This window comes from Grampus griseus (assembly GCF_964374135.1).
Source record: "Grampus griseus genome assembly, chromosome: 13".
Lineage (NCBI taxonomy): Eukaryota > Metazoa > Chordata > Mammalia > Artiodactyla > Delphinidae > Grampus > Grampus griseus.
Genome location: NC_139007.1, coordinates 73,130,429 through 73,274,607, shown reverse-complemented (window position 1 = coordinate 73,274,607; position 144,179 = coordinate 73,130,429). Strand labels below are relative to the sequence as shown.

The 144,179-nt window shown below is 44.9% G+C and overlaps 1 protein-coding gene across 1 annotated transcript; it reads right to left on the bottom strand.

The window, feature by feature from the left end:
* Nucleotides 1-57,295: 57,295 nt before the first annotated feature.
* Nucleotides 57,296-143,541, bottom strand: PPP1R14C (protein phosphatase 1 regulatory inhibitor subunit 14C). Its single transcript, XM_082669210.1, has 4 exons — nt 143,198-143,541; nt 78,130-78,213; nt 76,669-76,701; nt 57,296-58,956 (listed from the first exon to the last, which is right to left on the bottom strand). Exons 1-4 carry the CDS (start codon nt 143,501-143,503, stop codon nt 58,882-58,884), a joined length of 498 nt encoding a protein of 165 aa, XP_082525336.1. The 5' UTR covers nt 143,504-143,541; the 3' UTR covers nt 57,296-58,881.
* Nucleotides 143,542-144,179: the final 638 nt, after the last annotated feature.

The window sequence follows — 144,179 nt, the reverse complement described above, 5'->3', positions numbered from 1 at the left end:
TAAAATAAAATAGTAGTTTGTAAATAGTATTGCTAGATTTAGTAAATAAAAATACAGGAAAGAAAGAAAGAAAGGAGGGAAGGAAGAAGGAAAGAAGGAAAGAAAGAAAGAGAAAGAAAGAAAGAAGGAAAAAGAAGAAAAGGAAGGAAGGAAGTTAAGAAGAAGCCCAGGAGGTTTGGTAGAGGAATCGCCCATCATCTCTGGTCCCCCCCGCCAGCTGCTGAAGGGTCAGGAAAGGGGGGACAAGTTAAGGAGCTGCCACTTGTCCCAGAGCTCCTCAGCAGGAGGTCTCATTTGCCAGCTTTGATTCTTGTTCAAAGGACAGCTGGAGGACGCTGCTCCCTCAGAGCTCACAGCTCTTACCCTTTTTCCTTCTCAGCTGGCTTGACCGGAACCGAAATCTACAAGGCTTCTCCTGTAACACACATAACCTGCACCAGCCTTCATGTCTTACTGTGATTAGATTGCCTGTGCATTTATCCACCCTCCCTGGGGGTCTTGGAAGTTTCCAGCTGGCCAGAACTGTGTGTCTTTTATCTGTGTGTCTCTGACATGATGCCTGACCCACAGCTGTACCAATTAATGGGTGTTTAATGAAGTAAGGGATTAGCGCTACAGTCTAAATTGCCTGAGAAACAGGAGCAAGTTAACAGGTCCCTGCCTGCCCGCCCACTTCTGATGGAGCTGAGGCTGCAGGAAGCAGAGCGGACATCCTCAGGAGACAGAAAGCGGGAAACCTGTGGAGAAATGGAAAGGCAAGTTTCTTCCACTTCTCAGTCCTGTCCAGAGAGGTTCCCACACAGGAGGGTGTCCCCATGGCAGACATGACCAGTAAGCCTGGCAGAAGGGCCTGTGTGTCAATGGCCTGTGTCACTTTGGCTGATTCCCTCAGTTCAAAGTGAAAAAAGGACAATGAAAGTTCCATTGCCTTCTGTGTTGGCTACTTTTTTTTTTAAATTTACATTTATATTTTAAATGATATGAATGTACCCCAAGGCCTTGTGTTGAAGAGGAGTTTTTGAAAGGGACCTGTAAACAGGAAGCACCGAATGTCACGGTGCTGCCCAGGGGACTTGAAGTCTTCAGGGTGTTTGCTTAACCTCTGCAGCCATAGGTTCAGGACTGAACCCAAACATTGTCACCAGTCACGAAGCCCTGTGTGTGCAAGTGGCTGAGGACACTGAAACGGAAACTCCCAGGTGCGTGAGCTATAACACAAGCACACTCTTTGTATTCAGTGCAACATCTTCTCTTACTATTTGAATTATTTACTCTCAGTATATATAGAGAGATGGACTTGATACTCTTAAGGATACAAAATATAACACATAAAAAGAAACAGTATCTTAAATATTCACCAAAAAAGTGACTTGATAAAAAATATAGAAAATACAACTTTCTATACCTCAAAAAGGATTGGATACAGACTTTCTTTTTTAAATTACAGACGTTTATACCTTTGTATTCTAAAAGTATTATTTGTATTCAGTATAAGCAACTATTCTTTTTAAAATATGAGGTTTTTTCCCTACATATATGACGCTGCTTTCCTTTCCTGTCAAATAAATTCAGCCCCTGGGCTGCCCTGGCTCATTCTGGGCATTAGGACACAGACCTGCCCTTGACCTTCATCTTTGATATGTTTACTGGGCACCAGGCCTGGCAGTCGGTTCTAAGGGGACAACTGTTGACAAAGTATCTGCCTTCCTGGCATTTATCTCCCCAAGGAACAAAGAAACAAGTGAGCCAGCATATGGAGCTGTGCCGATGGTGACAGGCACCACAAGGCAAAGGGCAGGGAGCTGTGACAGAGAGGACGGTCAGAGAGGATGGTCTGGGACCCAAGACCTGAAGGAGGAGAACAGGCAGTGGCAGGAAGAGCCAAGAACAAGCAAACCAGATGGAAGCAGCAGCAGGTGCCAAAGCTCCCAGGGCCAGCGGGGCCCGGCCAGGCAGCAGGGTGAGAGTGCTCGTGTCTGCGAGGAAGCTGAGAAGTTGCTCAGGCGGGAGCTTGAGTGCAATCTGGAAGGATGGGAAGCCACTGGGAAGATTTCTGCAAGGAGATAGCATGACTGATTTACAGTTTTGAAGATTATTCTCTAGATTGTGGTGGTGGTTGCATGAATCTACACACACACACACACACACACACACACACACACACACACGTGCAAGTAAAACTGGTGAAATCAACTCTGTGGATTGCACCGATGTCAATTTTCTGATTTTGATACTGTGTTCAATAGTTGTATAAGACGGTAAGATGTTACCATTGGGGGAAACTGGGTGATGGGTACATGGGCTGTCCCTGTACTTTTTTTTTTTTTTTTGTAATTTCCTGTGAATCCATAGTTATTTCAAAATAAAAATTTAAAAAGATTATTCTGTCTCCAGCCTAGAGAAGGGATGGGAGGATTTGCAGCAGATGCAGAAAGACATGTTGGGGCTTGGAACAGAGATGGAGGTAGAAAGAAATAGAAGGATTTGAAATGTATTTTAAAAGTAGAAAAAACAGTAGCTCTCAACAGATTAGATGTTACCCAGGCCAGGGATGGGGGCCAGGGTTTGGATTGAGAATAACTCAGTTATTGGCTTCAACAACTAGGTGGATGGTGGTGATATTCTATATATTTATTTTGGGGGGAAAAAAAAAATCCCAACCAGCTATCACTTCAAAATAACAAATCTAAATAAACATCTTGGAAAAAATGTGTCATTAGTAATACTGGGGACAAAATTTTTTAAAATGAGTAGATTTTAGACAGTCCCAAGAATTGAACTGAAGCTAGAAACTTTGGGCTTTGCGGTACAGCCGCTCCGCGGCATGTGGGATCTTCCCGGACCGGGGCACGAACCCGTGTCCCCTGCATTGGCAGGCGGACTCTCAACCACCGCGCCACCAGGGAAGCCCAAAACTTTGGGCTTTAAATCAAGGTTTTGCTATGAAATGTGTGACCCTGGACAAGTCATTTCATTCCCTCAGAGTCTCAGTTTCCTTACCTGTTTAAAAAAAAACAAAAACAAAAAGGACTAAACAGAAGCTCTCTGAAATTCTGGCTTTAAAATTCTGTAAAACGTGAGCTATTAATATTGAAGCTATTGAAGGTGACTTCAATAAGGTGACTTATTGAAGGTGACTGTTTTTACTGACCTCAGGCAGGTGAGTAACACAGGAGTGTGAGTTTTCTCTGGACACCAATTCTCAGAACATCAGTTGCTGTTAATTCTGTACCTGTGCCAACTTTGCATTCCAGGAAGAGCCCCCATAGGGCTCCTAGTCCTCGAAAATCAGCATCTTTGCAAGATATTGCAGCCAACACATGGGTGGTAATAAAATACAGGGGAATGCTCCTCTATCTCACATAAACCGTCCAAGCTCTACCTGGTCTGCAGCAGGATTAGCTGAGAAACACAGAGAAGCCACTGCTGACTGGGCTGAAACCGGATCTGGGCCTGATGAATGTGGTAGGTGAAAGCCTGGCTCACCGCCCGGACACTCCGCTGCATTCGGCCTCCTTGGCTGCTGTGTTAGCCCATGTCCTTCCCTCTTGTCCTAAACTATCAGCAGGGTCATTTCCCTGGAGGCTCTATTTTGAGTCAGATTTGACTGACACACTGCACTTATTAAACTGTAGGCGTCGCCTAACTACGTAAATATCTCTTAGGAAGCACAGCGAAAGTGATCTTTGCGAAGGTGTGGCCTCCAGGACAGTAGCATGAGCACCGTGTCCCTACAGAAGCCTTAGAGAAATCAAAACTCTGCCCAAGTAGGAAATAGATGCCCTTCATCTCTCCCTTCAATGGACACTTACTGAGGGCCTACTATGTGACGTGCACTGCGAGTGAGGGGACCAGGGAGCAGCTGCAGGCTTTAGGGGTCTTGAGGAAGCCACTTGTCCTAGACAGAAAGAGACACTCAAAAACTCGGGCCCGGCAGCTCCTTCCCCTTCAACATCACTTTTCAGATTACATGAAATTCAATTTTCCAGATGGAAGTCTTTGAATGATACTAACAATGTAAGAGGCATCACCCTCACGTCTAGTGGATAGAAAATCAAAGTTTGAAAGAACTAACCCAGCATCATCATAGTTCAAATAGCCAACGTCTCGCCCTGTGTCTTTTCCGGCCTTACTGCCCTCTGCTCTCTCATCACTGCAGCTCGCTCACGGCCCTTCCTGGTGTTTGTCTGCAAGCCTTTTCAGGCAAATCCACTGCTAACTATATGACTTCTACCATTCCAATGCAAATTCCAGACAGAGAGGCTCTGATTAATCATTTTGTCCCTCTCGGGTAATGGTTTAATTCCAAGCCCCCTCACAAGTTGACAAAACAGACTGTATGCCCTTGAGGCAGGCATCCTCCCCGAATCCGGTTGTCCCTGAGCGGTGGGATGGGCAGGGGGGCAGTGGGGGAGGCGTGGGTTCCTGTGGTGTCCAGGCACACAGTGAAGGAGCTCGTGGTGAGTGAGCTGTTAGCCAAAGTTTGAAGATCCGTGTGTGAAAGAGATGTGGCCCAGAGATTCCAACAGCCACGTCTCCATCCCTCTCCCAGCAAACGTGACAACAGGCCAAACCACAAGTGCCATTAAGGGGATACCTAAGCTCTCTCCGGGGACACAAACACTTTCCAGGTCCTATCACTCTGCCAACATCAGAGACAGTGGGGCTAATCTGAGTTGCAACTACTTCAAGCTCTAAAAACGGCTGTTTCTTGGGGGAGAACAGATACATGTATTTGTATGGCTGAGTTGCTTTGCTGTGCACATGAAACTATCACAACATTGTTAGCGGCCATACTCCAATATAAAATAAAAAGGTTTTTTTTAAAGGCTGTTTCAAAAAATAGTATCATGGGGCTTCCCTGGTGGCACAGTGGTTAAGAATCTGCCTGCCAATGCAGGTGACACAGGTTCGAGCTCTGGGCCCGGAAGATCCCACATGCCGCGGAGCAACTAAGCCCGTGCACCACAACTATTGAGCCTGCACTCTAAAGCCCACGAGCCACAGCTACGGAGCCCGCGTGCCGCAACTACTGAATCCCGCACATCTAGACCCCGTGCTCCACAACAAAATAAACCACTGCAACGGGAAGCCCACGCACCACAATGAACAGTAGCCCCGCTCGCCGCAACTAGAGAAAGCCCGCGCGCAGCAACAAAGACCCAACGCAGCCAAAAATAAAAATAAATTTTAAACACTGTATCATGGAAATCATCTAGGCTGGGCCTCATACATGTCACTCCAAAAAAAAGAAAAAGAAAACCACGTCACTCTCTTCCTTTCCTCGTCGCCCTCCTTCTGCAGGTGCTCTTAAATGTGAAGCAAAGTCCCTGATGAGAACAGAGGGAACTAACAGAATTACTCACTACATTAATGGATCACGCCAGGGACAGCCAGGGATTTAAAACTCCCATGAGCGTTTTCTTCCTGAGCTAGTAATTTCCCATTTATCTGCAGTTTGCTGAGGTCAAGTCTGTCATCAGCATTAATGTCCATTTGAAAGATTTTGAGATGTTATATTTAACAAAAGCAACTAGTCCTTCATCAGTAAAGGAAAAGAGAGTTGGCTTTTCTCCATCTCTTAAAAAAATGAATCAGGCAAAAAAAAAAAAAAAGAATCAGGCAAATTTCTGTAAAAACTTTTTTAATTAAAGTATAATTGACTTACAATATTATATTAGTCTCATGTATACAGCATAGTGATTCACTATTTTTATGCACTATAAAATGATCATCACCAGACAAATATCTATTAAGACCTCCCAGAAATGAACTTTTACAGTCCCTACTGTTAAACACAAGTGCTAAAGATGCAGAAGAAGCCTATGGAATGTGGGAAGAATCTACTGTCATATCCACATGCATTCGTTCACCGTGGGCCTGCCTTTAGCTAGGGTGGAGAGGGCATCAGACATGGCCACTGATCTCAAGGGGCCTTGTAATGCCACTGCTGATGACAGCCAGCTCTTACGAGGCACCTACTCTGTGCTAGTGCTTGACATACATTGCCCCTGATCTTATAACCATCTTCTAAGGCAGGTGACAGACTTGGGGAACAGACCAATCATATAAATGATGACTAAAAATATAAAGAAAAGTTTCAAATACATGGTAAAGAAAGCCAGGTTATTAAAGTTTTGAGAAAGGAAGTCAACTAGGGCTGTCTTGTGAGGCTTCCAGACAGTACAACAGCAGGAGAGAGAGAGGATGATGGATCTGTGAGAGGGAGAAGAGGGAGGCAACGTTGAGAGGGCACAGGCTAGCTTGGGGGCAGCGGGCGGGGAGGGAATTTTTCCACTGGGTTTACTAGACCTCCCGCATTTCTTTGTGCATATCTCTGGGCTAAAGGGACTTCCCAAATACACTGCAGTTGGCTCCGAGCCTGCAGAGCCCCCTTTCCCAGGCAGAGCCTGCCTTCCTTCCCAGGAAGCCTTCTGCAGCAGCCTTGGGTCATGACATCACTCCCTTTCTTACCGCCTACAGCATTTACGGTTGTAGAGCCCAAATTATCATGTGGTGGTTTTTACAGTCATGTGTCACTCTCCAATTCTTCATCACGTACATTTTTAGTGGCTCTGACAAGATGACAAACTCTTGGAGGTCAGAGCCACATTTTACACTTGCCACCTCTGCTCCCTGACTCTGCATTTGCCCAGGATTCAACCCTTGGTCTTCTGATCTTCTCCATCTATAGTATCCCTTCAACATGTCTTCCAATCTCATTTTAATCTACCGTTTATTTGCAGATGACTCATAAACTTTTATCTCCATTCCTTCCCTCTCACCCAAGTTCTACTCCTGAACCTCCAATTGTCCACAGGATACTTCCATGGCTGTGTCTTGTCATCATTTCAAATAGGATATATCCAAAATAGAATAATCTATATTCATTGCAGACCAAATTTTACAACTTCCTCACCTTTCTCAAATATATCACAATTCACTGAAACATACAATCCTTCTACAAAAATTCAAATGATAAATGTAATGTTCCTTTAATTGAATTCCAGGACTCTGAGTCCAGGTCTATGTGGTCAGTCTCAATCCACTTGTGACAGCAGTTGCAACAGCGCAAATCCCTAGAGCATCTCTCTTGTGTAGCTGTCATATCCAACAGCCTCCGCTCCTGCCCACAGATCTGAGAGGCTAGAAGTGAGCCCAAATGTTCAATACATTTTTACCATTATTAAGTAACATTAGCAGCCTAAGTGATGCCACAAAAAGAATCAAGATCCAAAGGTTATGACTTTGCCCTAAGGAGAGCCTTCTCGAGGTTTCACTCAGAGCTTATTCTTACTTTACGTTCAGTCCTAGCAAACATGATTATCTGGTTTATAGCTCCGTGGTAGAGGGATAAAAATACAAGGGAGAAGTGTCCCCGCCAAGTTGAGGAGCAGAAGGCAGGCTCTCCATGTGACGAGACGATTTTAAAGCCGTGAGAGAGGCTCCAAAGGATGGCAGTCTAAACAATTTTAGAAAAAGGCAGAAAACTTTGCCGCATTCTGAGAGCAACTCTACTTTATAGAAGAGAGCAAGTTATTATATGGAATGACAGCAAACATTTGTCTAACATTTTACATTTTGCAAATTTCGTCTGCTTCCTCAGCCATCTTTTGAAGGAAACAAGTCAAATATTATTCTGCTTTTGTATTTAAGGAGACAGAGACAGAGAGATGGCGTGGCTTATCCAAGACCACAGAGGGAGGAAACGGCAGAGCCAGGAGACTCACTTGTGCCATCTTACACTCTCAGCATCTTCTTGGGGTCAAGTACAGTGGGAAGAGGTTGGTTAAATTTTTCTCCCCAGTTTTCCCGCCTCTGTCTTCTCCTTTCTCACGACAGCTCTGGGGGTCTTGCTTTCCCCATCTGACTACCCCCCATACTTAAAATTATGGGAAATTCTCCTGGCTGCTTCCTGTACCAGTCAGTACCCCTATTCCCCAAACTCATGACCACCAAATCAATCTACCAAAAACACCTTTTCTCTACCTATCAACTCCTCAAAAGATGGCTGCCCCTCTTCTACTGAATCACACCTGAGTTCCTGAACGCCTGGCTCCCGTGGCCCTCTGGGATCTACCTCCCCTCCACTGGGCCAGCTTTATGTCCCCTCTGTTCTACCCACACCCCACCCCAGGTGGGAGGAACTCATTGCCCCAGGATCGTAGCCACATTTTAAGACCCCATGTAATTGCCACCTCTTCCCAGAAGTCTTCCTTGATTGCATTAATTTCTCTCTCTTTTCATTTATAGTATTTTTCTTCCCTCGCTACTTTCCAATCTTGCACTTTTTGAATTTACAAACAAAAAATTTAAATTTAATGTGGTCGGGCTTCCCTGGTGGGGCAGTGGTTGCGAGTCCGCCTGCCGATGCAGGGGACGCGGGTTTGTGTCCCGGTCCGGGAGGATCCCACATGCCGCGGAGCGGCTGGGCTCGTGAGCCATGGCCGCTGAGCCTGTGCATCTGGAGCCTGTGCTCTGCAAGGGGAGAGGCCACAGCAGTGAGAGGCCCACGTAACGCAAATTGGTTCCAACTGTGACATGTAACTCTGAGACCTCAGGCAAGGTGCTCCCTCTCTGACTTGGAGCTTTTTTATCTGAGTGTGAAATGGCAGCTAAGGCCAACGTTCTAATTGCCCTTTTTGTTAATCCACAGATGGAGGGCTTGGGGGCTGTAGACATTTCGCAGAGTGTAAAAGTGCGGTCTTGGAAGCAAAGCTCTGAGCTTCACAGGATCCCATCACAAGGCAGGCTGTGCTGCTATTAGACTCCTTCGCATTCGACAAAGCAGGGCAGGGAGTCTCTGGGGATTTCAAGGCTCCATATCCTAGGAGTCTGATGAGGATGGAGTCTCTGCAGAGTCACGAGGCCATAACAGAAAAAATGGTCTCGTTCTGGAATTCAGTGTGGAAGAGGCAGCACACAATAGAGCAGAGAGGAGTGAACCTGAGGCAGTGGAACATTCTCCCATATTCTTTTAGGGGGAGAGGCAGAGGAGAGTAGGGTTACCAGAAGAAATAATCAGTAGCATTCATCATGTTCTCTTTGAATATAATTTTACAAAGAGAAGGAGGAAGAGGAGAAAGAGGAGAAAAATCCTAGGAATAGCATTTCCCACGTCACGGGGGCCAGATGCAGATGGTGAGAAGGAACAATGGAGGGACCCAAGTTTTCAAAAAGGCCGAAAGAAGAGGCCAAATTGGGATTAAGGGAAATAAGTTCAGGCTAGTAGAATACGCCACCCCAAAATATGACTGTAGGGGTTCAGGATGTGACCCTCTCAAACACACCAATTTGGCATATTGATGATTTGGAGCCGTGGGTGTTTGAACAACAGCAAATGCAGGGAGTGGCTTTCTCTGAAATCCCCTTCTCCACCCAAAGACGCTCAGTTGAAAACACTCTCCTCTCAGGGAGTCTCATCAGCTACGAAGACTGACACATCACAGGAGAGGAGGCTAGAAGTCAGCACCACCGCCGGCCTTTGTCCCAAACTACCACACCTCCCATCAAGTCTTCTAAGGGCCCATTCATCCTTCCTAAAAATCACTCCCCCCTAAGAAACCTATATCCCCTGTACCCTTCCCTATTCAGATCATATTTAAGTCTAAATGCTAAGCCACCGTGGGGAGTTACTCCCTGGGCTTCCCGTGTACAGGCGGTTACATGTTAATAAACTTCTATTTGTTTTTCTCTTGTTATTCTGTCTTTTATCCCAGGAGTTTCAACCAAGAACTCAGAAGGGTTGAGGGAAAATTCCTTTTCCTCCCTTATATAAGAATGAGTGTGGACAGTGTATTAGTCAGAGTTCTCCAGAGAAACAGAACCTATAGGATGTGTGTGTGTGTATTCAGTGTGGACATTGGCTCACACAGATATGGAGGCCCACAAGTCCCAAGATCTGTTGTCTGCAGGCTGGAGACCCGGGAAAGCTGGTGTGTCGTTCAGTCTGAGTCTGAAGGCCCAAGAACTGGGAGCTCTGATGTCCAAGGGCAGACGGTGGTCGTCCCAGCCCAGGAAGAAAGAGAGCATCTGCCCTTCCTCCACTTTTTTGTTCCATTCAGGCCTGACGTATTGCAAGATGCCCACCCACATTGGTGAGGGTGGAGCTCTTTACTTTATCTACTGAATCAAACACTCATTCCTTCTAGAAATGCCCTCACAGACACATCCGGAAATAACGTTTTACCAGCTCTCTGAGCATCTAGCCTAGTCAAGTTGACACTTAAAATTAACCATCACAGACAGCCTTGAGGAAGTAGATCTAGGCTGAGAGAAACTCATACATCTCTTTCCCTAATAAACACTTCACACTTGCTGCCTTCAATGTTTTCTTTAACCAAGAAAGCTCTTTACTCAACAAATGAAGAGTAGAGATTTTAAAGAAAATTGATGGTCTAAGGGACTCATGTTGATACCGAGCAGAGCCCTGTGGGCCTCCTGGGCACAAAATCTTTCTGTGTCCCCTCTTTCTTTGATTACAGCCTTCATTCAGCCTCCATGACCTTCCCTGAGTTCCAATGGGCAGATTCAAGCAGTTGTTACTTAGGGACGGGAGGGGATGTGAGACCAGGGAGACACACACAGTCAAGAGTAGCCTTGGGGTAAAGTCCTGTTTCCCCATCAACGGATACACACAACAATATATCTGAGCTATTTTGCAGATGCTGAAACCCTCCCCAGGTGGGAGAAGTTAACCATTAACGAAGGCACGCTGCCCACAGGCATGTAGACCCCAGACCAGCTGGACCTGAAGCTTGACGATGCTGACTCACCACCTACTTACCTCACCACCAGCCCATCAGAAGAATCCAAGACTGTTACTGCCTTGATCCTTATCGCATAGCCCTGACCACAAGCCCCAACTACAAGGCCTCTCCCTATTCCCCACGGAGGGGGGCACAGTTCTCGAGGCGCTAGCCTGCTGTGTTCCCTCTTTGCCTTGCAAAGAAATAAAGCCACTCGTTCTTTCTCCTCCGTAACTCTGTTTCCGTATTTCTGTTCAGCATCGGTGTTCACAGAGCCAAGATTTTGGCATCAATGTGGGTAATAAAATCAGAGTGTTCACAAAGGCCCAGTGGCCCAACCCTGCCACTCCCCTGAGTGAATTTCTGGAGGTGGGGGGTGTCCAAACCCCCCGGGAGTTTGGAATTAAAAGTGCATGCCTGGGCTTCGCTGTTGGCGCAGTGGTTGAGAGTCCGCCTGCCGATGCAGGGGACGCGGGTTCGTGCCCTGGTCCGGGAAGATCCCACATGCCGCGGAGCGGCTGGGCCCGTGAGCCATGGCCGCTGAGCCTGCGCGTCCGGAGCCTGTGCTCCGCAACGGGAGAGGCCACAACGGTGAGAGGCCCGCGTACCGGGGTGGGGGGCGGGGGAGTGCATGCCACAGAGAATCTGAGATCCACTCAGAGGCTAGTCTCTGAGCTGGTGGTAGATTCTGAACTGGATACCTTGGATGCTATCTTCGAAGCAAGTCCCCAGCAATCTATAGTTTCCTAGAAGGAAACACATCTATAGCTTTACTCATAAATTCTGTGCAGGAATAGTCAAGTCTTGGAAGGAGTTATATCTTCCAGTGTTCCGTGTTACTTTGCATTTAAAGAAGACGCTAATGGTCTGCTTAACCTACACGTAAACATTGACTGCCATTGACTGGAAACCTTACCAATTAACACATATTTTGTACGTGTATTATATAATGTATTCTTACAATAAAATAAGCTAGAGAAAAGAAAATGTTATTAAGGAAATCATAAGGAAGAGAAAAATACATTTACAGTACTGTACTGTATTTATCCATAGTATAAGTTTATATCATCTGTTTATGAGTCATCCACCAGTACCTACATCTATATTGTCTTATGATACAAAACACTGTAGATGTTATAAGTGTTACTAACACTAGACATCAAAAATGAAAAGATAATGTGAAAAAGAAATTCATATTTATTTACAGGTATGACAATTCATGCATTGATAATGAAGAAGCAGCAATACGATTGTTTTACGGTGGCCTAGCGGAATCCATACAGTTGCTTCACAGTAGACTGGCCTATACTATAATGAATGAATTGTCATAAAATTTTCATGCCATACAGTATTACAGTCATATTTATAATATAGTATTAGAAACATTGTTACATTTTTTTGAAAACCACTTACCTGTGATGATGGGTTGATTTGCAGTTTCTCCAATTATGACAGAGAGAGGCATACTGTACGGCAATATAATTCTTTGAAAGCAAAGCAATAAAACAGTACAAAAACTGACACATTATTAATTTATTAAGTATCACTCACCTTATGCCTGTGTAAGGATAGACTATTATCTACATATATTTTATCCGTTCATGACATACCTAACTTTTTCTGAATTTTTTTGATACTTCTAGGCTACACAGTTAGTCTGCGAGTTTTTTCAAATTGTGGCAAGTCTCTGCAAAATTTTCCAATGTATTTATTGAAAAATATCTGTGTATAAGTGGACTCACATAGTTCAAAGTCATGTTTTTCAAGGGTCAACCGTATTGAAAAGAGCTGTCCCCGGGGACCATTGCTCCAGATCAGGGGTCAGAAAACTTCCCTATAAGTCCAGACAGCAAATGCTTCAGGCTTTGCGGGCCACTGGGTCTCCTGTTGCACCTGCCCAGCTCTTCCGTGGTGGCCTGAAAGCAGCCGTGGACCATTCATAAACTAGTGGCTGCTGCCGTGTCTCAATAAAACTATTTACAAAAATGGGCTGCTCTCCTGTGGACCACAGTTTGCTGACCCTTTCTGCAGAGTGTCTTATTCTAGAAACCTTTGACATTTTTTCTATCAGTCTGGTTTGTCTAATTTTAAAAAGAGAAATCTATTTTTAACTGTTTCAACTGAAATGTATTATGATAGGAATGTTCCAGAAATAGCCTGGCTCCCTACGTGCCATGTTGTAAGCATACACCACACAGGTGGCACAGCGAAGGGGAAAGTGGGTCCCCACAGGCTCCAGCTGGCCTGCCACAGGCAATCCCAGCTCAGAGACCTGCTCGTGATCCGCCCCCAGCTCTGCTTGTTCGCTGGGCCCAACGTGCTTCCCATTTCCTGTTGTTTTCCACTCTCGACACAAGGCCCTGCTGCTAGAAACTGTGCTCAGCACCTCGCATCCTTGGGATATTACCAGTCAACACCAGTAAAGCCACAGGCTAAATTTAGCACAGCCCTGCCTGTCGAATCAGTCAGAACTGTCACCCTGTAATTGCAGTCGGCATCACTTCCTAACTGCTTGATTCCTGCTGGTTTTCCCTGTGTCAAGTGAAACTCAACCTCTCACTTGCAGTAAGTCTGTGTGGCTGGCTTTGATCTTTGTCCCTGGAGGGGCTGAAGCCACTGGTTTATGCTCTGCTGATCCCCCGCCGCCCAGGAGCAGACCCCAATGCTCTGACCGACACAGCTGCGCCAGGGAAGAGTGTGATGAATTGTTGGGCCGAAGGGGCAATAAATGATCATAGCCATCCTCCTGTAGAGAGCAGAGTGGAAGACTAAATCAGGAGCACACATTATCTCAATAAGCATTTTTTAAGGCATGTCAGCTTGAGGGTGAGAAGTGAGTCATGGCCAAGATCTAGGGACAAATGCCAACATCTAAAGCCGTCACCGCCCTGGAACTTCCCTGACAGTCCAGTGGTTAAGACGCCACGCTTCCACTGCAGGGGCGTGGGTTTCATCCCTGGTTGGGGAACTAAGATCCCACATGCTGCACAATGTGGCCAGAAGTTAAAAAAATATAATAATAATAAAATAAAGGCATCACCGCCCTGCAGGTACAACTGCGGGGCCCGCCAGCTGGAGCCGCATATACTGACTTCTTTCCTTCCATGTCCAGCTACGCGGAGCCCTGACAGGTGAACAGCACAGAAAAGCAAGCGCTGCTTGTGAGCAGCTCTCCATTGTGAGTGCTTGGCTCTGTACAGCCTCTATTCTCCTGGTTCAGCCCTCAGGAAGCAAGTCGCTAATTCATATGCTTCACCGTCCAGACTGATTTGACATGAACACGTCTTAATGTGATTCTGAAAAGCCGACACTAATATGTTGGTGATGTCCATCAACTCAGCCTCATCAGAGAAGAGCCCGGAGTCTCTGCTTCACCCATGTGAAGGCTTAAAAGACCTGGGGAGGTAAAAATATGGATTATTCTAGGAACGACAGAGTCCATCAGGGTGCTCTGAGGGTGCCCGCAGGGAACGGAAGAACATACACATGGACTGTCTGCCCCCCGGAGGTCACAGACAGGCTAGTTTCTGGGAGTCCAGGACAGCTGCACAAAGCTGCTAGAGGCCCTGAGGCAGAGGCTTTGGGCACAAATCATTTTCTCCTTCATAAGGGTTTGTCAGTATTAGCAGGCTCCCACTGTGTCCCGTGGCCCAACGCGGGCTAAGGCTGGGGATGTCACCGGGCACGCGTAGGGAAACCCATTAGCCACCGCCGAAACAATCCCTCTCCGTCTCCTTGCCCTCGGGCCTGCTGATAAAAGGTTGCTTCTAGCTGGGTAGCAGCTGGGAGTGGGTGAGTGCTGCACTTCCACTGGGTCTATTGGGATGAGGCAGCTCATTGTCTTGTAAAACACTGAATCTCCCCAGTAAAGTAATAGAGCACTGGCCTGCGGGTCAGAAAAAGGGGTCCAGGAGCAGATTTGCCACTCATAACTCAGTGGCCTTGAGGACCTCAGTTAACCTCCTAGAATCCTGGTTTCTGTTAAGATGGCATTGTTGGAGGAGAGTCATCCTAAATTCTATACTAGGGAAGACTCTGCTAACATTTTATGACCGGTGCGTCCATGGTATTTTTACTCTGGAACACACAGGTATGTGTCTGCTGCATAAAAGCTGGAATGTCCTGGAGTTTGTAGAAAAGAAAAAGGAACTGTTTAATCCAGCTCTTTTCTCATGAGTAGTTTTCACTCAACTCTCTTTCTGACAGTGACTTACACCTGGTTCAGCCTCACTCGTCCCATAATTAGCTGGGAATGGTAGAGAAGCAGGTCAGTCTCAAGTTCTGATCACTGGTGCTGAGGCCCTTTCATCACACTTGACATCCTCTCCATCAGATTGACCAGCCTCTTGCCCAGGTGTGTGCTCAGTCTTCTAAATGAGACCTCTTTGGGCTCAAGAAGACAGCAACTCGGTAACAATGCTCTTTGGGATCGTCTAATCTAAATTCACCTCATCTTCCCTCTCACAGCTGCCTGCATTTCCCCTGCTCACCCACTGGACCAATTCACCAGCCTACTTTCTTCTTTGTTTAGATTCACCATGCTGAGCCCTGCAATGGCCCTTGACGAGATCTGCAGAGAGTCACCTTGGCTCAGAAGGCCTTCTTTCAGTATCAAAGCCCCATTGCTGTCCCCTCTCGCCAACAGTCATTGCAGGGAGCCATCTCACAATCAGATCCTCAGCCCCAAGGAAGCCCAGGCCAACATCTGGACTGCAACCTCCCAACAGACCCTGAGACAGAAGCACCCATAGAAAGCACCTTTGGATCCCTGACCCACAGAGACTGTGAGATAAGAAACATTTGTCACTCTAAACCACTTAGTTTGGGGATCATTTGTTACGTAGCCATAGATAACAGATACACTAGTTAAACTTTTAAGAGACTTAGAGTCCAAATCCTAGATCTTGGCTCTTGCCTGTTGCCTAGGGATATTAATGATAATATCCACCCCTGCAGCAGGGTATGAAATACTTCTATTATGGAGAAGGGCAGATATTCAGAGTGACAGGCATGGGGGAGATGTGGGTACGGGATGGAATAGCATAGTTGGTGCTCTCCACCAGTTTTCACTTTCTTTTTAAAAAGGCTAAATTCCATAGCAGTTGTCAGGGAACCTCACAGAGCCCCCTGACAAATATATTCTTGTTCTTGAGGTGTTGGATTTCTAGCATCTATTTGAAAATTTCTGACATTAGCAACTGATATGAAAACTTGATCTAAGATGGCAGTCCCAATCCTTCTCCTTCCCTCCAAGGATCACAGCGATTCCTTCCTGGCCTCCCTGTCTGCTGCCCAGTAAGCAGATCAAAATGTGCATTCAGCAGAAAGAAGAAAAGCACAGACACATCAAAGCCGGCCTTCTCTCAACATGTCAGTGGGCAGATGCTCAGAAATTCCTCTCTTCAGGATCTCCACGAGAAAAAGAAAATAATTTCTTTTTCTCTCACACAACCATAAAGTGTGAATTGTGTTGAATTGTGACAGAAGGATTCAAGAAAGACGACAGCAAAAGCAACATTGAGCATGAGGGAAGACTCTTTTCCCAGCATGGTGGGTCACATTCTGGATGTGACAGCTGAAGGTCCTGTGCTAGCACTGCTATCCTGTCCCCGTCGGCCACAGGGCCCAGGGCTCTGTTCCAAGACAACACAGAGCAGGCTGTGTGGCCTCTTCGGTGTCACTGGCATCAAGAGAGAGTAGAAAGACATTCTCCTGCAAAATGTGTCTCCCAGTGCTTCTGGGGGACTGCAAAAACCCAAAGAGAGAAAGGGGCAGGGGAGGGAGAGTAAGAGAACAGCTTAATAACTGGCAACAGCAAGTTAGCTCTCATTCCAAATCACTTTAGATCTCCTGCAGGCCCAAGGAGGGTGGAGGGCTGCCAGTACAAATGACCTAACTGGGGGGTCTGGAGGGACCTGGGATGGTCTATATCATTCACACATGTCCTTGTGGACCCCAAGAAATTTTTTCATTGAGCCCCAGACTTGATCCCAAAGGTGACAGCTATAAACAGATCAGCCCTCACACCAAGGTGTGAGCCCAAGAAAAAGGTGAGAAACAGTGAAGTCATAAAAACGTGAAAAGTAAAAGCAATCATTTCAGAAAGCAGCCAGCTGGTAGATCTTCCCCTGGAATTTCCTATGTGTACCAAGTGAACACCCATGAAACATCACACAGGTGAGTACATAAAAAATTGTCCGTGGTCCAGAAGATCCCCTCGAGCTCCCTACCTCCCAGCCATCACCCTGTTACACCCCACTCCTTGAGGCAACCACCATCTTGACTTCTAACAGTAATGTTTAGTTTTACCTGTCTTCAAACTGGATACAATATACGATAATTGGGCATATTTCCTTTGATTCTGACTTCTTTTTCATATTATGTTTGTGAGATTTATTTACCTTTTGGGGTAAAGCAGTAATTGATTTATTTTAACTGCCATTCAGGATTCCACTGTATGAACGTGTCATCATTTATTCATTCTACTGATGATGGTTGGTAATTTCTAGATAATGATGCTATAATCATTATATAATCAGGTATATACTGTAGGGTATATACCTAGGAGTGTGTATTTTCAAATTTAGTAAATAAAACTCTCTTGTAAAGGTGACTATATATTTAAATTCAGAATAATATTTAATGGTGGTGGGTAAGTCACTTATACTCTAATATAAAGATTGAAAGACAAAGTATTAAAAATAACTATAACTACAATAATGCTTTAATAGACACACAATAAAAAAAAGATGTAAATTGTGACATCAAATCATAAAATGTAGGAGAGGAGTGTAAAAATGTAGAGCTTTTATATGCTTTTGAGCATACTGACTGTTATAACCATAAGATGTTTTATGTAAGCCTCATGGTAACCACAAAGCAAGAACCTACAGCAGGTACACAGAGGATATCTGCACAGAGAAAGGAATCAAAGCATACCACTGCAGAATATCATCAAAGCACAAAGGAAGAGAGCAAGAGAGGAGGAAAGGAACTACAAAAGAGCCAGAAAGCAATTAACAAGATAACAATAGTATTTCCACACCTATCAATAATTTGTTTAAATGTAAATGGACTAAATTCATCAATTAAAAGACATAGAGTAGCTGAATGGATTAAAAAAAAGACCCAACTGTATGCTGCCTAAAAGAGACCCATTTTAACTTTAAGGACACATACAGGCTCAAAGTGAAGGATGGAAAAGATACTCCATGCAAGTGGAAACTAAAAAAAATGTAGTGGTAGCTATACTTACATTTTTTAAAAAATAGACTTTAAGACAAAAACTGTAATCAGAGACAAAAAGATCAACATATAATGATAAAGGGGTCAATTCCCCAAGAGGATGTAACCATTGTAAATATTTATGCACCAGTATTGGAGCACATAAATATATAAAGCAAATATTAACAGATCTGAGGGGGCAATAAACAACAATACAACAATAGTAGGAGACTTTGATACCGTATTTGCAACAATGGATAGATCATCCAGACAGAAAATCAATATGGAAACACTGAATTTAAACTACATGTTTGAACAGATGAACCTAACAAACATAGGCAGAATATACGATTCAACAGCAGTATAATACACATTCTTCTCAAGAGCATATGGAACATTCTCCAGGATAGATCATGTGTTAGGCCACAAAGCAAATCTTAATACATTTAAGAGGATTGAAATCATGTCAAGAATATTTTCCAATCACAATGGTATGAAGCTAGAAATCAAATATGTATGAGGCCAACATTACCCTGATACCAAAACCAGACAGGGACACTACAGTGTCCATCAGGACACTGATGAACATAAATGCAAAAATCATGAACAACATATTAGCAAACAGAATTCAACAGTATGTTAAAAGGCTACATACATCCTTTTGGGATGAAAGAATAGTTCAACAACCACAAATCAGTAAGTGTGACATACCAAATTAACAAAACAGAATAAAAATCACATTATTTCAATAGATACAGAAAAAGCATTTGACAAAATTCAACATCTTTTCATGATTAAAAACTCTCAAAAAATTGAGTATAGTGGGAACATAGCTCAACATAAGAAGGTCATATATGACAAGCCTACAGCTAACATCATACTCAGTGGTGAAAAGCTGAAATCTTTTCCTGCAAGATTAGGAATAAGACAAATTTGCCCACTCTCACCAGAGCACTGGAAGTCCTAGCTAGAGCAATCAGGCAAGAAAGAGAAATAAAAGCCATCCAAATCAGAAAGGAAGAAGGAAAATTGTCTCTGTTTGCAGATGATATGATATTATATAGAAAACCCTGAAGACTCCATAAAAAAAACTGTTAGAACTAATAAATGACTTCACTAAATTGTAGGATACAAAAATCAATATACAAAAATCAGTAGCATTTCTATACACTAACTACAAACTATTGGAAAGAGAAACTGAGAAAACAATCCCATTCACAATAGCATCAAAAAGAATAAAATACTTTGGAATAAATTTAATCAAGGAGATGAAAAATCTGTACACTGAAAACTATAAGACATTGATGAAAAAAATTGAAGACACAAATAAATGGAAAGATATTCCATGGTCATGGATTGGAAGATTTAATGTTGTTAAAATGTCCATACTACCTAGATCTACAGATTCAGTCCTGTTTTTATCAAAATTCCAGTGGTATTTTTTATAGAAATAGAAAAAACTCCTAAAATTCATGTAGAACCTCAAAAGATTGCAAATAGCCAAAGCAATATTGAGAAAGAAAACAAAGCTGAAGGCATCACACTTTCTGATTTCAAACTATATTACAAAGCTATAGGAATCAAAACAGTATGATATTGACATAGAAACAGACATAAAAATCAATGGAACAGAGTAGAGAGTCCAGAAATAAACCCATGCACATATGGTTAATTAATTTTCAACAAAGGAGCCAAGAATAAACAATGAGGAAGACATAAATGGTGTTGGTAAAACTAGATATCCACATGCAAAAGAATGAAACTGGACCCCTATCTTATACCATATACAAAAAGCAACTCAAAATGGATTAAAGACTTGAATTTAGAGCCTGAAACCATAAAAATCCTAGAGTAAAACATAAGGGGTAAGGTCCCTGACATTGGTCTTGGAAATGATTTTTTGGATTTGACACAAAAACCAAAGGCAACAAAAGCAAAACAACTACATCAAACTAAAAATCTTCTGCACAGCAAAGAAAACCATCAGCAAAATGAAAAGTCAGCCTATGAAATGAGAGAAAATATTTGCAAACCACATATTCCATAAGGGGTTTTTATCCAAAATAGACAAGGAACTCATACAACTCAATAGCAAAAAGCCAAATAGCCCAATTTAAAAATGGGCAAAGGATCTTAATAAATATTTTTTTCAGTGAAAACATACAAATGGCTAACAGGTACATGAAAATGTGCTCAGACTCACTAATCATCAAGAAAATGCCCATCAAAATCGCAATGATATCACCTCATACCTGTTAGCATGTCTATTATCAAAAGATAAATAACAAATGCTGGCAAGGATGTGGAGCATGGTGCAGACGGTGTGCACTGTTGGTGGGAATGTAAACTGGTGCAGCCATTATGGAAAACAGTATAGAATTTCCTCAAGAAATTAAATTTAGAACTATCTTAGGATCCAGCAATCCCACTTCTGGATATATATCCAAAGGAAATGAAATCATTATCTTAAAGAGATACCTGTAATTCCATTTTCATTGCAACACTATTCACAATAACCAAGACGTGAAGACAACCTAAGTGTCTGCTGACAGATGAATGGATTAAGAAAATGTGGTATACTGAGAAAACCATAATTCAGAAAGAATCATGTACCACAATGTTCATCGCAGCACTATTTACAATAGCCAGGACATGGAAGCAACCTAAATGTCCATCGACAGATGAATGGATAAAGAAGATGTGGCACATATATACAATGGAATATTACTTGGCCATAAAATAGAATGAAATGAGTTATTTGTAGTGAGGTGGATGGACTTAGAGTCTGTCATACAGAGTGAAGTAAGTCAGAAAGAGAAAAACAAATACCGTATGCTAACACATATATATGGAATCTAAAAAAAAAAAAAATGGCTCTGAAGAATCTAGGGGCAGGACAGGAATAAAGATGCAGACCTACTAGAGAATGGACTTGAGGACACGGGGAGGGGGAAGGGTAAGCTGGGACGAGTGAGAGAGTGGCATGGACATATATACACTACCAAATGTAAAACAGATAGCTAGTGGGAAGCAGCCACATAGCACAGGGAGATCAGCTCGGTGCTTTGTGACCACCTAGAGGTGTGGGATAGGGAGTGTGGGAGGGAGATGCAAGAGGGAGGAGATATGGGGATATATGTATACGTATAGCTGATTCACTTTGTTGTACAGCAGAAACTAACACACCATTGTAAAGCAATTGTACTCCAATAAAGATGCTTTAAAAAAATTTTTAATTAAAAAATTAAAAATAAATAAAAATTTTAAAACGGTACTGATGAACCTAGTGGCAGGGCAGGAATAAAGACACAGATGCAGAGGACAGACTTGAGGAGACGGTGGGGGGAAGGGTAAGCTGGGACAAAGTGAGAGAGTGGCATGGACTTATATACACTACCAAATGTAAAATAGATAGCTAGTGGGAAGCAGCCGCATAGCACAGGGAGATCAGCTCGGTGCTTTGTGTCCACCTAGAGGGGTGGGATAGGGAGGGTGGGAAGGAGGCTTAAGAGGGAGGGGATGTGGAGATATATGTATACATATGGCTGATTCACTTTGTTATAAAGCAGAAACTAACACAACACTGTAAAGCAATTATACTCCAATAAAGATGTGAAAAAAAAGAAAATGTGGTGCATGTGTACAATGTGATATTACTCAGCCATAAAAAAGAAGGAAGTCCTGCCAATTGCCACAACGTGGGAGAACCTGGAGTACATAATGTAAGTGAAATTAGCAGACAGAGAAAGACAAATATTGCATGGTATTATGTATGTAAAATCTCAAAAGAAAAAAAATTTTTTAAAGTAGAACTCATAGAGACACAGAGCAGAATGGTGGTTACTGTGGGCTGAAAGTGGGGAAAATAAGCTGAGGCTGGTAAGAGGGCAAACCTCCAGTTATAAGATAAATAAGGTCTGAGGGTCTAATGTATAACGTGGCCACTCCAGTGGATAACACTGCATTGTATCATTAAAATTTGCTAAGAGAGTAGAACTCAAGTATTCTCACCAAAAAAATTTAAAAGATTAATATGTGAGATGATAGATGTGTTAATTCACTCGATGGTGGGAATCCTTTCACAATCTGTATGTATATCAAATCACTATGTTTTACACTTTAAACATATGACAATTTTATTGGTCAATTATACTTCAGTGAACCTGAAAAAATAAAATATAGAACTAACAATATCATGATTCTAGTATTTATTTGGGGCCCAGCAGTATTTCGGTAGCTCACCTCTGCATGCGCTTGGCTCGCCCACCAGTCTGATCACACACCCGCTACATCTCCCTACATATTTAGAAGTGATGCTGCCATTTCCCCAGTGGAGTACCAGGACTGACCAGCGGCTTCCATGTTATTACTACTTTCTCTGTTCCTTGGAAAAGCACCTGGATGTTCTGAGGTAATTTTAAAGAATCAACATTTAGTTTTTATAAAGAGATAAGTTAGTTCTTCACAAGGTTCAGCTTTCATAAATTTAGACAGGGTACTGTCAGCCTTTTGGAGAAAAAACCAGAGAAGTGTGCTTTACATAAGTCAGCATTACATAACTTTTCTTGAAGCTCAAGACTTAGAGTGATGAGAGAAAACCTTAGAAAAACCATTTCCAGACTCGCAAAATGGACAGCCACCACCAACACCATCACCCCAAAAGAAAACAACAAACTAGAGAAGTTCTCTGTTCTCATCAGAATGAACAAAGATGGGGATTTGGCTCAATTGCCTGAGGCTAACCTCTGACCCTGCCTGGGCATCCTGGCATGTATGGGTCCTGGGATGAAGTTGGTCCACTTTGGGGAGGAAGTGAGTGGCGTCTTTGTTTTTACTCTCGCTTCATTTAAAAAGAGTTTTCACAAGACTCAGAAACCAAAGGTGCATGTAAAGGATACATGCTCACTCTTTTTTTTCAATGGTTCAGACCTAGCAGGAGAAAGAAATTATAATGTAAAACCAGAAAAAAAAAAAAAAAAGAGAGAGAGAGAGATTTTTAAAAGTTGCTGGGTCACACTACTAGGAATAAAAACTAGAAGACTTAATGCAAGAATCCCTCAACAATAGCTTAGGGTCCCCGTCCAATCCCACAGACTCACTCACTCAGTTCCAAGTTGGATGCTTCCCACAGGGCCTCCTGTCCTTTGTTTGCTATTTCTTCTCAGGAGAGGCCCAGCACTCAGCTGCATCACTTCTCTCCCCAGGAAGGTTCTACTCTTCTCCCCAATCCAAAAACTCAAAGCTTTAAGGAAATGAAGAACTTCTCTTTCCCATGAGATAATCCTGGGGAGATCTGACCTGACACACAAAAGTACAATAAACTCCCTTTTCCATAAAACTTGAAGCAACCAGGAGTATTGAATCCCATTTTACCCCTTCAGTATTCCACCAGCAGAAATACACTGGGTGAGGGCATATCTGGATTCCTCCGGCTACACAAGTGCACCTGTGCTATGATTCCAACTCTTCCATTTCACAGAAAATATTTTATAATGTAATCCAACTGTTCGCTATTGAGATATTACATTCCAAGCTTTTCTCCTGGAGCTCACCGTTGCCTTTAATATCCAAGCAAAATGGCACAGTGTAATTGAAAAGCCCAGATGCCACGTAGCCCCAAGGAAATATAGCTGCTTCTGATTACTCAACAAAATGAATGTTTTTTTGAGGACCTATTATGTTAAAAACTCAATGCTAGGAGCCTATAAAATACATAGAGATTAAAAAGTGTTGGTCCCATCCTCAAGATCTTTTATAATCCAGTGAATTTTCTTTTGCTCGCACACCAGGTCTCAAAACACCACCACACCGGGGGCAGGTGGCAGTCCATTTCCTGTAAAGGCTGAGACTGCAAGGCCCAGACAGGGAAAGTGACCATGAACTGCCAGGGATGAATCTTAGACGAGAAGCTAACGCCTGATTCTTGGGATGGCCTGCAGTAGGAATAATCATACAAAGCAGTGGATCCATTATTTGCTGTTTCTGCAGGCATTCAGGACCACATCACCTCTCTTCTCCTAGCTGTGAGCTTTTGTCAGCACATTTTGCCCACAGTAGGAGCTGGCAAACCCATTACGTGCAACCAAATGCTTCAGTGAAATGGGATTTGGTTCCTTAGGGCTCAGCTTCCCCATGAGAAATGATCCCACCCCCCAGCATCCCTCTGAGTTCTCTGCTGTTGCCAGGCAACCCCCCTGCCTCCCTGAGCTTCAGGGCCCTGACTGTGGGAACGACTTCCTTTGTCCCCATGTGTGCCTTCCTGCCTTTTAAATGTCCTCTGGTGGCTGAGATCACCCCACATGTGAGACCAGCATCTATATCCTGACTTGTGCTACCCTAGAAATGTCTATATCTGAGCCTTTTTTCCCCAGGAACCCAAAGTCCTCCTCTGTATGTCATGAATGTTATACAATCTATATGCAGACAGCATATATGAACACATTACACATGCAAATTGAGTTAATTCCTTGGAAGTTCTCTGTTTCTTCCTTGCCAGCTGCCAGATTTGGCAGGCCAGCTGACACCCAGCCAGACCATTTTATTCATCATGGCACAAAACCAGGGTTTGACCCCTCTCTTCCTGAGAATCACAGAATACAAAGGCTGGGAAGACCTGTGGGGTGGCCCTCAGTTCTCCCTTGACAACTCTGGCTTTTTCTTGGGGGCTAAATTAAGCTTTTTGCCCCAGCTATTGTAAACCTGTCTTCCTTATGATGGAGTACTTGTGGCTTTATTCTTTGGGGAGCACTGAGACACTGCCTAAAGAACAGCTGGATATATCAGAAAGAGGGCAGTCTCGGCCTCTGGAGGGATGTCCATCAGGACCCGAGGTTTCTATGTGGGAGGAATGTGTGTGGCATGATAGAAATGTTTCCATTTCATAGAAAACTTACGATGCAATCCAAGTGTCTGCTTGGGATGTTAGTCCCCAAGTCTTTCTTCTGAGAGGTCACTCTTTCCTTTAACATCCAAAAAAAAGAAAAGAAAAGAAAAAACCTTGAGTCCATGCCCCCTTCTTTATGAAGCCCAGTACCCCCATGTCTTTTGGAAGTCTCAGAGGGATTACATTGCTTGCAGTGTTGTCTCTTTCTCTTTCTCTCTCTCCCCCCACTCCCTTCCCTTCCCCCTTCACTTTCTTTCTCCCTCTCTCTCTCTCTCCTCTTCCTTTTCCACTGAATGCTCTGTTCTCATGCAATATCACTCCACCCTATGCTGTCCCTCTTCCTTCATTCCCCAAAGCACCACCAATACAAGAAGACGGTTTAGTGAAGGCTGGGATCATAGAGAGAGAATTACAGCACAGATCATATGACATCAAATTGAGCTTCCGACACCATAGCCCTCATCTCCCCAGCCACACCCGCCATAGAGGCTTTCTCCTAGGCGCTCCTTCCTTTCAGGGCTCGTGCCTGCCTACGTTCACAGGAATCCTATGGACTTCTATTTATCTTCATGTTCGTACCAAGTACGTCCTCTCTCCCAGGCTATGAGACCCTAACCCAGAAATCCTGCTACTTGTAACATAGAAAACGTTGGTTCTTTTTTAAAGATTTTTGCATCCAGGCAAGTAATGTATTTCCTTCTGGATTAAAAATATTCTAACCAGTTCTTTACCCAACCTAAAAATGAGATGTATTTTTATTCCTACAGATATTCATTATTAGAAAATCTCAAGAAAACAATCATGGGGCTTCCCTGGTGGTGCAGTGGTTGAGAGTCCGTCTGCCGATGCAGGGGACACGGGTTCGTGCCCCGGCCCGGGAAGATCCCACATGCCGCGGAGCGGCTGGGCCCGTGAGCCATGGCTGCTGAGCCTGCATGTCCGGAGCCTGTGCTACACAACGGGAGAGGCCACAGCAGTGAGAGGCCCGCGTACCACAAAAAAAAAATCATGAAGTCATGTGCAAGCTTTCGTGTCCTGAAGATAAATGACAGCCCTTCCCTAGAACAGAGATTTGTAGACATCATTGTTGTATTTGTTTTTACTAACTTTTTATTTCCAATGACACTGTCATAATGCTTAATGGGATAACTAAAATTCCCAAGAAAGCAAGTCACTTCACTTCTCTCATGAAGTAGGGTTTCCCTCATCTGAAAAATGAGGGATTGCAGAGCAGCTGATCCCTAAGATTTCTTCTGGCCAATACCATGCTGTGTCTTCCCTTCCCTGTAGACTTAGACGCTGGGCAGGAAGGGTAGGGAGTAAACCCAGTGGATTCTAACATACCTGTTAGTGGTACTTTGGAATGATTCTAAAAGAATCAACTGGAGAGTTTGTTAACTAAAAAAATACAAGCTCCCAAGGCCCATTCCTGAAGATTCTAAGCTAGAAAATCAGGCATGAGGTCCAGTACCTACATTTTAAAAAACAAAACAAACACCTCCAAAGGTGATTTTGATGAGTAACAAAGTTTAGAAACCACTGGATTTTTGTGACAATCCATGATAATAACCAAAATGCAGGTTAAAACAATCGACTGGATATCAAAGAGGAAAAGTAATATTCAGTTATTTCAATAGCTGTAGTCGATGTCTAGGGCACAAGACAACACAAACTGGCTTTTTCCAAAGATGATATAAAAAACCAAGAGGCTCCCCAAAGGATGTGTTGATTAAATGCTCATTAAAATGGAAGTCCAGCAAGCCCAAAGGGCAGAGCCACAGTATCCCCAAATACATAGCTGAGACTAGCAACCAGGGGTTGGCAAGGTCTCTTTAATATATAAGAGCTGGTGCCTCAAAATAAGCCATTTTAGGGTAATTAAGGACATCTTTGCAAGTGAAGTATTCCTTCTGGAATAATACAACCAATACTTTCCCATTCCAAAAAAAAGGCAATACATATTTTATCCCTCCTTATAGTATTACAAGAAAAATCTCTTCAGTGAAACTAAGAAGTTTGAAGCATAAAGTGTGCAGTATAAAATCACTTGCAAGTCTCTACCTTTATATTAGACACAGCAAATATTCATAGTTTCTTTAGATCTCAGTTATCCTGAAAATAATAGAAATGCTCTCATTAATGTGGAAAAGGGATCATTAGAAAACAAAGAATTGAAAACTGCTTTTGAAAAGTCAAACTTTTTGTTTCAAAATAGATTTTTCTAGCTTTTATATTCGTTGTCATTGCTATGTTGTAAATTGCACCAAAATTTGGTGACTTAAAATAATACACATGTACAGTCTCACAGTTCCTGTGAATCACAAATCTGGAAGTAACTTAACTGGGTGGTTGTCGCTTGGAGTCTCTCATGGGGTCACAGTCAAGTCCAGGGCTGCAGTCATCTGAAGGCTCGACTAGGGCTGAAAGATCTTCTTTCAAGTTGGCTCACTCACATGCCTGACAAGTTAGTGCTGACTGTTGACAAAGCTTGTCACCCCTTGCACCAACCTCTCCATGGGACGGCTTAGTGTCCTTACAACATGGCAGCTGGCTTCTTCCAAAATGAGTGATCCAAAAGAGAACAAGACAGCAGCAGCAAGGTCTTTTATGAACCAGCATTCAAAGTCATGCTCAGTCATTTCCATAATATCCTGTTGGCTGCACAGATCAGTCTTATTCAGTATGAGAAGGGACACACAAGGGCGTAGGTATCAGGAACAAGAACCATGGTGGACAGGGAAGGCATCGTGGAGACTGGCTTCCACACTGCTTGAAATGAACACCAGACCTCAGTAAACACACATTTAATTGGATCTTAAATACCATTGACTGTAAGATACATCTTTATTTTATGTAGCAGTAAGAAAGAAAAAATGGCCAAGATTGGGAGACTCTCCAAGTAAAGCTAGTCCACCAAAGCTACACCTTCTGTTTTGGGGTAAATGAGAATAAATTCACCCCACAAAAAGAAACAGCAGAAGACTTGCAAGTCTCAACTTGCACTGAGTGAAGGTGGGGAAAAAATATTCCCTGAGGAATTTGAACCCAAGCAGATAGGACCCCCAGACTGAGAGAGCTTTAAATATCAACAGAATCTAAGATCCCCTCTTAAGAAACTTGATTTCAATCCAGGTTGAATGCAACTGAAGAGACATTCAAATTTTAGAGGATGTTAAAATGTGGGAAAATGTGCATCTTAAAATCAAGAAAACACAGTAAGTTATCTCAGTGAGGATTTGGGTAAAATGTACAGAAACGGTTTAGAGTCAGCCTTCTTTAGGGCAAAATTACATAAATGGAGTCTTATTTTTGAAAAAAGAACAGAATCTTGGTCCATCTGCTGTGTTCTGTTGGCCAATACTTTGTCCTTTCTCATATCATTTTCTTAGACTCAGCTAATTACAGAAGCAGAAAATGAAGAGAAGCAGAAAGTTCATGAAGGGAATCAATGTAGAATCAATAGAAATAGAGTGAACTTTGAATTAGACGCACTTAGGGGCAGGTCTTTATAGTTGTGGGATCATGAACAAATTGCTTTCCCTCTCTGAGTCTCCAGTCATATGACTTCAGGTAAGGCCCAGGCAATGATTTACTTTACAGAGGTGTAAGAATTAACTATCACTTGTGTGAAACACGGTGCTTAGCGTATTTGCTCAACAATGAGAGCTATTATTATGATTACTACATATTTATCAGTCTCTAAGACTATACTCCTTTTCTGAGATTTTTTTTTTTTAAACCTCAACCAAGAGAAAGCCTAATACCCAGGGAAGACTACCTTCCTCCTGCTGTTCATTCAGTAATAACTGTCAAAACCAGAACATAGGTCCTGGACCCATGTGTTATTCTAGCTGTACCAGCCAGGCAGCCCTGTTTCCTTACCAAGGAGCTGTACAGAGAATAGAACTGATTCTCAGCAATGGCTTCCTCAAACCATCAAGAGGAGTCCCATGAAGCCTCCATCCTGGAGGACTCGGGCAACTCTCACTGATAGGAGAATTGGAGGGAATGGTTCTTCATTCTGCAAACATTTATTTACTAAGTGTCTTCTAAATTCCACTCTGAACCGGGTTTTGGGGATGTAGAGATTCATAGAACACGGCCAGTGGCCTTGAGCGGCTGATAGTCCTGTGGAAGAAACAACAGGGTGCATGAATCATCACAGCGAAGTGAAAGTCCCACAAGAGCTGTAGGTGGAGGTGGTGGCGGCACCTAGGACACATTGACTCTGCCTGGGGAGATCAGGGAAGGCTTCAAAGAGGAAGTGATGCTTGGATGAGCCTTAAAGGATGAGCAGTATTTTGCCAGACTGATCGTATTAAGGTCTTAGGGGTTCACTATATAATATCCATTTATTTTTTCCCTTCTCCCTTCTTCAGTTGAGAAACAAGACACAAGAGGTAGACAAATGGAGGTCAAAACGTCAGCTTTATTGCTGAGAAAGCCAATTGGAGAACATGGCTTTAGACATGTGGTCAACAAAGCACGTCCAAAACAGAGTAACTTTATAGTGGAGAAACCTGACAGTTGCTATCTCAGCCAGGGGATCAAGGTCAATATTGACAGTAGTAAATCATGTTGATACCAAGTGCCCTTGATATGATATGATGAGAATAACACTTGACCTCCGAGGTCTTCCTCCCCAAAACCTGTAACTCCAGTCTAATCATCAGAAAAACTTCAGACAAATTCCAAATGAGGCATTTTCTACAAAATACCTGACGAGTACTCTTCAAAACCTTCAAGGTCGTCAAAAATAAGGAAACTCTGAAAAACTGTCATAGCCAAGAGGAGCCTACGGAGATGTGACCAAAAAATGCAATGTGGTGTCCTGGATGGACTCAGAACAGAACAAGGACATTAGGTAAAAGCTAAGGAAATCTAAATAAACGATGGACTTCAGTTAATAAGAATATATCAATCTGGCTTCATTAATTGTAACAAATGTATCATACTAATGTAAGATGTTAATAATAGGGGTAGCAGTACAGAGTATACGGACCTCTCTAAACCAACTTCTTAGATTTTCTGTAAATTTAAAATTTGTCAAACCCAAGTATCAAAGAGAAAAACAGGTGGGCCCTTCATCCAAGTGGAGACAGTGGGTCAGCTACTTGGGAACTGCGGAGCAGACCCCCTGACCCAACATTGCTGCCCAGGACCACAAAGAGAGGAAACTGAATCCCCAAGATCTGAAGGCATTTATTTGATTGGCCCCATCCAACCATGGGCCACTGGCTGTGACCCCAAAGCTGGTCACTAAGGCGGCCTCCATGGAGGGTCAAGAAAAGGTTGCAAGAGGCCAGATATGCTTCCAGAGAAGCTCAAGGCAAAGCACTCAGCCCGTGGTTGCTTGGGCTTGGCTGTCTGAACTCAAAGCCTGGGTTTGCCACTTTCTCCCTGTGTGACTTTTAGCAGGTTGCTTAACATCTCTGAGTCTCAGTTTTGTGATCTGTAAGATGGAGATGGCAATAGAATCTACCTCAGTGGGCTGGAGAGGATTCAATTAGATCCTACAGCAAAGTGGGTGGAGCAGTCCCTGGAACACAGTAAGTGCTCGATGAGTGTAAGCTGTTATTATTACTCTCATAGAAACAGAGAGCCAGGGAAAGAGGTGCCCCCCCTGACCTAGCAGTCAGCATGGGAGAGGACGCTGTGGCCCAAGAAGCAGCCCTTGCTCAGGCAGGGAGGCGAACGGAATTGAGGGGGGCACGTCAATGCTGTGGCCACAACCCAGGGTACCTGTGGGAAGATGGGCAAGATCAGACTGGAGTGGAGATTGGCTCAGCTGCGAAGCCAAAGAATGCCAGGATTCTGAACTTCTCTAGGGAGAGACAGAAAATATTAAAGCTGTGGTATGCAGACTTTTTCTATAAAAGGCCAGGTAGTAAATATTTTAGGCTTTGCGGGTCAAGAGTCAAAATCAAGGATATTATGCACCTGTTACATAACTATAAATACAGGCCTACCTCGTTTTATTGGGCTTCGCTTTACCGCGGTTTTTACAAATTGAAGGTCTGTGGCAACCCTCCACCGAGCAAGTCGGCACCATTTTTCCCATGGCATTTGCTCACTTTGTGTCTGTCACGTTTTCGTAATTCTCATGGTATTTCAAACTTTTTCATTAGTATTAGATCTGTTATGGTGATCTGCCATTAGTGATCTTTGATGTTACTATTGTAATTCTTTGGGCATTTTTTAGCATTAAGGTATTTTTAAACTGAGCCGTGTACATTAATTTTTTATACATAAAGCTCTTCCATGCTCAATAGACTACAGTATAACGTAAACATTTATATGCACTTCGAAACCCAAATCTTATGTGCCTTACTCGAGTTCAGTACTTGCTTCACTGCCTTTGTCTCAATCCTAAATGTCTCTGAGGTCTGCCTGTAAGTAACAACTCCTAGGTGAGCCTAGTGCAGTTGGATGGCTTAATTCCACCCCATCTCAAATGCACCCCACCCCACTTTAGTGTAAGCATAGGTTTAAAAATGAAAACAACCGAGGTAAATTGTGGGATTCTCTGGTCTACACTTGTTAGCAAATCCATCCTCAGCAACACTGTGTTAGAACCCAGAGCTTCAGAGTCACTCACTTCTACCCTCTTGTTCTCTGTCATTTGAAGTCTCTGGAACAGCTGGTAATAAGAAATAAAAGGAAATGCCCTAGTACAGCAGTAGGGGCAGCTCCCCAAATGCTGTCGAGTTACAAACGCAGATTTACGGCGAACAGAGCAGCAGAGCGAGGCGATGAGGGCATCATTTGGGCTCTTGGCAACTTCTCTGCAGCTATGGCAGGAAACAGCCATAGACAACTTTAGATCAATGGGCGTGGCTGTGTTCCAATACAACTTTATTAACAGACTGAAATTTGAATTTCAGATCATTTTTACATGCCACAAAATGTCATTCTTCTCTTGATTTTTTTCCCAACCATTTAAAAGTGGAAAAACTATTCTTAGCTCCAAGACCCTGCAAATATAGGATGAATTCAGCTTTCAGGCCATAGTTTGGCCACTCCTGTTTAAAAGATGGTTCTAAATAAAGACTTAATCCTATCAAGTCATTAGCAAACTACAGACCTAAAGCGTCTTCTCTCCGTTTCCCGGGGCTGATGGTAACAACCTCTCTGCTTGGAGGGTCTCTGCATCAGAGACTTAGTGAAGCAGCTTGATTCACTCTGTTCATCCATTTTCCTTGTTTGCAGCCTCTCACCCCTCCCTTCCATAGTAGTTGCTGTCTCAGATGGCAGGAGGATGAAACTCAGAAAAATCCTTGTCACTCTAAAATGAGGTGATTCTGGGCTCCTACCACCATTAAGATAAAGCTTCTTTGAGCCTCATGACTGTTGCCAGGATTGAATGAGCTCAGTTCAGTCGCTATAATTCACTTCTGGAGCAGCCATGCAAGGTGTTACACTAGATGGAAGCTCTAAGCTCCCGGCCTCCTGGAAAGGGGCTTAGGATGCGCTTGAGGAAAGTGACATGTAAACAACCAAGGGTGTGGTTCAATCTAGTAGCAACGCCTCCAAAATTAAAATAGTCTCCGGGGCTTCCCTGGTGGCACAGTGGTTGAGAGTCCGCCTGCCGATGCAGGGGACACGGGTTCGTGCCCCGGTCCGGGAGGATCCCACGTGCCACGGAGCGGCTGGGCCCGTGAGCCATGGCCGCTGGGCCTGCAAGTCTGGAGCCTGTGCTCCGCAACGGGAGAGGCCACAGCGGTGAGAGGCCTGAGTACCGCAAAAAAAAAGTCTCTGATTTTGTAATCTAGTGGCTTGCAAATTGAAACAGGAGATTTGAAATAGTAACAGTAACCGTAGGTGCTGCCATTCACACGTTGGTGCAGAATAAGGAACAGATGCTGGATGAACAGGAGTTAACAAAGAAAAGGAGAAGGGAACCAGAGCACATGCTCCTTAATCAGTCCTGAGGCTGCACAACTGACCCATTTTTCAGCTCATTTTACAGAGAAAGAGACGAGGCCACAAAGGCCAGTGGCTCGTCCAAGCCCACTGGCCAGGTAGAGGTACAGCGAAGGCTGGACCTCAGAGTCCCAGGCTGGGAAGCACACGTCAGACATAGACTTCTATTAGCAAACTGGCTGAAATCACAGGATTTCTATCAGTTTACACCAACGGTTTCATGTTCCTCCACTTTAGGAAGTGGGCATTAGGGTGGGTGCCCAGGACAGTCTTGTATCTATTTTTGTCCTGTAAATAACAGTAACCTTTTCACTCTCAGCAGAGTGTCTGGCTGAACAGCAAATGATACGGTCACCCTAGTATTTGGCTGGACAGATAGCCAGTGTCTGCCAGGCCTCAGAGACTGATCAGAGGGGAAGCGTTCCCCGACTCAGCTGTAGGATGGCAGGCCCTCTTGGGACGGCCTGAAGCCTGTGTTCATAATGTTCTGTTTTTCTTCACCCAGCCCTTAGCCTAGGTATCACTTCAAGTGCAAAGAGCCTTTGGTCCTGTACACTCTGTAGTCATCTTCTTCATGCCCACAAACCGACAAGTTCAGGTGCAGGAGCAGGTCGGCGCAGACAGCACCTTGCAGCACATCTGCCCCGCCCCTCGGAACAGCCCTGGCCCCGCCTGACTCTCCCGGGAGAGCAGCCACACCAAAGCTCCAGAAAACCTTCTCAGCCTGGAAGGTGCGCCTTTGAAGTTGGGTGCCCTCTGGGAAACAGAAAGCTTAGAAATGCTTACCTGGTGTTGAAAAACAAGTACCTGAGTCTGGACAGAAGGCAGTGGGAGGTAAACGCCAAATGGGCCAAAGAAACACAGTGCGAGTCTAATCATCCTGACGTGCAGCTCATAAAGGAAGGAAGGCGGGGGAGGGACGCTATTTTGAGCAGGTTTCCCAAAATGGGACCTGAGGGCCCCCTGACGGGCACGGTAGAATGGAGATTCCTGACCTCCCGCAGGGAATCTGAGGATGAGGTGGGAGGTTGCACCTACAGAGAAGACGCTGGGGTGCAGAAACGTGTTTCAATAAATATACTCGGACCATTCTTCCCTCTTCCTGCCATTCACGCTGCCTGTGGTGGCTTCACAGGCCTTTTTTCCCAGAACTGAAGGTGAGATCTCCAAAGACGGATTCTGCTGAGAGAAAGAACCAGTCAGTCAAAGAGGGGCAAAGAGACCAAGAGGAGAGGAATCAATCGTGTGAACATCCGTCTCTAGAAGAGTTTCCAGCTGCTCCGTGCTGAAGGCCCTCTGCCCTCTCCTCCCCAGATCATGCAGCGTGACCGGGCTCATGAATTCAGAATATGCCCCATTCTGTGGGGTGGGTTACAGGTCCGATCCCTCCGAGGCCAGCTTCTCCGTTTGCTGCACTCTGCCATCAAATATCTCTTCCTGTACATCTTGCGAGGTGAAAAAGATGGGGAAGCACTATAATTACTGCACAACAAACGTGTTTATTAGCCTTCTAATGATGGCGCACTCAGATCTGATATGCGTGGCTGGACGTGTGGTATGGATTCCCCCCCACCAACAAATTCTCCCACACCAGCAGGGTGTTACACAATTCAACTCAATTCTGACCCTGCCTACCAGGAGACAGAGCCAGATCTCACAGGTTAAGAGCTCAGTCCTGTAGGAAGGAATGCCCCCTCACCCTGCTGCAGATGCCAATCACAAGCCCAGGTTGTCACCTGTGCTTCTGACTGACCACCTATAGACCAGAGGTTCCAAGAAGCCCCCTCCTTGGCTTCAGTGCATTTGTTAAAGTGGCTCACAGAACTCAGAAACATTTTACTTACTAGATCACTGGCTTATTATGAAAGGACGTAACTCAGGAACAGCCAGATGGAAGAGAGGCTTAGGGCAAGGCATGGGGAAGGGGCTCAGCGCTTCCACGCCCTCTGCAGGTGCTCTACTCTCCCCAAAGTTCCTCGTGTTCACCCACCTGAAAGCTCTCTGAACCCGTCCTTTTGCGTTTTTATGGAGGCTTCATTATATAAGCATGATCGATTAAATCATTGGCCATTGTTGATTGACTCAACCTCTAGTCTCCTCCTCTCCTCCCAGATCAGGGGGCAGGACTGAAAGTTGAACCCTCTAATCACCCCCTTGGTTCCCCTGGCAACCACCTCCCCTCCTTAGGTGACCTAGGGGCCTTCCAAAAGTCGCTTCATTAACATAACAAAAGACACCATTATCATTCTCATCACTTTGAATAAACTCCAAGGGTTTTAGCAGCTCTGTGCCAGGAACTGGGACTAAGACCAAATTCACATCTTATTTTAATTATAAATCACAATATCACACCTTCTCTTCACAGGTTAATTTGGGGTGTGGGGAGAGCTTTCAGCTTGCTTGCAATTGAGTGGGAAGAGGATGCAACATTGTCAGATCCACGTGTTTCTGTCAAAGTCAGACAATCAATACAGGACTGGCTTATCACCAGGAACAGGTGGAAGATTATGCTTCCTTTCAGAGAAGGCTGAAGCTCGCAGCACTAATCTGATCTGAAAACCTCCCATCCAGGCCCTCTCCTCTCCCCTGGCTTGCTTTCTTTCTTTCCCAGTTAATTTCTCCCAGCCCTCGCCATGTCTTCTGGATGCTTCTGATGTGTCAGCAATGAAAAGGAGGAGCTGGGGGCGGAATCCGGGTTGAGGGAAGGAGACAGAAGGAAAGTGCTGAGGTGACGGTTTCGCCACAGCTGGGTCATTTCACTTCAGGTCATTCTCCTTGAAAGATCAAGAAGGCCATTCATCCCTGCAACCCAGATGGACATGTGTTTCTCCTGAGAGAATCATTTTACAACTGATTTGCCCTTTTAAGCTACCCAAGTGCAACTCTAGAAGGTGTGTGAAGCTATATTTAACTTCAAACCCAAATCTGAACTTCTGCTGCTGTGAGGGCTGGTTGCTCCCTCAGGAACCGGCCAGACTGGCCTTTGCTCTCACCCACCCCTCACTCACCGGGCCAGGCCTGCTGGGAGACCTCTAAGAAGGATCATGCTCTGACAGCTGCTCTACAGACACTCCTTTTCCAGAGCGAGGGCTGCAGCAGACTAGACGGACACTCCCCGGCCTGTTGGGTTCCACGGCCGACAGAGAAGGACAGCCATCTGCTGACTTTCTACGTGCTTGAGTAGCCGAGTCAGAACATATGTCCAGGGAGTTGTGGAGATACTGCCCATGTCGTGCAGCCTTTGTCCACACACTTTCTAGAACAAAAGCCCTTATTAATTCAATGCACCCCTCACATATCCCCCCTCCCCAGACATCTGTCAGCCCCTTGACAATTCTACCGAGCAGTTTTCTTGTTGTCCGAAGAAGGTCTTTCTTCATATCTTCCAGATAGTGGGGGCCTAATGTCATCTATCACCGGGGGCCTGAAAAAATGGGCCATGAGCACACCAATTTTTTAAGTTAACTATAAAAAAAGACTTCTCTGACAGAGCGGCGAATATTGCAATGGGAAGTGGTGATGTCTCCCTGGTTATGTCCCTACAAGAGGAGCGAGCCCCAGCCACATGATGAAGACCTTGCTCAGCTATACGTAGGTAGATATGCACAGACTAACTTGTTTTCTTGGATTGCTTTTAAAATCCTGTGACTTCGAAAAAAAAAAAAAAAGACGGGAAAAGTGCCAAAATGTGTGGCAAACAGTGTGTGGTACAATTATAGATGAGGGCTCCCTTTCTTCCTATTGGATGTATTTTCTAACGTGCCAGCACAAGCTTTTATTACCTTTGTAATCAGAAAGACTGGGGGAGACGCTGTCCTGGCGCTTGGACAGCTGTAGGCTGTACTATGCAAATGAATTAACCTAGGGGCAGATGCTTCATGGGGTGGGGGAGGGCGGGCAGGTGCATCATTTCCATGACTCATGCAGTCGGAATCCAGTGTCAAGTATTCCACGTGGGCAGAGCTGCCCTCCTTCAGGAACATGCCCAAACCCACCCAGCCCTGGGGTTAGATGTGGAAGCAGAGACTGGTGCGGTATCTCCCAGCCACATTTATAAAACCAGTTAAATTCAGGCTTCCAGAAACTTCCTTATGAATTTGAGAAGCTCAACTATAATGAGAGCTACCATTAGCCATCCAGTCTTGGCTAAGGGGTCCAGGAACAAAATTAGAAGAGAAAGAAAGGGAGATGAATGGGCTGCCTCTGACCCATCTGATTCTGTGTCTCTGGCCCATAAAAGTGACCATTGTCAGCAATTCTCTTGGAGCTTGCCCCAGCCTGGTTTAGCAAATCATTTCTCCAAACTGCGGAGAGCTTAAGCACAAATTGGGATCAGGGAAGAGGGTAAGTGTTTAGACCTTTCTAGGAAAGTATGTTAAAAATAGGAAGCAATGAGAATTTCCCCTCTCGCCAACTCCCGGCATTGATTTTTAATGGCATACGCTGGACAAAGGAATATTCAGATACTTCCTCAGTGCTGTGGAGATGATAGCTTGGTAGCTCTTTATCTATTCCAACCTTCTTCTAAGAGCTTTCATATATTGCAGTCACTTTGAAGGATTAAAAATGGAATTTACCAGACCCTTGGCCGGTTTGTCCTGCAATCATGTTCTCCTGAAAATCATTCCTGGGGACCCAGCCTAAAATCCCACGCCTTTAGCCCTTCCAACAATTTTCTAAGCAAAGTAACTACAGTGGACTTTGTTATCTGCAACTGAACCCTGACTTTCAGCAAAGATGTGCTGAAAGTCCCATATGCCAGGCCCTGTGCTACCTGATGAGAGCATAGATATTAAGTCACCTGTATTGAGCACCTCCTATGTGCCACCGATCACTCTGCTATTCTTTCCCTTCAAGACCTTATTGATGATAAAATTACATTTGGATAAACAAAAATAATTACGAATGGTACGTTATGATACAACCAGTTAGTGGATAACAGGAGATCTAGAGTTATGGAGGAGCAGAGAAGACAGAGACCAAGAGTTAGGTAAGCTTTCAAAAATGGGGTTCCGTGCCCCCTAAATGTAACACTGCTATTAACTGCTCTTAGGCTTCTCCAAAAGCCTGCTTCCTTTTCTGGTTGTCTGCCTGCGTGCTAGGCTCAACACTTTCACTCCAGCCAGGCTGGTCTTCTCATGATCTCTCACCTCACCGTCGTTTCTCATTTTAACCCTCGTACCTTGAGTGTTCCTCTTTGCCCATCAAAACTCCTCACTCATCTCTACTTTCTCTGAATTCCTATAGCACTTGGGGGCCACGCTCACTGCTTTGAGCTCAGTCTTCCTCGTGTGGGGTCTGTATAGTTTGTGATGGTCACCCATCTGCTTATCCCGCTATGGATAAGCAAGGGACTAGGCACTAAGCACGTGGCAGTCGCTAGATACATTTGATATGTGAACAGCCTCCGCTGTGTGAGTCACCTGTTTATCCACATGGCCCTCACCCTTGCTGTCCGGAAGTGAGATCAGCACAAATAGGAATTCAAGGAAGCAGAGGGCGGGGTACACTCAGTTTAAGAGTGAAGAGAGGACAAGAAAGACAGGGAAAAGGGAGGGTATTACACAAGAAAGCAAATGAAAGAGGGAAGGGAAAAAATACTTTTCCCTTGAGCTAGACAATACTTTTCTGTCTTCCTTGAGTAGCATCGCCATCCTAGCTGGTACCTGTTTGACTTCCTGAGTGCCTGTTCAGATGACATGAATCATGTTGAATTCTCCTGATGCTCATATGAGTGTGACAATAGAGGCCAAGTTCTTAATAATGACCCCAGCCTGCCATTCACAATCCCCATCAGCTGAGGTGGTGCAAACCACTGGCATTTCCTAAGTACTTACTGTATTTCCATCGTCCCGGTACCAAACACAAAATCCTATCCATCCTTTCCTGTCCACCACACTGCTGGGAAAACCGATCTGCCTCTCTTTCTCTACTGAGCTCAGAAAAGTAAAATACTTCTGGGAACAAACTAGGATTTGGAAGCCTTTGTAATATTTATTTCCACATATTTATCTCCAGATGAGAGTGTAAGCATTCATTCATCTGTATTGAGCACCTCTTATGTGCCACGGATCACTCTGATATCCTTTCCCTTCAAGACCTTATTGATAATTACATTTGGCTAAACAAAACAATAGTTACCACCAGCCAGTGCTATAACAGGAGTTTACCTGGGAGCAAACCGGGTTTGGAAGGCTTTGCAATATTTATTTAATCTAGTCACCTTCCACATGTCCCCATATAGGGTCGTACATTTGACCAATGAAAAGGCTCGTCGGCAGCTGTGCTGAATGTTCTCTGAGCATATGGATAAACACAAAAGCGTCACATGGAGGGACTTGGCCCTCAAATGGATCCAAGGTTTTTTTAAACTTGGAACTCAACGGCCCTCGCTTAGAACACAGAGCCTCCCGCTCATGCTGCTGATTCTTCCCCAGGGACTCTCCTAGACACCATTTATTCATCTAGATGCTCCCAAGAGAGAAATTACTCCCCTTGTGTGGGGCACTCAGGGCAGGCGCGGTAACTCTCTGACGCCCCTGGACACTCATTCATCACAGGCCGCTGACCGTCCCCCCTCAGAGCAGAAGGATGTGGTGCAGTTGCGTCCATGGGCCGAGGGTGAGGTGGGACCGCTCCGCACAGGCACGCTGGGCCCCGCCCCGTCCGAGCCCTCGGCAGGCCTCCCCTCACACAGCCCCGACACTTCCACGGCGGCTCACAACCTCTCGAGGCAGATATTTCCCTCATGCGTCTAACGATGAAAAGGAGCAAACAAAACAAACAACAGCAAAACCCAGGCCCAGGTGGTGTGAACACCTTGGCCAAGGTCACGCTGCAAGATCGATTCCGAATGCTCAAACTCTTCAATGGCTGCTTGCGCCGATAAAGTCCAAACTGCTCAGCACATGCGCAAAGCCCCTTGTGAATGGCTGTCGGCTTCACCCCTCCCGGCCTCGCGCTGCAGCCTCCAGCCCTGCTGAAATCACTGACCTCCGAGACTCCTGGTGCCCGTTCTCAGCCGGATGCTTGAGCTGTGCCATTACCGCTGCTGGGATATCCTTCTGCAGCCGCCAGCCCACCACCTAGGACGCCCCCTCCCGGCTCATTCCCACTCCTCCTTCGGGTCCCAGCACCTCATTCATCCTGTCAGTCAGTCAGCCCACAGGCATTCTGCTAGTTCTTTCCCTACGTGATGGTACTTGGCACTGAGGGTACAGCAAGGAACCAACAGACCTGGTCCCTGCCTCCCAGAGTTCATAGCCCAGTGAAGGGACATAAGTAAACAAGCAGTGATAAGATGCTGGGAGGAGATGGTGTGACAGGATAAGAACAGGGTGTGTATTCAGGGTTCTCTGGAGAAACAGAGCTAGTGGGCAAGAGACTGTGTGTGTGTGTGTGTGTGTGTGTGTGTGTGTGTGGACAGAGATATAGAAATTTATTATAAATAATTGGCTCGTGTGATCACAAAGGTGGGCAAGTCTCAAGCCCGGCAGGTAAGTCGTCAAGCTGAGACCCAGGAGAGCCAATGGTTTAGCTCCAGTCCATGTCCAAAAGCTTGAGTACTAGGACAACCAGTGGTGGAGCTCCAGGCCAAAGGCCAGCAGGCTGAAGATGCAGGAAAAAACAAAGTTTCAATTCTAGTCCAAAAGCAGAAAAAGATCTGACGTCCCAGCACCAAGGCAGGAGGAATTCGCCCTCATTTGGGGGAGGGGCAGCTTTTTCGTTCCCTTCAGGCCTTCAGCTGACTGGCTGCGGCTCACCCACAGCAGGGAGGGCAATCTGCTTTAGACGGTCTACCCGTTTCAACGTGAATCGCATCCAAAACACCTTCACAGAAACACCCAGAATAATGTTTGACCTAATTTTCCTGTGGCCCAGCCAACTTGACACATAAAATTAACCATCACAGTGCGCCATGGGGACACACAGCCAGACCCCCAACTCTGGAAGTGCTTCCATGATCCCCACCAAGACTCCATTCAGGGTCCCTCTCTCTGTTCCCACGGCCCCCATCACACTCCGTATCATAATTCCTGTGGGCTTGCCAATCTCTCCCTCCAGACCATAAACTCCTTGATGTTTTTAAAATGCTGTTAAGACCTTGCTCTGAAGTCAGACCAACTAGGCTAACTTCCTGACTCTCTTACTTTTAGCTGTATACCTGGGCAAGGTTTCTAACCACTCTGAGCCTCAGTCTTCTTTTGTTTTTCTTTTTTTTTTTTTGGTTTTTTGCGGTACGAGGGCCTCTCGCTGTTGTGGCCTCTCCCGTTGCGGAGCACAGGCTCCGGACGCGCAGGCTCAGCGGCCATGGCTCACGGGCCCAGCCGCTCCGCAGCATGTGGGATCTTCCCGGACCGGGGCACGAACCCGTGTCCCCTGCATCGGCAGGCGGACTCTCAACCACTGCGCCACCAGGGAAGCCCTCCTTTTTTTAAAAAAAATTAATTAATTAATTAATTTTTGGCTGCACTGGGTCTTTGCTGCTGTGTGCGGGCTTTGTCTAGTTGCGGCGAGCAGGGGCTACTCTTCTTTGTGGTGCACAGGCTTCTCATTGCGGTGGCTTCTCTTGCTGTGGAACACGGGCTTTAGGCACGCAGGCTCAGTAGTTGTGGCACATGGGCTCAGTAGTTGTGGCGCACGGGCTTAGTTGCTCCGCAGCATGTGGGATCTTCCCGGACCAGGGCTCTATCCCATGTCCCCTGCATTGGCAGGCGGATTCTTAACCACTGTGCTACCAGGGAAGCCCAAGCCTCAGTCTTCTTATCTGTAAAACAGGATAGTATTACCAGCCTCACAGGAATGTTGAGAGGATTAAATGAAGTAATACATGGAATAGGCTGAGTGCCAGCTGGCACATGGTAGGTCCCCAGAAAACAGCAGCTCTTACTATCATCCTCTGTTGAACTTCCAGCCCATGACAGACCTGCACGGCGCCACCTGACTCCCTTTCCTGTCCCGCCAGCAGTTGTGTCTGTGCCCATGAGCATCTCAGGGCCTTGTTCTTACAGAAGGCTGCTAGCATCCCCCTGGATAGGTGCAGCGGGAGGGGAAGTGTCTGGTCTTGTGGGAAGGAAGGTGATGACAGTATGGATATTTGTGAAAGTCTGTAAGCGCCTGGAGCAGCTGTACCGAGAACTATTCCCAACAGCTGATGAACGGTTGTCTTTAGTGACCAGCGCTGCCAGGCTTGACCTTCAGTTAACAGCGGGACCGACTTCAATTGGACAATTGATTTTTGGTCAATCACCTTCAAAAGGTGGAGGCCTCAGGACAACTGGTTATCCGGTGTTTGATTTCCACTTCAAGGAGAAACGGTACCCAGGGGAATGAATCAACATTGTGCAATTTCACCTTTCCCCATCATTAAGCGTTCTCCTGTCTTTCTGGGAGATTTGGAACAAGTCCTTTGTGTATTTTTTTTTTAATTGAAATATAGTTGATTTACAATGTTGTGTTAACTTCTGCTCTGCAGCAAAGTGATTCGGTTATACATATATATACATTCTTTTTTAATATTCTTTTCCATTATGGTTTATCATAGGATACTGAATATATTCCTCTGTGCTATTAGTAGGACCTTGTTGTTTATCCATTCCATATATAAGAGCTTACATGTGCTAACCCCAATTTCCCACTCCAGTCCCCCCCTCCCCCTCCCCCTTGGCAACCACAAGTCTGTTCTCTATGTCCCTGAGTCTGTTTCTGTTTCATAGACAGGTTCATTTGTGTCATATTTTAGATTCCACATATAAGTCATATCCTGTGGTATTTGTCTTTCTCTTTGTGACTTACTTCACTACCACTGCGCCCCCAGGGAAGCCCCCGCCATAGCTTTTTATTTCTAAATCATTCTAACCCATCTTTCAGCACTACAACCACCAACTAAATGACTGTTTATAGTGAGATACTAAAGTATAACAACAGTGAATGTTAACAGCACAATGGCCCCCAACAGCACTCTGGCTGGGGTTCCTCAGCACATACCACAGAGCTGTTTGGAATTGGGTATTTTTACTCATCAGCTAAAGGGCACTGCCTGAGGCCACAGCATAAGCTGTTTACAGTTCACTGGGCCCAGTATGAAAGCTGGGTGTCATGGGTTTGTGTCCCCTCCAAAAGACATTGAAATCCTAACCCCAGTACCTGTGAATATGATCTTATTTGGAAATAGGGTCTTCGCAGATGATCAAGTTAAGATGAAGTCATTAGGACAGACCCTAACCCAGTATAACTGGTGTCCTTACAAGAAGGGGAAAATTGGACATAGGGACAGACACACATAGAAAGAAGACAATGACCATGTAAAGACACAGGGAGAAGCCAGCCTTCTACAAGCCAAGGAACACCTGAGGCTAAGCTACAAGAACCTAGGAAAGAGACATGGAACAGATTCTCCCTGCAGCCCTCAGAAGAAACCAACCCCGCCAACACCTTGATCTTGAAGTTCTGACCTAATGAACAATGAGAGTATAAATTTCTGTGTAAGCCACGCAGTTTGTAGCACTTCGTCTTAGCAGTATATTAGCAAACTAATACACTAAGCTATCCTTGATTATTTTAATTTGGAGGGACTCTCTCCCATAAGGTAATATCTTTTAAATTATTAAATAGCATACTGCTTCCAGTGTGCACAATTAGCAGTGGTAAGCTAGGAATCTACGAAATGTTCGAGAAAGAAGAATTTGTAGAACCCTGGCCTTCCTACAAGTGAAGAATGTGGGGCTCAAAGCAAAAGAGTCTAGGATAGATGTGTAAATAATAATGGGAATAATAGCTAATATTTATTGGCTATTTCTATGTGCCAGGCACTGAGTTGAGCCCTTCACATATATTAACTCATTTAACTTGCACAACAAACTTACGTAGTAAATACAATTATCACCCCCATTTTTCAAATGAGGAAGACGGCCAGACAGGTTTAGTTACTTGCCTAAGGTGGTACAGCTAGTAAATGGGAATGCTGTGATTCGATCCTTGGCAGTCAGGCACCAGAGCACATCTCTTATGGCTAGAAAGACCTGGAAGCCACCAATTTTATAAGATAAAATTAATTCCGTGATCAGCGCCTCTGAGATATTAAGGAAGGCTCACATATATCCCTTCAGCCCATATTCACTGATGGCCTCTCATGACCAGGCATCATTCTGGGCACTGGGGAAGCAAAGCTGAACTTGACGCAGACCCTGCCTTCAGGGGACACAGCGTCCACGGAACATAGGCCAGTGCATAAATCCTTAATCTCATTTTCATCCCTCTGTGCTAACTCTTATTTCTGCTTACCACAAAATTGAGACTTATACTAGGGGGATTTCTATGATATAGTTGTGATGGTTAGTTTTATGTGTTAACTTGGTTAGACTGTGGTACCCAGTGATTTCATCAAATAGTCATCTAGGTGTTGCTGAGAAGGTATTTTGTAGATGTGAGTAATTTCTCAAAGCAGTTGAGAGTAAATAAGGAGATTAAGCTCGATAGTGTGGCTGGGCCTCATTCAATCAGTTCAAGACTTTAGGAACAAAAACTGAAGTTTCCCAGAGAAGAGAAATTCTGCCGCAAAACTGAAGCATTAACTCTCATCTGAGCTCTGGCCTGCCAGTCTGCCCAAAAGGTTTTAAACTTGCCAGCTGCTACAATCACATAAAATAATCCTTAAGATAATAATAATATGATAATATTAATAAATAATAATATTATATTGATAATACATAATTCTGCAATTAAAAAAATAAATTTTATATACACACATATACACATACACGTTTGTATTGATATATGCATATGTGTATATGCATGTGTGTATTCTATTGGTTCTGTTTCTCTGGCGAACGCTGAGGGAACAATAGTTTTGTTTAAAAATCTCAAGATTAAGAGTTGAAGATTTGGGTATGAGTCCCAGATCCATCACATACCAGCTCTGGAAACTTCAGAAGTTTCTGGAAGACATAAAAATTACCTTCAGAAATTCTCTTCAAGCTTTCAATTCCTTATTTATAAAGTGACAATAAAATTTTTTTGAATAATAATATTTGCCTCACCTCTTTCATAGAGTTGATGTGATGAGCATCAAATAATACAGATGAAAATACTTTTTAAACAAAATGCCACACCAGTATCAGTTATTAAATTCCAAGGGCATATTTCTTACAGGTGATAGGTGACTATTTCTTTTCCTTTCCAACTTTGCACAACTGGCCTCAAAGCGGGACAATAAAAAGACGGTGCTTGGCGTCAGAGGGAATGAATGAAGACGAGCCAGCTGGAGGTCACGGCGAGTCAGGGCCAGGAGGTGATCAATACATGCCGCGGGGCACCGGGGAGGACAGAGGCAGGCAGGCAGGACCTGTGTGCGCTCTGTTGGCATGGAGACAGAGGAGAGAAGGTATTTTCCATCAACCCTGCAATCTCCTTAGGAGACACGTTATAACAGGGAAGAGCCAATCCTGACTCCATGTTGGACCTGTTTCTTTTACCTTTGCTTCCTATTGCTTTTGTTCACTAAACGGATACTGTCTATACAGAATGGCCTGCCTCGGGGAACCCCGCCCCTCTGCCTGAATGTTAAACCAAAGTGCCTTTGTTCAGGGAAGTATCCTGACCCTGTCCACCTGTGGATGGCCGCAAGAAAGAAGAAATTAACACATCCGCACCCCCTGGCTGGCCGTTCCGGGGGATATTTGCAAGACTTGTGGCCTTTTTACTTTACTTCCCCACCTCCTCCCCCTCTCTGTTCTATAAAAGAAACTGGCATCCAAACCCAGAGGAGATGATTTTTTGGAGACGTCAGTCTGCCATCTCCTCGGTCCAGCTTTCCGAATAAAGTCATATTCCTTGCCTCCGCACCTCGTCTCCCGATTTACTGGCCGGTCATGCGGTGAGCAGAGTGAGCTTGGACACTGTAATAGCGTGACCACGAAAACCAGCAGGCAGGGTGCCTGCTCCGCGCCGGGCAGTGAAACTACTGGCCGAAGCCTTGGGATCTTGGGTCAGGATGTCCCTGAGCTCCAGCTGAGCAGCCCCCTGTGATTTGAGAGGTGGGGAGGGAACCCCTAGACCCACCAGTGGGCCAGAAATAGGCCTTCAGAGATGCACAGCCTTTGGCTGGGTTAGGAGCGGTGTCCCGTGGAGGGGTGCCTCCTTGTAGGTTGCACGTGGGAAGGACGTGAGATGTGGGGCGCAGAGTGCCAGGGAACCCAGTGAGTGTGCCCTGTGCAGAAGGGAGTGGACAAGTCAGCCACCAAACCACCCAGCAGCACCCCTGTCACCGGGACGCCCTGCAGTTACCTCCCGGTCTACATAGCACGGAGGCCAAGCTGCTGGTTTAGCTGAGTTCCTCCAGGAGCCCCCTAGTGAGTCCGCGTGCTTCCGCCCCTGCATTACAGAGCGCTCGGCAGTCACCATCTCGGGTGTTTGGGGAGCAGCCTCCATCCAAGCCCTTCTCTCTACTCCTCTTTAAGCCAATGGCACCAAAAGCCAAACGACACCACACCTGTAGGGCCACAGGGCCACTGAGTATTTCCCTGGTCTTCCAGGTTTTATCCCGGCCAACTAATTAATTCTGAGAACAAAATGCTTTCTTCTCAAATCCAACAGAGTCAACCCAATCCTCTAATATCATAGTTCAAACTTAAAACGTGTCGTGTGACTGGTGTGAGCTTGTTTGAAGCCCTGCAGCCTGTGGTCTGGAATTTCTCCATTTTCTCAAAGCTCCTTACCATACATTTTTCATCACAAATATTGATTTCACACTCAGCCCTCGACGGGTTATATTTTTCTTTTGTATTTTCAAGACTGTTCTGTGTTAATGTTATCTTTGTCTTCCAGGATTACCGCCATTCCCCATATGTTTTCTTCCCTAGATAATCATAAAAATTAAAAGCCCTCATTAGTATGCATCATTAAGGATGCCAAGTATTTATGGCTATGCGTCCAGTGAACACTGCCTGGCCCACCCTGTGTCCCCAAGCAGCATCTGTTCTGGAGCGAGAGGCAGGAAGTGTTTCCACACTGTACTGCCTGCTCGGGCCACACACCAGTTTCCAGAAGTGGGATAAGCCTCATTCTGTAAGAATTTTATGGAGAAGAGTGACTCTGGCACTCTGCTCCTCAAAGGTAATTGATAAACATTTGAGTTCAGGACTTCCCTGGTGGCGCAGTGGTTAAGAATCGCCTGTCAATGCAGAGGACACGAGTTCAAGCCCTGGTCCTGTAAGATCCCACGTGCTGTGGAGCAACTCAGCCTGTGCGCCACAACTACTGACCCTGCACTCTAGAGCCCGCGAGCCACAACTACTGAAGCCCGCGTGCCACAGCTACTGAGCCTGCGCGCCTAGAGCCCGTGCTCCGCAACAAGAGAAGCCACCGTAACGAGAGGCCCGCGCACCACAACGAAGAGTAGCCCCTGCTCGCCACAACTAGAGAAAGTCCGCGCACAGCAACAAAGACCCATTCAGCCAAAAATAAATAAATGAATAAATTAAAAAAAAAGTCTGAGTTCAAGCAAGAGGTTCCCATAAAAATGATAAAACATGCAAGCAGCATATTGGATGGAAGGAAAGAAGGGAGGAAGGGAGGGAGGGAGGGAGGGAGGGAGGGAGTCATGGACTATCAGGGAGAAAGGGGAGGTGACAGATTGTGTGACTCTCCAAAATCATCTCAGGAGCATTTGACAGTATCTAATAGGCTTAGAGACACAGGTAGCCTCATCCCGGTGGTACTCAGGGCAGGACCATGCACTAGCTAGTTGCCCAAATCTGCCAGCGTACTGTGTACAGCCCTCAAATTAAGAATGGTTTTTATATTTTTACAGGATTGTGAAGAAGTTGGGTTGGAGGGTGGGGTGTAGGGAGAGAATTGACAGAGGCTGTTAAAAGCTTTGTGGCCACAAGGCTGAAAATTTTTATGATCTGGCCCTTTACAGGAAAAGTTTGCTCTGGAGTTTCCCAAACTTGCCTGATCATTTTAAGACTCACCTGTGAAGACAGTCACACGCATAGATCCCCTGTAATGACAAGTGCCTCACAGCATTGTTCATAATCACTAAAAGTCGGGGCCTAAACATCCATCCAGGAGAGAATGGACACCTCCTGTAGAATAAGTGACGTGGCCAAATTATCATACAGGAAATTCTCACATGTAAAAACCAGGTTGCAGACAGATACATGGAATACGATGCTATTTACATGAAGTTGTGTTTTTTTTGTTTTGCTTTGTTTTTTTTGCAGTACGCGGGCCTCTCACTGCTGTGGCCTCTCCCGTTGTGGAGCACAGGCTCCAGATGCACAGGCTCAGCGGCCATGGCCCACGGGCCCAGCCGCTCTGCGGCATGTGGGATCTTCCAGGACCGGGGCACGAACCCGTGTCCCCTGCATTGGCAGGCAGACTCTCAACCAATACACCACCAGGGAAGCCCTACATGAAGTTTTTAATGTAGTATTGTTTATGGATCCTACATAAGTAGTGAAAATATGAAGACATGCATGGCAAGGATACACACCAAATTCAGGTTCATATTTACAGCTGCAGAGAGAGAGGGATGGGTCAGCGAGGCGTATAAAAAGGACTTCAGTTTTATCTGTTTCCCTTCTTAAGCTTATGACTAGTAGATAAATAGGTGATGAATAGATATTTACATGGATATAGATAGATATATTTCTTTTTTTTTTTAATTTATTTATTTGTCTGCTTCAGGGCCTAGTTACAGCACACGGGCTCTTCGCTGCGGCGTGAGGGCTTAGTTGCCCCGAAGCATATGGGATCTTTGTTTCCCAGCCAGGGATTGAACCTGAGTCCCCTGCACTGGAAGGTGGATTCCTAACCACTGGACCACCAGGGGATTCCCCAGATATAGATATTTTGATATTGTTCCTTAGATTTTTTTGTACACTAGAAATATTTTGTTGTAATAATTTCTTTTTAAAATTACTGCTCAGTAATTTACAGCTCTTAATAGATATTCCAAGAAGCTGAAGTCTTTTAGGGTCAACATGTGGATCACATGAAAGAAAATGCACAGTCTCTGTTCCCTTTTTAGATTAATTTATCAAGTGATGAAGATTTAAAATATCAAGTGACTTTTTCTAATCATTTTAGGGCGTGATGTCAGCTGGGCTGATGCTTGATTAAGGAGGCTCCTCCATTTCTTCCCCTGGAATTCCTTTTACACTTTGGTTTTTCTGGTTGAAGTAGGGAACATAACTTCTGTGAGCTTCTTGCTGAAAGCAGCAAAGAATGCTGGTCAGCATCTTTATTAAATACATGGACAGGTGGAGACTGATTTGGGGAAGCGCCAGGAGTGAAAGTCAGTGGGGTAGGGACAGGCAGGGGGTGGTGGTTTAACAGGCTGTGGTCTCAGCCGGGCTTACAACAAAGACACACTGGGAGAGAAAAAGAATGCAGCCTAAGGCGGCCAGGGAAGAAATCGTACAGATGATGCTTCCAGACAGAATGAAACAGATTGGAGCTGCCAGAGTATGGTGCGACCTGCAAATAAAACCTCGGGGCTAGGAGAAAGGATTCTGCTAATTGGAGTGTATAATTTAAGAGGTGAACACAGTACAAAGCCCTAGAGGGAATGACTGCAGGTTTAATTAAAGATGATTTTCCATAGCCTTGTCCTTGATTTAAAAAAACATCGGCCCCCAGAAATGCTGGAAAAAAACATGTGTGCCTTGTTAGACGAATTTCTCCTTCTTTGAAACTTAGCTATGGACGTCCATTGTCCTACCCATAATTTTCCCCCATGGGGATGGCTACTGGATTTAGGGTACTTACTCAGTGGCCACCTCCACCCCCAGCCAAGTATGACCCCAAGAGGGAGAAATGATACAAACACATTTCAATACTAAGGAGTAGAAAGTGTCACACACAGACAACAAAATCAAATCAAAAGTTCTTTCAGGTCCTCCAAGCTTCTAACTATGGAATTGGAGAGCTTGAGAACTGTGGGGTACAGACACTTGTCCCTCACAGGCAGATGCTCCAGTCTTGCTTCTAGAGAGTCTGATGGTGGCCTTGAAGACTGAAGGTGTGCTGTCAACTCCACTGAACTCCCCCTGGTTTCACACCTGTGGTCGAGCAGAATCAGATCAACGATGGGAACAGATCAAGAAGGAAGAGGGAGGAAAAAAAGCAAGGGCCTTAAGGGTAGAGATCATCATTTTCAAAACTGAAAATGAGCAAGAGAAGTATTCTAAGTAACTACACGCAGTATCTCTCTAGTTATATAATAGTAGGGTGTTGTATGTTTATATATGCTAACATACATATAAACTCTAATCCTGTTGCTTTCCAACTTTACAGATAAAGAAAGCAAGGGGCAGACACTTAAGGCAGCACCTGAAATCACATAGATAGTAAGCAGCAGAGCTGGGGCTGATTCCAAGCCCAATGCTACTGATTGATTGATTGATTGGCACCATGTCTTTGCAGTTACTCAAGCTTCCGATCTGATGAATACACTTACCACACTCACTTGCTTCTGGTAGATGGTCTGGTTTTTTTTGGCCGCGCCTCACGGCTTGCAGGATCTTAGTTCTCTGACCAGGGATCGAACGTGGGCCCTTAGCAGTGAGAGTGCGGAGCCCTAACCACCAGACCACCAGGGAATTCCCCTGCTTCCGGTCGATGTTTATGCTGTGCCCGACCTTTTACATTTATTGTTCATTTGCGCCTTTCTACTCCACAAGATAGTTAAGGCAAATATTCTTAATTTTAAGAGGAGGAAACAGAAGCCCAGACAGAATCAGTTGCCCGAAGACCCCAGGCTGGGCTGTGACAGACCCAAGTGCTTTTTGCACTCTGCCAACCCCCTAGAGCCCACTGGAGGCCGACTGTGGACCTTATCACAGTGAAGACCGCGCCCGCCCCACCCACCCCCTTGCAAACTTCAATCCCATGGCCCCTCGGGTATTGTTCTGAGCTAGACCTTCCTCTATGATATTTGTATTGCATGAACTTTTCTGTGGAGGAAATACGCAGATCGAGGTACCAGAATCACAGACTGCTTCATCGAGCACCAAGGGAGGGCCTGCCTCGATGCGTATTTAGTTTCGCTATTTAAAAATTTTTAATTATGAGAGATGCCCTTACTTTGTTTGGGGAGGCTTACATCACAAGATGGGAGCCAAAAGATGTGATGGCCCTTACACAGCCCTCACACACCCAGACCCTCCCCCTCAGGAATCTGACAAAAGCAGAGATGATTAAAGTTTAAGATCCCTACCAAGAGTATGTGCTGGTTAACTTGAAGGAGAACAAATGTCTGATGGTTGGGTCTCTGATGAATGTGGTGGAGGGCTGTGATGCAGAGGAGGGCGGGGGCCCGGGGGCCCACCTCTGGCTGCTGAAAACTCTTCTAGTAGGTGCTGCTAAGCCCCTTATAATAACCTAAGCTTGCTTCCTACAGGAGTCTTTCTTATGAAATAAGTGGCACTAAGGGAACTATATTCAATATAATGTGATAACTCATAATGGAAAAGAATTTTAAAAAGAATGTGTATATATATCTATGTATGACTGAATCACTTTGCTGTACAGCAGAAATTAACACAAAATCGTAAATCAACTATATTTCAATTAAAAAAAACAAATAAAATTAGCGGCACTATAGCTTGGCCTCAGGGCCACCATTTAAAATGAAAGGGGGAGGGCTTCCCTGGTGGCGCAGTGGTTGGGAGTCCGCCTGCCGATGCAGGGGGCGCGGGTTCGTGCCCCGGTCCGGGAAGATCCCACATGCTGCGGAGCGGCTGGGCCCGTGAGCCGTGGCCGCTGGGCCTGCGCGTCCGGAGCGTGTGCTCCGCGGCGGGAGGGGCCGCAGCAGTGAGAGGCCCGCGTACCGCAAAAAAACAAAACAAAACAAAAAAACAAATGAAAGGGGGAGACCAGAGGCGGCAGCAACATTATTATTATTTTTTTCTGCGGTACGCAGGCCTCTCATTGTTGTGGCCTCTCCCGTTGCAAAGCACAGGCTCCAGACGCGCAGGCTCAGCGGCCATGGCTCACGGACCCAGCTGCTCCCCGCCACGTGGGATTTTCGCGGACCGGGGCACAAACCCGCGTCTACTGCCTCGGCAGGCGGACTCTCAACCACTGCGCCACCAGGAAAGCCCGACAGCAACGTTATTTTAAAAACCTGAAATGCACAGCGTGGTGGGCAAGCTCCATCCACTTTCCTGAGGAGACAATCCCACCTGACAACTACAGGTAATTGAAAAGCTCTCGCGTCATGAGAACCTACTGTATAGCACAGGGAACTCTACTCAGTGCTCTGTGGTGACCTAAATGGGAAGGAAGTCCAAAAAACAGGGGATATATGTATACATATAACTGATTCACTTTGCTGTACAGTATAAAATGACACAGCAGTGTAAAGCAGCTATACTCCAATAAAACAAAAACAGAAACAAAAAATAAAAAAATAAATAAAAGCTTTGGGTGGAAAACCAATGCGATTTCCAGACTCAACCAATCCCATATAAAGATCTGAAGAGTTAGTCATAAAACATCCATAGCAGACATCAACATTTACTTTCCCAATTACTCATAAATAACCCCCAAGGACTTTTCACTGAAACTCTGACAACAGAAAAATAATGACCCCCTTAGTAATGAAGTTAGTATTTGAGGGAGTTGACTGGATTAATGATTGGTTATCAGTTTCAAACCTCTTCATTTCTGCTCGTTTTTCCCCAGACGATCGTCACTGAACTAACATTCGGTTTGATATCTGTTGTTGGCAATAAAATGGGAGTTTCAACGCTTAAAGGGTTTCTGCCTTCAGGGTCTGCAGCTCATTAGAAATATTGCTTTGTCTGGTTCATCCTATACATGGATGAGTCATTCTTGATGTCAGGGAGGTGGAAGGGTGGGAGACTGCTCAAGCAAGGGCAGTTTCTGTCCCGAACGTTAAATGTGCAGCCTGCTTGTAGAGTGGCTTTATGACGTATCTTCCGCGTTTCCTCCACATAAAGATCATAAATTACGAAGCAGCACCTTGGATTAAATGAGTTTCATGATAAAACACGAGCAAAAAGAGCAATTAAGAGCTTCCTCCTCCTGGGCTTCCCTGGTGGCGCAGTGGTTGAGAATCCGCCTGCTAATGCAAAGGACACGGGTTCGAGCCCTGGTCTGGGAAGATCCCACATGCCGCGGAGCAACTAGGCCCGTGAGCCACAACTACTGAGCCTGCGCGTCTGGAGCCTGTGGGCTGCAACAAGAGGGGCCACGACAGTAAGAGGCCCGCGCATGGCGATGAAGAGTGGCCCCCGCTCTCCGCAACTGGAGAAAGCCCTCACACAGAAACGAAGACCCAACACAGCCAAAAATAAATAAATAAATAAATTTATTTAAAAGCTCAGGAAAAAAGAAAGAGCTTCCTCCTAGACGTTATAAAATAGTTTATGGAATTTAAATTCCCGGCCCAAATATAACACAATAACTTTCTTTCTTTGCACACCTAGGAAACAACAGAAGAATGTACAGAAAAGTGGTTTGTTGAGGTCCAGGACATCATTCTTATCCTTTCTTCCCTCGGTTTTTTTCCCAGGGACAGGATGATAAAGTGTGGACTTTTCTTCCACTCCTTGCTCTGCATTGCACACCAGTGTTCACATGCTTGTCTTTCACGTGTTTGCTTGTTTGATGACCTAAACAAGATGCTAGAAGGGATGGGAGAGGAAGGAGGAGGAAAGGTATTTCTCCAGGTGTTCTGTCAGCCCCGGGTGTGCACAGATTAGGCAAAGGGCTTTGGCCGTTGAAGCAGACCTGTGAAGCTGAGCCTGTTGAAGCTAAGTCTACACCAAAGGCTTGTGATCCTCAGAACCTATGGGCGGAACTCACCACACAAAGCAGAAGAGGACGGGGACGTGGAACCCACCTCCCGAACGAGCCTGTGTGTGAGTGAGACAGGACCAGCCCCACTGGCTTCCCTTAGTTCCCCGACCAGGGATCGAACCCATGCGCCCTGCATTGGAAGCATGGAGTCTCAGCCACTGGACCACCAAGGAAGTCCCCGGAACCTGCATCTTTTATAATGGGCAGTAAGCTCACGTGCTTTTTGCTTTAGAGGGAGAAACAATCTCTATCCTCCAAGGCTGTTTGCTGCACATACAAACATATTGAAAACATTTGTCCATAACTAAGGCAATGTCTGCCCACAAACATGCAGAAACATGAGAGACCTGTGTAGAACTGTCTCCTTACAAGGATAACACTGAATTTATGTGTGTGTGTGTGTGTGTGTGTGTGTATAAATGTGAGCAAGTCAACAGCACTAACACTAAAAGTGCCCTTTTTTAAATCCCCATGTTTGATAGGACTTCCTACCTCCAGAATCCACCAAAACAAGGTGAACCCCAACCAGCAAGGTCATTTAATACACCCTACTTGAAGAGCCTAACGCCAAAGGTAATATGTAGCAGAGATAAATCTGGCCTTATTTATTCAATGGAGCCAATAAAAGCACCAGAAAAACAGATTTCCAGGACTAATTTGCAGTCGTTCTCGTATCAGTACTCTACTAAGTTGCCCGCCTGGTGTGCTGTTGTGGGAACATCTACACAGCCGAGAGGTGAACAGTCCAGTCTTACACAAACAATTCATTCCCAGGCAAGCAACACCACAGTGGCATCAGAACCCTTAAGAAGTGAAGCATTTCCAGCCCTTGTGTCTGAGTCGGGGGGGAAGGGAACTCCATGAAGTCTGGACTGTTCTTTCTTACTCACAGAAGACCGTGAGAAGCCACCTGATTTTCACAGGCAAGTTACAAACACATAGCTAGTTCCGTCCCGAATCCCAAAGGGAATGGCACTAGCTCCCAGTAGTAACTCTCCAGGATCCTTTGGGTTGAAATAAATGCAAGGAAGAAGAAAAGAGCAATGTGGAAAATCACCGGTCCCCCCTGTCTGTGTCCAGTTTGAAACTGGCTTTCCCAAAGTTCCAATTACCAAATACACTGAGTTCTTCTGTGTTTTCGGACAGACCACAGACAAGGGGTCCTCCCCACCCACAGTACTTCCCCGCCAAGCCACCTTAAGCCATTTGAGCCATCAAAGGGTCCTGAGGCTAGTGCCCAAAGCAGGGGTGAAAGGAGGGGGATGACAGGGGTGGGAGGAAGCTCCCGCAAAGTGCCTACACTCAGGGAAGGTCCCCAAGAAGCAGAGGGAAACCCCAGCACCTTTGACTCAGAAGCAAAAATGAGGTGGGAGCAGGGGAGTGTCGATCAGCAGTCACACGAACAGGTGGCTCTGGGCCTGGGCGTCTCAACGAGCAACACCCGAGGGGCAGCGAAAAGAACGACAAGCTCAATCCCAGTGGGCTGGGCGTGGAGCAATGCCCAGAGCAGCACTAAGCCACAGGGCAAACATCTGGCTCCCACTCTGACCGTGGAAAGGGACACGCTCATCTCCCAGATGCTCCCCAACCTGCATCTCCAGGTGTGGGCCTCGTGCTTGGCTGGCTGTCTCTTCGCTGTGGCCCCTTCTCTGTACCCCTCCATGAAATGGTAGTCATGACTCAAACAGGGCTCGTGTTCCCAACCATTTAGTCTTCTTGGAAAGAGCCAGATATAACCAGGTACTCCCCTACTTTTGATAAACTGATTCTGCGCAGCACACAGTCCTTCGTGGGGACTCCAGGTTGTAAATGAAAATCAAATATCTGTGTGTTGCAAGAATTGGAAACCACATTACCCTGGGCTTCTCTTTCTCTTAATTTTGTTCTCTCAGGAAACTGATGAAAGGGCACTCCATGCCAAGCGGCTAAGGCCAAGCCCAGGAGCTTTTTGTTAGGGGAGAAGGCATAAGAGCCCAGAAACAGAGGGGCCGCGGTACAGAGCCTGGCTGCCCTACAGCTCGGGAGCCCTTCGTTCTCAGGACTGAGAGAGAACCGGCAGGTGGCCGAGGACCCCTCCGACCGCAGAGCCTCCCCACGCGCCCCCGCCAGCTCAGGGGCCCGGCTCACTGTAGATGGAGTTCCCAGCTTTCACTCCTGTGCATGGCACTGAGAGTAACCCCTGTAAGAGGCAGATAAGCCTAATGGTCAAAGGGTTTGAATCTCAGCTCTGTAACTGTGTGACCTCAGGTAAGCTGCTTAACCTTTCTGAGTTGATTTTCTAATCTGTAAAGTGGGATAATGCAACGCACCTCATGAGATTAATGTCGAGATTTAATGAGATAAGGCAGGTAAGCACTTAGCACAATGATCAAGAAATGGGAACTATTATTATGATTGTTGTAAATGGACGCCCCTCCGTAAAGTTTAAACTTAGATTCACCAGTGTTCGAGCGATCACTGGGCCAGAAGTTGGATACTTTGGAGTCATTTTCCTAGTCCTGTGCTTTAATTCCCCTCCAGTAGAAAACACAAGGAGAAATAGATAATGTGCTCACGTCACAGCTGCCACCTGCCGTGACAGCACAAGCAGGATGCCATGTGATCAGATGTGTGCATCAGACTACACAAGAATGACCCAGTGGCCCAGAGCCGCTCAACCTGGGGACCTTAAAAAATGCCTAAGCTCTGCTCCTACAAATTCTCATTAAGTTGGTCAGGACTGGGGTCTAGGCGTCAGCTGTTTTTAAAGCTTCCCAGGTGATTCAAACGTACACTCAGGTCTAAGAATCACCCTCCTAGCTGGGAAGGAAACAGTTGAGTTTTCTTGAAGAATCTTTTATCATATTTATTCAATTGGCAAACACCAGGGGCTTAATTTATAAGACCCAGTTCTAACCTCAAGGATCCTAGAGTCGAACAGAAGAGATAACAGGTGAATAGCCAGTAGTGATACCGTGGAGACATGCCACGAAGCCCTGCACACACTTAGGAGGGGTCCAGTCCAGCTCTCCAGAGAGAGCCTGTTGGTGGAGAGTGTGTTCCAGACCCAGGCAATAGTTTTAGCAAAGCTTTGGAGGAAAAAAATAGAGAACCTTCCAGACACCCCAAGCTTGTGGCTTGAGCGCTCAGGGGAGTCAGGGGATGCCAGTCCCTGAGCAAGGGCAGGGAGGAAAGGCAGGCAATGCGTGATGTGGTAGGACCAGAGGCCTCTGCAGGACAAGTTCATTCTTATTTCCTCTGAAGACCGTAACTTGGGCTGGTCAAGCCTAACAGAAGTCCTGCGAATTCTGATTTTTCTGTACTCACAGGGTGCACGGGTTTCTAACAATAGCTGGAATATCTGAGTAATCTGAAATCTTGAGGATTTACACCAGATGGGCAAAAGGGAGTTTTAGTGAAATGCAAGGGGCATGGCCTGAGACGGCTGGACTAGAAGGCAGGCAGGGCCAAGGGCACAGAGTCACCTTCTGTTTCCTTCTCAAGCCGGGGATGTGTCCCGGCCCCTTTGCTTTCACTGCCTGATCTGGAGACACCTCAGGTGAGGTCTAGGATCAAATGACAAAAGACCTGAAAATGAAAAGCTAGATATAAGTGCTTGGGACCCTTGTCTGCAGAGCATCTGACAAAGTGAAATCATCACGTCAGCGTTGTTTTTTCCAAGGCAAACACGTAAGCAGAATTGTAAGCAGCTTCATTTATTTGCGTAAATAGCTTGTAAATAAATCATTGGTAAACATTACAAAATTAAATACATTTTCAAAAGCTTGCCAGTGTACATAAAATTCACAAACATAGTTCTTTTAAAAAATAAAATATGTTCAGAGCACCCTTGATATAAAATGCCTGACCCCTGTCCTCTGACAGGGTCACCTAGAGACACCTTACAGTATGGGGGGTTTCTGTGGGGAGGCAGTGGGGACCTCCTGGAGGAAAGCAAGAGTTTCTCCTCTGACCTTTGACCCCGCCCACATCCATCTGCATTTTGATCCTTCTCCAAGCAGTGGGGACCTCCTGGAGGAAAGCAAGAGTTTCTCCTCTGATCTTTGACCCCGCCCACAGCCATCTGCATTTTGATCCTTCTCCAAGGATCTGGTATAGAACTGAGAGGGGCAGGGTAGGCATCCCAGGCTCCGCTCCAAGCAAAGGGATCAGGGTGCACAATTAGGGCCAGAGTCCTCACCACACGCCACTGAGAGAAGCCAGAAATGAAATCTCCACCACGCTTCCAAACCAGCAAATGCTCCTGTATCCACCTTCTTGAGAGGAGGTGAGGCTTTCTCTCTTTTACACCTGCTCATCACTCAGCTCACCCCACCCTGGTCTGATGCTGCCCGGGCACCGAAGTGACCAGAACTACTTCTAAGGAGGAAGAAACTTAATCTGCTCACTTCCTTATGACCTGCTTTCATGGAGAGAGAATAATACCTAGTATTTGGTTGAAAGCAGAGGATGAATTGCTACACGGCGCTTCCTCGTTCCACTGCAAAACACCACTCAGGTAGCGTGGGCATTTCTCTAGAAATCTGAATAAACATTCAAAGAAAGGGTTCAGAAAACTCGAATAATACCACAAAGGAGGCAATAAGTACATAACCTGGCAAAGCATCCGATTAACAAAATGATACAAAGTCCATAAATTAAGCCCTTGACCAACTCCACATTGTTGTAGTGTAGCTCATTAAAATAACGGATACACTGAATTCTTTCACTTTGGTGCATAAAGTGAATGTTGTAGGTCTCCAGCACTCACGCGAAGAATACCTAGTGGCCTCGTGAAAACATACGTGCCGTGACCTCCAATGAAAGGACGACCACAAGTGTATTCCATCAATGTGAAATAAAACTCACATCAACATGTTAACTTAGTTGCCTGAAGATATATACAAGCACGAGAAATTCAACTTCTGAGTCAAATGTACAACTTCAGAAAAAAGTCTAAGAAAACCATCATCCCTGTATAGTTAGGTCCTAAACATCTGGTTTCTCCAAGAAGATGCCTGGCCCAGCCCAGCCCTGCGTGTCTGCCTGGTTTGTCAATTCCTGGTTGGGCTGAAACCAGAGTGGTGATGTCTTTGCTATTAAAATATTACACCATCAAAACCTTTAAAAACAACAACAAAAAAAGTAACATTCCTGAATAAATGTCGAATAGATACCACCCCTCCCTACCCCCAAAAAAGTTGCTCATAAGGACAACTATTCTTTAATAAAAGTCTTCGTGAAGTCGAAATCCCTTCTTGGGTCTCCAGGAGAGCTCCACCTCGTCCGGAATTATACAGTCTTCTTCTGTGGGGGGCTCAGTTTCCTCATGCCTCTTATCCGGGAGAGCAGCTCCTTGATAAATTCCTAAGAGATCAGAAGAAGTTATTAAGAGGGGGTCACGCTATTAAAATTTGGGTTTAAAATCTGCTTGAAGTCATTGATGTCAACTGCAGTTAACCTTAGTTGATGAGCTTAGCTGGGTGTGTTAACTCAACTGGTACAATATAGGACATTTTTTAACAAATGAAGATGCTTAACCTTCACACCATCCTGCTTTCTCACTGTTGTACTCTTTAGAGAGAAAACCAAGCTGCCTTTACTCACTGACGTTAACCACTTGGCCCCTGGAGGCCTTTGTGGCTTAGATCAATGCCTCCCAACCTTTACTAAATCTTTAATCCGTGCATACAAATCGCCTGGGGAGCATGTAGACTGAATGAGTAGGTCTGGTTAGGGCTGAAGATTTTGCATTTCCAACTGGCTGCCAGGGTTAGTCTCTGGACCACACCTGAAACAGCAAGACTAGACCAGTGGTCTTCAAATTTGAGTGCACATCAGAATCACCGGTTGCGGGGGGGACCTTATTATATAAACCAAAGAGTGCTGGGCCCACTCCCAGAGTTACTGACTCAGTAGGTCTGGGGTGCGGCCTGAGAATTTGCATTTCTAACTAGCTCCCAGGTGACACCTATGCTTCTGGTCTCAGAATATTCCTGAGAACCACTGGTCTAGATCACAGTAAGAGTCTCTTGACTTTATTTGACTACAAATCACAGTTTGAAAAGAAAAACAGACACGTTTACATTTACAGCCCAGTACGTACGTAAAAACATAACTGAAGTAAGAATTTAAAGAATAAATACTTACTATATGCCATGCACCCTATCGTTCCTATTTAAAAGGTAATGCTGGGGGAGACCCACTAAAATGATGTCGTGACTAATAATGGATGAAAACCCAAAGATGAAATAAAGGACAACCTAGAATGCTTCCCACTTGAAACCCTCACAATCTTTCATTGTTGCCTCATGTATTAAAGTTTTTGCCTACCAAATGTCACATTTATTAGATAACATTACTTTGTCCTCCTTTCTTATATTTGTTGAAGCAAAGCTGACAGCCAGTCAGACTTTCTGATCAGCAAAGGACAGCCAGTGCACGACAGAACTGTGCACAGTAGGGGCATCCCAGAGCAAAAACACTAAGGAGGCTTCCTCACCGTCACGGCCTCTGAAAACCAGCTCTCAGACAATCTCGCCTACCAATTACAACCCCTAGTCATAGCACCCAGACTAAATGATCCCGTGCTTCTCTCCAGCTCTAAAACACAATATGCTTAAATAGTTAATATTTTATTAGCCACCACGATTTCTTTTTTTAATAATCTTTTTGCTATTATAAAAATAACGTGCTTTTTCTAGAAAACCTAGAAAATACAAACCAGCAACAATTACTCTTCAGAATGAACCACTATTAACGTATTTTCTTCTATGGAAATTATTTTTACCTAATTAAGATCATACTGTATAAATATATCTTTTTTTCACTTAGCATTATGTCAAGGCTTTTTCCCACAACATTAGTCTTTTTAAAAATTAATTTTAATGGTTATACGGTCCTTTATTATATGGAGTCTGCTCAATTCCTTCATCACTGGATATTTGGTTGGTTCCTGGCTTTTCAAAATTATAAATAATGCCACAATTAACATCTTTGTGTATAAATCTCTCTCTGCAATTTGGATTATTCCCTTTGGAGAGCTATCCAATAGTAGGTCAAAGGACATAAACATTTTAATCACCACTGTTTCTGAACTTGGACACAATGGAATACACGGGAGGTAAAATGACACCCCATTTTAGTTTTCTGAACACTACTTTTATCTAATTTAAGAACTTTCTAGGATGAAATAATGTCAAATTTCCCCACTTATATTTTCCCCACTTATATTCAATTTTCATTTTGTAAAGTTAAATGCATTTCCTGTTGCCCCCTTTACCATGTGGTTTAAACAATACATAGGATACTGAGCATACAGTTTTAATTTCATTGTTTTTGCAATCTGTTACTCAAATGACTGCTGTGAAAATTTCAGCACTGGAGTGCAGTTTTCCTTTCCCTTTTTTTTTTTTTGAAGCAAAGGTCAAAATCACAAATCTTATCATTTATCTTAACTCTGGTCATATTTCTGCACTATTTTAATAACATGTTTTTCATATAGACCATTATAAAAATAAAGACTAAAATCACATAAGGAATAATGTACCCTAAACTACAGACCTTTCTTCTTCAAGAGAAAAGCGGTTTGGTAATTTAAATCAAATTCAAATTTTCTCCAAAAACTGGTCATGCTGTACACAAATCTCAATGATTAAAAAGTTTAAATAATGCATCTTATATTTATGATACATTGACATTAATGAAAAACTAATTTTAAGTTTTATAATAATGCAATTTATATGTCTATAACTTAATATAACTGTATTGTACATATTTTAAACCATTCAATAAATTTGCATAATGAGATGCTCAGCTAAGTTAAAAAATAGCAAGACCAACATTGATTCTTCAGAGAGAAACTTGTAACACCACTTGCACAGAAGGATTCTGTTGATCACAGATGATTCTCACAGAAGATTCAAGGATCTCTAATCAAAAATAATGGGCTTCCCTGGTGGCGCAGTGGTTGACAGTCCGCCTGCCGATGCAGGGGACGCGGGTTCGTGCCCCGGTCTGGGAAGATCCCACATGCCGCGGAGCGGCTGGGCCCATGAGCCATGGCCGCTGAGCCTGCGCGTCCGGAGCCTGTGCTCCGCAAAGGGAGAGGCCACAACAGTGAGCGGCCTGTGTACCGCAAAAAAAAAAAAAAAAAAAAACTGACTGATGGGTCTTGGCTTATATTACTCAAAAATACTTTATATAAGTAACAACATATCTCATTCACTTCCAAAACAGATCACCGGGACTTGGGTTGGGGACACTACTTTAGTCAAAGAAGGACTGCCCCTTTGAAGAAATGACTTCTGAGTTGAAACTTGAATTAATAAAGAGAGCCAGCTTGAAGAAGATCTGGGGTCTGGGTCATGGCACGTGTGCAGAGTCACTGCAGAGAAACAAGCAAGGAAGTGGGTGTTCCTCGTGCAGAAAGGCCAAGGTGAGCGTGATGGGCGCCATGCTGGAGGTGCGAGGGCTAGCTCACCAGGGCCTTGTAGGCCACAGTAAGGCCACGAGGGAGTATCCTTGGTGTAATGGAAGACCACTGGAGGCTTTAAGTAGAGAAGCAACATCGTCTGGTTTAGGGTTTTAAAAGATCCCTTTGGCTGCTATGTGGAGAATGAGTTTTATGAAGACACGAGTGAAAGACAGATCAGTTTGGAGCTGTTGCAATGGTCCAGGCAAGGGATGCCAGTGGCTTAGAGTAAGTCCATGGAAGCCAAAATGGAAATAAATGGGTAGATCTGAGATCCATTGCAGAGGCAGAGCCTAGACCTTGCTGCTGGACTGAAAGTGGGAGTAGGTGCAGGGAACAGGCACAGGAACAAAGGAAATGAAGGTCACTGATCCTTAGCAGAACACTGGCAGAGGGTGGTGATGATTACTGAGATGGAGATAACTGGAGGAAGAAAACAACAAGTTTACAGACTTGAGTTGCCTAGTAGGTACCTGAGGGTAAGTGTCAAGAAGTCAGATAAATGTAACTTCAGGTCTCAGCTCATGGCTGAAGACATAAATATGGGCATCACCAGCATCTAGATCAGTGGCTTTCACCTAAAAACAAAAACAAACAAAAACCCCTAAAAATCTCTATGTGATCTATCCATGGTTATAGCAACCTAGTACACAGAGATGCAAGAAGGAAACAAAAGTTTTCTGTAAAAACATAACTTTTACTACATGTGAGATATTTTCTATTCTATTTCATCTTTTGAAAAAACTACAGGTCAAGACCACTTAATGGTTACCACCCACAGTTTGTAAACACAATGATCTAGATAGACCCAGGCTATTCAATACAGCAGCCCCTAACCACAGGTGGCTATTTCAATTTAAACTAATTAAGATAAATAAAAATTAAAATTCACTTCCTTGGTCACAGTAGCCACATTTCAAATACTCAATAACCATATACATCTAGTGGCTACCACATTGGACAATGCAGATATAGGATTTTTCCATCATCTCGGAAAATTCTATCGAACAGCACAAGATGACAATACTTGGAATCACAAAACCAGCTGAGAAAACTTTGGAGGAAAGTGTACATAGAGAGGAAGAAAAGGCCACAAGCAAGGCCAGAGGCCCTCTAACAAGTGAGATCTGGCAAAAGAGTTGCAGCCAGCAAAGGACACCTTAAAAAGAAGAACCAATGAGATAGGGGAGAACTCAAGAAAGTGTGCTGTTTTACTTTATTTTTAAAATGTTTAAAAAATTTTTTTAATTGAAGTATAGTTGATTTACAATATTGTGAAGAAAGTGTGTGGTTAAAGCCAACAGAAGGAATTGCTGATGAGAGGTTGAATCAGTCAAAGACAGAGCTATTGGATTAGGCAAGAAAGGGGCCACTGTGTCCTGGAGGACAGAAGTTTCAGTAGAATGGTTGGGATAGAAGCTCTCAACACTAAAAGGATTCCAGGGACTTTTCTGTAAACAGCTTTATTAAAATATAATTGTTATGCCATAAATTAGACATATTTAAAGCATAAAATTACTATGAGCATACCATCTGTACAGTGAACGTAATGGACCCATCCAATACCTCCAGCAGTTTCTTCATTTCCCTTGGCAATCCCTCCCTCCTCTCCCTATTCCTCCTACTCCAGGAGAACACTGATGTTTTCTGTCACTATAGATTAGTTTGCATTTTTCCTGAGTTTTCTATAAACAGAATTGTAACACTATATACTTTTTAGTCTGGCTTCTTTAGCTCAGCATAATTATTTTGAGGTTCAGTGATACTGTTGCATGTATTAACAGTTCATTTCTTTTATACTGCCAAGTGGCACGCCACTTCAGAGAAGTATCACAATTTGTGTACCCATTCACCTGTGGATGGAAATCTGAGCTATTCCCAGTTTGGGGCTATTACAGATAAAGTTGCTAAAACATCACGTACAAGTCTTTGTATGAAATATGCTTCCATTTATTTGGGGTAAATACCTAGGAGTGGAATGGCTGGGTCATTGATCTATTTATGTGTCTGTCCTTACACCAATACCACCGTCTTGATAAGTATAGATTTTTATAAGAAGTCCTAAAATCAGGTAATGTTAGTCAGCCAAAGTTATTAATCTTTTTCAAAACTATTCTAGGTCCTTGAAATTTCCTTCATAATTTTAGAGTTATTGAGCTTGTAAATGCCTACCAATAAAAACCTGCTGGGTTCTCACTGAGACTGCATTAAATCTATAGATCAATTTGGAGAGAACTGACATCTTAACAATAATGAATCTTCTCACCCATGAAAATGGTATATCTCTACACCCATCTAAGTCTGGTTTAAGCAACATCTTGTGGTTTTCAGTGTACAAATATTACACATCTCCTGTCAGATTTATTCCTAAGTATTCAATATTTCATATTTACGTTATTGTGACTGGTATGCACTTATTTCAATTTTACATTGTTTGCTGCTAGTATAGAGAAATACAATAGATTTTTAAATATTTATCTTGTATCCTGCAAGCTTGCTGAACTCACATATTAGTTCTAGTAACTTTTTTGTACACTATCGGATTTTCTACATAGACAATCATGTTGTCTGTGAACAAAGACAGCCTAAGTGAGTATCAGCAGAAGAGAGGATAAGTGTATTATAGTATATTAATACATAAGAATGTTATTGCTTTTTTCGGGAAAGACCATTGCCCTGCATTTGCAGTACTTGCATTCTCTTGGGATTCCAAAAAACTTGATTTGGGGAGAGAAGAGAAGCCTCGCCTAACTTCTTTGCAGTTAACACTTAATGCTTTGGGGTCCTTTACTTGGCAAGGAGAGTTGGTAAAGTGAGTAATACACTATTTTTGGAAGATAAGCCTGGACAGTTTGAAAATGTTAAGTTTGGGCACAATTATTTAACCCTGGAACTGCACGTTAAAAGCCAGCAGAGTAATAGAATGTTCTGTTGCTCAGGTGCCCACTGAAACTTTTTTTTTCTTTTTTTTGCGGTACGCGGGCCTCTCACTGTTGCGGCCTCTCCCGCTGCGGAGCACAGGCTCCGGACGCGCAGGCTCAGCGGCCATGGCTCACGGGGCCAGCCGCTCCGCGGCATGTGGGATCCTCCAGGACCGGGGCACGAACCCGCGTCCCCTGCATCGGCAGGCGGACTCTCAACCACTGCACCACCAGAGAAGCCCTCGCCACTGAAATTTATAAGGAATTCCAGAAGACACTTGAGTGTGGGCAGGTCTGCTAAGATAGTATAGTCTCAGGACCTGGGAGGCCCAGTGACCCTTTCAGGTTTCCTATGAGGTGAAGACTTGTCATAATGACACTAAGATATTGGCCTTTTTTACCATTCTCAAATAAACAGAGGATTTTCTAACAAGTGGAAAGCAGATGCCCATGAGAACCTAGATGTCTTACTAAAGAGATCCATGTCGGTTTCTAATGTATTCATGAATTATAATAAAGATGACTATACACACTTTTTAAAATATTACTGCACAGGAATGCAATAAAAATGAATAAACTAGAGCTTCCTGTATCAACATGGACAAATCTCACAAATCTCACGTTGGGCACAATAAGCAGGCTGAGAAAACTTGCAAAGTATCATTTATATAGTTAAAAAGCATGCAAGGTAATTCATGTGCACACTTGTCACTCCTACTTGGTTGCAAGGATCCAACTCCTCTTTGTTTTCCTAGCGTGGAGCTTAATACACAGGAGGTGCTCAGCAAAGGTCTGCAAAGTAAAGATATGTGTGTATGAAGCAATTAATTCATACGGCTGAGGCATTAAAGTGAAGTAGCAGAGAGAGGCAACCCAAGAGTCTTTGTATATCAGTGGGGGAGGGTGGAATTGTACAAAGTATCAACTGGCTCCAGCTACCATGGAGGAAGGTTCTAGAGGGTCTCCTTTCAGCCCTGGAACATTAGGCCACCTGGGAGAGTTAGGGAAAAGGAGAAGCACTTGGAGAAAAGCGGAGCCTAGGATGCTGGGGGTGGAGGGGTCAGGGAGGCATGTGCGCGCGCACACACGTACAGAAGAGATCAAAGAAGCAATAGAAAGAAAAGAAACATTTCCAGTGACCCTGGAAACCTGACTTTATATGACATGCAGCCACCTGATTTACAGAGAGACTCCTAAGAGAGAAAGAAGCCAAAGTACACTTCTGAAGGGACCTGGCAGCATCACGAGAACACAAGGTCCCTCCTCGCTCTGGAGTTTTGGCCGTGTGGCGCTGGCACAGGGCATGGCCTCGCAGTGGCCATGAGCTCTTGTCCCGGATCCCTCCTGGGTCCCGCGGCTTTCAGCTGCCACCCCCTCCTGCCTGCTGGGGTCTGCGCCAGAGGCGGCAGATGGACGCGCATTTTGTAATTAACGCCATAGGCAGGCGTCTGGGACCCTTCCCTAGTCGCTCAAAGTGAAGTGATTCATCCGTGACACTCAGTGATGACACTGCTCTGCTTTAAGGAAGGTGGGTCCAACGGAAAGGGGGAAAAGGAGAAACCAGGGTATCACTGCAAGTCGCTGCTCTGTGCATGATTCAGCTGCACTCGTGTTCTTTCAAGCATTTCAAGTCATCGGAAAAGATAAACAAGACAAATGGATAGTATGCGGTAGCCCTTTGATTGGAAGTATTTCCTGACAAAAGGACTTTCCAAAGAAATGCTTAAAACCGCAGCTCGGTGAATGGTGCCACCCACCACAGTGATCGTGTAGATCATGCGAGCGCCGAACAAGGGCACCCAGCAGAACGCTGGATGCTCTACCTACTTGCCAGAAAAATACCACCCACCCCTTCCACGGAGTACCAACCGGGGTGAGGAGAAACAGCAGGGGAGGGTTCTGAAGCCTGGGATCATGGGGGTCAGCGGCTTCCCCGTGTGCTGCCTCCTCTTTGTCACCCCAATCAATGCACTAGTCATTTCCTAAAAATGCACGTTCACAGGGCCCATCTGCCCCAGGTCCTGAGCCTCACTGCCAAACGACGGCAAATCAAGTCACCTCGCGCACGTTCTACATAGCTACCTGACGCTTCTTCCCAAAAGCCTGACATTCAACAGCTGACATGGGAATCAGGCAAGTAGTGATCGGGTGGAGAAAGAAGAATTTCTTTTTTTTTTAATTGAGATGTAATTGACATATAGCATTATACTAGTTTCAGGAGTACGACGCAATGATTCAACATATGTATATACTGCAAAATAACCATGACGGTAAGTCTAGTTAACATCCATCACCACAAAGAGTTACAATTTTTTTCTTACGCTGAACACTCGTAAGATCTACTCTCTTACCAGCTTTCACACATATAATACAGTATTGTGAACTAGAGTCACCAGGCTCTATGAGAAGAACTTCTAGATCCAACAAAGATTAGATACGTGAGAACAATGGAAGGGTAGGTAGTACGTACCTCTTTTCAAACGTGATGGCAACACCTGAAAACTGTTCCAAATGGCAGAATGTCCTCACCCGAAGAACTGGCTAAGCATTTAAAAATCACACTATAAGCTTTCATTGGCTTGGATATCGGGGTCACACAGGAGGCCAAAAGGGGCACGCAGTAAATCAGCCCTGAGGAACACAGCTTCGGGGGCGACCCCATCCCTGTGTGATGCTGGGATTTGCTCCCCACAGCCACTGGCATTATTCAGTACCACAAATGCCATCATCACTCATCACTGAAACACTTCACTTCCCCTGCTTTCTTGGGGGGAAGGGAGAGGGTTTACCTTCAGAGAGGTTCATTTGCTGACAGGGCACACAGAACTGATCCTGTTTCTCATTATCTGAAAAGAGGTTTATGAATCTGCTTTGGGTGAGGGTTTCTGCCTGCTGTGCTCGTAATGACTTCTGCCAACATGAATTCCTGAAGGTCTTAACAGCATCCTGGTTTCCCCGCCTTCAACTTAAAACCACTGACACTATTCTATTTATTTTCTTGACTATCCACTATTAAAGATTAATTTGTTCTGCTGGTGAGAGCAGTCCCATTAATCTATTCTAGAGATTCAGACCACTGCTCTTAGATTAATTTATTTTGTACCCAAATTCTAACCTTGGTTTATATGCAGCGGAACAGTTCATTTGCCCTCACCAGATTCAACCTTACTGGCATTTAATTCTTCCTTCACTTACTAATGGGTTTCTCACAATCCGTACACTTGCAATTCCCTCAACGTAAGGTCCACATAAGTAATCCAACCACAGTAAATTATCAATGGAGTAAATCCAGCAAAATTATAATCTCCCACTTTATAATCACTAAAGAAACTACTTTCATCATGGGTCCCATTATCAATGAAGAACAATATTATTTACTACAAATACATGAATCTTGTCTAAATGAAAGAAACCCATTTCTGAACTGTTTGAGACTTGCTTCTTTGATTGTGACTCCCTTTGCTAAAGATATAGAAATCCAAAAGTCGTGTCAAATTGTCTTTAACTCATATTTTTTTCTTCTGTCCATTTACGTCTAAACACAAAAGAATGTAAAGCTGTTTTTAATATAGGGTTGATCAGCTTTTAAAACATGATCATTCATTCTGAATTTAATGGAAAAAGAAAAGGCCATAAAATCACAATCAATCACTGGAAAATGCCAACCATTTGAAGATCCACTGCCCTTTAAAGCCTGTACCTCCTCCACCAAGTCTTTTATAAAATAACAATCATTAATTTCTTGCAGGGGGAGGTCAGAGGGGGGAAGCCTCCCAAAAGGCAAGATGCATGTGGCTCTTCCTAGAATGGCATCTCTTTCCTCTTTCCTAATGTTTTCTTGCAATTACTGTTATCATCGTCATTATCATTATTCTCATGGTCATCCTGCTTCTAAGAGTGTAGTAAAGAATTTAACCTTGCCCTAAAGGAGGTCTGGTCTTTGCCCTAGAATCCCAGGTGGCAAGCTCTAAATCCTTGGAATGCCTCCCTGATAAAAGTGCCTTTGTTTACCCGGGGACCTTGGGCCACGCAAGAGAGTCTAACAGTGTGATTTCGGGGGCAGGGGGGTGGGGGGACGACACACTTCAGGTCATGTGGTATCAGCTCTGTATCCCCAGGGTCTGGAGACTGAGGTTAGCTACATGCACAGTCAACCATGTCTACGTGTCCAGGTCCCAATAAAAACACTGGACTCCCAGGCTCAGGTGAGCTTCCCTCATTGGCTACTCTGTACATAGCACACACATCACAGCTGAGGGAATCAACACTGTCCGTGACACCACAGGGCGAACAGCCTGAGGCTCTGCATTTGCATTTCCTGGATTCCGTCCCACACATCTCTCCCCCTGGCTGATTTTAACCTGTAACCTTTCACTGTAATAAAACTTAACTGTGAGTATGACAACTTTAAGTGAGTTCTGTGGGTCCTTCTAGCAAACTGTCAAACACGAGTGTGGTGTGGGGACCCTGGAACTTGCAGTTGGTGTCAGAAGTGAGGACGGTCTTGGGGACCATTCCCTAACACTGCAGAGTGCTGAGTAAGACCAGGAAATAAATGCAGAGTTTTGCTCCACGATTACATGTCTTTGGCAAGCTTTCCTAATATTTCAGGGTTGATTTTCCTCAATAAAGACAAGCAGAATCAGATCTATAAATACTCCGAAGTAGAGCCTGTGCTCACCTAGTAAGAGTTAAGAGAAAGGCAGTGAGAAGAAGACAGAGCACAGGATGTCGGCTCAAACTGTGTCCAAATGCCAGCTCCAGCACATCCTGGCTCTTTCCCCCTGGTCAGAGGAGGCCTGATGAACGTGTGTGAGCAACTGACATACTGGGACTAAAATCCTTTGGGCCACAGGTGAAGCTTCCCATGTTTCTGGCTAATAAATCCCAACTCTTTATTATTTACCTGTCTAATTACACTAAGACATAATTAGGCTCTCATCGCCAATGGCTCCAACCACTAGAATGTCATTCTCATTGATTTGGGTCTTTCTTTGTAATTTCCCAATTCTCACTTTTCAGAAACATCGTTCTGAAGGTGACAGCTTTCAAAGGGTAGGTTTCCCTGCATGTAGCCTGCCTCTTCTGCTTTTCCTAGCAGAGTACAGATGCCCTAAAATCACTCTCCATTGAGTAACTGGTTCCTAACTTAGAGAACCATGCGATAAGCTGACACCCTGGCATTTCTGTCCTTTTATTCCTATTTTAATATTCTTTGAGCATTGAAATTCTCACCATAGTTGGCTGTGTCCTTCTAAGAGATTGTTTTTAACAATCACATATTCACTACCCTAAGTCCCTAGATTAGTTATGGGCACGCAGATTTCAATAAACATTTGTTGAGCAAATGAATAAAGAGAACATAGCAAAATGCCGAGCCATGCCTCCTCCAGTCACTCACCCAGCCTCTCCCAGTTTATATTTTCTCTCTGCTGCAGTCGGCTCAGTGATTAGGGGCTGGGAGTACTTCCATGTACACATAAACTGAACAATATTTTAAACGACAGGTTAAGATGTTAAATGGAAAAAAAAAAGATGTTAAATGGATAGAGGACTGACGTGAGTAGTATGAGTTGACAATGGCCATCACCAAAGCCTGTCAGAAAAGTAAGATGCAGTCACTGTGACACCAAAGCAAAGAAGGAGAATCTGCCTTCCTACCACCAACACAGGACGAACAATAGAGCAGGCCAGCCTTTTTGAAAGCTCTGGTCAATTCCTATGTGCAAACAATAATTAGACGTCCTTCTTCTGTACCGTCACATGGCATGACATTTCCATGACCCAGCTGACTACTGGAATTCAAAGATGCCTTTCACCACCTACTCACAGACTGAGTCATCCTGAGTGAACCCCTGATGCATATCAACTTACAGGCTTTGATCGCTAAGATGACAGGTAGTACCTCGACCTCCATATAACAGAAAGGAAATAAATCAGAAAGAAAACTCTGATGTTTATCAGAGAGCAATGGCACAGCCCCCTTTAACTATAAAAAGAGGCTTCTAGAAGTCCACAGATAGAACTGGCAACTCCCTTAACAGATGGTAAGAGAGATGCCCTCAAGCCCATACTACATGCGTTTTTCTGTCCACCATCCCAGTACAATGAAAGCGCTCCTCCGTGACCCTGAGATTTGGAAACCATGCAAAGTAAGAGTGAGAAATAAGAAAAGAAGCTCCTCTCTAGCCTGGCTAGCTGGCCTCGACATCCTTCTCCCTGATTTCTACAATGTCCACTAGGATCCTTCAAATCCAAGTAATAACCAGAACAAAATTACTCCTTTTCTACCTTTAGAAGAAACATCCTTCTTCTACCTTTAAATCAGCTCTATTTTAACATCAACTACATCAGAAATGGCATTTGCTCAAGGGGAAAAAATTAAAACACCATTCTTACTAGTTAATCACTAATCTGTTAGTGTGGTGACCACAATTATACTGCTGTGTTTTCTAAAGGGTCTAAGTCAGGAAAGATTTAAATGTCAAGGGTCCACAGTTTGGAATATGAATCAACATGGGGACACATGGGTCCCTTTCTTATTAGCCAGGGACCCACACAGGATGAAACCATGGAGCCACAGTCTGTGACAGAAAGTGACATGCCGAAACAATATCACTTCAGTGAAATAAGCAGCTTCTTTAAAGTCTGCTTTTCAAATTGAATATCATTATCAGTGAATTTGGGCATGTTGTGTATTTAATATGTAATGGAGTAGCACGGCCTTATATGGAACGAGATTCAACTAGCATGTGTCAAGCTCCATGTTACTTGCTTTCCTATGTACCCTGACTTCTCCACTTATTTACTATGTCACCTGACGCAAATTATGCAGCCTTCTGTGTCTCACATTCTCTAGCTGACGATCATAGTGCCAACCTCACAGCTCCGTTGCGAAGGTGAAATGAGTTAATACATGTGATTAGATCAGTGCCTGGCATGTGCTCAGCAATGACTGAGCTGTTATTATCATTGTTGTTGTTGTTATGGCTAAGAGAATTATCATTGCAAACAGCCCTTACTAAAACCCAGGGAGGTGGTTATGATTACCTCCATTTTTATAAAGGAGGAAATGGAGGCTCGGAGAGGTTGAGAAAATTGCTTAAAGTCACACGCGTTTGCTGCCGGTGCTGGTGTAAGACTCTTGATTCAAAGCCCAGCCTTCTTTCCACCCGTCACTCCCCACCCCAGCCTCTGCAATGAGACTATAAATAGACGTGTCTGATTCCGCAAAAACGGCTTCCTTACATTTCTAACTTCAAAGTGGAATAATAATTGTATGTAAAATTCTTTTGATCAAAAAAATAGCACCTCCAGAGAAGACGACTTGAAAAAGAACATCATTAATTTGTTAGGCATTTAGCTGAGATAAGACAAAGTCCTTTAATGTCCTAAAGGTCTTGCCGAGTCAAGCAGCTTAGGAAGACTGGCAGGATAGAAAGAAAGAGCACAAGATCAGGTGTCAGAAACTCGGGGATGAGTCCTGGCCTCTCTGCTCACTGCCATGAGGTCTTAGACAAGGTATGCAAGTTCTCTACTTCAAGTGATGGTTGTGAGGATTAAATAAGATAATGCTTGTTCCCGCAATCTGAACTCTAGAGCTCTGGGGAAACACAAGCTATTATGTTTATCATCACAATCCCAGGGCCAGTAAAATCTGTTTCTTACGCACGTAAGCTCAAAGGCAAAACTACCTAAACTTTTCTGAAATGATTCTTTAATAGATCAATGACCTTGACTGAAATTCCCCAGCATTTGACACCATTTCCATTCCTAGAAACCATGAGCTAAACAAGGAACACGAGAGGCTCACTCGTAAATTCCAGCGCTTTTTTCTTCTTTCTCCCTTTGGAACTCTGAGAGCATTCAAATACCATATCCTTTCATCTCATAAGCCTCCTTACAGAGACCGGATGAGGAACGCTTTTGTTCCAGGAGGACAAGACCTTGCATTTCATCTAACTGTTGTGAATGAGTGTAAATATTTTTCTCCCTAGACACTGCAAAACCTCGAGGGAGAGGGGGACTCATGCATATCCAACCTTTCTCACCTAAACACCAAAACATGAACTTCTCCACCCAGAAGAACTGAAGAAAAAGGGAATGATAAAGTGAGTAAATGGCACATCTATACCCATCAGTCCAGATCTACTCTCAGCTGCAATCCCCCACCCCCTCATCACGTGTTAATTCATCAGCATAATCCGTCACTTTTCCTGACTACGATGGCACTAAGCTTGTCTAACCCTTCACAACAATTTGCTACTGCTCTCCTAATACCTAATTGTTTTAACTCTTACCTTAATTTCCCAACTAACTATAAATAAAGGAGTTCTAGTCCCCAAAGAATTCAATGGTGAGGTCTTCTGCCACCTTCCCATCCTTGCTTCCAAAAAGGCTGAAACCGGATGATCAACCCTCAGATAGGAGTTAACAGGATCAAACTCAAAAAAAAAAAAAAAAAAAAAACTCCAGAAAAAAAGACGTCCAAATAGTGACAGTATGAGGAATCCCCCTGCTCCATACACACACACACTGAAAAAAATCTGATTTGCAACCTGGTCACTCCATGGTGAGACCCACCAATGGACACGCTGTGCTCACACAGATTCCAATCAGTGTACTGGGTCCTAACATTCAAACATGGGTACACGCCCCAGAATCACTAAAGACAGACAAAAACAGACAGAAAAAAAGGTGATTCTGAGAAAATGCAGAGGGCAGAATAATCTTGAAAACAAAAACAAAGAAAATAAAACATTTGACTGATAGTCTCAAAGGAAAAAAAAAAGAAATGAGTGCAACCATAATATAAGAAGAAATACTAAAATGAAATAGTAGACAGTGATTTAAAAAAAGAGTTCTTAGATATTAAAAATAAGATAGCTGAAATTTTTAAATATCAGTAAAAAGGCTAGAAGATAAAGTCAGGGAAATCTTTCAGAAAGTAGAACAAAAGATCAAGGAGATGAAAAACAGAAGGGAAAAGATAAGAAATTAGAGGTCCCATCCAGAAGGTGAAACATCTGAATAACAGGAGAGCCAAAAATATAGAATACTGAGGGCAAAAGTAATAAATGATAAAAGGCAAGTTCTGAAGAACTGAAAGGCATAAATCTTCAGACTGAAAGAGTTTACAAGGGTGGGAGGAATTGGGAAATTGAGATTGACACATATACACTATTGATACTATGTATAAAATAGACAACTAATGAGAACATACTGTATTGCACAGGGAACTCTATTTAATGCACTGTGGTGACCTAAACAGGAAGGAAGTACAAAAGAGAGGGGATATATGTATATGTATAGCTGTTTCATTTTGCTGTTTCATTTTGCTGTACATTTTGCTGTATATGTATAGCTGTTTCATTTTGCTGTAGAAATTAACACAACATTGTAAAGCAACTATATTCCAATAAAATTTAATTTAAAAAATAAATAAAAGAGCTTACAAAGTACCCAGCATATGAATAGAAAAGGACACACACTAGAGCGTATCACTGTAAAATTTCAAAATATGTAGATAATCCTAAAAGTTAACTGAAGGGAAAAGAATAGGTCACCTACAAAGGTCTGAGAATGGAAAAGGCATCAGACGTCTTAACAACAGAAGTAATACAACAGTAGAATAATGCCTTTAAAACTGATTTTTAAAAATGAATTTTATTCTAGAATTCTACACCATCCAACCTATTGATGAAGATACATTTTCATATATGCAAGGATGGAAAAATTTACCTTTTATGCATCCTTTCTCAAAAAGCTACTGGATGATGTACTCCACCTAAAATGAGGAAGACTGGGATTTAAGAAACAAAGCATCTGAACAGAACTTTCAGGACAGTAGCTACTCAGGAAACCCAGAGAAGTTTCTCCAGATTGTTGCATAGGGGCTCCAGGAAGAAAGCCTGGCATGGAGGAATAGTAATTATACGTTGGAGCGTACAAAAAAAAAATTACAAGTTGGACAAAGATTCTGGAGAGTTTAACAAAAAATATCAATAGGCACTAGACAAAAATAAATGACAAGGTAGTTATCAACTCCAGGAAAAACAAATGACTATACAAGAAAGGAGCAGTGGTCATACTTCACTGTTTGATTTAGCAGTGAAAAAATTTGTTTAAATCATAATATTATGCACCTTGACTACTGATTTAAACTAATACTCTTATGTAACTTTATTGAGGGGATGGAGGGAAATGAATTGTGTGGAGTGTGAGGGATCTATCATATTTCCTCTTAAGTCAAGAAGTGAAAAAATAAGTAGTAAATGTATATTTAGGAATAAAAGAGTAAATAGCAGAGAAACAGCCAAAAGTGTTGTTGTATAAAAATATATAAATATAGTATGTAAATATAAAATCTACACCTCTAGGGAAGGGGACTAAGGAGTGGGAAAGACACTCCTACTTTTTCTTCATAAGCCTAATAGTATTTTCGGCTTTCAAAATTATGACTATGTATTACATTGATTAAAAAATATATTTTTAATAACTAAAATTAAAATTAAAAAATCTCTATGAATACAGAATGTAATCAATATAAAGGAAAACTGGAGATTGTTAAGAACAAAGCTCAAATAAGTAACTGACCTCAAACCAAATTACCCTAAAACCCCACACTCATTTAAATGTTACACACTCTTAAAAGCATGCTTTCCTCTCACTTTGTAATTATACCACTTCCAAAAAACAGAAGTCCTACCATCATTGCTTTGATATTGCAAACAGACTACAAAACATCTGATGGATCTTCTAATGTCTCTGATTTATCACAGGAACAAACTGAAAGTACCTCTTTTACCAATATATTCATAACTGATCAAATTCTTAATTTGTACACTGTTCAAGCTTTTGGTCATTAGAGTATACATTAAATGCTTTGCTCTAATCAAACTAACATCTATTGTTTTTTACATTAATACTTAAACACACTTGACAAATATCCAAACAAACCATAAAATGTATCCTTCCAATCAAGGCAATCGCTCAATTATGAATGACAGAATCAGCTTTAAGCTTTAAAAAAATACATACCTATACACTAATAGAATGTATTCTCCAGTTATAAATCTAAAACTTTTACTGAAATGATTCCAAACCCTCTCACAATTTCCTCTGAAGTTTGGCTTTTATATAAAAGCAGGCAACACACCCAATTCCATTAGTTTTAAGTCTTCCAGAACCAGACGTGCTGAGGTTTACAAATAAGCAAGTTAGTATTATTCAAACCCGTGAGGGTTTCCCTGGTGGCTCAGTGGTTAAGAATCCGCCTGCCAATGCAGGGGACACGGTTCGATCCCTGGTCTGGGAAGATCCCACATCCCCCCAGAGCAACTAAGCCTGTGCGCCACAACTATTGAGCCTGTGCTCTAGAGCCCGTGTGCCACAACTACTGAAGCCCGCGTGCCTAGAGCCCATGCTCTGCAACAAGAGAAGCCACAACGATGAGAAGCCCGCACACCGCAACCAAGAGTGGCGCCCGCTCACTGCAACTGGAGAAAACCCACGTGCAGCAAGGAAGACCCAACGCAGCCAAAAATTACTTAATTAATTAAAAACAAACAAACAAACACATGCCCTTCACTTATGGATAATAATGGCTACTTAGTATACACATAATCACCCCGATTTAATAAAAACAAATTCAAACTTGGCATTTAGGAAAAGTAATTTGTTTACCTCTGTTGGTTTGTAGCAGTCTACGAGAGCTTCCTAGAAGGAAATACACAGAAGTTTTATTTTAAAATTCAGTATCATTTTAAAAGTGAAGTCAAAAATCATTTCATCTTTATAGTATTATTCTTAACATGGTAAACCAATTTTTCATATTGACTACCTAGAACCACACTTTATTTCAGCATTTGTTGGTCCTCTGAAGATACAAAAAGTTGTACCCTTCCTTTGCAGGAATGCCTTGCACTCTTCAGAATACACACACACACACACACACACACACACACACACACAGAAGCACACACACATACCCGTCCTTCTGGCTGCCAATGTGGTTAATAATGAACTGGATACACTTAAGTTGAGACAGCCTGTAAGAGATGGTGACAATCACACTGGACGTGGAGAGTGAGAGCCTGGCTGTGATTTAACCACAGAGTAGCCTGTCACACCTCAGCAGGCTTTGGTTGTCCTCCCCTGGGAACCAAAGGGGGTGACCTGATGGCAGCCAAAGCCCCTTTCAAGTTCTTTCTTTTAAGAAAAATACTTTATGTCATTACATTTTTTATAGAACTGGTGCCTGTTTTTTTGTTTTTGTGTTTTTTGTATTGTAACTTTCAGAACTAGGATGCTATCTTCTCCCAGCTAAATTTACCAACAAGAGATAAACATTAAACTGAGACTGTTCACCACTCAAGAGACACTAGCAATGGTTAACACATTAAACACATTCATATGTGCCCTTTACTTGCCTTTAGTGATCATTTGCCATCAGTGATAACTGACAGCCATTAACAGTAAATATCAGTGAACATTAAGAACGATGGCAGGTCAAAGGTTAATTGGCTTTAGAAACTCCCAAATGCAGATTTAAAAATGATAGATTTGACTTCCTTCGGGGAAGGGAAATAAATAATTTATTGCTCTGGACAAAGGAGACATGGGGGCATCTCAACATCCATTGTATCAGGCGAGCATACTCCAATAAAGGTTATTTTATTAAACAGAATGATACAGTAAACAATCTTATCTAGAAATTAATTCCATGAATAATATAATCCACAACTGCAAGACCAGAAGCCTGAGCTTAGATACTCCAGTTCTAGCTCAGCCCCTCTCCTTCTCATATAACTGTGGGACGTCACTTCCTTCTCTGGCAAATGGATCTTTGGAGAGAAGAAAGAAAGAACCATCCTTCTTGGAAAGAAAGAACCATCTTTCTCCCAAGAAGTTAAGGCTGGAGAAACTCATATCTGTAAGGTGCTTTAAGAACTGACTATAGTCAAGACCGGCCTTATCACCAGAGATGCAGTTTGTGAGGGTGAATACTCAGCATCCCATTGCTTTCTCTCTGCAAGCGGCCATGGCCCGAGTGCCGCCCCGGGGCAGAATCAGTGCAAGCCAGCTCAGGAGACCCAAGTGGATTCAAGCATCCATCAAAGGTTCTAGATTTTGAGTGCTGCTTACCCGTAATTTTAAAGTTCTCTCTTCTTCACTGTCTGCATCAAGAAGATCGTCAATGTCAATTTCCACATCCGGCATTTCTTCTTCCTGGGGGGCAAATGTGAAAGCATTCTATTTAGTGAGATACTACACTGTATCGAACCAATTTAGTTCAGTTATATAGATGCGTTGACAATTACGGGGTGGGGGGAAGAAGAGACTAGGAGGAGGGGGAGGAAAAGAAGAAGGAATGGGAAGTAGGAGATAGAGAGAGAGGCGGAAACAGTAGAAAAAAGGAAGAAGAGGTGGGAAGGGGAAGGAGGGAAAAGGAACCGAGGGAGGAGTAGGGAGCAAAGGAGACATAAGAGTCACAAAGCGTAGAAAGTAACGCTATTTCAAAAATGATGATTTTCTACTTTCTGGCAAAAAAACCTGCACATCTGAGTATGTAATGGGGGATTGGCAGATTATAGGAAGAGTAGTGAGACTTGCAGTTTCCTGCCCAACATCTACCCTTCCCTGATCTTTTTTTGGGGGGAGAGGGGAGGTCCGCATCTCCCTTCCTAGCTCTGGATCTGGGAAAACCTGAGTGTGCCACTCATTTCTGAGGCAGGGCTCTTGGGTCAATATCACCCCAATCCCAGTTACAGACTCAACCGAGACTAATGGGGGTTCTGGGAACAGAAGCTCTTTCAATAGAAGCATCCCTGCTGGAGAGCCAGCTGAGGAAGCCTGTAACCTAGAAACTGCCGGCAACAATCATGCAACCACGAAGGGAGAGCCTGACTCACGGTGGGCAGAGTGGGGAGAAATACGGAAAGAGGGTTCTGGATAACGTCACCGAGTCAAACCACTTCTGAAGCCCACCGACATGCTAGTAAAGCCCCGTTATTATGAGTCAAGTTTCATATTCCTGCAGCCAAAGACATCCAGTCCATAACAGAGGGCAGGAAAGTCCAGCTGCAATGCAGTGACAGACCTCACTGATTTGGAATCTGCAGCTCCAACCCACAGTAGGTCTTGGCTACCTCACATTCTGTCTGTTACCTGATCTTCCCCACATCTCTGAGAACGTTGAGAGAAAATCGCATTTAGGACAGGGCTGTAATTTTGCATTTCCCCTTCCCACGAGGAGTCACCTGCAGGCCAACTCGTCCCAGCCACAGGGATGGCCGAGGAGTGTCTGCAGAAGCCATGGAGAAACCTGTGTGGGGGACACCTGTGCGGACCCCTGGGCTTAGCCGCTCTGTGCCAGCTGTGTTGTCTGGTCTTCAGCGGCAAGGCTGACCTTCTGAGAACGTCCTTTCTAGTAAAATGCATTTACTAATAGTGCTCAACCATTCTCTTTCCTGCTCCAACACAAAAGTGACGACCCAAGTGTTTTGAGAAAACTGATGAATATTATACACCACTGTGAATAATAATAAGAAATATATATATTGGTCTCTGCCTCCAGTTCCTGACACAGAGTTCCTAAAACCCTTGTAAATAGAGGTGCTGACTTCTTTCTTTACTACGGTGAGATATGCAATCCATACTGGAAAGCTCAGATAAAGCAGAAGGAAAACTGAACCCAAAGCAGAGGGGCAAGTCTAACATCTTAGCCTTATTAAGGTTAAAATCTCTTTTAAAAGTTTTAATAATAATACTAACAAAAAATGGGAAAAAGAAAAGCATATCTCCTGGGCTTCCCTGGTGGCGCAGCAGTTGAGAGTCCGCCTGCCGATGCAGGGGACACAGGTTCGTGCCCCGGTCCAGAAGGATCCCACATGCCGCGGAGCGGCTGGGCCCGTGAGCCATGGCCGCTGAGCCTGCGCGTCCGGAGCCTGTGCTCCGCACCGGGAGGGGCCGCAACAGTGAGAGGCCCGCATACCGCAAAAAAAAAAAAAAAAAAAGAAAAGCATATCTCCTTAGAAAATTCAAATGACCTTAGAACTAGGAAAGAACACTTCTTACTGGAGAGTAGGGATAGGAGTAAAACTAAAACAGAATCACCTGGCTTCCGAGGATATCAGGAAAACGGTACAGGGGTGGAGGTGTATCTGCCTATGGGAATATTTGACAGTATGTACCAGGCCCTGAGACTCCATCTACGTATGGCAATGGACACAGCATCACTGCCCTCCGCTTAGATCCGGCTGAGCTGCTGTGGCTTTTCCCTCCTTCACTAGAAGCCATCCATCCCACACTTTCATCCAGCCAGTCTGTCTCTCAGACTGGCACAGAGCTGCTGTTTCAAATGAGATGCCATTTTTAAGCCCCCTCCAGGGCAGAGCAGGGAGATGGGTACAGATGTGGCCTCCATCACGGGGGAGGATGCTGGAGGATCCCAAGGCTGTACTCCATTCAGGAAGGATGCTGCGCAGTGCTTCCCTGTATGGGTACCAGCCTCCCATACAGGGGACTGCGTCCCCTCCACCCTGGCATTCTCTTGCCCCAATGTGGCCTATGCCCGACTTCCGATTTTGTGTATATTTGGAATTGTGGCTGAAAGTAAGACTGCAGGGGGAGAGAGGAGTCATTTGGGGAGCGACCAATAGTGGTACAGCTCTCAAGGGTCTGCCAGACTTTCCACAGTGAAAGGACCAGTGGGAACTGAAACACCAGCAAAGAAACTCACTGGATTGTAGAACAACTGGCAGCCCATGAACACAGATTGCAGCTGGGAAGCTGCAGTGTGGATAAATCACACATGGACCACGTGGACCCTCCCCAGGCCAAAGAATGCTGAAGCCACAGCCATCCAGCCTCTGGAGCAGCGCCGGGCACACGTTGTGTGTGTATTCTAGCAAATGTGGCTCAAGATTAATTCACCTACGTCTATGGCTTGGCGTGGCTTTAATAACCACCGTGTGAGGTCAAAATACCCAGAACCGATTTCAGCTGACTCTGTTCAAGAAAAGCCAAGCAAAAGCGATAAACCCACAAGTATCAATCTGTGTAACCGTCTATACAGCCTCCCCCTAAGTTCCCCCGCTCCTCCCCCAAAACCGTCATTTGGGTTCAGCATTTATACGTGGTTTGGGCACCAAGTATGTATTTATGTCACGGTTTAATGAAATCAAGCAGAGGAAGCAGGTTGTAGAAACTGTTCAAGTAATCACAGCTAAGGGGAGCTCTGTGTCTGCTGTTCTGAAAGGAAATAAAAGAATAAGCGAACAATGCCCCCAGCAGAACAGCACAGCCACGGGTTTCCCTGCAAACACCGTTCAGCTTTGAAGCCCGGCCAAGTTTGGTCAAACAGGCTTTTACTTGCATAGCGGAGTCGCACCCACGCAGCAGCTTCTGCAATTAGGTGTCCTCTCAGCACGACTGCACTGGGCTCTCCCGCAGGCGCTGACCGCATCTGACCCATTTTTCCCAACCCTTGAGGTCCGGGCTGTATTTCAGTTTAAATTCGCTAAGATGAACTACAGTTAAGAATCCAGTTCCTCAGTCACCTTAGCCACATTTCAGGGCTCAGTTGCCACACGTGGCGAGTGACTGCTGCACCAGACACGGGGCCTTTCACACCGCTGGACGGGACGGCCCTTGAGTCCACTCACCCTCTGGCCCAGACAAAGCAAAGCCTCCTCCCCTCTCAAAGGAGCTTGACAGGAATAAAGAAAACAGCTAGCATCGCAAGGTCACTACCAGGCCCCAAGGGCATGTGGCTGGGAAACCCTGGGCTAGGCTCGATGCGAAACAAGTATTCACTGGCTGAGTAATTACAACAAATCACTAGACATCGGCATTTTCTCCCAACCTATGAGCTTCTCATTACCCCCATCCACTTCTCTCAGAGGCCAGGAGGAGGTCAGGCTCAGCCAGGAGTGTGGAGCAGGGTGGGTTCTGCAGGTCGGCGATACTGAAACCAAAGCCCCACTGAGGACATAGAGATGGGGGTCATGGAGGTGCACGTAGGCAGAAAAGACCGATCTAGTATCCAGCATAGAATCCTGTGTATATGTGGTATTAAATATTTTTAACGAGTGCAGCAATAGTCCAAATTCAATTGTTCTCTTGAGCTCTATCTTCTGTATAAAGCAGTATCACTGAATAACCTTGGTGACAGATCAAATCACTTACCAGGGAGTGACTACACCCACAGCCTGCTCTGGGGGACTTCCCCACGTTAAAAATAGATCTGCAAACGGGGCTCTGGTGAGTCACCAGCTAACAGCATCCTATATTCACCTTCCTGCTGATACCCACAGAACGAGGCCCTTGACCATGTCTGTGCATCTCTCTGGTTGTACGGCGTTGGGCATCCACCATACACGAGCACTGTATCAACACTGTGAGGCCCTGCTCTGGAGGGGCAGCCGAAGCATAGAAACAAATGATATCCAACGGCACCAAAAGACAGAGACAAACCCAAAGTGCTTTATGATTAAGGAGGGGGCAGGCGGGGAGGGTTTCACAGAGGAGAGAGCATGTAAGCTGGCCTTGTGGAACGGCAGGATTCGGATAGGTTTAGACGGAGAGAGAGAGCACGCAAAAGACGCAGAATGATATACACAGAAGGCAAAATACAAGGGCTGTTCTAAGTACAGGGTGTAGAAAGGTCCTTGGCCTGGGGCTCAGACAGCTCTGGGCTATGAATATTAATGACTGTGAAACCCAGAATGAGAGCTGAGGCAGGTGGGGGGCTATAAGGAGTAGTGAGGAGTGCGGCAAACAAGAGAAAGCATGCCCCAAGGAAAGGCAGCAAAGAGCAAAACAAAACAACCCTCCATTTCCAACTATTGTAACCTTTTAGGAACACGTGCTCTATGCTGCCAGATTTTCCAACTTTTCAGAAAACCTGAAAATACAGATTTTTAATGCTAAAATATCTTTTCTTTTTTAAGTTGGTTTACAACTTTTTAAAATATTGTGAAAGACAAACAAAATCCATCAGCCTTCATGCTGCCAGTTTCTCCTCAGCCTGCAGAGACTGTAGCCCATGAGGGCTCCAGAGCAAGGGTGGGAAATGCTGGGAGAGCTGGCCCAGCAGCAGGGCCCCGGGAACGAGGAGGGGGTAGGGGAGGCTGCTGAGACGTGGCCATCCCGTGGGAGGTATCAGGGCCTGGATGCCAGCGGTGGCAAGAATGGAAAGATTTTAAACAGGAAGGGAAAAGGGGTGGAATTTGGAGATGAACTGGATGTTGGAGGAGGGAGAAGGGAAAGGTAGAAGGAAGGTGCAGGTTTTGAGCCCGTGAGGTTTTGAAGAAACATGCAGTGACAGAGAGCATGCCTGGGACCTCGAAGACACTCATAAACCAACAGGCAGTTCAGAGGGAAGCCACCTCCAGCAGCCACCGACCCTATGCAGAAGGAGGACCCCGCGCTGCCACTGCACAGGGACACACAGTAGCGCCGAGGGCCAGAGGCACAGCCCCGCGCAGGCAGGACCTCAGCCGGGCCTGCAACCACCCGGGGCCCAGGCACCAGGATGCAGTGGTGCAACAAGCATTGTGCTCCCGAAACAGACGGCCTGCGGTGAAAACACACATGCACACTCACACACACTTCCAACTCGCCAGAAAATCCACACCACGAACCCCGTCAAGCGTGGCGTCAGCTGTTAAAAAAATACAAATGCTCGCCGATCTCCACAACAGTGAAGGGGGCAGGAACGCTAAAACAACTTGAAAACGGATGATGGTTTCCACGCTCCACAACACACAGTTTAAGGGCTCCCCGAAAGTGACAGCGGCTCCCAGTTCTCTGCATCTCTTTCCCAAGATATGGACGTGAAGGACCGTGAGATTAGAGTGCGGTGGACACCGTGGCAGTGAGGGAGAAACGTGGGCAGCAGGGGTCGGGGTCGGGGCGCACTGGCCTATTCTGACAGCCCACACTCCCCAGGGCTCCCCTCCACAGGTCTACGGGGAAACTGATGTAGGAAAAACCTAAGAAGAACAGAGGCACGCCGCCTCCCAGGGACCATGTGAGTATTACTATTTTCTCTGTGAAATTATTTACATTTCATGCTTTCATTTTTTTTTTTTTTTAATTTATTTATTTATTTTCGGCTGTGTTGGGTCTTCGTTTCTGTGCGAGGGCTTTCTCTAGTTGTGGCAAGCGGGGGCCAGTCTTCATCGCAGTGCGCGGGCCTCTGACTGTCGCGGCCTCTGTTGTTGAGGAGCACAGGCTCCAGACGCGCAGGCTCAGGAGTTGTGGCTCACGGGCCTAGTTGCTCCGTGGCATGTGGGATCTTCCCAGACCAAGGCTCGAACCCATGTCCCCAGCATTAGCAGGCAGATTCTCAACCACTGCGCCACCAGGGAAGCCCCCATGCTTTCATTTTAATGACAACCCAAAAACATTTCCATAAGCAAGCACATTTATTCTAAGAATCGTCTGGATGACCATTCTATAATCAGATCAGCCCTGTGTTTATCATCAAGCAGAATTAGGTTAATGACCTAATGAGAAAAAGGCCGGAGAGTAGATTTAATGCATAACTGACTTACTTATTCACACCAAGTGAAGCCCGAAGCCATCGCTCAAAGGACTCTGTGCTACCCCCAACTGCACCTAATTCCTCTCACAGAAAGAATGACATCAGCCGTCCCAGGTGATTCACGTTGGACATCTGAGTTCCGTTGGCTGGTTACTTTGTGTTTAATTTGCAATTTTGATTTTCTAATCGGAAGAACCATAGCATAAAGAGTTTTCCCTTTAAGTGGTACATATCTAAATATTATCGTCTTAAATCTTTAAATCAGCCCTGGCATCCGCAAGAAATTTTTTCTACTTAAAAAGGAGCCCAGCCTACCCTATGCACATCACTGTGGAACACCAGAACATTGGGGACGAAGCGGAGATCTGGGAAGCTTTCAGGAGGAAAGCAGGTCACACACAGAAGGACAGAGAATCAACGTCACCAAGATTCCCAACAGCAACGCTGTGAGCTGGAAGCCAAGGGAACAATCATTCCAAAATCCTGAAGGGAAACGATTTCCAACCTGGATGCCTACATCCCCCAAGACTGTCGACTAGGAGTTAGAGAAAAACTATAGACATTTTATGACACATCAGGCCTAATATCTTATATGTTTACCTCCCATTTCAGGAAGAAGTGCTCCAGTGAAACAAAGAAATAAACTAGGAAAGTCACCTGTAGCTGTGGACCATGAAGGCCAGAGGCATAAACAAATCAAGACTGAGGCGGGGAGGCTTAAAGCGCTGGGAAGCTGCGTGAAGGGAGAGGAGATGAGCCTATTTTTAATACGGGCATGGGGTCCGCTGCCTGATGGGCACACATCTACTGGGCCACTTCGAGGGGCTGGGGCAGGAGAGGCCTTAAATGGAACTAAAATGGGGTAAACAATTGTAGGTCATTCCAACTTCAACACTGGCGAATGGTACCATCCCACGTTACTAACATGACCCTAATACACGCTTGTTTTAGAAGTTAAATAACCTTCAAAGGCTTGCTCAAACAGCAAAATCCCCCAAAGTCCTCCTCTAAAAAGATTAAAATATCCTGACTGAACTTCATCCTATGATGAACTGAAGGGATGGTTTAAATAGTATGCAGAGAGGCTGCTGTCCTTGCTGCCCAGGAGAGCAGGTCTGGACGCCCCTTTATACCACACTCCCCACAGCTAAGGTTCATTTCTGGGGCATCAGCGCATACAAATGACGGCTGCAGCAGAAAGCAGAAAAGCCACAGGGCATGCCCTGTCCCGAGCGCCCCCCCTTTCCTCCTGCTTAAGAAAATACACTGTGATACCACTGACGTTATTTTACAAACACCCAGAATATGTTTTAATTTTTTGATAGTTCACCACTTTTATTTGGTCCTTTCACTATTATCATTGAACCAATTACTCGGGACACATCCTCGTGTCACAGCAGCCCAGCTGAGGACTGTCACCCTAACAATCAACAATATAAAACAAATACCAGCTCAGAGATATAAAGATCCACACTACTGGTCACGTGAAAATCCATGGGACATCTAGTTACTGAGGACCTGCTATCTTCCAGAAACTTCCTAGACGCCGGGGATAAAGAATGAGCAAGGGACAAAAATACTTGCTCTCACGGAGATTCAACCCTGATGGGGGGGACTTCCCTGGCGATGCAGCGGTTAAGAATCTGCCTGCCAATGCAGGGGACACAGGTTCGAACCCTGGTCCGGGAAGATCCCACATGCTGAGGAGCAACTAAGCCTGTGCGCCACAACTACTGAGCCCACATGCCACAACTACTGAAGCCCGCACGCCTAGAGCCCGTGCTCCGCAACAAGAGAAGCCACTGCAATGAGAAGCCCGCGCGCCGCAACAAAGAGTAGCCCCCGCTCACCACAATTAGAGAATGCCTGCGCACAGCAACAAAGACCCAATGCAGCCAAAAATAAATAACTAAAATAAATAAATTTATTAAAAGAAAAAAAAACCCTGATGGGAAAGACAGGCAATAAACACCTAAGTACAATATATGATGTAGCACATGGTGATAAATATTTTCAAGAAAAAACAGCAGAGGAGAAGGACAGGGGCTAATACGATGGCTAGAATTTTAATAGGGTGGTCAGAGTAGTGAGAGAAATATCTGAAGAATAGACCTGAAGAAGGACTGTGCTGAAATCTGAGGGAAGAGCACCGAAGGGGAACAGAGCAGGTGCCCAGGTAAGTCTGAGAAGCAAGGTTTCCAGGGTCACTGCAGTGGACTTGGGGTAGGGCCCCTGTAAAGACTCTGACTTGGACCCCGACTGAGACAGAAGCCTCTGGGGGTTTGAGCAGGGCATGGCGTGATCTGATTTTCTTTTCTTTTCTTTTCTTCTTTAACATTTTTATTGGAGTATAATTGCTTTACAACGGTGTGTTAGTTTCTGCTGTATAACAAAGTGAATCAGCTATACGTATACATATATCCCCATATCCCCTCTGATTTACCTTTTACAAAGGCTCGCCCTGGCTGCTTTGTGAAGAAAGGGCTGAGGGCATAGGCAGGACCACTTACAAGGCTGCAGAAATAACTGGGTAAGAGATGACACTGGCTTAGACCAGGGCGACTGCACAAAATGTATTCTGTTCTTATTTGGGTCACCGCTAATCCAAACCTCAAAGGGCAAACTCCTCTATGTGTAGCTGCACCGGTTAACAAGGGGGGCTGAGCCGGAGCGTTTTGCGAGGAGTTGACCTCAAGGCCCCCTGTTGAGCTCGGTGGGTGCGACGGTGGGTATGAGCTGTTGGCAGTGAGGGAGGGCACCTGGCGAGGGTGCCCAGGCCGAATGTTGGGGGAGACGACCTAGATGCTGCCTGGGAAAGCGTGGAGCCCGCTGAGGGGCTCTCCCCAGGCTGCACCCCAGTTTCCTTCCCTACCCTCCATGCATGCCACTCCCCTTCCACAGGGCAGCCGGGGTGGGGGCCTCCTCTACCCCCAAATCTCTGCCCTTCCTAAAACACTTAGCAATTCGTTTGAACAAAGGATTGTCTCTGGAGAGATCATCATAACTCTCCAAACAAGGTTTTTAAAAAAGGACTCAGAGTCGGGGCAGAAAGGGTTATATGTCCCATCCTCGGTCCCAGGAGCTCATGAGGCCACATCCTTCTGTGATAAAAGGACACCAGGGAGATCTGGGTCAGACCCTGCATGTTCCCACACACGCCTCAGGCGGCTCTGCTTCTCAGCACATATGACACCCCCTCTGGCAGGGGACACATAGTGGTGGGCCCAGTGCGCGGAGTTTGGAGACAGGGCCAGGTTTAAATTCTGTCCCTCCCCCTTACAACTGGCGTGCGAGGGGCAAGATAACTCACCTCCCTAACCCTGTCTCCCACACCTGTAATTCTCAGGGCTGGATAAGAAGCTGGCCTGCAGGTGCCTGGCCACGTAGTGCAAAGTAGCAAATGGTAACATGACCTCAGAAGGTGCTCAGTTGACTGGGCACTTTTGATCACTTCATTCCTCTTTAAAAATAAATAAATAAAGTTCCATGTAAATGTCTCTTCCAAGAACTCTTTCATTCCTGATGACTGAAAATGGTAAGTAAAGACCTAGCACATTGACAACTTGTTCAAAAACATAAGGACTGGGCTTCCCTGGTGGCGCAGTGGCTGGGGGTCCGCCTGCCGATGTGGGGGACGCGGGTTCGTGCCCTGGTCCGGGAGGATCTCACATGCCGTGGAGCGGCTGGGCCCGTGAGCCATGGTCACTGGGCCTGCGCGTCTGGAGCCTGTGCTCCGCAGCAGGGGAGGCTGCGGCAGTGGGAGGCCCGCGTACGGCAAAACAAAAAACAAAAGACAAAAAAACAAAAAACAAAAACATAAGGATTAAGAGGAGAAAAGAAAAAGAAAATGTAAGCAAAAATCCCCAGATGCAGTGCTTTCTGGAAACAATAACACTTGGTTCTGCATTTCTGCATATGAACATTATAACAATGCCAAAGTGACAAGAAAACTGGGAGGTTGTCCCTAACAAGGTATTTGAAAATAAGGGGTGGCTAAGGCATATCATAAGGATGACAGGGACAACCTTCTTAGCCACGGCATACCTGAGGACAGTGGGGACCGGACATCCTAAAGGCTCTGGCTACAGCAGATGCTCAACCACCATCCTCATGCTCCCTGGGCTGACTGACAGCACTGCCTGGCCTCTGACCCTCTCATCTCCATGGCAGCACCTGCATCATGAGGAACACCTCACGTAAGCTCCCAAGTGGGTACCGAGGGAGTGGAGGACACAGACATTAGGACACCATGAAAAGACAGGAGGGACCGGGCAGCTCCAAAACATAATATGAACAAGGCAACTCAGCAATGATCTCAAATTGGTCCTGGACTGCAGGCAGTGAATGAGGACACTGGGGAAGAATAGTGTGCCAAAGGACAGGGCTGATGTCGTCCAAGGAGAGCAAGAGGCAATGGCCGTGCAGCCTGTCTCCAAGAAGTCACACTTGGCTATGACCCACTTCCCATCCATTCAGTGATCTGGCCAGGAACGTCTTCTGATAAAAGATGGTATACACTCACCTTTGCAGTAGAACTGCTTAGGGACCAAGCAAAACTTTTTAGGCTGGAAACCCTCAATTTACCCCCAGGGTGTCAGAAAGGCAATAATAACGCAAAGTGTGGTACAGCCCAATTCTTAGAGAAGGCAGTTCTCCCAGCTACCAAAACTTTCACTGAATCATTCCAATGGGAATATGGAGTCGCTGTGATTTCCTGAACACGGAACACTGAATCCAGTCATTTTCCAGCTCCTGTCTTGGGAAGGCTCCTAAATCAGCCAAATGTCTTCAGGACTGGCAGGTGCGGAGAAGGGCAAGACTGAGAAGATGATGTGGAAATGCCGCTTGGAAGATACACCAGGCACCGAAAAGAAATTGTGATTTCCACAAGGAGACCTCCAGGTACAGACCGGTAGCCACGGTGCAGATGGAATTCAAAAGACTTGGTGAAAGGAGCTATCAAATCACGAGAAGACGTGGAGGAGCCTTCATGCATATCACTAAGTGAAAGAAGCCCATCTGAAAGGACTACAGACTGTATATGTAAGTCATACTGTATGACATTCTAGAAAAGGCAAAACCATGGAGACAGTAAAAAGATCAGTGGATGTCAAAGGCTCACAGGAAAGGAGGGTTGAATGGGTGGAGCACGGGGCATTTTTAGAGCAGTGAAATCACTCTGTATGAAACTGTCATGGTGGATCCGTGTCATCACTGTCAAATCCCACAGAATGTACAACACACAGAGTGAACCCTAATGTAAACTATGGACTTCAGTGAATAATAACGTATCAATATTGGCTCATCAGTTTAACAAATACACCAGACTAGATACCAGTTGTTAATCACAGGGGAAACAGAGGGAGGGGCGGGGACCGTGACAGGTGTATGGGAGTTCTGCACTTTCCGCTCAGTTTTTCTATGAATGTAAAGCTGTTCTAAAAATAAAGCCTACTGATTAAAAAAGAGAGAGAAAGACTACTGTTTGGTGGTGACAACACACAGCAGTGTGAGAGGCTGACCCTCCCGTTAATGGCCATGTGAATCCTTATTACAGTATACGGAGGTGTAAAAGGTCCCAAGTGTGAGTCAAACTATGACATTCAGCCAACTTAGGTGTATCCAGGCACTTAGCTCCACCACGGACCAGGATGAGGGTGTAGGATGAGGACCCTGGGGGCAGACTGAAAGGAGCCTGCTCGGCCTGAGTGGAGGGTTCAACTTCATGCTGAAAGGGCCACATCGCTGTCAGAGGGTACATGGGCCCAACTGCCATTGGTCAAACACCAGCCTCAGGGAGACAGGCCAGTCCTCTCGTCCCCCCTTAAAAGTCATTTAACGAGAGTTTCCATGAGAACTCAGCATACCAAAGGGAGAGCTGCTTTATAATTAGCATAATAATTTACATTTAATGAGGGCTTACTCTGTGTAGGCAATGTGACTATTCAAGGATACCTTGCCCCCGACCCCTCCTCTCCCTCTGTCCCCACCATCAAATCATCACCAAGTCTATCAATTCCACGGCTTAACTGTCTCCTGAACCTGCACTTTTACCACCTTCCAAGTCTAAGCTAAATCATCTCTTGCCTAAATTATTCCAGGACTCTCTTAATGGCCTCCACACATCCACTCTCATTCCCCCTCCAAATAGCTTCCAACTTTGAGAACACAAATCTGTCACTTCCCTGCTGAGAACGTTTAGTGGTTTCCCATCGTTCTTAAAAGCCAAATTCTTAACACAGCCTACCAGGCTCTGGATGCCGGGCCCCTGGCCTCCTCTCCAGCCTCATTTAATTCCTCCTCACACTCCCCACTTAGGCCTCCACAGGGCCTTTGCACATGCTGCGTGCATATGTGATATGCAATACTCATTAGCTCAGCAATTACTTCCTTGGTCTCCCTTGTAACGAGGTCCCCCTCCCCACCCCTGAAAAGTGCGTTCCTAACATCATGCATCTCTCCTTTGTGCACTTACCAACAGATAAAATCTCCATCTGTTGGTCTCCCTCCCTAAACTCCAAGTCCATAGAGCAGAGCCTTGCACAGGGCCTGGTACACAGTAAACCCTTGATAATCATTTTTTGAGTTAAAGAATGAACAATTCCTGGAGGTGGGTATTATTATCATCTCTATTTTACAGATGGAGTGTGTCAGGGTCTTGACTAACGGGGCTGATAGGTTTAGTTTCAAACCCGGACAACCTGACCCAACACGTGTGCTCTACGTCTTTCAGGATGAGGCACTGTTGGGGGAAAAGCTCTCTCCCTTTGATTTCCGTGACTTTTGGAGCAGCGAGGGAGAATGGCAGAGCCTTGTCAGTGGTGGGGGGCCAGCAGCCAGGGAGCCCTCCAGGCACTCGGCACATCAGAAGCAGCCGGGGTACCCACGGCAATCTGGAAGCAACTCTAAATTTCCACGGACCACACCCTTTGTGAGATAGAAGCAAATGGACTCAGGGTTTTAGGGCAAGTCTGGGAATGACTAACCATTTCCAGAGAACATGCTAAACCGCCAGCTGGAGGCCTGGGCCTCACCTGTGACAAATCCTATGGAGGTTTTTTGATTTAGACATTGCTGTTCTCTGAGTCTGTTACATCTGCCCCTGAGGGGACTTGTCCACAGGGCGGGAGCCGGGGGCTGGGCCAGTGCCCACTACCCTGCAGTCAGTGGTGAGAAAGGAGTGTTCCCCAGGCTGGAAGCTGGAACTGGATGGATTTCCTTAGGGTGCAAAGGATAAGCCCAAGTCTGGAGACTTGGGTAGAGAAGGGTTCAAGGTTACTGAGAAAAAAAAACCCTCAACTGTTCTGTAGAAGCAAGTAATTAGGACCCTGACACCAGGAGGGGCGGTTGTGATGTATCGCTAAGTCTCCTGGGGCTAAAATCGAGTTTCTTTAAGATCTGATATTTGGAAACTTACATGTTTTTAAAATGTATGTCCAGTAATTGTTTATTATTGTTCTCCTACAAAAGTACTCAATTTTTAAAATGTCAGCTGGTTGCAACCATGCCACTGAAGATTTAAAGTGTACTTGAAGAGAATTTTAAAGTGTGCCTCGGAGACTCAATGTGGGACAGCAAAAGAAATCAAAGGTTGGGAAACCCCAGGTGCACGATGAAAGCAGGGGGAAAGGGCAAGAGCTCCCTTCTCCAACTGTTGATTCCCCACTTGGAGAGATTTTTCCAGAGCACTTCTCAGCTAGAAACTTGAAGGTCTCTTTCTCAAGTCATGATGCATGGAATACCTGCCCCCGAAGCCCCCTGTGGAGGTGCAGATTCCCGGGCACCCCCCTCAGGGTCATCCGGACCCTAGCGTGTAGGGAGGAACTCAGAAGCCCCGCAGGTAACCGGAGCCCAGGGGAACTGAGGCCAATTACAGCTTGCGAACCACTGCTTCAGGAGGTTCTGAGCGTCTTCTAAGATAGTGAAAACAAAAAAAGGAAAAGCCTTTCCTTGTCCGTGGTGGCTGATTTCCACAGCCCTTTAAAATCCTTCATTCTACACTGGCTGCCTACCAGGGGCTGGGCAGGGGCTGGGTGCTGAGGACTAGACCACGAACAAGATGGGAGACCCACACCTGTGCACAGAGGATGCTGACGGAGGCAGGTGGCCACTACCCAAAGGCACGCTGCCGCTTGACCGTGACAGCAAAGCTCAGCTAAGCGAGCGGGAGCCGGCCGCCCTGTCCCGACCAAATCAGGGGCCCGGGAGGTTCTCTCCAGGCCCAAGGCCGCCGCTGCTCTGCTGCTGCTCAGGACCCTCTGCAAGCAGATGGCACTGCTGCGATCACCTGAGTGTTTCCCAACTCCTGCCGGGGCCTCTATTTTGGAAATGAGTCCCCAAAAAGCCATCTTCCATAGCTTTTGTAATTGCGCAGGTCTTAAACACAGGAGAATGCCCAGGATAAAGGAAGTTGCGGCAGGGGGACTTGAGCCATCCACCAGCCCTCATCAAGGAGCTGCCCTCCTCCCGCGGGGGATGGAGGTCATCTGACAACAGCGCAGCCAGAGCAGGGCCTAACCCAGGGCCTCCACCTCATCGACCGTGGCAGTCAGGGGACTGATGTCACAGGCAGATTGCTTCCACACTGGAAGGCGATACCTACCACCAGACATCCCATAACAGCCTGGAATTCAGCAATCTGCCAACCTACAAGCAGCCCTTTAACTTTAACTTAAGGGGGCCACCGGCCCCCTTCTCCCTCACTTCACAGATCCCAGGGACGGGTTTAACATCAAATTCAATTCAAACACGTGGTGCCTTTTACACGCAAGCCAAGTGCCCTCCGGAGCCACGGGTCTGCTGGAGCAGCTTCTGGAAGCAGGTGCTGGTGAGAAGAGGTCCACAGTGGAACCTCCTAGACAAAGGACAGGGAATAGAAAGCAGTCCTCACCTGAACTGAACCTGCAGCGGGTCCAGTTTAAATTCTCAGGCGGGGCTGAGGTTTCACCCTGGATCCCTCTCCTGACTTTCTCTCTCCCACAGAAATACTCCCCCATCCTCCACTTGTACGTGGCCGGAGGAAGGCAAGTTCGGCTGCTAATCCCCTGTAACCCCCTCGGCAGTCCTTCTAGGACAGTCTGAATCGTTCCCCCAGGCTACGCGTCTGGGAACTAAAGGGGTGAGGCAAGCAGCATAAGTTCAAGGCTTAGTCAGTGGTGAATGGAAGGTTACTAGGTTTATGTGGCACCGCGGGCAGGGGAGGGGAGGACGCCCAGGCCTTCCTGAAACCTGGGAATTCTCATCTGTCTTCCATAAATGCTGTCAGCCCTGATTATGATAGAGCTCCCCCTTTACGATAACAGCTTTGTAACTTAGACCCTGGGCAAGTCACATACAATTCCAGTAATCCCCAAAACTCCAATTCTGTTATTCTGATTCAGACACAAAGTAAACTTCAACTAGTGAGGCAGCGGGTTGTCACCTCGCCTCCATCTGTGACTTTAGCTACTGGAACAGACACTCATCTGAGATCACCAACACTGGCAGATGGAACAGGAGCAGGGGTGCTATACTTTTTCATTTTAACAAATGCATGGATTGAACTACAGATTTATTTTTCAAAGGGAAAAAACGGTGACAAATAACAAGGGGGGCAAATTTCTTGCATTTACTACGTTTTTATTCCCAGAAAGGTGCTGAATGGTCTAATCTTCCCCCAAAGCTTTATTTATTTTGTCCTGAGCAGAGAACAATTTGGATTGAAGATGATACACTCAAAACCACCTTACCAATTTTTTCAGAAAGTCCTTAGAACAGAAATTAGATTCAAGAATCCGATGCCTGCTCCTACTCCGCTAAATATTGACATAGGGCTTCCCTGGTGGCGCAGTGGTTGAGAGTCCGCCTGCCGATGTAGGGGACGCGGGTTCATGCCCTGGTCCGGGAAGATCCCACATGCCGCGGAGCGGCTGGGCCCGTGAGCCATGGCCGCTGAGCCTGCGCGTCCGGAGCCTGTGCTCCGCAACGGGAGAGGCCACAACAGTGAGAGGCCCGCGTGCCGCAAAAAAAAAATAAAATAAAAAAATAAATATTGACATAAATGGGGGAAGAAGGCCTCACACCTAGTGGGCAGTCCATAATTATCTGTGAGCGACCGCCTGAATGATTTAGTCTGAGTCCCGATGGGCCTTTGCACCAACAAGCTAACTCCGCTGTTACAAAGGCAAGCAGGGTTGAAGATTTATGATGGCCCAGTTGCCCCCATGACCATAAATCGTTGCCAGCCTCTAGGCTGCCTGAAGCAGCCCAGCTAGTACTCAGCAGGCATAACGCCAGTATATTGTGATGATTCCCTTCTGAAAACCCTGTTGTTATTCCTACTTGGAAAGGGAGGCTCTACTAGGACTATAGTCCTCAGAGTCTATGACACAGGACAGGAGAACCCTGTTTCTCCCTCACTGAGACAGGTTCTTCTGCCCAGACAGTGATCAGGCCAAAGGGTCTCGGGCCTTCTCCCCTCGGTATCCAGTGAGCATCAGTAGATGGGGTGCCAGCCATTCAGGGCAACCACTGCCCGCAAGCGGACACTGTGTTAGCACCTGGAGTCTCCAGCCGCCTGCACTCTGCAGTCACTGGCACATTAAATCTCATCACGGTCACTAGCACATTAAAACTCATCAAGATGTATGTCTGCTGTCTCCGCCGGCAAACTCAGAGCTCCGGGAGGGCGGGGGCTGTGCTTCGTTTATGTCAGTAACCCTCATGTATACCATGGTATCCAACCCACATAACCGCGCAGTGAAATTTTTATTGAGTGAATAAATGAAACCCTCTCCCAAATAAAATGCTTAGGCCTGAAGCTTTACCATTAAACACACTTTCTAGATTATTCAAGTTAGGAATGAGGAAGCCATATAATCGCATGGGTACTTAATTTCCTCTTGAAATTGACCCAGAATTGGAGATAAGATAATCATGCAGGTTATATAAGAGAGGCTGTAGATAGTAACTGCTCTAGGTATGTAAGTAAAGATAGTCCGAAGAGAAAGTGGGCATACATTCTTTTTATAATTCTTGCCTTTGTTGATTGATTCAACCCAGACAGAGACCCTCTTGGATCTATCGTTATATTTATGAACTGGCTCGAGCTCACCTTTAAATTCAATATCAATAATTAAATTCAATAAGCATCAGTACTTAAACAAGAGGATTTCCCCTTGACTCATTGAGATGTTATAGAATAGAAAACATCTACTGCCCAGGAGTTTAAATAAATGAAACAGGGTTTTAAATTATGGAACAAATTATAAGAGCATCTTTTGCATTTTGTAGTCGGCCAAGGCAGGCATTTCATAAAGTTAACAAATGCCAAAACTGTTGGTGCTAAAGCTGAAATGACGCAAGAGTCGCCAGCTTCTTACTAAGTAAAAGGGTTAGTGATGTCAGAATGAGGAGAGGCCGATGTAACTCTATACAAAGTAAAATATTTTAAATGAGAAGTTTTTTCATCACTTCAAAATAACGTTCAAAAAACCATCCTAGGATAATAAACTGTTACTTGGTAGACAATTGGAGAGGTCTTCCTTTAAGTAATGGAAAAAGAATGATTTGTAATTGACACGTAAATTATGGTGGGACATTAGTTGGTTCTCGTCACTAAGTTACACACACCGCTTAGAAGTCCTGTTGACTGTATCCTTCTGTACACATTCTTTAAAAAGAAAACAAACAGAGCTGTGCAATACAAAGATAAATCTTGGCTCAAGCTGTGTCCGAATCCTCAGAAGGGTTATGGACCCGTTGAGTAACCATTTCTTGGGATAAGAGAAGGGTAATCAAAATGGAAGAGGGATTTGGGGGAAAAAGAGCTAAGAAAACCATGCCCACATCAGGCATTCAATGAATGTCTGCCAGAGAACTGGATGAGAGGCAGGGTAAGGAGGCTTAGGACAGTGGTGTCAGGAGCCACATCATAGGAACGACAGTTGAAGGAAACGGGGAATGAGCTATTATCAAGCCCAGCTGTTCAAAACCAGAATGGGCTGCACTGGAAGGCCATTCCAGACCTGAATGACCCAGCAGAGGCAGATGGAGGGCGCCATCCCTCCTCCAGACTATAGTCTCCTTCTGTTTTTCAATGTTGATTCTTGGGCCCTTTCTCCGGAGATGCAGATGAAGTAGGCCTGGAGTGGCTTTAGAAAACTCCACTGATGACTCTGATAAGCAGTAAGCTTGGGAAACACAGGACTTGATAACCTCTAAGCTTTTCCCTCCATGAATCAAGGCCTGGCCCCTACCTGTTGTCCAGTGGTAGCCTACACAAATGATTTTTACTTTGCAGTTAAACAAGAGATTAAGAGAGGAGACATGCAGAAAGGGAACCGAGCACTCAGAATGTTCCAGGGCGTATCTCCTACGGGAAGCTTAGAAACAGACAAAATGGAACTGCAAACCAAGTGACTCATTCTGCACATCGAGTCTGAAAGCTCCCGCCTCCACATACATGGGCGTCCACACCTGGAATGCTCTTCCATCCCCATCTACACCTCACTCCCAGCTTAAGATCACTCTGGTGCCTGAAGCCACTTCCTTGTAGAACAGATGGCAGGGTAAGATCTCTCTCTTTTAAAGCCTCATATCGGGATGGCACTTAAATAATGATTCTAAAAATAGGTGTTATGCACATGTCTTTTCTGTCATGCTATCGAGAACAGTCTGAGAGCATTATACAGTCTAATTTATTTTTGTGTCCCTCCCAATTCTAAGCACCATTCTTTGTGCATAGTGACCATAAGTAAACATTTGGCAGATAAATTCATTCCTCAGATATTTATTGAGTGCCTACTATATGCAAGGCATTGTTCTAGGTACTAGGAATAGAGTAGGAAACAAAATAGACAAAATCCTTGTCCTCCTGGGACTTATTTAGGTATGCAAAATAATGTTAAGTGGAGATAAGTACTATAAGGAAAATTAGAGCAAGAAAGGGATATACGAGGGGTTGAGGTATTGCAACACCAAAAATGTTGACTGTGGAAGGTTCACTGTGAGTAAAGCGCTGAAGGAGGTGAGGGAGTAAAACATGCAGGCGTCCAGGGGAAGAATATCCCAGGCAGAGGAACAGCAAGTTGCAAAGCCCTGGAGAGGAAACACACATGGCTTGTTCAGGAGAAGAGTGAAGGGAAAAGAAGGGGAAGATCAGAGAGGTAACGGGGTGGGGGTGAGGGTCAGATCATGCAGACTCTGTAGATCAGAGGAAAGACATACACATGATTTGACTTACAGTAACAGGATCACTCTAGCTCCTGTGTTGAGAATAAAGGGGTAGGAGGCAAAGGAGGAAGCAAGGAGAACAGGTAGAGCTAAAATAATCCAGGCAAGAGAAGTAGGTGATACAGATCATGGTAGAGGCGGTCAGACTCTGGTTATACTTTGAAGGTAGAGCCAATGGGATTTGCTGACCGCTGGAATACAGGATGCAAGGAGAGGACGGCTCCAAGGTTTCTGACTTGAGGAACCATTAGGATGGGGCTGCTATTTCTGAGATGAGCAAGATGGGCTGGAAGAGCAGTTGGGGGAGGGATGGAGCTACAGGTCAGGGCTTGGTTCTGGACGTACTGAGGCTCGGCCACATTCTAGGTATCTAAGCGGAGATGTAGAGGATGCTGTTGGATATGTAAGGATGAAGTCTGATGGACAGGTCCAGGCTAGAGACATAAATTTCACAAGTGTATAGATGACATTTTAAGCTATGAAACCAAATAAGAACCCCCAAGAGATGGAATGTAGAAAGAAAAAAGGTCTGAGGGCTAATCCTCGAGACCTCTAACGTGTAGAAGTTATAAAGATGTGGGAGGGTGTTTGGAAGGTCTTCCCTGAGGAAAACCAGGCCACAAAGTCTGGGACAATTTGCTGATTCTTCAGATGTGGAAATCCTCACAACAAAAATAACAAGGCAGGGAGTCAAGATGGCGGACTAGGCGGATGTGGAATTCGCATCTCCTCACAACTAGGGCACCTACCAGGCACGGTGTGGGGGACCACAGACATCTAAGGGGACGGGAGGAACCCCCAGCAACCAGGTAGGACGTGGGGCATGGGGGGGAGTGAAGGGGGAGGAGAAGTGGGATGGGACTGGCACCCTGTGGGGCGGCTGGGGGACCAGAAAGGATCCCACGCCCAAAGGGATAAACGGGTACCACTGGGAGGGCAGAGGATCAAAAGGGAGCGTGGCCAGGTTTCCCCTGCCCACTTGGGCCCCCAGGAACCTGCTGAGATTCCGGGCCTGATCCTCTGCCCACCAAGGCCCCCTCCAGCCATGCGGGTCCTGAGGGAGCAGGAGGGAGGGAAGGGCGAGCAAAAGTAAAGGCTGGACCTCGGGTACGGCACCCCTGAGGGGTGGCTGGGGGAGGGGACGAGTTCCTACACCCAGTGGGACCCACCCACAGTTAGGGGTCCAGCGGGGACAGGGGCGACCCTCGGGGAGATGGTGGAAGAGGGGCACGAAGGGAACGGGGCCAGTGCTTTCCCTGTCCACTTAGGCACCCGCAAGCCTCTTGGGCTCCCGGGCCTAATCCTCTGCCCTCTGAGCCTCCCTCCTGCTGCGCACAGCCCAAGCCCCGCCCCTACACCCCCACCCCCAGGGCCCCACCTCTACACTCGGAGACCCCGAGCTGGGCCTAAACCACACCCACACACCCTCCTCAGGGCCGTGCCTCCAAGCTCCAGAACGCCACACTCCGGAGGCCCTCCTTTCCACGTGCTGCCTCTTCCCTTCTGCGCAGGTCCTAAGCAGAGGCCCCACCCCATGCTTGAACGTCGCTCCACCTAGGCTCCGCCCCACATTCAAACGTCACCTCCCCACCCGCCTAGGTCCCGCCTCACCCTAAACACTGCCCCTGCCTAAACTCCGCCCCCATGGCCAAGGTTTTTTTTTCTTTTCTTTTTTCCTCTTCTGGATTGGCGTCCTGTTTTACCTTGTTGATTCATTGTTGTTGATTCTTTTATATTTTTATTTTTCCTGATAAATCTTTTATTCTTCTAATTTTATTTTATTCTTTTTACTTTGTTAGTGATCTCTCCTTTTGGCTTGTTTCCTCCCCCCCACCCTTTTTTTTTTCTTTTTTCTGTTGTGGTTTTATTTTACCTTGCTGCAGTTGTTTCAAATATAGTTTTATTTTTCCTAATATATTTTTTATCTGTCTAATTTTATTTGGTTTTTTATTCTTTGGTATTATACTGCTCCTTTTTCTCTTCCTTTTTTTTTTTTTTTTTTTAACTGCACCATGAATCTTGTGGGATCTTGGTTCCCAGGCCAGAGGCTGGGCCCAAGCTCCTGTGGTGGGAACTTCCAAGTCCAAACTGCTGGACTAACAGAGAACCTCAGACCCCAGGGAATATCAATCAGAGTGAGGTCTCCTTGAGGTCCTCATCTCAGCACCAAGACTCAGCTCTATCCAACTGTCTGCAAACTCCAGTGCTGGACGTCTCAGGCCAGACAACCAGTAAGACAGAAATACAGCACCATCCATCAAAAAAAAAATGAAACGACAAAAAAATTTGTTACAGACAAAGGAGCAAGGTAAAACCCTAAGGACCAAATAAATGAAGACAAAATAGGCAACCTCCTGAAAAAGAATTCAGAGGAATGATAGTAAAGATGATCCAAAATCTCAGAAACAGAATGGAGAACATACAAGAAACATTTAACAAGGATCTAGAAGAACTAAACAGCAAACAAACAGTGATGAACAACACAATTACTGAAATTAAAAATACTCTAGAAGGAATCAATAACAGAATAACTGAGGCAGAAGAACATATATATGAGCTGGAAGATAAAATGGTGAAAATAACTGCCAGGGAGCAGAATACCTCTGGGACAACATTAAACGCACCAACATTCGAAGTATAGGGGTCCCAGAAGAAGAAGAGAAAAAGGAAGGGTCTGAGAAAATATTTGAAGAGATTATAGTCGAAAACTTCCCTAACATAGGAAAGGAAATAGTCAATCAAGTCCAGGAAGCACAGAGAGTACCATACAGGATAAACCCAAAGAGAAACATGCTGAGACACATATTAATCAAACTATCAAAAATTAAATACAAAGAAAAAATATTAAAAGCAGCAAGAGAAGAGCAACAAATAACATACAAGGGAATCTCCATAAAGTTAACAGCTGACCTTTCAGCAGAAACTCAGCAAGCCAGAAGGGAGTGGCAGGACATATTTACAGTGATGACAGGGAAAAACCTACAACAAAGATTACTCTACCCAGCAAGGATCTCATTCAGATTCCACGGAGAAATTAAAAGCCTTACAGATAAGCAAAAGTTAAGGGAACTCAGCACCACCAAATCAGCTTTACAACAAATGCTAAAGGAACTTCTCTAGGCAGGAAACACAAGAGAAGGAAAAGACCTACAAAAACGAACCCAAAACAATTAAGAAAATGGTAATAGGAACATACATATCAATAATTACCTTAAATGTAAATGGATTAAATGCTCCAACCAAAAGACATAGACTGGCTGAATGGATACAAAAACGAGACCCATACATATGCTGTCTACAAGAGACCCACTTCAGACCTAGGGACACATACAGACTGAAAGTGAGGGGATGGAAAAAGATATTCCATGCAAATGGAAATCAAAAGAAAGCTGGAGTACCAATTCTCATATCAGACAAAATAGACTTTAAAATAAAGATTATTACAAGAGACAAAGAAGGACACTACATAATGATCAAGGGATCAATCCAAGAAGAAGAAATAACAATTGTAAATATTAATGCACCCAACATAGGAGCACCTCAATATATAAGGCAAATGCTAACAGTCATAAAAAGGGAAATCAACAGTAACACAATAATAGTAGGTGATGTTAACACCCCACTTTCACCAATGGACAGACCATCCAACATGAAAATAAATAAGGAAACACAAGCTTTAAATGACACTTTAAGCAAGATGGATTTAATTGATATTTATAGGACATTCCATCCAAAAACAAGAGAATACACTTTCTTCTCAAGTGCTCATGGAACACTCTCCAGGATAGGCCATATCTTGGATCACAAATCAATCCTTGGTAAATTTAAGAAAACTGAAATCATATCAAGTATCTTTTCCAACCACAACGCAATGAGACTAGATATCAACTACAGGAAAAAACTATAAAAAATACAAACACATGGAGGTTAAACAATATGCCACTAAATAACCGAGAGATCACTGAAGAAATCAAAGAGGAAATCAAAAAATACCTAGAAATAAATGACAAGGAAAACACGATGACACAAAACCTATGGGATGCAGCAAAAGCAGTTCTAAGAGGGAAGTTTATAACAATACAATCCTACCTCAAGGAACAAGAAAAATCTCAAACAACCTAACCTTACACCTAAAGCAATTACAGTAAGAAGAACAGAAAAAACCCAAAGTTAGCAGAAGGAAAGAAATAAAAGATCAGACCAAAAATAAATGACAAAGAAATGAAAGAAACAATAGCAAAGATGTATAAAACGAAAAGCTGGTTCTTTAAGAAGATAAACAAAATTGATAAACCATTAGCCAGACTCATCAAGAAAAAGAGGGAGAAGACTCAGATCAACAGAATGAGAAATGAAAAAGGAGAAGTAACAACTGACACTGCAGAAATACAAAGGATCATGAGAGATTACTACAAGCAACTCTATGCCAATAAAATGGACAACCTGGAAGAAATGGACAAATTCTTAGAAAAGCACAACCTTCCAAGACTGAACCAGGAAGAAACAGAAAATATAAATGGACCAATCACAAGCACTGAAATTGAAACTGTGATTAAAAATCTTCCAACAAACAAAGTCCAGGACCAGATGCCTTCACAGGTAAATTCTATCAAACCTTTAGAGAAGAGCTAACACCTATCCTTCTCAAACTCTTCCAACATATAGCAGAGGGAGGAACACTCCCAAACTCATTCTATGAGGCCACCATCACCCTGATACCAAAACCAGACAAAGATGTCACACACACAAAAAAAAACTACAGGCCAATATCTCTGATGAGCATAGATGCAAAAATCCTCAACAAAATACTAGCAAACAGAATCCAGCAGCACATTAAAAGGATCATACACCATAATCAAGTGGGGTTTATCCCAGGAATGCAAGGATTCTTCAATATATGCAAATCAATCAATGTGATACACCATATTAGCAAATTGAAGGAGAAAAACCATATGATAATCTCAACAGATGCAGAAAAAGCTTTTGACAGAATTCAACACCCATTTATGATAAAAACTCTCCAGAAAGTAGGCATAAAGGGAACCTACCTCAACATAATAAAGGCCATATATGACAAACCCACAGCCAACATCATTCTCAATGGTGAAAAACTGAAACCATTTCCTGTAAGATCAGGAACAAGACAAAGTGCCCACTCTCACCACTATTATTCAACATAGTTTTGGAAGTTTTAGCCACAGCAATCAGAGAAGAAAAATAAATAAAAGGAATCCAAATTGGAAAAGAAGAAGTAAAACTGTCACTGTTTGCAGATGACATGATACTATACATAAAAAATCCTAAAGATGCTACCAGAAAACTACTAGAGCTAATCAGTGAATGTGGTAAAGTAGCAGGATACAAAATTAATGCACAGAAATCTCTTGCATTCCTATACACTAATGAGGAAACATCTGAAAGAAAAATTAACACTCCCATTAACACTCCCATTTACCACTGCAACAAAAAGAATAAAATACCTAGGAATAAACCTACCTAAGAAGACAAACGACCTGTATGCAGAAAACTATAAGACACTGATGAAAGAAATTAAAGATGATACAAACAGATGGAGAGATATACCATGTTCTTGGATTGGAAGAATCAACATTGTGAAAATGACTATACTACCCAAAGCAATCTACAGATTCAGTGCAATCCCTATCAACCTCTCAATGGCACTTTTCACAAAACTAGAACAAAAAATTTCTCAATTTGTATGGAAACACAAAAGACCCTGGACAGCCAAAACAGTCTTGGGAAAGAAAAACGGAGCTGAAGGAATCAGGCTCCTGGACTTCAGACTATACTACAAAGCTACAGTAATCAAGACAGTATGGTACTGGCACAAAAACAGAAAGATAGATCAATGGAACAGGACAGAAAGCCCAGAGATAAACCCATGCACATATGATCACCTTATCTTTGATAAAGGAGGCAAGAGTATACAATGAAGAAAAGACAGTCTCTTCAATAAGTGGTGCTGGGAAAATTGGACAGCTACATATAAAAGAATGAAATTAGAACACTTCCTAACACCATACACAAAAATAAACTCAAAATAGATTAAAGACCTAAATGTAAGGCCAGTCGCTATAAAACTCTTAGAGGAAAACATAGGCAGAACACTCTTTGACATAAATCACAGCAAGATCCTTTTTGACCCACCTCCTAGAGAAATGGAAATAAAAACAAAAATAAACAAATGGGACCGAATGAAACTTAAAAGCTTTTGCAAAGGAAACCATAAAAAAGACGAAAAGACAACCCTCAGAGTGGGAGAAAATATTTTCAAATGAAGCAACTTACAAAGGATTAATCTTCAAAATATTCAAGCAGCTCATGCAGCTCAATATCAAAAAAACAAACGACCCAATCCAAAAATGGGCAGAAGACCTAAATAGACATTTCTCCAAAGAAGATATACAGATTGCCAACAAACACATGAAAAGATGCTCAACATCACTAATCATTAGAGAAATGCAAATCGAAACTAAATGAGGTATCACCTCACACTGGTCAGAATGGCCATCATCAAAAAATCTACAAACAATAAATGCTGGAGAGGGTGTGGAGAAAAGGGAACCCTCTTGCACTGCTGGTGGGAATGTAAATTGGTACATCCAGTATGGAGAACAGTACGGAGGTTCCTTAAAAAAACTAAAAATAGAACTACCATACCACCCAGCAATCCCACTACTGGGCATATACCCTGAGAAAATCATAATTCAAAAAGAGTCATGTACCACAATGTTCATTGCAGCACTATTTACAATAGCCAGGACATGGAAGCAACCTAAGTTTCCATCAACAGATGAATGGATAAAGAAGATGTGGCACATATATACAATGGAATATTACTCAGCCATAAAAAGAAACGAAATTGGGTTATTTGTAGTGAGGTGGATGGACCTAGAGTTTGTCATACAGAGTGAAGTAAGTCAGAAAGAGAAAAACAAATACCGTATGCTAACACATATACATGGAATCTAAAGAAAAAAATGGTTCTGATGAACCCAGGGGCAGGACAGGAATAAAGACACAGACGTAGAGAATGGACTTGAGGACATGGGGAGGGGGAAGGGTAAGCTGGGACGAAATGAGAGAATGGAATGTACGTATATACACTACTAACTGTAAAATAGCTAGTGGGAAGCAGCTTCATGGCACAGGGAGATCAGCTCGGTGCTTTGTGACCACCTAGAGGGGCGGGATAAGGAGAGTGGCAGGGAGACATAAGAGGGAGGGGATATGGGGATATACGTATGCATATAACTGATTCACTTTGTTATAAAGCGGAAACTAACACAACACTGTAAAGCAATTATACTCCAATAAAGATGTTTGAATAGAAAAAAGAAAGATGAGGGAGGAGCAGCAAAGGGAATGGGAAGAGTGTGGCGCCTGGGAAGCCAGATGTAGAAGAACAAGTTTTAAGGAGGAGGGGCCAATCAGCTGCATCAGATCCTGCAAGTGAGATGAGACACTGGACTGAGCACCGTGGACGTGACAGCTCCCTGACAAGAATGGCCTTGGTGAAGTGCTGGGGCAGAACCCAGGGTTGGACACAAGTAAAGCAGGCTCCTTTTTAGTGGACCTCTCACGTCACCTTGCACACTGTTGACACTCCATTCAATATTTGCTCCCGAAGGAACATTCTCAAACCCAACATCACCTGCACCTTCAAGCCGTAACGGTATTTCAGAACATAGACACTAGAGCCGAGTAGGCCAGGGTTTGGGTCCCAGCCCTGCCAGTTATAGGCTGTGCAACCTAACCCCTCTGCAGCTCCATTTCCTCGTCCATAAAAATGGGAAGAAGAATAAGACAGCCTACCTCACTGGGCTGTTTCAAGGATTAAATAGCACGTCTTTTGCTTAACACTGTGCCGGCCTTATGGTAAGTGCTCACCAATGAGAGCTTCTATAATCCGAGGAAGTCAACAGTGGACCCAGGCCAGGGAAAAGATTAGTCTTGATTCAAATTCTTTATCATATCTGAGCGATGCCTTTGTTTACCGAGCTCAAAATATTTTATTACGCAGCTTTTTAGGGCGACTGGCCTCTGTCCAGAAGACCGCTTAGCAACCACCAGATCTACAGCCTCTGAGAATCAGGAAAGCCCCAGAGTAGAGACTATTATATCCACTGATTAGTAATAAAAAGGCAAAGTCCTGAACCATAATCAGCTATGAATCAGTGACTTAGAGCCTACGTGTTTATTTTCTCTAAGAAATCTGTGTAAAACACAAACTATCACAAAGCACAGGCGTAGGTCTGGTCAAATAGTGCAAAAGTAAGTAAGGCAGTCCTCTGTTTTTCAAAATAATAATAGCTAATATTTATCAACACCTCTGTGCCAGGCATTGTGCCTGTAACTTTTACAATCAAGAGTTTAATTACTTCTCATCTCAACCTAATTGTAGGTACTAGTATAACAAGTGAGGACATGTAGACTTCTAGAGGTTCCATGATTTGTCCTCCGTAAGGCAGCTTGACCCACAGGTGATCTGACCAAAAACATCTTTTCCCTCCTTTAACCTGCAAGTGAGATGGAGAATCAAAGCCAGGCTAAGAGCCGGGAAGGTCTTGATGGGCAGTGACCTACTTGACCTTCACCTTCCAGGAGCTGGTCTGTGTTGGGGAGAGTGGGAGGTTACAGCCCGGAACAGATCTGTGTGACTCCATCGATTCAGAACACTAGGAAGAAGGGGGTTGGATTCAGTACAGAGCCAGCCAGGATTAAGATTCCAAACCATAGTTGTCGGTGTTAAGATGTCTACGGCTTTCAAACTCTACCCAGAGGTATGCTTATAATAGCTTGGCCGTCACCAGAATCCCTCCAAGGTAAAAGATGGCTTGATAACATATTGAGGATGAGACTTGGGTATTTCCTCAGTCCTCCACAAGGCGACCAGAACACCTGCCAAATTCAATCAGGGACACGCAGGTGTCTTCCTTATCAAATCAAGAGTCCGGAGTCTCCCTCAAATCCAATAACAGTGACCATGAAAAATGGGACGAGGATGTCAATTAAGTCATGAAAGAACACTGCAATCTGCTCTATTGCATTCTGACCTCCGTCTGAGCTGGCACTGTGTCAACAGAAGGAAATACGTCAAGAAGCACAGCGGGTGAGGGATGAGACGTGGACGCAAACATTTTAAATGTGTCACTCTTTATCTGGCACTTTGGGGGGAGAGGGATCGCACTGCCTCTCAAGGATTGATTTCAGTCAGATCCACAAAACATAACTCAAAGGAGGGGGAATTTAGGGAGTGAACAAAGGGAACTGAAAATACCTCCTACAAAGGCAGCTCCCTTTGTTCTGTTCACCAACAATCCTTTGATCTCCCTTCTCAGTACCCTGGTGCCCCTGCCTTGCAGGACAGCTGCCCTGAGCAAATGACCACTGTCGCCTTCCTGCTAGACATGACACCCATCCACTGGCAAGTCCTGTCAACTCACCTCCGAGGAGCACCTGCACCCACCCCCTCCCCCCAGCCCCACCCCCTTGGTCCAGGCTACAGGGCCCCACCAGCCTCCTAACTCTCTCTCGAACTTGGCACTGTCTACACACAGCAACCACCTGGGTTTTCTCCAAATTCTGATCTGCCTTCAAACATTGAGAAACAAAACTTATAGTTTTAGAATGTGTTGGATAAACATTTGTCTGACCATCTAATTAAGCTCTTACCAAAAGAAGAAAGATTCAAGTAAATAGATTATCTCACCATAAAACCAGCAAAGCCAGAAGTATATAGATTAATCTGTTGAAATTAGAAACACTTAATGCTTTAAGCACACACACACAATGTTAAATTTTGACAAAACAACAAATGGTAGCTATCACCTAACAAGAGAAATAAACCCTGATAATAAACAGATCTCTCTTCACAGTGACTGACTCTATGTGAGAGAATAATATTCTCCCTCTGTTTTTTGTTGAATTTTCTGTGTGAGTGAAAAATACTGGAAAAGATGAGTTTAAATGTGGTTATTCAGCATAAAATATAGCTTTAGGTTTAAGACAGAAATTTTGCAGAGAGTCATTAGTCGTGGAAGTATAAATCATACCAAGAAGTAAAGCATGGGAAACAAAAAATTATGACTAAATCAAGAATAACTTTAAAAAAAAATCAAATCTGAACACCTTGCTCCCCTGCTTCCACCGCGACGGACTAAACTCAAAATTCTGACTCCTCAGTTTGCCCACAAGGGTCTCCTGATCTGACTCTACCATCTTCATTTTGTGCCTGAGGCAGCCATGTAGGCCTGCGAGCCTGTCCTGCAGTGCACCCCCCCCCCCCCACACACACACACACACGCCTTCCACTGCAGGCCAGCTGACTGCTGACAGCTCCACCACCTGGTCAGCGCCTGCGAGAGGCCCAGCCTGCCTGACCCTCCCTCATTCTTCAGCCCAACACTTCCCTTTGCTTCTTCTCTCAAGCCACCATCGCTGTGTTTATTAACCGCATGACCATAGCACCCCAGCTCCCAGCACAGTGCTGGGCACAGGGAGGTTACCCCCCCAAAGGGTTATTTACGAGATTATCAAAGCATGCTTACTGGATGTGGAACTTATCCATACAATGACAGGCCCACCCAGTCATCAGGATGCAAGGCTGTATAAACCCCTGGCAACAGCCTGATAAAATAACTGAGGGGCTTTCCTTGTAAACCACTCCCCTTTGAGGCCCGGCTCTAGATTACACAGGACATGTGGTCTTCAGACAGACAGCGGTTATTTCCTTCAACGTGGACGGGAAGACTGTTCCGGGGGGGCTTTGGAAGACCCTCAAAAAGGAAAACCCCATTTGTTAAGCTTCCTGGGATTAATTTGTCTCCTTGACTAAATAAAATAATGATTTAATATGAGGGCAGAGACGTGGCAGGAAACAATCCCTTTAGTGACAGTAACACTCCATTTTTCAGCAAAATCTCTCTGGTTGCAAATATTCTGGTGGCTCCGTCCGGGTACAGGGAGGGTCTGTGCTTTGCTGCTCCCTCTGAAGTTAGGTGTGGCAAGTGACTTGCTTTGACCAATAAACGGGGAGCGGAAGTGCTGTGTGCCCTTCCTGGTAGAAGCTTTAAGAGCCCATGGGTGTCTCACACGCCACTTGATCTGCTGCTTTGCTAATCGTGGAAACACGTGTCTAGAGGGAGCCCCGTCGGCCTGGGCCCCTGAGTGGTGATGAGGAACACAACCCCCCGCATCAACCCACACTGGATACACGGCATGAGTGAGAATGATGATTTTGTTGTTTCAGACCACTGAAATTTTGGGGTCACACCTGATTGCAACATAACCTAACCTATCTTGACTGACAACGCTGAGCTGATTTGTCACTGACTGTTGTAATAAAAGATCATCATCAGGGCTTCCCTGGTGGCGCAGTGGTTGAGAGTCCGCCTGCCGATGCAGGGGACACGGGTTCGTGCCTTGGTCCGGGAAGATCCCACGTGCCGCGGAGCGGCTGGGCCCATGAGCCATGGCCGCTGAGCCTGCGCGTCCGGAGCCTGTGCTCCGCAACGGGAGAGGCCACAACAGTGAGAGGCCCGCGTACCGGAAAAAAAAAAAAAAAAAATCATCATTAGTTTCCTATTACAGACTAGGAGTCTGCAGATCTGTTATGTAGTAGAGGCCTTCAGACTGTGGGGCCCTGAGCCTCACACCTGGCAGGGGCCTAGGCAGGGAACCTCAGCATCCTCCAATCAACAGTTACTTATTGATATGCATTACTTGCAGACCCTGGGCTAAGTGCTAGGGATACAGTGGACTGTAACTGGAAAACTACAGTAAATTTTCTGGTGGCTGTGAGGGGTGTCCCCAGGGCAAGTTGAACAAAGTTCGGAAACCAGTGAGGTAGCTGGCAGGGGCAAGAGTAAAGCAGAGATGGCCCAGGGCCTGAGTGGAGACAGCTCTGCATGTGCACACGACACTGAGAGTGACTGTTAGTGATCAGAGCTGACCACTGCCAGGCACTTTCTAAGTACTGACACTTCACACCATTAACTCCTCTCCTCCTCGCGGCCAGCCCATCAGATGGGCAGAACCACGGTTGTCATTTCATGGATAAGGAAAGTGATAAGGAAAGAAGTTCAATAACTCACCCAAAGCAACCCAGCTAAGCTGAGAGGTAGGGATGTGAGAATGCAGACATTAGAAATTAGCTATCTTAATAATAATATGAAATTAAAAGGGGGAAAGATCTGTAACAGAATGTGATAGCCAAGATCCAACAACAGATGGTATGGTTAGCAGAGAGAAGGTCCTGGCTGCCCGGCCAGGAATCAAGGGCAAGAAGGGGGAATCAGTCATTCCCTCCCCCGGTGGATGAGTCAAGACCAAAACCTCTTCATTGTATCTCAGGCAGGCCACGTGTGCCAGCTCTGGTTTGCTCAAAGACATAAAATCATTCATTCACTGACTCATTCACAAATCTTTTGGGGCGCCTGCCACATGCAAGGTACTATTTACTGTACATTCAAGGATACAATCGTTAATGAGCCCATGCAGTAGCTGAACTCCAGGAAGCTTTTATCCAGTGAAGAAAACAGACAAACTGCGAGTGTGGACCCCCTGGGCAAACCAGGGGTCACTCTATATCTTCGGCAAAGAGAAGCTCTAAACATGCCTAAAAAGCAATATCCCCCAAATTGCAAGCAATGGTGAATCACTGCACGTGGCCATAAAGGGAGAGCAGTGGGGAAGGGGACAGAGAAATAGGAATCCATATGTACCTGGAGCTGGCTGGATGTGCTCATCAAAGAGAAGGCAGCTTGCCTGCTAACAGGAGGACGTGTCAGTGAGTAAGACAGCCCCTCGGTGCTCCACACAAGTGCCACCTCAGCTCAAAGACGTGACAGGCCCAGTGCTGAGCCCCTGCTGTGAGAGCATCACATGCTACCTGGGATACATGCTCACCAGGTGCAGCACTTACTGTACTCAGACGCATGACTACACCTGCAGATTAGTCAATGGAGAGCCCAGACATTAACTTCTGAGTCCGTCTATGACAAGGAAGAAAATGATATTTAACCTGCCCGATTTAGTTGCTCATCAAGTTTTGACAACCAATCCTTCTTCAAAAGCCAGATGAATCACTGACCTGACACCCAAAGTGACTACTCAAAACTTGAGAAATATATGAACGGTCAAAAGGAGAGCATTACACCACAGCACGTCTCCTCTGCTTTTCTCAGATGTTTAAAATAAAGACTTATTAATGTTTGCATCCGTGTGAGATTTTACATAAATCACTGAAACTTTTCTGTTTTACTCGCTCATCTCAAGAAACTTCCCAGTTTAGAAAGGTAGAAAGCAACACTCAGATGTTTCGCCATAGGTTTGTAATAACTCTCCGTGTACTATGACATTGGGAAGGATTTTTCTGAACGCTGAACTTCCCTGAAGTCCTAAGACAAAATACATTTTATTTTTCATTCTATTTCCATTCTGTGGAGATAAAGTTGAATTTATAAACCCATTTCACCAACTTCTTTTCCTTTTTATAATTCTGTAGCTAACTGTACTATAGAACACTCAATTGAAATTTATGATTAACATTAGCTAGAGTTGCTTGCTAATAGTCCAAGATAATTCATCTTAAAAAATCACTCCCTTTCAAATGTGGAAAGTCTAAGTTACCACAGCAATTATGAAAAAGACAACCCACAAGCCAGCAGAATATTTGCACTTTAACTGGGGACTTATGAACTTCTAGAGTTATAGCGTGCTTCCTTGGTGACGGTACAGCGCACCTTACATGTACCATTTCATTTAATCCTCACACTGACCCTATAAAGGAGGTATACACCTTTATTATCCTCAGTTTACAGTTGAGCAAACAGAGGCTAATAAGTAACTTGCCCCAAGGCACACAGCTTGGAAGTGACCAGGCCAGATTCAAACCCAGCAGGTCTGAATGTTGAATATGTGCCCTTGGCCACACTAAACTAACAGTGCTTCTGGTACTGACCCTAACCAATTTGATAAAAATGGTTCAATGTAATCCAATGACAGGATTAAGTTCTATTTTTCTTTAATATTGTTGACACCCAAGTTAGTTAGCTGTATAGTCCACATCAAGTTCAGCATTTCCAAAAAACGGATTCTTTTTTTTTTTTTTTTTTCGCGGTACACGGGCCTCTCACTGTCGTGGCCTCTCCCGTTGAGGAGCACAGGCTCCGGACGCGTAGGCTCAGCAGCCATGGCTCACGGGCCCAGCCGCTCCGCGGCATGTGGGATCTTCCCGGACCGGGGCACAAACGTGCATCCCCTGCATCGGCAGGCGGACTCTCAACCACTGCGCCACCAGGGAAGCCCCAAAAAACGGATTCTTATTCTACCCCTGCACCCAATTTCCCACTTCATCCAGGAGCTGCTATGGAAGAAAAGGAAGAAAGAGACAAACCATTTACCACACAAGGTAGTTTTATTTCAAGTCTCAAGTTAGAGGAGCAATGAAAAAGAAAACCAGTCAGAGACCCAAATCAAAAATAAATCATCGGGACTTCCCTGGTGGTGCAGTGGTTAAGAATCTGCCTGCCAATGGGGGACACAGGTTTGATCCCTGGTCCGGGAAGATCCCACATGCCGCGGAGCAACTAAGCCCGTGCGCCACAACTACTGAGCCCGTGAGCCACAACTACTGAGCCTGCTCACCTAGACCCCGTGCTCTGCAATAAGAGAAGTCACCACAATGAGAAGCCTGCGCACCACAACGAAGAGTAGCCCCCACTCACCGCAACTAGAGAAAGCCCGCGCGCAGCAACGAAGACCCAACGCAGCCAAAAATAAATAAATTTTAACAAATAAATCAATCAATCATCACATTAATGAAAAATCTTAACAAAGATACCCACAAAGTGTGCCATGTTTGTCAGGTAGATGGCTCACACAGACTGTGGGCAACCTCTCTCTCCAGTGTGCTACAATTAAGGCAAAGGACAAAGCATCTTATGTTTAGAAACAAGAAGTCTAGGCTCCTATGTGACATTTTCCCTAATTAAGGTATAAGCAAGAAAACCATTATGTGTAAGAGACCTTTTTTAAATTTGAGAAGTGTGACACCTGGGGAAACAGGAAGGAGTAAAAGTGAAGAGCTGGCATAACAGAGAAGAACATGAATAACTAACAGTTAAATATTCAAGACAAGATTTTTTAAAGGTTCTACCATACTGTTAACATTTCTCCTCTAAGGACAATCTGAATCATAAAGCAGAAAGGAAGGGGAAATGCCCACCGGTGCCTCCCCTCCCTGAAAAGTGCCCTCAAATGATAACTCCAGGTGAGGAGGTGATTCCCCACCGGGCTGGGCAATCCTTATCAAGACTATCTCCTCGACTGCCAGCCTCACCGGAAGCAGTCAGCCCCTTGCAGAAAAATAGACAAGGAAGCAGAGCGAAGAAAACTTGCACTTCTGAAGACAGGCTTAGTTGATTTCACCTTAAAAAAGATACATATCATTTACTACTAAATTTAAATCTGACCATTAGTTCCTAAGGGAGAAGCTATAGTCTGTCTACCTTGCTCTCACCCAAATAAACCTAAACTCTGACTGTCTGTCCTTATTTCAGATGCACTGCGATAAGAACATGGACATTAATTTTTCTAGTGACAATGCAGATTGGCATTAAATCATTTCTTTTTTTAAAAATTAATTAATTAATTTTTGGCAGCGTTGGGTCTTGGTTGCTGTGCGCAGGCTTTCTCTAGTTGCGGCAAGCGGGGGCTACTCTTCGTTGTGCGCGGGCTTCTCATTGCGGTGGCTTCTCTTGCGGAGCGTGGGCTCTAGGCACGTGGGCTTCAGTAGTCGTGGCACGTGGGCTCAGGAGCTGTGGCTCGCAGGATCTAGAGCGCAGGCTCAGTAGTTATGGCACACGGGCTTAGCTGCTCTGTGGCATGTGGGATCTTCCCGGACCAGGGCTTCAACCCGTGTCCCCTGCATTGGCAGACGGATTCTTAACCACTGCGCCACCAGGGAAGTTCCAACTGAGTCATTTCTTATTTCAAGAAGAGCCCCTCTGAAACCTGATGATATGGTTCAGGATTAGCATTCAGCAGTAAAAACCACACCCAGGCTTCCTTCAAGTTCAAACCTGTAGTTTTCACACTCACCCACCCCTTCCCCCATCACACTGTTTGGTGACAGTCCTAAATCTCTGCAGAATCACCCTGGTGTCACTCTGATCTCCACATCCCATGTGCTGAAGGAGCTCACACAAATGGCTTCTCCTGTGACTCCCACTGAAGTGACCCCTGGGATGTCCTCCAGACACACGCTTAAAGCATCACTTGTATGGCTGTGACAATGTTTACATCAAAGAAAACAAGCAAAGGCAAACTGAGGAGCTCTCGAGATTTATCTCCATGTGTAGAGTTCTTTATGCAATGCTGGAGAATTAAAAAACTACCACGTATGGTCCAAAGTACTTATATTTTGTGAAAGCACTTTCCCCAAACACTATCACGGTCGCTCTTGTGACAGCCTTTTCATATAGGTGAACTAATCTCCCCATTATACGAAAGAAGAAACTGAGACTCAGAGAAAGAGGTTCAGTTACTTGCCCACAGTCACACAACTGGAGCCTTGTATCAGTCTACACTATTCCGCCTCAAACATTATAATAGCTAACATTTACTGAGAGCCTAGTATCTACCAGACACCGAGCTAAATGCTTTATCACCTGGATCACCTCAATTCAATCTCACAACATCCCTTTCGTGACCCCCAATTTTACAGATGAGGAAACCGAGGATCAGAAAGGCTAAGTAATTTCCCCAAGGCTGCACAGTCACTATGTGGCACAGTTGGTGCTCAAACTTTCCTCTTCCTCACTCATTCTTTGCATGCTATTATCCTTCAGTTTCATCACAACCACATTAAAAAATAATCAGAAGGATGTTTCGTCGAACATATATAACATCATCATCCTGAATAATGGCCATTATTTTAATAGCTCATGAACCAACAATAGAGTTTTAACATGAGATGCGTATTTGGGGATTCAGATTCTAATTAAGGGCAAATCTGCTGGATTAGTTTCCCCTTAAAAGACAGGCCCCCAAGTCCGGACACTTACTGGGACCCTCGGCCCTAGGGGGTCGTTCCCTTCACTGAGGATGAAGGCCTCTGAGCCTGGAAGTCTCTTCCCTCCCTGTGCCCCTCCCCAGGCTTCCCCACACTGGATCCACTCTCAGGACAGCTGACACCACAGGCCTCCCTGCCGTCCAGGAGGAAGTGGGCTGGGAGGGTAATTTAGGAAGTAGAACAGAGCTTTGAAAGGGACTTCTGCACTCCCAGTGACAGAGAGTCTAGGAAGCTAACAAGCACAGCTGGCTGGTCTTCCCTGGAGAGCTTGCTGTGTCTGCGGCATCCAAGAGGAGCACGGATCTCATCTTCCCTCCTTCTCTGTGGATGAAGAAATGAGTCAGCTGTGCGATTTGAAAATCCCCATCTCAGGGAGCGTGCCTACATGCCTCCGTATCTCCTCACGCCAGGTCAGAGTCTGCCAGCTCTTCATCTCAGATCAGACGTAGTAACACAACAACCAACAGCATAGAGATCCTCTTCAGGGTTCCTGATGCCGTATTTTGTAGCACCATGACTATTTTGAAAGCCAGGTGTAACTCTGATTCCAAAAAAGGAAAGTGGAAACCAAGCTGTGTGGTGATGTGTCTATGACTGTGCTTAGCTCACACACACAGTCATCTCTTGGATTGAGATACTTTTCCAGCAGGTCTCTAGATCAATCATCAATTTACTAACATGAAGAACTGAACTTCAAGGGCTGGCCGGGCATAAAAGGAGAACAACAAATCTTCACCTGCGGTAACCCCCTTCCCCTCCAATCAGAGCCCGGAGTCTCCTGAGACCCTCCAGCTGGTCTTGCCCCTCCCTCTCTGTCAGCCCCCATAGGACTTCCACCGTCCTCGTGGCCCCCAACATGCTCCTCTGCCCACACTTGGGGTTTCCTCCAGCCTCCCGCATGGGCTGGGTTATCAGACAGACCAGACCCTTCGCCAGACCTCCCACTACTGCTCCCAGGTGGGCCCGAGACAGGCCACCGCACGCCTTTCCAGCATGGTGCCAGCCCCTGATCCCAGGACGCAGACGGACTAGGAAGCCTCCTCAGGGGAACTGTGGGTGGTGGCGAAGGGCCCCGGGTGCCAGGACACACATATGAAGCCCGCTGGGAAATGATGTCACAGCCCACAGCCATGTGCGGAAAGCATGTTCATGATCGAGGTAAAACATTAAACCAATAAGCAACTGAACAATGCTTGTTCCACGGCCAGGGCTAAGTGCAAAGAAGAAGGACACAGACAGCAAAGAAGCCCATCTTCCTCGCCCGAGACAGGGCCCTGGCGATGAGGTCTGTCCTGTCTACTCGCTGGGAGGATCTCTGAGCAGCCCTGGCCACTGGGTTCTGATGCAGGACCAACCGGCCCAATTAAAGTAACTCTCCCCCATCGGTCCTCTGCCTCCATCCATGGGAGAGGAAGACAGGCGTGCAGAATGGAAAGGAGAAGGGAATCACCGCATCTCCGCAGCCCCTCGGATACACCTCACATGACCCTGTTTCCCTTCTTTATTGTCAACAGACAGGGTCCAGTCCTCGGTCACATTGGCAAGGATTTTCACTTCTTATCTGCCGAGATAGTTCCCTTCCCAATATAGACTTGGCCTGAAAGCCCCATTAAGTGAGACCCACACCTGGGCCCAAACTGTCACTTCATTTTCCATCTCTCCTCCCCAGATCCCTTCACAGAAGCGACAGGTACAGAGTGGTGTGTCCTTGCTCCTCTGGAACTGTTGGGATGCTTCTCCTGAAGCAGACGCCCCTTCCCTCTTGGCCAACCCGCAATGCAGGTGAAAGGCCTGCATCCTCTCTGCTGCCTGTTGAGACTGGGCTTAACTGTGTACAGAGGACAATACAGGGCCCAGGGCATCTACAACAAAACCACTCAGCAAGTCACCTGTCGGGAACTAGGGCCCAGTTTGCAGGCTGGGAACATGGATATTAGAATTTCTGGTAAAAGGAAGACAGCAAACAGGACATGGAGTCATGAACTCGGGAAACCAGAAGGTAGAGAGACAGGCCAGCTAACACACAGGGCAAGGCCAGGTCACTTGCCCGGGGGCACCTGCCTTAAATAACTAGCTGTGCCTGCAGATCTTTCATCCCACTTCCCTGAGGGGCCTCATCAGTCAGTATAAAACCCACCGCCTCACCCACAGGGTCCCCCCAACAGCGAACAGGATTCTCCTGATTCAGTCACTCCTCCAAGCCCTCTGCTGAAACATGCATCTGCGCGATGGCAGGGACCTGCCTGACACGGGCCTCACCCCCAAGAGCAGCTTAAAAGAAAAATCTCGCTTCTATGACCTGAAAGGGATTTGTCTGAACGTGGACTAGTTGAAGATGATCGTAAAGGCTCTGCTGGTTCCCAGCACACTAACCCACGAATCCACCGAAATGCCCATATAAAGAAGCAGAGCGTGAATCAGAGAACAGTTCCTTCAGATGCACTAAGGCAGTCCTCACAGTTATTGAGCTTCAACTTAGTTGGTACTTTAAATGTCAGCACAGACAGAAACAGGATGCTGCTCTTCTGTCATCCCTTTGGCATTAAGACTTGCAGTCAAGGAGAAAGTTCAGTTTAAAACAAAAGATATTGCCTTGAGACAGGAAACAAAACAAGAGGTGACAGCACCCGCCTCACAGGTCTGTTAAGAGGATAAAGAGTTAATAGGGGGAAGGCTAACTGTTGTTCGGGTTTTATTATTTGCTCAGCGGGGATTAGAAGCCATAACAGCACCATTAGCCACATTCAGGCCACTCACAGTATGCTTCAGGTAGAATGAGACCAAAACACACACACTCTTCATTATTTATTATCACATGACTTCCCAGGAAATCACACTTACTTATTAAAACACATTTATCAAACAGGGAACATCTGCTGGACTTCCCGGAGGACACAATATACTATAAACCAAAGTTCTGACCCTCAAGGAGCTTACAGATGAATTAAGAAAATAAAACACGTACACATAAGAAACCACACCACAGGCAGCATATGGGAGGTGCCAGCTGCACGATGCCTTAGCATTTATTTTCAATTGATTTATAAATACTAAGAAGTGCTGTGTAAGCTGATTGATTTCAGCCTAAAGTGAAAAACATCGTGGAGGTGGAATCTGAGTTGGGCTTTGGAGGATGGATAGGAGCCTAACTGAGAGAGAGGGAGAGGGTTTGAGGAAGGGTAATGTTGGCCCGTCTTAAATTTGAGACGATGGACTGGTGTGTTTAAGAACTTAAGGTCCTGAGTCAGACGGCCCCTGTCCAAACCCCTGCTCAACCACATACTAGCTGTGGGACTGTGGGCAGTTACTTAACCTTCTCTGTGCCTCAGTTTCCTAATCGGTCCCCCTCATAGGTACTGTCCTGAAGACTAAGATAAAGCATCTCAGGAGCTTAGCACAGTTCCTGGCACACAGTAGGAGTCAAGGTCAGGCATTGTGAGACATTAAGTGGTATTAGGGAGGCTGCTGCTTCTCTGCAGAAGAGGCCGAGGTCAAAGCTGGAATGTGGTGCAAGATGAAGCTGGAAGGTGAGAAAGGAGGCTGCGGAGAGCCCAGCTTTCACTCAGGGAGAGATCTGAGCCGCCTGGGAAGAGTCACTTTATGATGGTTCACTTGGCATCTCTGGGCATCTCACAAGAAGGTGGGAGAATTGGGGGCAGGAGTCTGATAATAACGGGCCAGGGTCCACATGTGAGTGATAAGGAGCTGCAGCTGCATCCAGGCACTTGTCCCAGGAATGGGAAAGACGGGCAGGTGTAAGGGGCCAGACCAGGTGGCTCCAAGAATGGCTGGGCTAGGAGAGAAGGGGTCAAGAACAAACACCACTAAATGCACTGGGATATTCTAGGTTAGGTCCTGGAAGAGAAAAAGGACATTAGTGGGAAAACAACAACAAGGAAATCTGAATAAAGACTGTAGTTTAGCTAACAGTATTGTACTGATGTTGATTTCTGAGTTTTGGTACATGGACCAGATGATAAGATGTTGGCATTAGAGGAAGCTGGGTGAATGGGAATATGGGAAAACTGAATACTATCTTTGCAATTCTTCTGTAAATCCAAAATTATTTCAAAAAAAAAAACAAAACTCCAGGTCTTTTTGGGTGAGTCATCACATCATCAATAAAAAGAGGGAAGCCACGCCAAGTACTGGTTTGGAGTTCAGGTAACGAGTTGATTGACGAACTTAGACAGCAATACGGTTGCTGGGAGACCAAGGAGATACGCAAGCCTGACATGGGAGAGCGTGACCTCGTGCCCACATCCATTAAACAGGGAACATCTGCTGGACTTTTCGGAGGACACAATACACCATAAACCAAAGTTCCTACCCTCTAGGAGCTTACAGAAGAATTAGGAAGATAAGACACATACACATAAGAAACCACAGGCAGCATATAGGAAGAGCCAGCTGAGCGATGCTATCACATTTATTTTTAATTGACATAAATGTGCTAAGAAGTGCTGGGTAAGCTGATTGATTTCTGCCTAAAATGAAAAACATCACGGAGATGAGATCTGAGTTGCGCTTCGGAGGATGGATAGGATCCTAAACGAGGGAGAAGGAGGGTTTGGGGAAGGGGAATACTGAGCCATCTTAAATCTGAGTGGAGAGACTGGTGTGTTTAAGAACTTAAGGTCCTCAGTCAGATCTGGACAAATCTGGCCTCTCAGGGACGTGGGATGGCCGGACTATACTCTCCAGTCACCATGTTCACGGTCCTTGTCAGGAAGCTACCTCCCCAGCCCAGTTACGTAGAGCATCCCCCTACACGCACGCTGCTTCCTGTTACAGCAATTTTGCCCAGCAGGAGCCGTGTCAGATAGCATTTCCAGAGAACTTTATCTTCAGACCAAGAAGCTTCTATTTTGAGGCCCATAATAAACCGAGGCTTCTTAAGGAAAATATACCCCTAGCAGCGGCTCTCAGTAACTCAGGTCGGCCTTGCTCTGTAGCAAGCCTTGCTCTGCAACTGTGCTCCCCACCACTCCACGCGGCCTCGTACAGAAGGCCATGTGTGGTCTGCTGCATTGCCAAACACACACAGAAATGCACTTTCACAAAAGAGCTTCACCATCTCACAAAAGCACCAACACCCCAGGGTTAGAGAGATCTTCTAGAAAGTTGACTAGTCTCACTGGCCTGGGAGAATCAAATATTTCCTACCTATACAACTTGAACCATCAGTTCTGAATGTTGAAAGTAGCATAGAGTGAATATATATGTATACAAAATATACGTATCATGTATATATACCTGTGCGTGAATATACCATATAATGTACATAGGTTAAATAAAACCTATATAATGAATATCCTTTAAAACATGAGTGATGAATCAGTAAATTCTTCAGTAAAAAACAAGAGAGATTCTGAACACCTACCACATAATAAATGCTAATAAACATTCATTGATTTTACTTAATGACATGGTTTGGTGGTCTTTTTTTTTTTTGCGGTACGCAGGCCTCTCCCCGCTGTGGCCCCTCCCGTCGCGCAGCACAAGCTCCGGACGCGCAGGCCCAGCGGCCATGGTCCACGGGCCCAGCCGCTCCACGGCACACGGGATCCCCCCGGACCGGGGCACGAACCCACGTCCCCCGCATCGGCAGGCGGTCTCCCAACCACTGCGCCACCAGGGAAGCCCTGGTTTGGTGGTCTTTAAATTAATCCTTCCAAATAAAATATATCTTATGCTAAATTATGAAATCAGGAATCGGGTTGTTTCCATAAGAGTGAAATTAGAGAGCAACAGGAGAAAGAGATTAAACTCCTGTCCTGGTTTGGAGCCTGAAGAAAGTCCCTTAACTTTCAAATGTGTATGTCAGTTATGGGTTCTGTACAGGGACATGGGAAATCCGAGCAGCAGAAGCCCTGGAATATCCTTCTACCCGACTGTAGATGGAATTAATGTGTCAGGAAGAGAGGGCGGAATAGATGATCTCTAGGGGCTCTTTTAGATCTGAGCTTCTGGGATTCTTTCACAGAGTTTAGTTTGTTGTTATGGTCAAATAAGGTTACACAGTATCCCTCAGCTCTAAGGAGTTAGGTATGTGCAGTGGGGTGCTGGAGCGGGTTTATACCAGCTCACCAGAGACAACTGGTAGCTTTTCAGGAATTTTACAAGACAGCTAGTAAACAATCATTATTAAAAATTAAATTTTATAGACATACAAGTAAATTAATTATATATAAAACAAAGTTAGTAAATATTCAAAACTCATCACTTTCTAATGATTTTATTAATTTCACTATTATCTATGCTCTTGAGGTGAATTCCCTGCTCTGAGTTTGTGACTTCACAATGGTAGCCTGAAATCAACCATGGAGGGAGTGTTTACACCGAGGACATGGGCAAATGCTATAAATCAGGGGAGTTTTCTTCTGAGAGCTGGTTGTTATACATTTACCATCAACGCACTGGACCTCTGTGTCCTTCAAAGACAATGGAAATGGGAAACTGTATTGTGTTGGGGAGGGGAAGGTGATAGGGAGAGAGGAGAGAAAGTGGAAGGGCAGAGAAAGTATTAAGGGGAGATGGGGAAGTGGGAGGAGGGAGACAGGGGAGGAGAGTGGGGAGGGGAAAGGGAGAGAGAAAGGGCAGGAAGAAAGCAAGAGGGGGGAGCAGAGGAAGAGGGGAGAGAGGAGGAGGAGAGATGGGAAGACAGAGAGAGAAAGAATTGTTTTCTCAATTCAGTATTCTGAGGAAAATAATGGCTCTATATGTGTAAGCAAATTATTCCAGACAACCAATATTTACAATTTTTTTTCTGAAATTTGCTCTAAATGTGCCTGCCTTCTGAAGCAGAGGTTACCAACAGAGTTGAATATTCTCTTAATAACTCAGGTCAGACGTCCTACTGCGCTGCACTGCAACCCTCCAGGCCACTGACACGCGTAGAGCTCTTTGTCTTCTGTGAAGATGGCTCCAATCTCCTGAGCTTTTTACAGATTCCCTGTCAACCCCCTACCGTCAGGCTGTCAGCCGTCTTGAAGATGTTCTCCCCGTACTTCTATCTAGCAGCCTACTTTGCTGCTTCTAAATCAGAATGAACTAAGAAGATGGGAAATCAAGCTTGTTAGAACCACGGCTAAAGTAGGAGGAAACAAGCTCTCCCCAAAGCCTCAGGCCCTCTCCAAGAAAGAAAGAACAGACACTCCGGGACAGCTCCTTCAGCTCCCAAAGTTTCCCATTCTGCTTTCTTTTAGGTTCTTCTCTGTGTCCAAATGAGTGGCCTCTGGATAGGTGAGGTTTAACTCAGCACATAAAAACATTCAATTGAGACAAACTAAAAAAAAGAGAGAGAGAGAAAATAAAGGGCCAACATTCACTAAATAAGAAAGTGAATCAAAGTCCTGCATGTAAGTGATAGTCGAAGGAAGGAAACCCTGTTCTCTTGCCAGTCTCTGTCCTTTTCCTGAGCCAGAGGGCAGAACCGGCCATGGCCCAGCTCCAGGGCTGCCTCTCCCAGTGTGAACAAAGGGCTCTGAGCGCCGGAAACCACCAGAAACAGGCAACAGTGGGCAAGGAAGTGCTGGCGGGGGCAACCCCAGTTTCCAGCAGCTAATGCTGGCGGCTGGCTCCAGCTTAGGGCATCTGCCCAACCCAGCCCTCCTCATTCACATCCCTGGAGAGAGGCAAGGAGCGGGGCCCTGGGACATGAATAGAGCCCTAGCAACACGGAGCAAGATGGCGGCCACGGAGAAGCCATCAACTGACAGGTCACGCAACGGACAGGTAGCAGGAGCGGCACCAACATGAGACCCACTTACAGTGCAAACTGAGGAAACAGCACCGACTCTTCTCCTAGGCACAGTGCCAACCTCCTGAAAAGGCACGTCTCTATTCCTCTGAATGTGTTCTTTGGGCTGGCACTAAATTCTGAAAATAAAAAAAGTATTTCACTGCTCACTAAATTCACTGGATGAAATAATGTGCTTTTAAAAAAAATGTTTGGGGCTTCCCTGGTGGCGCAGTGGTTGAGAGTCCGCCTGCCGATGCCCCGGTCCGGGAAGATCCCACATGCCGGGAGCGGCTGGGCCCGTAAGCCATGGCCGCTGAGCCTGCACGTCCGGAGCCTGTGCTCTGCAACGGGAGAGGCCACAACAGTGAGAGGCCCGCGTACCGCAAAAAAAATAAAAATTAAAATAAATAAAAATTTAAAAAAATTTTTTTAAATGTTTAATCTCTTTTATTTTGTAGGGTTTTGTTTTAAAATATTCTGATAGCAACATAAAAGCTCTAATTCTTAGGCTTGTTGCCTGTTTACCCAGACTGTCACACAAAAATAATTTAAAATAACTATAATAGAACAACAAAGCTATCCCCGAAACAGAAGAAAATTCTAAAAATTACCCTCCTCACACTGAACATTTAACTTGTAAAGAAAGAAACAACAAATGTTCTAAAATCAAAAATAGAAACTCTGGAAGTAAGTCAGAAAGAGAAAAACAAATACTGTATGCTAACGCATATATATGGAATCTAAAAAAACGGTACTGATAAACCTAGTGGCAGGACAGGAATAAAGATACAGATGTAGAGAATGGACTTGAGGACACGAGGAGGGGGAAGGGGAAGCTGGGATGAAGTGAGAGAGTAGCATAGACACATATACACTACCAAATGTAAAATAGATAGCTAGTGGGATGCCGCCTCATAGCACAGGGAGATCAGCTCGGTGCTTTGTGACCACCTAGAGGGGTGGGATAGGGAGGGTGGGAGGGAGACGCAAGAGGGAGTGGATATGGGGATATATGTATACATATAGCTGATCCCTTTGTTGTACAGCAGAAACTAACACAACATTGTAAAGCAATTAAACTCCAATAAGGATATAATAAATATATAAATAAATAAGAAAAACAGAAACTCTGCAAAGAATCCCATTGTTTCATAGTTCTACTTTACACCTGGCACATAGTAGGCCCTCAACAGCTATTTATTGGGTGGCTGACTGGATGGTTGAATAGACGCGGCCCTACCAACTCGTCTGAAGTTAACTGACCTTCCCTAGGACTGTGGCCAGCAGGACTTTTCCAAAACCATATTTGGGCCTGTTGAAGAAATATAGTTAAGTAGTCAGCAAAGTCTTCTCTAAAATGAAATCTGAGTATCTCTTCTTTGAGCCTGAACCTAGGGATTTTACATACTCTTGCCAAAAAGGCAAGTTCAGACCTGATCATCAACTAGCTAATACCTACTGACCATTTACAGTGCATGGGCCATTGTGCCAGGACTTGGAGATGGAGTACAGTAAGCATGACGGGAAGGTCCCATCCAGCATGAAAACACACTCAACAGAATCTATAATAGACCCATACATACAAGGTCCTCTGTTTTGTGACTACTGCACAGTGGGGAAGAGGATGATCTTTTCAATGAATAGTGCTGGGTCAACTGGATGTCCCCACGGAAAAAAACGAAATCTTGATCCCTGCAGTATACCATACACAAACATCAATTTCAAATAGATTACAGATCTAATTATAAAAGGTAAAACAATGAAGGGTCCAAAAGATTGGAGAACACCTTCATGAGCTTGGAGCAGACAAAGATTTTTTAGACAGGATGCAAAAGGCACTAACTATTAAGAAAAAAAACTGGTAAACTGGACAATATTAACATTAAGAACTTCTGTTCATCTAAAAACACTTAAACATTAAAAGAGTAAAAAAGGCAACTCACAAAGTGGGAGAAAATACATACAATACATATTTCTGACAAATGACTGATATCTGGGACGTATAAAAGATTAGCATCCAGGATATACAAAAATCAGTAAGACAGACAACCCAACCTAAGGTTTTATTTTTTAATGGGCAAAGGAGTTGAACAGGCACCTCACAAAGAGGATACCCAGCGGGCCAATAAACATGAAAGAGGACTGAACTTCATGATAAATGCAAATTAAAATCACAATGCAACAACAATATATACCTCACAGATGGTTAAAATGAAAGAGAAAATACCAAGTGTTGGCAAAGATGTGAAACAACTGGAACTTTCAGATACTGTAGTGGGAATGTAAGTCACTATAGTTACTTTGGAAAATTGTCTGGGAATATCTAGCAAAGCTGAACATATGTATACCCTATAAGCCAGCAGTTTCTCCACTATGTAGGCAACCCAACAAAAATGCAGACATATGTTCACCAAAAGACACGTGCAATAATGTTCACAGCGGCTCACTTCAGAATAATCCCAAACTGGAAACCTCCCTAATGCCCATCGAAAGCAGAGCAGATTAACAAACAATTGTGATGTATTCATACATGGAACACTACATGGCAACTAAAATGGACAAACCTCAACGGCATGCAACGACTTGGGTGTATCTCACACAATGTTGAACAAAAGAAACAGACATAAAAGTTATTTTAAAAGGCAACCAGGGCTTCCCTGGTGGCGCAGTGGTTGAGAGTCCGCCTGCCGATGCAGGGGACAGGGGTTCGTGCCCCAGTCCGGGAAGATCCCACATGCCGTGGAGCGGCTGGGCCCGTGAGCCATGGCCGCTGAGCCTGCGTGTCCGGAGCCTGTGCTCCACAACAGAGGAGGCCACAACAGTGAGAGGCCCGCGTGCCGAAAAAAAAAAAAAAAAAAGGCAACCAGATTACCTTGCAGGCAGGGGTGTGGGGGGTGGGGTGATGCTAATGATGGAAAGAGGGCACAGCAGGGACTCCTGTGGTGCTAGCAATGTTCCCTTTCTTGATCTGGATGGTGGCTACGCGGTGGGTTCAATTCTAGACAATTCATCAACCCACAAACTTAGGATTTGTGTTCTCTGTATGCCATACTACAGGAAAAAGGTTTTTTTTAAAGTACTCTCACTCATGATCTCAGCTCACATTTTTTTCTGTCCCTAGTCCCTTGACCATGTCAAGGTCCATCCTGCCTTGGGGTCTCAGCAATAACTGAGCCCGCTGGGAAAAAGCTCATCCTCTCCCATCTTTGCACAGCTGGTGTCATTTCTCACCATGTAGGTCCTGGTTCAAATGAAACAAACTTCCTCAGAGAGGTCGTCCCTGGTCCTAGCAACCTAGGCACAGTCATTCATACTTTATTCCATTAGTCTGTTTTATTTCTTTCACAGAACTTCTCACAAGCTGAAACCATTTTGTTTCACTCATGTGTATTTGCTTTCAGAGCACAGGGACTCTGCCTCTCTGCTGTTTCCCTAGCACCATACCCCTAGCACTTAAAAGTACATCTGGCATATTTACCCAAATGATTTGAAATTTATAACCACACAAGAGCCTGTGTGCAAATGTTTATGCCAGGTTTATTTATAATTGCCCCGAAACTGGAAGCAACCAAGATGTCCTTCAACAGCTGAATGGACAAATTGTGGTACAAGCCAATAAACAATGGAATATTATTCAGCTATAAAAAGAAATGGGCTGTCAAGTCATGAAAAGACATAGATGAATCTTAAACGCATGTTGCTAAGTGAAAGAAGACAGTCTAAAAAGGCTACATATTACATGGTTCCAATTGTATGACATTCTAGAAAAGGCAAAACTACGGCAATGGTAAAAAGATCAGTGGTTGTCAGGGGCTCAGGGGGAAGTAGGGAAGGTTGGATGAGTAAAGCACAGGAGGTTTTTTTTAGCGTGATGAAACTATTCTATATGATACTGTAAGGGTGGATATGTGACATCATGTGTTTGTCAAGGCACATGAACTTTACAGCACAAAGAATACGTATGCAAATTTTTAAAAAATCATTTAAGAGATTGGGGGATCCCAAAATGGAATGCAGAATGTGATAAAACAATCTGACTATATTACAAATGTATGAAACAACCTCACTGAAGGAGGTATGGGGAAAAGGTGCTGATCTAAGTAACGGGAAATGAATAGAGTCTGTAAGACTAAATGCAAGTGAATTGCGCGTAAGCACTCTAGTTGATAAAGCTGTTTCCCACAGGGGTATGGGTTAACTCCGATGCTGCTGTACCTGTATGCCACAATCGAACAATTAAGTGAATGGATGGCAGGTGGTGGGAACTTCAGGTTTCTTGCTGATGGAGTGAGAATTTACAGATGGGCAAGAGAAAGAGGCTAGAATAATTCACGTGGTAATGGATTCGAGCTGGAGACATCATCTTGAACTCATGTTTCACTTAATATAGATACTGATGGCTACGTATAGAAATATTTACAGATATATGTATATACACAGGTTAGTATACACACATACATTTCCTTACTCTGACAGCTGACAGACCCTAGAAACAATGACACCCCAGTAGCAACAAGCACACCTATCATCCACGTCTTGGTTTCTGATACCATTCTCCAATAAAAGGAACCCGATCTCCTTGGAGAAACGGCTGATTCTATGCCTGGGGCAAAAAATATACAAGATGAACCTGGAACACCTTGTAGTGCCAGAAAGTATCAAACACACACACACACACACACACAATGATGGGAGTACGTCAAACATACAAAGGAGCCACCTGAAATAGCTCCCAAAGTTGAAACAATTTGAGCAATTTGAATTTTAACCCAAAGTACATAATAAATATCCCCAAGTCCATATTGATTTAAATAAATTATTGACTAAATAAACAAATGGGGGAGAGGAGACAAATGTCCCATGCAGAAGAATTCCATATAAATCATATAGAAATATAAGGAGTTGGAGCATAACTCCCCATTCCTTAGGTAGGGACTGCACGTAGTGACTTCCTTCCAAAGAATACAGTATAGAAAGCGGGAGAGGGAGTAACTTTACTGTGAAGGAACCTGACAGGCACCACGCCAGCCAGGTGGTCAAGGCCAGCATCAACAGTGATAAGTCCTGTTGATAGGCTGCCCCTTCACAGGATGTGATGAGAACTGCCCTTCACCTCTGTGGCCTTCCTCCCCAAAACCCATAATCCCAGTTTAATTATGAGAAAAACATCAGACAAAACCCATCTGCAGAGCATTTCTACAAAATACCTAATAGTACTTCACACAACTGTCAAGGTTATGAAAAACAGGAGAGCCTAAAAAACTGTCATAGCCAAGAGGAGTCTAAGGAGACATGACAACTAAATGTAACGTGGTATCTTGGACAGAACCCTGGAGCAGAAAAAAGACCCTGGATAAAAACCAAGGAAGCTAACTAAAGTGTGGATTTTCGTTAAAATCAAGTATCTAGATTGGTTCATTAATTGTAACAAATTTACCATAGTAATTTAAGGTAAATAGGTAAAACTGGTCACAGAGTACATGGAGTACAGTCTTTGTAGTTTTTCTGTAAATCTAAAGCCATCTAAAAAAATAAAAGTTTATTTGTTAAAAGAAAAGTAAGTGGGCCCAACAGAAAGTGGTTGCAAGGACTGATGGATGGGTATTGGAGACAGGGACAGACGATGGCACAATGGCTGATGGATGGATAATGGATAGAGTGGCTTCAGAAAGCAGGGCAAACACTGCTGGGGGGGGGTGGGATGAATTGGGAGACTGGGATTGACATATATACACTAATATGTATAAAATGGATAACTAAAAAGAACCTGGTGTATAAAAAAATAAATAAAATAAAATTCAAAAAAAAAAGAAGAGAGAAAATGCCCAGGATTCCAACTATGGTCTGAGATAAATAAATTTATTTAAATAGAAACAAAAAAACACAAAAGACGAGAACTGAGATGGACACGAGGGTCTCAGCAACCTGAAGGGCATAAGCCCTCTGGGTGGAGAGACAGCGACACAGCAGTGGGCTGCGGGGAGCAGAAGGTGATAAAATGCAGGCAAAAGGTACAGACAAGCTCCCTGTTAGACCTGGGCAAAGAGAGGAGGAAACGGGGAGAGAGTCTTGTGTCTGTGTGTCTAGCACTTGATTGAGGCATTATTTACATACCATTAAATGCACAGATCTTAAGTGTACAGCTCTATGACTCTTGAAGGAAAGGCTGAAGATGAAGAAGAAAGCCCCTTTTGCGTAGGAGGATGGGGATGGGCTCCTCAGAGAAGGTAAAGGGTGATCCCATCTTCCTTCTAAACTTCCTTCTGTCCTGTGGTTGGTAGCACCATCCTCTCCACAGATGGTCTTTCCACCCAAAAAGATAGACACCCTACTTTCCAAAAGCCTTATCACTAGTTATTCTGAAAATGAAAAGCATTTAATACGAACACACTTGTTGGCTCATTTTCCCCTTAATTGTTTGCAATTAAAAAAAAAAAAACTGGGCTTCCCTGGTGGCGCAGTGGTTGGGAGTCCGCCTGCCGATGCAGGGGACGCAGGTTCGTGCCCCGGTCCGGGAAGATCCCACATGCCGCGGAGCGACTGGGCCCGTAAGCCATGGCCGCTGAGCCTGCACGTCCAGAGCCTGTGCTCCGCAACGGGAGAGGCCACTACAGTGAGAGGCCCGCGTACCGCAAAAAAAAAAAAAAAAAAAACTGCCTGAGAAGGCAAAACACCCCAAAAGTTGCTCTGAACATTATCAAGCCCTGTGACAGGAGAGAGATTGATCATGGAAGAGAAAGGAAGCCTTTTCTTACGATGACAGCAGAGCAGGATACCCACCCCCACCTCTTTTTCTAAATAACTTAGATTTCTCTTATTAAAGGAATACACATTCATTGTACAAAGCATAAATAAAATTAAAAGTACCCATAATGATATTAAAAAGCACTTTTTATTATATCTTTGCGGTCTTTTTTCTAAGCACAAAGACATCCTATGAAAACGATTTGTATCCAGAATGCAAGTTAACCATTATCACTTAACTCAAATGTGATAATTCTCTTGAATTAAAAAGGTAATTTTCTTGAAGCAACCCAACAAGAAGACTTTTCATTGGGACACTGACTAGATTATTCTATATCCACAAAACCTGGTGTGTGACCAAAATTTTCAATCAAGGTGTAAACTCCACCAAAAATTATTCAAAACAAAAAAACTCCAGGGCTTCCCTGGTCGCGCAGTGGTTGAGAGTCCGCCTGCCGATGCAGGGGACGCGGGTTCGTGCCCCGGTCTGGGAAGATCCCACATGCCGCGGAGCGGCTGGGCCCGTGAGCCATGGCCGCTGAGCCTGCGCGTCCGGAGCCTGTGCTCAGCAACGGGAGATGCCACAACAGTGAGAGGCCCGCGTACCGCAAAAAAAAAAAAAAAAAAAAAAAACTCCAAAAGCTTCTTCTCTCTTTTTGACCAAAGGACGTACCTTTCATTTGAATATATGTATTAACAAGGCAGAATTAACTATGGAAAAAAAGATCACAGATGTTGCTAGTAGTACTTTCATAAGCATCCTTGACTTTTCCTGGGATGATTTTTTAACCTTATTAACCCTCAAAACATCCCCGAGAGGGCTCTATCATTTAAAGGGGGAAATTAAAGGAAGCCAAGAATGACGGCTCACACAGTCTGCAAATAAAGGCGGGTCGGGGGAGCCTGCCTCCTCCTTCTGGAAGACCACGCCCACCCCTACCCATCCCGGCATAAAGGATGGAAAAAGAACCGTGATCCCAACCAGTAGGGATCTTGAGATGAGACAACCTATTTCCTATCACCAGTAAGAAGCCGTCTCTAAAAACTTCAGTTTGTTTTGATTAGTGAAATGGAAAAGATAGCCTGAATTCCTTGGGAGGAAGGCCAGGTCCACACTCACGCCCTTCAGGACTGCTCAGAGGTCGGCCTCGCACCCGCAGAGGCAGCAGAGGGGGTTAGCCTCTTAGTCATAACGACTGGCTTGAGAATTTGGATTTCACTTTACTGTTTTATATGTTCTCTGTATCTCATTCTTTGCCCTCCTTGATTGTTTTAAATTGCTTTATGCAAGGCAATTTACAGTAAGGTGTCAAGGATAAATAAACTCGTTCCTCATTTTCTTCTTCTTCAGAATAATGAGTTAACGCAACCCAAGGATCTTCCACGTATTAAATGCAGCTCACTGTCCCTCTCTGAAATTTAACATGGGAATATTGCAGAAGTTTGAGACGTGACTGGCAACTAGATGCTTTTAAAGACTCAGGCTAGTTTGGGTGATGGTCTGTCTGTTTACCTAGATACACACACACACACACACACACTCTTTCACTATCTAAACATCCATCCATATAAACTGCTTCTGGCATAAGCTTACTAAATACTGAACCATCTGGGGTTTGATGATGAAATGGAATATTTTAGCTTAACAAAAGGCCCTTGTCTACCAGAGATAGTACATGTTGTTTTTTTTTAGTTATAATATTTGTAGAGTGTTTTCATTATAGCAAGCATAATCATGTTTTAGCACCAAATCAATGACTCACTCTCTTCCGACTTGTTAGAGAGCTTCCACACCCCATCACAAACAGGAGAAAAACCAGTTGACTAGTTAGAATTGTTACGTGGAGTATTAGCTCATAAGAACTAAGCAGAAAAGCTATCTTTACCAATCTGAAAACTCAACATCTTACCTGCTTGGCTTGAAACAGATTTGATTCCATTAACATTTGCAGAAACGAATGAAGGAGCTCTGTCAGCTGTACTACTGACATAGAAAACATAAAAGATATTAATAGATGGTGGACCATAGCAGCTCAGGACAAAAACATCCTTAGGCAGAGAAGCAAAGGATGTTGTTAAGGGTTTTTCACATTTTATTTAGAAGAAGCATTATTTCTTTACTTCAGCCATGTCAAAGGTAATATTTTGTACTTTCAAACATGTAGGATAAAATGGCTTATTTAAAGTGAGTTTCCAACTTTTTACCTCAAAATTCCATCTAAGTGGATAAATAGAGAACATAAGGACTCCAATACTAACTGCTCATGCAAACCTGGCAATCAGAAATAAGTAGCACACTCAACTGTGATGTATACTTGAGAACTAATAGATTTGAATTTTTCTAAAGAAACAGCTGAACCCTGTAAATGGTTCATCTAAAAAATAACAGAATACTGTAAATTGTTCAACTAATGCAGTATATTTGAAAATATGTCAAATAAATTAAGCAGAAAAGGCTTGCCCAGTCAAAAATGACTTGTATCAGTCAAAAATGCTAGAATACATGGAAATGATCAGGGGGTGAAGGTGAAACTGATGTTCATGGTTTCCAAGAGCTGTTTCCAACTCTGAGTCTTCCTTTTCTTCTTACTGGCAATTTCAGCGTGGGCATGTTACGAAGCCCCTCTGAGTCTCAATTTTCACATTTTAAAAATAGGATAACTACTTACATCACAGAGCTTTTGTGTGGATGAATGGGATTATCTGATGGTGCTTTATGGATTCTATCATGAAACAAAATAAACAAATATTATAAAGATCAATCAATTCTGCTTTTCACTTCCTACCGGAACTGCCTATGAAAAATCTTACTTTCTTTTTTCTATCCCATCATGTTCTAAAACTAACTCTAAAGTGACATTCCAGGAATAAATTCCCCAGTGAAAATTAATTTGTTTAGTACAGATTTATTCAGACTCTTATTTAGGCTAATTTGTACTCTTTGCCTTTTTAAAAATTTATTTCCTAAAGCTGCTGCACTTTTCTCTCTCAGATGCTCGTTTTATATCTCAACACAAATCTTCCTCAAGTTAAAATAAACACCACCATTAGTTAATTAGACACTGCCAAGATAATGGACAAATAATAACAGGAAAGGCCTCCAACAGGCAGTATTATAACTTATATGCCTAAAAGCTTTAAGTCAAATATGCCAGCTCTTCTTAAAGGTTAACCCAATTAAATGCAAAAAAAAAAAAAAAAAAAAAAAAACAATAGGCAGATAGGGTAGCTCTGAGTATCTGCACTGTTAATTTAACTTGGAAATCAACAGTGGGGAGGAAGTGCTGGAGGGGAAAAGAGGGTTTTTTTTAAAAAGGCTTCTCAGCTGGATCCTTCCCATCCAAGTGGCATCACATAAGACATCATGCAAGGGAAGGTTGGAGACACTCACTTTAGCTACTGAAATGACTATGTAAATCGGATGATCCTTTGGTGAACTAGTCTGTCTCAGGTTTGCCTTGAGAGAAAAGACCCTCTATTACTGCTTTAAATATCACTGTCTCTTTAATAAATCTCATTTTCTCCAATGCACGGTCAGCTTTATTATAGAATCTCTATAAAGATCAGAGCTTAAAAGCCCTAGACTTCCCTCTTTTTTGTTTTTTTCAGATGAGGAAAGAAAACCTGAAAACAAAAGCCTATGTGAAAATGACTTGCCAAGGTCATCTGGCTGGTAAGCGGCAGCCCTGCTAGAACTGAGGCCAGGACCCTTCCCACCACATCATATTGGGAACACGTTTCATAGATCTCATAGATGCCAACATGGTCCCACAGCCCACAAATGATACAGCCTGCCCTGTGTATTCACTCCCGAAGTTCAGCTATTAAGTGACGACTTTCTCTTACTTAAGACCTTACTTCCTATTAACATGAACGATAAAGTGTTTTTAGTCATTTACATTATAATGTCAATGAATTTAAGATAACCTTTCCCGAAAACAGGCTTTGAGTAAAGGAAGAAATACACAACCACTATGTGGTAAATAAGTGTATTGAAAACACTAATACAACCATGAACAGGAAATAGTTGCCGCCCTCAAAGGGCTTCCAATCATATGGACACCTCCGTTCTTCCCCTACAACAGGAAGGTTTCCTTTACTTTCTCTTTTTCTCTTATACAGTTTAAATGGATGAAGGCATCTTCCTCCTCTTTCCCCATCTATGTAAATATCTGTTGGAATGAATGAATATTCCTTCCCTCCACAGGTCTTTCCACAGCTCGACCTAAGGATTCTTTCAAAAAGGAAAAGCCAAAAAAAAAAAAAAAAAAAAAAGGAAAAGCCCTTCTGTGATCACTTTTTCTTCAACCATAAAGTGACGCTTTACAGACTAATTCACACTCTGGTCTCTTCTTTTTTCTAAGCTTTTACACAGTGGAACAGATTTCCAAAATGCCAGTGGTGACTAAGAAAAATCTGGTGAGAATTTATTGGCCCGGACTTTTAAGCAGAGGCAGGAATCCTGGCTTTCATTCCTTGTTCTATCAAGACTTGTGTGAGCCTGTTGCTCTGAATCTTATCTTCTAATGGAAAAGCCCTCACCCCTTCCCAGCACAGCAGGCATCTCCACTTCCAAAGAAATGAACGATTACAAACAAAATAATATTCTTGTACATACTGAAAAGTTAAAATTACAGAGAAGAATGGCAGTAACGTGTGATTACTTCCTTTGAAGACTTTCATCACCCGGGCATCTGTGCCTTATTCCATCATAATGTCCTTTTAGCTCACAGTTTCAAAAAAACCACATGTAGGGGCTTCCCTGGTGGCGCAGTGGTTGAGAGTCCGCCTGCCGATGCAGGGGACACGGGTTCGTGCCCCGGTCTGGGAGGATCCCACATGCCGCGGAGCCATGGCCGCTGAGCCTGTGCGTCTGGAGCCTGTGCTCCGCAGCGGGAGAGACCACAACAGTGAGAGGCCCATGTACCAAAAAAAAAAAAAAAAAATGTATATAATTCCTAAGCATGAAAAAGAACTGAAACTTAAGGTCAACGATAGAAGAGCAGATTTTTTTTTTTTGGCTGCACTGCGTGCAGCATGTGGGATCTTAGTTCCCCAACCAGGGATCAAACCCACACTCCCTGCAGTGGAAGCTCGGGGTCTTAACCACTGGACCGCCAAGGAAGTCCCATGAAGAACAGATTTTTAATACAGGTAGAGCCAAATTAGATTAATGCCCTTAACTTGGGGTATGTATTTCTGAAATGCACGGCACCAGAAGATGCTGCCGTCTGGTCGAGGGGACCAGTTTCTGCGTCACTCACTTGACAGCCAGGTCCTGGACCCCTGAGTGCAGCCAGGATGCAAGAGGCCACTAGGGCTGCAGGGACCACAAGATTTTGCCCTCAGAAGCTGCAGGAGACAGAATTATAGAAAGGTGCCGAGACAGGGGTGAGCACAGGCCAGCAAAGGGCTATCAGCCGGTGACGACACCTGTGACAGAGGTTTGCTGGAGGAGAGCAGGTAAGACGTAGGCAGGTGAGGAGGAGGGAGAGGTGATTCTGGCAGAGGGAGACAAACGGGAAGGGGTTCTTGCCTGACCTGCACTAGGACCTCGGTTGATAACTGAAGAAGCAAGGGTGGGGTGGGGGAAGGAGATGAGACCAGCGAGGGGGCAGCAGCGGAGCCCTGAGCCTTGTCGCAGGCCATATCCTGACAGCTGTGGGGAGGGACTAGATCCGGTCAGGATTTTAGAAACACTCCAGCCGGCCGTGTGGAGGGGGCTCTGAAGCTCCCGTGGTGAGGGAGAGCTGGAGATGAAGGACCAGAGGAGAAGACCCCAGCCCAGGAACCAAAGACAGGGCTTCACTCCAGCCTCTGCCACTTGAGAATCACGTGTCCCCTGACCTGTCACTCAAGCTCTCTGTACCTCAGTCTCTCTACCTCCCTTGCAGAGTTACTGTAGGGAATGAATGAGGGCTCAGGAAGGACGGGTTGTGCAGTAAGAACTTAATAAATGCAGCTGCTGGAAGCCATGGTAGCATCGAGGCTATGTGACTTTGGGAGTCAGCGTGACCTTGGACAAGCACAAGGAACCACTTCTCTGACCTCAGTTTCTTCCTCTATAACGAGAAGAAATTAAGATAATACCACCCACCTCATAAAGTTACTGTCAGGATCGACTGGAGGAGATAAAATGTATAAATCACCTGGCCCTCGACCGAGAGCTACTCGAGTAGCAGAAGTAGCGATAACAGCAGCAATAGTAGAGGGCTGGTAGTAGTACCAGTGCTAGTAGGAGCAGTAATTTGAGGGACATGAGACCAAAGTGTCTCTTCTATAATACAGGTGAGAAATTATATGGTGCTGGACTAAAGCGGTGGCAGTGAGAAGCCAAAGAATCAGATTCCAGAGCTCTAAGGAGGCGTCCACAAGACCTCCTGACTGCTGGATGTGACCTGCAGGGAGAGGTCAGAGGAGGATGCCAGTATACTCTTGGCTGGGACACCTGTGGACAGCGTGCCTACCATTCACCCAGGGAACTGAGGAAGAGGGGCAGGTTGCAGAGGAAAATGAGAAACTCAGTTTCAGAGCAGCTGCAGTTGAGGTTCCCACGGGGCATCTGCGTATGTCTGGTACTCAGAAAACAGATCAGGGTGAAATATACAGATTGAAGAGTTGTCAGCACATGGCCAGCAACTGAAGCCACAGGAGTATTCGTATCAACCAGAAAGAGGATGCAGGAGTGGGGAAAAAAATAGAAAGAATAGAGCAGAGGCCCAGAGACAGAGGCAGTGTGACAGCACTGAAGAGGTGGGCAGAGGACGAAAAGCCGGAAAGGAGGCTGGAAGGGTAGCTAGAGATTAGGATGAAAGCCAGGAGAGGACTGCTCAAAGGTTTCCCTAGGAAATGGTGAAGGGCACCTAATGCCTCAGAAGGTCAAGTAAAAAAGACCCAAACAAACCACTGGACTGCAAAGCAAGAAGATCCTCAGGGAAGCCATGGGAGGAGCCAACATCAGATTGCAGTGGATAAACAGTGGGTGTCATGGGGGGAGAAAGAGCTAGAAAAATAGTAAGGGAAGGAGAAGATAGGGCAGCAACCAGAGGGAGTACAGGATTGAGAAAGGGAAGCATTTTTGTGGTAGGAGGTTGTTGGTAAGGGAAAGAAACACCGCAACTTGTGTATGTGCTGGGGTGAAAGGAGGAGGTTGAAAAGCAGCCCAGGTAGGAAGGTAATTAAGAGGAGGAAGTGCCCGGGAGGGTGGATGGTTGGCTAGAACAGCGGGAGGCTGCAAGGGGCAGGGCAGGTAACAGAAAGGATGCCTTGAAAAGACAGGTGGGGACTTCCCTGGTGGCGCAGTGGTTAAGAATCCACCTGCCAACGCAGGGGACACGGGTTCAAGCCCTGGTCTGGGAAGATCCCACATGCTGTGGAGCAACTAAGCCTGTGTGCCACAACTACTGAGCCTGCACTCTAGAGCCCAAGAGCCACAACTACTGAGCCCACAAGCCACAACTACTGAAGCCCACGCACCTAAAGCTCAGGCTCCGCGACAAGAGAAGCCAACACAATGAGAAGCCCACACACCGCAACGAAGAGTAGCCCCTGCTCGCCGCAACTAGAGAAAGCCGATGTGCAGCAACAAAGACCCAACACAGCCAAAAACAAAATAAAAAATAATAATAATGATGGTTTTTTAAAAGACAGGTGAAGGTTTGAAATAGACAAGTGCAGGAAACGGGAGACAAGAGAGTAAACTACAAAATGCAGTTATGCACATGGTGCACACACCACATGGAAAATGAAACAGACTCAGTTGTTCCCTCCATCTAGAAAGAGATGATGTCTTTGAGGAGACTATGAGCTGAGCAAGGGTACCCTATGAAGCCAGGTTGTTTCAAAGGTGAGAGAAAAACGGAAGATACTGGAAACAAACAGGTGTCAGAGATGAGAAGGGCAGGTAGGCTAGTGTGGCAAGGGGAACAGTAGAAGCAAAGGAAAAGGCTGGACAGGAGACATGAGGAAGATTCAATTTTCAAAAGAATTCTCTCAGTCTAAGCTTAAAAATCAATTAGCTGCGACTACTGTCTTTAAATTCCTGTTTTGAGCAAATAGGTCAATGGAGGTAGGTGTATATCCAAAAATGCTGAAATAAAACAGTAATGATGCAAGAGCTTGATATAGATGATTATAACCGAACCCTGCATCAGTTTTTTTCCATAGCCATGAGTATGATCAAGGAGCACCACCAAATAAGCCGGTAGTAAAAGATCAATGACTTTTAAAAGGTTTTCGGAAGGTTGACCCTTTTTCATTCACTCAAATAAATGCTTAAGGGCCGAAGAACTGTGCCCTACAAGGAACACAAAGAAAATTCAGACCAATCCTGCCTTCAAATTGTTGATGCCTAAGTTCTCTCCACATATATGAAAATCCACAGGAACTTCCAGAATGAGGAAGGCTCTAGGAAAAAAGGGAATGACAGAGCGAATATTTGCCCATGTTCAAGTTCAGAAATACACCTCTGACCTCACATCCGTCTCCAAATTCTACCACCAAATAGGTATGAATACTTCTTTTTTCTTCCCCCCTCCTGCTCTCCCACATCACAGAGAACGACCAACAGTTAGTGGCTGGTTATGATTCAAACTACAACACTGACTAAGGTCCATCTCCACGGTCTGACCCATTTGGTCCTCCTAACACCACCACAAAGGGGCCAGGACTATTCCCTTCAACGCAGGGGGAAAGTGGGGCTCAGAGAGGTTAAGGAAATTGCCCGATCTCTAAGCACTACTAAATGCTGGGGCCAATGTACCTTTCAGGTCCACCTCGCTTCGAAGCATTTACTCTTTTAATCACTGCCTCCACACCAAATTTCCCTAACCACTGTTCCAAAGGGAAACCTGTTAAGTACAGTTTTCATTTCATCCTTTGGCAATTTAGTATTCTTTTATTCATGGACTTTTAACATGTTTAATTTATTCCTTAATATTTTACAGATTGAGTTTATGGAGTTTTTTTTTTAAGCAGTTTGGTTTAAAAGTCTATTCATTCTCAAATACCTACACAAATGGGGATTCACCACATAATCCACAAACCATCTTCTAGACAGCACTTTCTACCTTCCAGCTGCGGGACTAACAAGGCAGCAAAGCAGGCCAATGTGGTGTTGCAGAGGAGGAATCTAGAACAAAGCAACGACCTGAACTAAAAACAGGAGGCCTGATCTGAGAACAAATCCATGGACACTGGAGTCCCCCAACATGCAACATCAGTCAACTCAGAAGTTACAACCGCTGCATCAGGGGAGCAGAAAACCTACAGGGGTTCAAGAAGGTGCCAGGCACTGCCCCACCTCAGGAAGCAGTGATTAAGGTACAGCTGACTTTCTGGACACAGCCCTGCTCTGCTGTGTCCCAGCTGAGGGGCCTGGGGCAACTTCTTGACTTCTCTGTGCCTCAGTTTCCACATCCATGAAATGGGAATATCAGAGGTTGTTACTAGGATTCCATGAACCATACCTGATACACAGAAAGCACTCAATAAATTTTAGCTAATTATCTTATATATGTTTAAGCTTTTCCCCTTCAGGAGCAGTATTTTTTTAATGGCAGGTTACAACCCCAAAATGTGTTATGAAATCAATTTAGAGGGTCACAACCAGCAATTGTGGTAAATTAAATAGAACAGAATATTGTATTTCAACATTAATAAAGTCATATTTTATATTAACGTTGTAATTTTTCTTTCACGTACATGGTAACATTAAGTGGCGCTTCGTGAATCTCTGTTTTCATCCATCCACGTGTCAGTGTATCTATCAGGCAGCAAGAGTGTTTCTTTCTAGGGCCACAATCAAAAAAATTTGAGAACCACCGACTTACAGAATGAGGATGGTAGGGAGTAAGGGAAGATGAAAAAGCGTAATGTGCCAGAAACCACTTTTTAAAATGTAGACAGCTGCAGCAAAAGGAAAGCCCCCCAAATGGACATTCAGGATAACCCAGGAGATACTCTCAGTGTACAAGTCTGTTCATGGCTAGGCTGCTGCGGGCGTTTCAGTAATCCGAGGTTAACAACAGGCTCTTATTTCCAAAGCAAATCAAACCGCAAAACTGTAAGTACAGATGTTATCTTGATGCTGGGCAAGATGGGAAAAATTGACATGACTTATCCAGTTAAGTCCTCTTGCAATACTCGTCAAAGTAAACACTATGCCAGATATCAAATGCTCTTAAAAACTATCAGGGTTTGGGAGAGATATGAAAATGTCTTAAAACAGAAATTCTTACATGTGGATGTAGATTTAACCTAGCAGTTCTGTTATAAGTAAATTCCTAGGTGAAAATGTAACTAACTGTACAAGAAGATGAAATGGAAAATAACTATAAACGTAAATAATCATTTTAGAATCTATAAAGACATTTATTTATGTAACCAAAAGGCTGTATGATGTGAGGGGCGGGGGTTATTACTTTTTATTGGTGTATAGTTGCTTTACAATGTTGTGTTAGTTTCTACTTATGTACGATGTGGTGTTTAACAATACCACCCTTAGACTGTGTAGGAGGGCCACAGCCCTGGGCCCCACTCATCTTCCTGCAGAGTTCCTGGGACCAGGTGGACTTACCCATCCAGACAGGTATCCCTCCATCTGGTTTTAGCCTACACTCTGTCCCCAGAATTCCCTGATCAAATACCAGGACACTTCCAGGGCATGAACAGGCTCCTTCCAGGTCTGGCCTCCCAAAGGGGGACTTTGCCACTGGTTGGAGCCAGAGGCACAGTTAGAGGGGGGACAAAGGGTGTGGACAGACTGGACATGCAAGTGGACACGATGTCCTTTACCTCACTGAAGGTATCACAGGTGAAGAACCGAGGGAAGAACCGAGAGAAGCAGGTCCTGGCCCAGGGGAAGAGTCTCCCAACCAGCTATGAGCTCTGGGAAATCTGAGAATTCCAAGTTCAAGCCTAGCTTTCCAGGCCATTATGAAGATATCTTTGCCAAGGTAGGATGACAGAGTATATATAAATGCTCATTAGCTTGATTCATAACTTTGAAACGTTTTGACACATGCTATGAGGGCCCCCATCTGTTCTCTTGCACAGGACCCTGCAGAGTTATAAGCAGGCTCGGTGCTTAGAACATGGACCAGAGCCACACTGCTGGGTTCTTACCCCACCTCACCCAGTGACATTCACCGGCTATGTGAACTTGGGAAAGCCTCTTAATCCCTCTGTGTCTCAGTTTCCTCATCTGTAAAACAGAGATGATAACAGCACTCTCTTCATATGGGTTATTGTAATGACTAACTGAATCAGTGCCTGGAACAGCACGCCGTGTATAATATAAGTACTCCATAAATTCTGTCTTTGTATTATTCTCTGTATAAAACCGATTGGCCACTGAAAACTTCTAGATAAAACCATAGCCAGGAAGTTATTCTGTGTATTTCTTCTCTCCCACTCCTTTCTAATTTTAAATATCATACTTTATGCCACTCTAAAAGACCACTATTTTCTATTCTTAAAAGGACAAGTCATCTAACTGCTGACCTGCCTGATGCAAGTTCTTCTGAAATTAAATACATGTTCATCTGGAAGACCCCCAACCTGGCAGATAGCTCAGGGCTCTGGCTGGTTCGAAGTGTGGCAAGCTGGCTTTCCGTGTCAATTTCACGGGCTAAACATTTGGAGACATTACCAATTTTAAGTGTAAAAAAGGACATTTCCTAACCTTCATATTCATGAGATTCAGAGCTACAAGCCAGGTAGGTCCTTCTCGATTCACAAACCAGAGGCTGAAATACTTGAAGCTATCAGCAAGGAAAGGCTACCAGACCAGAGAAATGAAGCTAAAAATAGAGCCCTAACAGTGGAAAAATAGATGGCAGAAGACAATCCCTTACGTGGATACTTATTAGTCCACAGGCTTTTTATTATTCAACGAAGGTGTAGCATCAATATAGTATTTACAAATTGCCAACAGCCCTTTCAATGACTTATATTTCTTCAACCTAAAATGACAGAACAACTTGAAGAGGAATATTTGCCCCATTTTAATGACATGCGGGCAGCCTATAGCATCTTGTGTCATTTCACCACAAAACCTCTCAACTTTCTAGCTGTTTGCTATACGTTGAGGTCTGAAATGGGAGAAGTACAAGGAAAAGATTCAAGGTCATATTTACCCTTTAAAATAGGTACCTAACCTACATGTTTAATACAGTGAGTATTCAATCTTTCATTTTTTTCCAATTATTCAGAAGAACCTTTAAAATATATGATTTGCCAACCTGATGAGAGGCTGGAACTCTTTCCCAAGCTACATCTATTTAGTCTCCCATAAAAAGAACATTGCTAAATCATTGTTAATTTCAACAACAGTTTCTCTACTAACCCAAATCTTCTCCAAACCCAAAATGGAGTATAAAGACCAGTATGAAATAAGTGAAAAGTAATTGGATTCTACAGAGGCAAGACTGAGCACATCCATCCATCCCACAGTAATCCCATCTAAATCAAATATATTGTTTCTTTAAAGAGTTTTGCCAACTTCCTATCTAAAAAAAAACCCATAAACACTTCCTATTTTGGCCAGTTTTATTTATGCAATTAAAATGGCTTTTTATAAGAGCTGGGCTGGAGAAACAATATATTTTTACAAGCCCATTAGTCATATAGTCAAGCTTCATTATATCACAATCATTCATCAGGAGTCTGTAATGAGAATGCTGTTTCCTTGCGCGATGAGAATGTTAAGGAAAATATGTATTCACAATAGGCCATAAAATGTGTGAAATCTAAACCAGAGGAAAAGCCAGTGGGTTCATCTGGCTTTCATTTTTGCTGTAGAGGGTAACAGCCCTATAGACACAAACCTAGCTTTAACTTAGAAACCATATCCTTAATTATTAACCCTCTTCATTCTTCCACCCTTTCCAAACTCCACTCCCTTAAAAGAAGTAGAATACTTCATTTACAAATACTGTTATTAAAGACTCTCATGGGCGATCATGTTGGCTTCGGTCATTTTTCTGCCATAGTTTTGTTACAGCTTATTCTAAATATTTCTCCTTACATCAACTATTTCTCCTGACGCGGCAGTCAGATTTGCGTATAAGCTTAGCCCCTGAACTGTGGGAAGTAAATGTCGTGGCGGAGGGGGAGCTGGGCGATTCCGGGCATCCCGCACACCACCCGCAGGCTCCCTTCCTTCCACCCAGGCACCCTTCCAGGTTGCCCAAGGCTCTCATTCTGCGCCCGTCAACGGGAGTAACTGAAACTGGGCAGGAAGAAGGAAAGCGGCTTCAACAAAGCCCAACGTGTGCAGCTTTGGTAATGCAAGGCCGAACTATGGAGACGTGCGTCGGGGCTGGCTAGCAAAGGGAAAGCGTTCAGCTTATGATTTTGTTGTATATTTCAGAAACCGAGGTGGTCTCTAAGATCCCCAGAATCTCTCCTCTCCGTTAAGCAGCTTTCAGTCTTTTCCCTGCTCCCCCTCCACAGAAACCGGGTCTGCCAGGGTCCCAGCAGTGAGCGCTGTTCTCGTGGGTTTGCGCGCAGCCGGGGTGATCCCCTCCGAGCCCCACTTCGGGGAGCTGCAGCTGGAGCCGAGAGGAGCCCGGGGCTGGCAGAAACGCAGCGCGCCGAGCAAGACCCAGCTCTCGGTACGGCCATCAAGGGGGCCCCCAGCTCTCCGGGCACCCGGCAGCTGAACCCAGGAGGGGCTTCCCCATCGCTGCGCCCCGGCACCAGAGGGCACTCTGGAGAGAGAACACGCCGCGCCTCGCTCCCAGCCCTGGGTCCCCAGGAGCCAGGGCGGTGCGCGCCAGGGAGTCAGAGCCCTGGAGAATTCCTGTGTTTGCGCAGCGGGGCCAGGGAGGCCCCCGACCCTCCCGGTCCCGCGTCCAGGTACCTCGCAGCCGTAAAGCTGTCCCAGCTGCTCCACGATCCACTCCTCTAGCACGAGCCGCTTCCGAAGCTCTTTGCGATCGTATTTCACTGTCACTTTTCCCTGCTGGTGGCGCCGCTGCTGCTGCTGAACGTGCCCGGCAGCGGACGCCGTGGCCACGGGCGCCGAGTCCTCCCGGGAGGAGCCCGAACCGCTGCTCGAGCCTGGGCTGCCGCCGGCGCCGCCCCGGGGGCTCTGGAAGAAAACCCGCGCGCCGCCGCCGCCGGCGGCCCCACCGGCCGCCTCACTGCTGCCCGTCGCCACCGACATGTCCCCGTGCGCGCCGGAGACCGAGTGAGGCCCGGAGCAGGGGGCGGGCGGAGCGCCCGGCGCCGCTACCGCCTTGGGCCGGGCAGCGGCATGCGCGGGCTTCGTCAGCACCTGCTCCGCGCCGCCGCCGGCTCGCGGGGAGCTCTGGAGGAGGAGCCGCGGCGACCGGGAGGAGCGCGGGCGGGGGAGGGCGGGGAGGAGGGAGGGCGGGGGCCGCAGCCCTAGGGACTCAGCCGAGGACCCTCTGGGTCCAGCCCCGGAGGCGGATCCGGCGCCCGGCAGGCAGCGGGCCCGGGGCGTGGGAGTTGCGCGCGGCGAAGGGGGTGTGGGCGCGCAGACACACACGGGCGACCGGCGTGGGTCTGGGGCCAGGTCCTCTGCGCGGGTGACCGTGTGCTGCCCTGCTGGACACGGGGATTGCGCTTCTCCCGCCGCCTCGGCCGGCGCTGCCGGGGACTGCGCTGGCGACCGCCTGGGGCAGGGGACGCGGGAAGGGGCCGAGGCGCAGGTTCCTCACAGAGGTTTCCCTCTCCCTGCCGCCCCCTCTGAGGGCGGGGCGGTGTCTCCTCCCCTCCCGGGCCCATCCCGCCGCTCCAAACACCCGTTCCTATCCGTGCCACTTCCTCTCTGGGAGAGTGAGAAAAACTGACGAGGCGATGTTTGTGCCATCAGGCAA

Excerpts from the sequence above, each read along its gene's own strand:
- PPP1R14C (XM_082669210.1), bottom strand. The coding sequence starts at position 143,503 with ATGTCGGTGGCGACGGGCAGCAGTGAGGCGGCCGGTGGGGCCGCCGGC. Across the intron at positions 78,214-143,197 it reads GACAGCTTTACGGCTGCGAG|GAAGAAGAAATGCCGGATGT; the intron begins GTACCTGGACGC and ends TTTGCCCCCCAG. Across the intron at positions 58,957-76,668 it reads ACTGCTACAAACCAACAGAG|GAATTTATCAAGGAGCTGCT; the intron begins GTAAACAAATTA and ends CTGATCTCTTAG.